At 51.2% G+C, this 137746-nt stretch overlaps 7 protein-coding genes, 1 long non-coding RNA gene and 1 other non-coding gene across 27 annotated transcripts; 4 read left to right on the top strand and 5 right to left on the bottom strand.

Moving 5' to 3' along the window:
• The first annotated feature begins 13993 nt into the window (after positions 1–13993).
• On the top strand, positions 13994–17119 carry LOC134174618 (uncharacterized). Of its 3 annotated transcripts, none has more exons than XR_009968721.1 (6): positions 13994–14035; positions 14666–14754; positions 15719–15801; positions 16459–16525; positions 16753–16878; positions 17037–17119. It is a non-coding gene; the product is annotated as an uncharacterized LOC134174618 (long non-coding RNA). The 3 variants fall into 3 exon arrangements; XR_009968720.1 differs by having other exon boundaries at positions 16980–17119; XR_009968722.1 differs by lacking the exon at positions 13994–14035 and adding an exon at positions 14118–14137 and having other exon boundaries at positions 16980–17119.
• LOC134174704 (small nucleolar RNA R38) lies at positions 14523–14598 on the top strand. The gene has a single exon (XR_009968751.1). It is a non-coding gene; the product is annotated as a small nucleolar RNA R38 (small nucleolar RNA).
• A 1576-nt stretch (positions 17120–18695) lies between the features above and the next one.
• On the bottom strand, positions 18696–29255 carry ST6GALNAC2 (ST6 N-acetylgalactosaminide alpha-2,6-sialyltransferase 2). The gene is made up of 9 exons (XM_062639737.1): positions 28852–29255; positions 23577–23703; positions 22732–22906; positions 21847–22012; positions 21626–21764; positions 21378–21481; positions 21138–21221; positions 20090–20189; positions 18696–19940 (listed from the first exon to the last, which is right to left on the bottom strand). Exons 1-9 carry the CDS (start codon positions 28974–28976, stop codon positions 19773–19775), a joined length of 1188 nt encoding a protein of 395 aa, XP_062495721.1. The 5' UTR covers positions 28977–29255; the 3' UTR covers positions 18696–19772.
• A 7889-nt stretch (positions 29256–37144) lies between these two features.
• Positions 37145–59909, bottom strand: ST6GALNAC1 (ST6 N-acetylgalactosaminide alpha-2,6-sialyltransferase 1). 2 transcript variants are annotated; one of them, XM_062639748.1, is made up of 13 exons: positions 59758–59909; positions 57130–57470; positions 55810–55919; positions 53546–53697; positions 51870–52012; positions 46161–46794; positions 41178–41346; positions 40814–40985; positions 40333–40471; positions 39833–39936; positions 39197–39286; positions 37927–38026; positions 37145–37561 (listed from the first exon to the last, which is right to left on the bottom strand). In XM_062639748.1, the coding sequence occupies exons 6-13, from the start codon at positions 46761–46763 to the stop codon at positions 37391–37393; spliced, it is 1548 nt and encodes a 515-aa protein (XP_062495732.1). In that variant the 5' UTR covers positions 46764–46794; positions 51870–52012; positions 53546–53697; positions 55810–55919; positions 57130–57470; positions 59758–59909; the 3' UTR covers positions 37145–37390. The 2 variants fall into 2 exon arrangements, with proteins under 2 accessions (XP_062495732.1, XP_062495733.1); XM_062639749.1 differs by lacking the exon at positions 53546–53697.
• Positions 59910–66007: 6098 nt separating this feature from the next.
• Positions 66008–93385, bottom strand: MXRA7 (matrix remodeling associated 7). Of its 4 annotated transcripts, XM_062639915.1 has the most exons (6): positions 92799–93372; positions 87164–87259; positions 85803–85863; positions 81478–81577; positions 79226–79306; positions 72318–72449 (listed from the first exon to the last, which is right to left on the bottom strand). In XM_062639915.1, exons 1-5 carry the CDS (start codon positions 93174–93176, stop codon positions 79273–79275), a joined length of 669 nt encoding a protein of 222 aa, XP_062495899.1. In that variant the 5' UTR covers positions 93177–93372; the 3' UTR covers positions 72318–72449; positions 79226–79272. The 4 variants fall into 4 exon arrangements, with proteins under 4 accessions (XP_062495897.1, XP_062495899.1, XP_062495898.1 ...); XM_062639913.1 differs by lacking the exons at positions 72318–72449; positions 79226–79306 and adding an exon at positions 66008–67686 and having other exon boundaries at positions 92799–93377; XM_062639914.1 differs by lacking the exon at positions 79226–79306 and having other exon boundaries at positions 92799–93345.
• Positions 93386–98818: 5433 nt separating this feature from the next.
• Positions 98819–111637, bottom strand: JMJD6 (jumonji domain containing 6, arginine demethylase and lysine hydroxylase). The gene is made up of 7 exons (XM_062639853.1): positions 111288–111637; positions 110089–110477; positions 106462–106748; positions 105289–105424; positions 105035–105173; positions 104248–104375; positions 98819–102509 (listed from the first exon to the last, which is right to left on the bottom strand). Exons 1-7 carry the CDS (start codon positions 111414–111416, stop codon positions 102473–102475), a joined length of 1245 nt encoding a protein of 414 aa, XP_062495837.1. The 5' UTR covers positions 111417–111637; the 3' UTR covers positions 98819–102472.
• Positions 111638–111967: 330 nt separating this feature from the next.
• METTL23 (methyltransferase 23, arginine) lies at positions 111968–113702 on the top strand. 2 transcript variants are annotated; one of them, XM_062639918.1, is made up of 5 exons: positions 111968–112114; positions 112190–112294; positions 112368–112605; positions 112940–113024; positions 113356–113702. In XM_062639918.1, exons 1-5 carry the CDS (start codon positions 112025–112027, stop codon positions 113522–113524), a joined length of 687 nt encoding a protein of 228 aa, XP_062495902.1. In that variant the 5' UTR covers positions 111968–112024; the 3' UTR covers positions 113525–113702. The 2 variants fall into 2 exon arrangements, with proteins under 2 accessions (XP_062495902.1, XP_062495903.1); XM_062639919.1 differs by lacking the exon at positions 112190–112294.
• Positions 113703–114498: 796 nt separating this feature from the next.
• Positions 114499–118033, bottom strand: SRSF2 (serine and arginine rich splicing factor 2). 8 transcript variants are annotated; one of them, XR_009968747.1, is made up of 4 exons: positions 117349–118033; positions 116224–116982; positions 115456–115565; positions 114499–114937 (listed from the first exon to the last, which is right to left on the bottom strand). XR_009968747.1 is itself a non-coding variant. In XM_062639922.1 (3 exons), the coding sequence occupies exons 1-2, from the start codon at positions 117708–117710 to the stop codon at positions 116679–116681; spliced, it is 666 nt and encodes a 221-aa protein (XP_062495906.1). In that variant the 5' UTR covers positions 117711–118033; the 3' UTR covers positions 114499–116327; positions 116672–116678. The 8 variants fall into 8 exon arrangements, 3 of the variants coding, with proteins under 3 accessions (XP_062495906.1, XP_062495905.1, XP_062495904.1); XR_009968746.1 differs by having other exon boundaries at positions 114499–115565; positions 116224–116327; positions 116672–116982; XR_009968748.1 differs by having other exon boundaries at positions 116672–116982; positions 117349–118032.
• A 165-nt stretch (positions 118034–118198) lies between these two features.
• MFSD11 (major facilitator superfamily domain containing 11) lies at positions 118199–137443 on the top strand. 5 transcript variants are annotated; one of them, XM_062639909.1, is made up of 15 exons: positions 118199–118333; positions 120272–120431; positions 120659–120798; positions 122292–122347; positions 123600–123707; positions 124073–124152; positions 124257–124353; positions 126477–126535; positions 129032–129173; positions 130017–130057; positions 131132–131197; positions 133454–133579; positions 134761–134935; positions 136061–136196; positions 136665–137443. In XM_062639909.1, the coding sequence occupies exons 2-15, from the start codon at positions 120422–120424 to the stop codon at positions 136830–136832; spliced, it is 1404 nt and encodes a 467-aa protein (XP_062495893.1). In that variant the 5' UTR covers positions 118199–118333; positions 120272–120421; the 3' UTR covers positions 136833–137443. The 5 variants fall into 5 exon arrangements, with proteins under 5 accessions (XP_062495893.1, XP_062495896.1, XP_062495892.1 ...); XM_062639912.1 differs by lacking the exon at positions 118199–118333 and having other exon boundaries at positions 120194–120431; positions 120670–120798; XM_062639908.1 differs by lacking the exon at positions 118199–118333 and having other exon boundaries at positions 120194–120431.
• The last annotated feature ends 303 nt before the right edge of the window (positions 137444–137746 follow it).

Raw genomic sequence — 137746 nt, 5'->3', positions numbered from 1 at the left:
AATAATAGAGTGTGAGGCTTATGCGGTTTCTCATTTACAAGGATGCTGGGGAGGCCAGATTGTCGTGGAAGATGCAGCAGAGACTCCCCAGATCTTTAACCATTTCCGTGGCCCTGTTGTCCTTCCACCCTCCCCATGCCCAGGCTGCTTTTCCATCTCCTGGAGATGGTGGGGGCTTCTAGCCCAGACCCAGTCAGGGGCAGAAGCAGGGGGAGATGTAAAGTGATCACAGAGTGGTTTGGGTTGGAAGGGACCTTAAAGCTCATGCAGTCCCAATCCCCTGCCACGGGCAAGGACACCTTCCACTAGAGCTGGTGAAGAAGGAATGGAAAGCACTGAGAGAGGCTTTTCAAGACTAAAGCCCCTATAAATCAGGGCTATTTCCCAACAACAGACTTGCCTCCCCAGTGATGCTGAAAGAGGGGATTTCCATTGATGAGAACTGGCTCCGTGGCCTTTCTCCAAGTCACCCCAGGGAAGCTCCTGCACACGGAGCAGGGTCAGTGCTGCAGGTAGCTCAGGAAGCTCACAGAGCACCACATCCCTGCTGCCAGCCAGACACCCCCCGTGGGCAGCGTTTCCAGCTGGGGTTATCCACTCCTCTCGGAGGATGACCCCAAACCCACTGTCCTTTGAGCTGCAGCCTCACAGTGAGCTTGTCTCCATTCTCCGCAGTGGGAGGCAGCAGGACGCTGTTACCCTCCACTGGGAACATGTCTCAGGTACCACAATCCACCCGCTCCCCTTCCCGCAGCGATGCCATGAGCCAGCACAAGCACGCATCCTGCTGCCTGGAAAAGCACAGCCCGTGGGTTACACTCCTCCTGCCCCAGCTGCCCTCTGGCTGGTGGAGCTGCCAGGGATGCAATGTGGCCCTGAACCTCTGCTGTGTGCCCTGCATCCCTCCGAGCCAGCCCTGGCAGGTACCGCTCACCGCAGGCTCTGCAGCGGCATTACCCGGCTTTTGGCGGCTTGTGATGATCTGCCATTAAATCACACTTCCACTCCCTAGGCTGTTTTTAAGACCGAGCCCTGGTCTTTCCCTCTGCTCTCTTGCCAGTGGAAACCGCAGGAAAGGCAGATCTGTTTGTTCCAAAGCAATTTGAAATGCCCTGTAGCTTAGTAGAGGCTCGAGCATTACAATTCATTCTGGCTCCTCTCTGTTCCTCAGAGGATATTAGATCCTTCTCTTGATATTTCCTCACTCTTTGTAGATGTTACCCTAGTTTTCATTTCTAGGGCTTCCAGACTGTTTTTAACAATGCTGAGCTTTCAAGTTGCTTCCTTCCAACTTTCTCCAGCCATGCTTTCCCAGAGCCTGAGCAGCTTTGATTATTCCCAGATGTTGTTAGGTTTTTAACCCCACACTAGTATTGTATAACAGCTCGGAAAGAAGACTGATCCTGGGTTCTCTTGTTCACCAAATGCCTTCCTGAGCAGAAAAAGGCAATGCCATTAGCACCAGGTTATCTTGCTGTGGTTGAAAGCCTCTTGCTGATAAAAACCCTCTGAAAGCAGGAGTCATTTTCTCCACCCAGCTCCTCCTTATCCTCTGCTGAGATCTCCAAGCAGGATGACACATTCCCAAGCCTGCAGAGAAGCCTTGAGCAGGTACCACCGAGGCTGCCAGGCAGCATCTAATCCAAAAGACCTTGTTCAGCTCCAGGCCAGGCTAGATTCAAACTGTGGCCTTCCCTACCCAGCCAACAGCAGCTCTGCTCAAGCCAGGTTTTCCTTGGCCTAGGAGGATGTGTGTGCATAGCCTGAAAGGCCAAAGTGTGGGGAGTAAGGAGTTGTACACAACTGGCTGAGCTCCTAACAAACCTCTGCGGCCCTCCTGACCCCAGGAATCCTGCTGCTCTCATGCTTAAGCCATTGCATTGCTAAACACACACAAAACACATCCCCATTCCCACTAGCAGAGAGCCAGGGTGTAGCCGAGCTGGCAGGAGATGCAATTCCTTTCAATCATCCATGAATGTTCCCAAGATCACCCCAAATTTCTTGGTGTCTCCACCCACCCTGCTGGACCCTTCCACTTGTGTTTCTCAGGCCAGTGCTCAGCTCCACAAAGCCCGAGGTTACTGGGAGGGGTGTGAACACATCACATAGCATCTTCCTCCCATACGAGGAGGACCACGCCTGGGCAGCACAAGGAACAACAATGAAGAAGGAAAACAAGAAGGAAAAGGGGAAAAAAGGCATCAAAAGATAATATATTTTTGCAGAGGGGTAAGCTAAAGGACAAGCCAACCTAACACAGCATGTCCCCATGACTGCACTGTGGTACCCAGCCTTGCCACCTTGTACAGCTACAGCAGGGGAAGCAGATGAGAGGCAATCATAGAATGGTTTGGGCTGGAAGTTCCAACCCCCTGCCACGGGCAGGGACACTTTCCACCAGACCAGCTTGCTCCAAGCCCCTGTGTCCAACCTGGCCTTGAACACTGCCAGGGATGGGGCAGCCACAGCTTCTCTGGGCACCCTGTGCCAGCGCCTCAGCACCCGCACAGGGAAGAGCTTCTGCCTTATCTCCAACCTGAACTTTCCCTGTTTCACTCTGAACCCATCACCCCTTGTTCTATCGCTCCAGTCACTGATGAAGAGTCCCTCCCCAGCATCTTTGTAGCCCCCTTCAGACACTGGAAGCTGCTCTGAGGTCTCCACGCAGCTTCTCTTCTCCAGGCTGAACAGCCCCAATGTTCCCAGCCTGTCTCCCTACAGAAGATGCTCCAGCGCCCTTATCAGGCAGCACTAAACCCAAACTGACCCTCCAGGAAGACCCTACCCCAAGAACAATGTCAATGCCTCTGCCCTGGACACACAACATCCCCAGCACCCAGCCTCACCCTAGCAAGGTGCAGCCAGATGTGCCTCAGGCCAGCCCTGTGTGAGCTGGTCAGACCAGAGCTGCACCCACAGGTGCTCAGGAGAGCAGGGAGGAGGTTGAGGGAGGAGGCCCACAAAGCCAAGCTGTGAGTGAAGAGTGTCAGTGCTTGGAAAGCGCAACCAATTTGCTTTTAGTACAGTTCATGCCTCTCCAGCAGTGCCCAGAATAACAAATCCCCTTCACCCTCCGAGCCTGAATGCTGGAGGAAGCTGCTGAGAAACTTAATTGATTAACTGGAGGCGTGCACAGGAAAAAACTGCCCAGCATCAAGGAAGTCACTGTCCTGACAGCTCACACACACACTGGTGGGAGATCAGAGAGCCCAGCTGCACTTCCTTACCACACAACCCCTTCTTTTAGCCTGGGAACAAGGCAAGCTCTGTTTTGATGGGGACACCCATTCTGCAGTGGCGTCAAGGGGCTGTGTCCACACTGCCCTCACCACCCATCCAGGCTGGGCAGGCACAGCCCCATCCTCAGTCCCAGCACCATCAGCTGGTGAAGGAGGCAGGTTCTGGGCTGCCTGCACCTCCCACTCTCTAGCCCCAGAGGTCCTGAGAGCCCTGGAAGTCCCTGAGCAGCAGGAAGAGGTGCCCTGAGAGCAACTTTAGCATCCAGGGTGCAGTGGAACGAGCTGAGCACATCAGAGGACCCAAGGTTCCCGATGCCTCACAGCATCCTCCCTGAAAAAGAGGTGCCCAGCTTCCCTAGCCCCGGCAGGCCATCTCCCCCCCTCCCAGCCCCTGCCTGGGCTCTCTGCTTTGCTCTCAGCATCTCTAGCTCTGCCCTGCCTGTCACAGGGTCACTCTGTCACTGCACAGGATTGCTTTCCCCATTTGGCTAAAGAAAACAAGAAGCCAAAGGCCTGCAGGGGCTGTGAACTTGCCTGTCGCGTTCCTGACAGTATCAAAACCTTTTGCTGCTTGTGTTTTTCCCAAACTGTCACTGCCCATCACGCCCCTTGCTTAAACCTCTGATCCCGAAAGCTTCCCTGAGGTCTCTCCAAAACAAATGGAGAGGGCGTGCTCTGCTCTCCAAGGGGATCAGACACCACCTCAGAAGCAATGAGGCTGACAAGGCCAGTGCTCCCCAGAGCAGGTCCAGGCAGAGCCAAGCACTGTGCAGCTGCCAAAGGTGGGAGGCAGGTGGGAGGCAGGCAGCCTGCAGACCCCCAGCTTCCCCCCGCCCCAGCTCCAACCGCTCAGCTCCTGCTTCTTGGCTCCAGGAAGGACGAAAGGAAAAAGAAAGGGCTCGTCCCTTCTGTTTGCTCTCTGCAGAGCAAAACTGCTCCCCTGTCCCCTGTTTTCCCTGTTCCTGCTCTTTGCTATTTGACCTGAGCAGCCCAAAGGAATTTGAGTCACGGTGCATTCTGAGCACAGCATCGGTTTTCTAGAGCAAAACGGAACCAGCTGCCAAGAAACAAATCCTGGCACTTCTCCTGAGTGGAACGAAACTGCTTGAAACCCCAGGGGAAAACTTACCAGAGCTCAGCTGCAGCAGAACCCAGCCCACCCCAGCCCCTCCAGGGATTCCTGCAGCACGAGGAGGCTCAGACAGAGACTAATGAACATCATGACAGCGTCCATACGGTACCTCTTTGAAAGCTAGGAGTGAAAGAGGAGCTAAACAGAGCTCTCTCCTTCAGCTGAAGGCAGTGCTGTGGGAAGGAGTGCACTCTGGCTGAACCAGCTCCAGCATCCAAGTCCAACCGTGCCCAGTGTCCTACCTGCCCAGGCCTGCTGTGCCTATTGTAAGCAGGCAGGATAGGGGCAGGTGGATGGTGCTGATATGGGACACGCATGACTAGCTGTGAATGGGCTTCTGAGGCTTGTCAGGGCTAAGTGAGGTTTGTCCCTCAGAGCTGTGAGAAAGCCTGGTGCTATCAGAGCCACGGGGAGGAGGGATGCCCACAGGGGTTGCATGGCCTGAGCTGGCTCTCAGGTTTGAGGTGGTGGTGTCCATGGGATCGCCGTGTACTTGAATAGCAGAGCAGATAGATGTGCATCACCCCTTTCCCAGGAGGGTTAATTTCTCCCCCAGGTATCAAGTTGAAGTGGGACAGAGCCTCCAATAGTCTCCCTGCCATACTCTTCAGGTTCTTCTCCGGTTGTTGGGCTCAAAAGGAGCTTTCAATGGAGGCTAAAGACTGATGTACAGGGTCTTTGCTTACCAGGAGCAAGGAGCAGAGCAGCTCAGGTAGCTGATGCAGGCTGCAGAGCTCCAGCAGTGATTTGGAAGCATCAGCATTACTTGGGAAGAGGGACGTGGTCAGAGACAGCCAGGAGAGAACTGAGGAAAGACTTTCTGGAGAGGCCTGGGATCAGCTGAGACACACAAGCAGCCTCAGAGCTCCTGGTTTCTTGGCCCTTCCAGCTGAGGGAACAACACTTACTCTGTGTTTGCTCACATTTTGCATGCAATAGAGCCAGGTCAGAAATACTGGTAACAGTTTCTTGGTTTATACCAGCTGAGACCTGGGTTTTGCTGGTAACAAGGTTCCCCCTCAGCCATGATGCAGGAGGCAATCTTCAGGCAATATCAAGGCAATACACTTTTTATTCTCCACTCTGGTTTATCTTGAAAGTACCTACTGCAGCTAGTGCTCAGCAGTCGCAGGCTGACAGCAATGGGCCTGATGGAGGTTCAGCTTCACCTTCTCAGTGCATCATTTCAGCAGGACATGTTTGAACAGGCTCACCCAGCAGCAGTACCAGTCAATAACTCAAACCATCTCCATGGCTCACTCAAGGAAGGGCACTGTTGTTCCAACCACAAGGATTTTCAGGCACGAAGCATATACAGTTCACAGCTAGGACAGATGGAGCATTGATCTGCTAAAGCCCAAGGCAGTGACACAAGGTTAACCCCAGGTAACATGCATTTAGGTTTTCTGTGAGGGTAACATGAAGTTCACATTGCAACACACATCGCTGACTGCAGGCAAGCCATGACAGCACTTCAGCTTCTGAGATGGCAGAAAAGCCTGATCCTTGAAGGAGCAGGAGCTCTGTGACTCAGGCTTTCAGGCCAGGTTTACATAGCAAACCAGTCTCAGCAAGACCACACTGCAGCTTTCTCCATTTCTTGCCTAGACCAGGCCGTTCTGTTACAACAACAAAAGCAAAGTCCACTGTCACAAACACCATCTGCTGAAGAGGAGGAAGGTTTCACACTGTGTCAGTCTCTTTCATCTCAGTGTAGGTTCTGCACAGGAGCTGGCTGAAGTTAGAAAACCAAAGGAGACCCCACCAAGAGCTTTTCCTGGTGCTGTCTGTGGGCAGTGACTGATCTGACTAGAACAGGACTTGAGAGAGGCAGGACTGCCACGAGCAGGGGAGTCCCTCACATCCCTCTTCAGGCTCTGGTGCAAAGCAGTACCAGAGCTTCCCCCAGCTCCAGGGAAAGCTGAGCCAGGATCAGACCAGCTCTATCCTGCCACTGCTCTCCCCAGTGCAGACCAGTGGTGCCCAGCACCAAAGCACAATCCCAGTTCCCCCCAGGCACTGGGACCCTCTGCCCTGTGTTCTGCAAACAAGGCAGAGGCATCCCTCCCCTGCCATTGCGATCCACTGCAGCACAGCTCACATTCCCTCCTACACCTCGCTGTGCCTTGCCTCCCATTTCATACAATCCCAGACTGGTTTGGGTTGGAAAGGACCTTAAAGCTCCTCCAGCCCCAACCCCTGCCACAGGCAGGGACACCTTCCACTAGAGCAGCTTGCTCCAAGCCCCTGTGTCCAACACTGCCAGGGATGGGGCAGCCACAGCTTCTCTGGGCACCCTGTGCCAGCGCCTCAGCACCCTCACAGGGAAGAGCTTCTGCCTAAGAGCTCAGCTCAGTCTCCCCTCTGGCAGGTTAAAGCCATTCCCCTTGGCCTGTCCCTACAGGCCCTTGTCCAAACCCTCTCTCCAGGTTTCCTGCAGCCCCTTTAGGCACTGGAGCTGGTCTAAGGTCCCCCCTTAAGGAGCCTTCTCTTTTCCAGCTGCACTGTTCACATGCAGGCACAGCACCCTCAGCATCAGCCAGCCCAGAGCACCTTCGTCTTGGAGCTCCCTGGCTCCCACTGAGATTTGACCACCATGAACCTTAGGTCTGGGAAAGAAAAACATTGCTGGGAGCACTCACAGCGGCTGATTCCTTGCATAGATGCCCTGGTCATGAACTGGTGTCCTATGGCATGAGGGGCTGATACCAGAGGTGGTGCCCATGCCAAGCTGCAGCCTCTTGGAGGAAGATGAGATGATGAATTTGGAGCCTCCCAAAGCATGTTAGCAGCTGGGTCCTCGGGATGAATAAAACCCTGCCAAAAATTAGGATCTGTTTCTGTGAAGCTGAAACAGCAAACTTCTTTCCTCCTTCCCCTCACAACCATGTTGTTGTTTTAAACATTTACAAAGACCTTCATACTGTTTAAATAATGATTAAGGGGATGGGGGGGGGTGTTTTCACTTCTTTGCCAGCTCCTCCGGGTCAGCAGCACTTCACATACAGCTTCTGGTAAATCAGGTGCTGTGGTTTGAGACTACCACCCATGCCGGCCCCGTTACCCCACCTCAGTTTGCCTGGCAAAAGGAAACCCCCCAAAACCCTTTGTAAGCCTTAGTAACGCCCCCCACATGCAGGGCAGCTGTGGTGGGGCTTTCTCCCCATGATGTGGTGAGGAGGAGGATGTGGCTGAGCCCTCCCATCCCTGAGCACAAGTGCTATGGGAGATTAACCATCTCCTCGGTGCGTGTTCTCCCACCCACCTCCTTCAGCTGTGATGCTGCTCGAGATGACAGCTGAGGGAAGGGAGGAGAGCACCGGCAATGTGCAGGGGGAGAGATGGCTGAAGACAGACCTTTATGCAACAGCAGAAGCATTAGGTCGACAGCAAAGCAGCAGGACATGTGTTGGTAGTTAAAGCAGAAAGAAAGGCACTTGAATCTCTCCCTTGTGGGCAGGTCTCCAAGAACCTGGGGTTGGGTTGGGTTCATTGAGCTTCATTTGCCACCTGGCAGAGGCTGGGGAGAAAGGGAGCGAGGAAGGCTGTCAAGGAGAGCTGGAGGCTTTCTGCAGGATGTTTGGACTGAGTGGAAGGATGGAGAAGTGAGTACAAGACATGCTGTGGAAGCAGGATGTGGGATAGGGAAAATGTTTATACAGTCAACTGTGGGCTAATCCATGGGAGGCTTTAGAGACCATAAAAGCCATCTGCAAGTGGATAGATCACATTCTGTAGGAAACCAGTGGTTTAAAACAATGCTACCCTCACTCTTTGATCTCCTCTGAAGGGATCAGACTCAGGAGCCTGAAGAGAGGGGAAGGATAAGTAGATCCATAAGTTCTGCCCACACAGGCAAAGTAGGAAAGACCATTCATGGTCTCTTCCTGTACAGGAACCTGGGGCCATCAAACGCAACAGAACAGACAAAAGGAAGCTGGACCCTCTCGCAGCACGGGCTGAGCTGTGCCAGTCCTCCCCGAGGAGGGAATGGCTGTTACAGGTTCACAGGGGCACTGAGTGAGGTCAGGGAAAAGAAAGTCACCGAAATCTCCATTCCAGAGAAAACCCATTAGTGAGGCACGGAACTGACACCTGGCTTTGACCTTCCCACCCCTCAATGGCTGGTGGCTGGGAAGCTACTGGAAGATGAACCACACGTAACCACGCTGCTCCTGCACTTCCCTAAGCACCCACTTTGGACCTCTCCTTGGGAAATGGATGACTAATGCCACTGAGGCCTCTGTTTACCCCTCTGAACTTGGGCTGCTCTTCCTGCAGAAGGGCAAGAGAAACAACCTAAGTGGTCCTGAAATAACGTGACCTTTCACCATTTCAACATGTTCTTTCCCCCTAAGCAATGAAAGGAGCAGAGATGCTATTCTCTAAAGCACCTCAAAACAATTATGTCCTTCCTCTGGTATAAATGAGGAGAAGCAAGAGGTGAGCCAGAGATTGGGCATTTGCAATTCTCCATCTTCAGGAGGAATAAATGCTGGGATTTAGATTGTGCTCTGTGACACAGCCTCTTGACCTCAGTGCAGCTTATGCTCATTACTTGCAAAAATATTGTTCGCTCCATGGGTGCCTCGCATATTTCTTGTGTCTAAGCTTGGTAAATGAAACACTGCTTCTATGACAGTGCAGGCTGGGTTGACTGAATCAACGGCTGGTTGGCCAAGTAATCCAAGCAAACAGAACTACTGTTTGTGATAGAAGAGGACCTGAGAAGTTCCTCATTAATATTGCCTAGATACTTTCATACCAACCCCTTCTGCTTTACCCTCTAATCTCTCAGGCTGACACAGAAAATAGAGAGGATCCATCTTACTACCCAGAGCAAGGTCAACTCTCCATTCCTGGTAACTGCTTATCTAGCTTTGGCCTTTCTGTGATGGAAATCTTCCTCGTTTCACTAGCTTTACAGCATTTTTTCCTACCAGCTTTGAGTGGATTTATGTAGCTGTACACATCTTCCAACTCTAGGTATGCTCTGAGGATATATACTTTAATTAAACATAGTCATCCATGAAGAAGCTGGATTCCTATTGCTATTACTCAACACATGCATACGTCTGGCCCCAGGATTTAGCGATGCGGGCACTGCAATGGGAACAGTTTGTTGTGTGCTCTGTTCTGATCAGCTCCTGCAAGGAATGAAGCTGTGAATGCAGTCTGGCTAGCTCTGACAGGATGTTCACTTTGACTAGCTGGGACATCTGACCTGAACTGATCTAGTCAGTCATCATAGAATGGGTTGGGAGGGACCTTAAAGCTCCTCCAGCTCCAACCCCTGCCACGGGCAGGGACACCTTCCACTAGAGCAGCTTGCTCCAAGCCCCTGTGTCCAACCTGCCCTTGAACACTGCCAGGGATGGGGCAGCCACAGCTTCTCTGGGCACCCTGTGCCAGTGCCTCACCAAATTCATAGTGAATCAGTCAATCAGCTTGTCTCCATTCCTGTGACATGATCTCCTCAAGCTCCATTCCCTGTTGCACTTGAAGACAGGACCTTAAGACTGGTTTTGTTGCACTGTGCCCAAATTTCATTTGAGGAAAAGGGGAAGTGAGAGGAACAGCTGAGTGGCTGCTCAGCACCATCAGGAGGAGAAAGAAGAACCTTTTATGTTCTGCACCTGCAGGAATCTACATCATAGCCCTGCCTGCAGATACCATCACCCTCCCAGAAAAGGCCACAGATCTTATGTAAAGATAAAGCTCTTGTTATTCAGTATACATGGTTCAGCCTTTAGATAGGCCCTACTTAGAGCAGAGCATTTCTGAGCCTGCTAAAGTTCCATGTAAGCACACAGGACAAGCTGAGGAGGAATGGGTTTAAGCATGTATTTAACGTTCAATGGAGTCTTAAGGGCTTTGCTGCTGGGAGACGACATTTTGTTTGCAGTATGTCTTGTCCTGTGTGCAAAGATGTTGCTTGTATGCTCCTGAGCTCCAAAGAGCCCTTCTGGTATTTCTTGGGCCTGCCTTGAGCAGCAGACACCAGGATCTGGGACCTCACAGCAGGTTTATTTGAAACCCTACACATTTTTCTCTTGGAAGTGTGGCACCTGAAATCCCAGCAATCCCCACCAAGGGACTGGTCTTTGTGCACTGCTGTGCACACAGCATGAGGCAAGCATCAATCTAGCTACCCCCTGCACCTCAGCATCTCCTTGTGCTTCATAGGATCAAGCCACACAGGGGGCTGATGCCAGCCAGACACAGCTAGCCGTGGGGGACTAGCTTCTTAATGTGTTCAGATACCCTGGTTGCCTCCGCCAGCCATATGTCGAAGATGAGAACCACAGCAGGGCATCTCTGAGTGAGCAGATGCTTTGTTTCCCCAGGCTTTGTGGAACCCTATCTGCAGTGGGACCAGGATAGGCAGAGGAGGAAAGCAAGAGGAAATCAACTTGCTGTCAGTAAGCATGGACAGCATCTCCCTGGAGAGACTTACAGGCAGCCAAGAGGGGAAATGGGTGGGAAACTGGGATGAGGCCTTGTCCTTTGATTTAAGCGTGGGATCAAAGCCCAGCTGATGCTGGAGACATTCTGCTGTTGATTTCTGTTTGCCTTTCTGCCTTCCCCTTCTCTGGCACATATTCTACCCATTCTCCTGTTACCTACTGCAAGGATAACCAGAGGGTAACTGTGGCTTTGCACAACAGATACTGAAGCACCCTGGGAAAGCAGAATATGGGGACTTAAGGTAGCATACGATTTGCTGGAGGACACAATCCCCTCCAGATCCTCTGCTGGGAAAATGAGCAGCCCCAAAACATCCACATGTAGAAGATCTCCCTGCCCTTTTAATAACTTTCCTTCTTGCTCAACCTTTCAGACTGGAGCAAGAAAATGCCGTAACTGATGGAGACTGGCCACAAGAAGTCTATCAGGATTGCCTTTGGGAGCAGCATTGCAACCGCCTGAGGAAGAACAGTATGTTCAACCACAAGTTCAGAGCAGACCACCACTTACTTCGCTCTCCTAGGAAGGCTCAGAGGCTCTTGAGAAGAGCCACCATGTTCTGCTGACCTCTGGGAGGCTTTGCCTTGTACTGCAGCTCCCGGGTGAAGGTTGCACGCCCAAGATGTGTGTGACATGGTCGCCCTCTAAAGGGAAGAGCTGAGAAAACTGAGTTAAGTCCCACACAGGCAAAGCTGCAGAGGTTTAGGAGAATGGGCATGGGCGAGGTGCTGACCATGGCTCTTCATCCAAAGCTTTTGCTCTGCCTCCGAAATAGTTTGGACATGTTATCTATGCACCAAAACCAGGCATAATGACTGGGCACTTGCTCATGCTGTTCTCCTGAGTATCTACCTGTTGAGCTTGGTACCTGGCATTGCTCATCCATTTGTAGGCACAAGCAGTTAGTCTGAGAGCTTCCACCCAAACCCCAAGATGGTGGCAAATCCCTCAGCACATCCAAGTCTCCATCTTCCCTCTTTCCAGGATCTGAACTCTGCACAAGTGTTGTATTAAAACCAAACCCAACCAAATAAACCTTCTATCCCTCAGGGAATTAAAGGACTAATTCTAGTTGTGGTGTCTGGTGTAGTTGCTTATTCAGAAAGCTAAAAGTAGTCAGGCAAATTGCCAGCCACATCTCCACAAAGCAAAGGCTGCTGCAATGAAGACTCTGTTAACTGCTGCCATTCTGTATCATCATCTGCTCTCCTACCAGGCCAAACACTTGTGCAACAGGCTCCTGCGGGACAGGGAGGTGCTGAAACTCTCATGTTCCCACCCCAGGGGATGGGACTCACTGCAGGCTGCTTCCTCCAGGTTCCTGCTAGGCTTTCTGCAGCTAGCAGAGGACACAGAGGGCTGGAGAAGGCCTCCTAGCAGCCACTTCTGTTGGAAGCAGCTTGTTTTTAACAGCACGTTGGCATCTCTTTATAGACTCCTTGCACCACTGCAAGAAAACAGAATTAAACAAAATGCCTTTTGCAGTCTGCTGACTTGAGACTTTAAGAGACAACATGGGGCATTCTGGAGGGCAAAGGACTCACGGGTCAGGTTAAATCTATGGTCTGGAAAGAAAACTCATGTTCTAAAACAGGAACAAGGCCAGGAGGATCCAGGCACTAAAAATACCCACGAAGTCATGCTGCCTGTCCCTGGGAACTTGACTGCCTTGCCTGGAAAAGGGCCTCCTGGAGCACAGGGCCAGCCGGGGTGGGCAGCACGGAGCCACCTCCCTGCCATCGGAGGGATCCAGGAGCAAAGACACGGAGCTCACGGGACTCGGATAACACAGGTGCTGTGTTCATAGACTTGGCAATCCCAGAGCCAGGTCAGACAACAGGAGGTGGCCATGCCATGCAACACCAATGAAGCTTACTCTTGCTGTCGCTGTGGGGAACAGGGCAGCTTTCCATGAGCATATCTTGGATTGACACCCAGGACAGGGAACCCCCCCTGTCTCAGACATTTCAGGGGTGACACCAGTTAGATATGGCGTTTTACCTGTACTCAGACTTGTCTGCTTTCCCTTTCCAGTCACTGCAGCCTTTCACCACAAGGACGGATAAAGCTTTGAAGCAAGAAAGTGCACATTAGTGATTCTTATTTTTCCTCCCTTTGGTTACACTTACACTTTGGCATAAGCTGAACAGGATCCTATAGATGTCATGGCAGGTTTTAACATCGAAACATAAGCGTTGCACAGACTGGAGGAGTCACAAAGTACACACACATATGTACTAACTAACCTCTGCCTAACCCCAGTCTCCTGCTAATTCACCTGTGTGTGCCCCTTCCTACACAAGCTAATGCTTGTTCAGCCTTTCAAAGCCAAGTGCAACCCTGGAGCACAGGGAACAGCTGAGGGACCTGGGGGGGCCTGGAAAAGAGAAGGCTCAGGGGGGACCTGATGGCTCCCTACAAGTGCCTGACAGGAGGATGGAGCCAGGAGGGGCTGGGCTCTGCTCCCAAGGAACAAGGGATGGGGCAAGAGGAAACGGCCTCAAGCTGCACCAGGGCAGGTTTGGATGGAGCTGAGGAACAATTCCTGCCCCAGAGGGTGCTCAGGCATTGGAACAGGGCAGGGCTGCAGTCACCGTCCCTGCAAGTGCTCACACAGCGTGGAGAAGAGGCCTCAGTGCCATGGGTTAGGGGTGGCCTTGGCAGGGCTGGGGTAAGGGTTGGACTGGATGAGCTTAAAGGGCTTTTCCAAGCTCACTGATCCTGTGATTCCGTGTGTGCCTCCCTACTGAACAAAGCACAAGAATGAACAAATACAAATGCCTGAGGGTGCAGGACCCCAGCCTGGTTCGGGCTGGAATGGGCCTTAAAGCTCCTCCAGTTCCAACACCTTCCACTAGAGCAGCTTGCTCCAAGCCCCTGTGTCCAACCTGGCCTTGAGCACTGCCAGGGATGGGGCAGCCACAGCTTCTCTGGGCACCCTGTGCCAGCGCCTCAGCACCCTCACACGGTTGAACCCCTCCCCAGTGCCTGCTCTAAACACATCCAACCACCCCGTACCGCAGCACCGCGCCGTGCCGTGCCTCCCCACCGCCCGCCATCACCGACCGCGCTGAGGCTCGGCACCGCCGTTCCCGTGAGCCCCCGCTCCTCTCGCGAGATCTGCTGCCCGCGCAGCCGGCCCCTTCCCTGCCGGCTCCCTCTTCCGGGCGGCATGGCGGCGGTGCGGCGGGCGGTGAGTACCGCGGGCCGCCATCGGCAGCCATCCGCGGGCACGGCGGCCCCGGGCGGCGCGGGGACAGCGGGGGGGCGAGCGGGGCGCTCCTGCGCGCTGCCGGTAATGGCGATTGCGGGGCGGCGGCGCCTTGAGAGCTGCCTGTGGGGACGGAATGGGGCGGCCTCCCCCCGCTGTGGTGGGTGAGGGCGGCAGGGCCTGGCTCCGGCCCGCTCCGTGCGGGGATGCTCCTGGCCCGGGCGCTGCCCCACCACGCTCATCCCGGTTCTGCCCCGTGGGAGGGTGTTTAATAGAGCACCGGTATAACTCTGCCCGCGCCTTGCCATCGGTACAGCGTCAGGGCTTGCCTTTAAGCACCCTGCAAGCGGCGAGCTTGAGCGAGCAGGGCCATCGTTCCCATTGCGCTTGGTCCGGAGGGAGGCAGACGCAGAGCCAAGAACAGGCTTGAGGTGGACCTGTGTGGGCCAGGTTTTAGCTGCCCTGGAAGCTGAGCTAGTGATGATACAAGTTATCCCTGTCTGAAATTGATCTTTCCTCTGTGGAAGGTTAGCTCTGAGGCTCAGCACTAAATACACAGAGGTAAAGGGATGGTGTGTTGTATGAGCTGACTCTGGCTCCTTCCTCTTTCAGCGTGTGGCAGGGTGCAAAGCCAGGGTGAAAACACTCACCTGCTTAGGAAGCTGATTCCTTCACTGGACCAGCACTAAACCTGCACCATGGTAAGAAACAGCAGTCTCATCTTGTAGTGTGGGTTTTGCCTCTCACTGGGCTGTGGAAACAACACTGTGCTGTGTCAGATGATAGCCCTTGTGTCCTTGGGGCTACTGGTAGGAGGGATAAAAGCCCGATGCTTGATTAATGTAATTAAGCCAATGAAGGCTGTAGCTTTGTTGCAGCTGGCACCTGACTGTGCAGCTCTCTGCTGCCATGGAGCACAACTTGACAGGCAGCCCCGAATGAATGGGAATTTGACTGGTGCTGGTGCCCAGTAGAGCAGCTGCTTGTCAGCGTGGTCAAAAGATGAGCAGGAGTAGAAAGGATTAGGAGGGATTGGATGACAGCCCATTATGGAGACACCTGACACAGCTCATCTCATAACTGTATTTGTGCAGCGGTAGACCCAGTGAAAGAATAATTGTTCTGTTTGCCTACCCGAAGGTGCACTGAGACAGTTTCAAACCCGTATCAGGTTGCTGGGCATGGGGACGTGCAGTTCTCATACACCAAAGGGTCGTCCTAGCAAGGGCACACCCTGAAGAATCCTTCCCCAGCAGGGTTGTGTCTGCTTGGATGTATTGATCAAGTAGACTCATAGACACTTTACATCCAAAAGGAGGGGATTATTCTTGTGTTTAAGGAGGGAATTGGATTAAGGTGTTTATGATGGTGAGGAGGATGTCTGCTTGAGGTGGCTAAAAAGGATCTAAACCATTGAAGTCACAGGCTTAGTGTGGGTTTTATTAATAAGAAGGATTTACATAGCATCCATGTCCCAGAGTTTCTTGTCTGAGTGACACAATGCACTGGCAAATGTGTTCCTTTGTCTCTGAGGGACAGGTTTCTGCTGTGCTGAGTTTGAGAGACAAAATTTGCCTCTGAATGGAAACCTTCCTGTCTTTAATTCTTGCTGTGACCCAGTGTGAAATGCTGTTGCTAACAGTGCTCAATACAACTTGTATTTAGGAGGAAAGCATCCTGCAGAGGCCTGGGGCTGTACTGCTGCCCAGAGACAGCTTTGGCAAGAGAGCAAGTTGGGCTTCAGACTGGTAAGAGAAAGCTTTGGTATTGCGTGCTGCTGGGTTTTGATGTGTGTGTGGGCAGCACGAGTCATTGCTGAGCAGACTGTCTTTGAATGCTTACCAGGAAAAGTACTAGTCATCAGGAAAAACACTGGGGCAGCATCTGGATGTCTTTGTATGGAATTGTATAGAACTTAAGGAGTTCATACAGCCAAGGGCAGGAGAGAAACCAAGCCTGTGATGTGTCGTTATCCCTGTCCGACGTCTCGGCTGTGAGGGAGAAAACTGTCCACTGAGGCTTATGTCCCCTCAACACGTCTAGCAAAGATTCCCAGCAGCAGGAGTGGTACCAGTAGAGCAGAAGCATCTCTCCCCTTCATGCCCTGGTGATGCACAAGTTCTGTCCCAGACTCACAGGCTCTCTAGTACAGCAAGGCTCAGGACAGGAAGTAACTGACTGCTGTTGCCACAGCACAGATTAGATCTGTGAAGAGCTTTTAAGCTGCTTCAACCAGGGAGGCACAGCAGCAGGTTGAAGGGCAGGTAAGAAATGTGGCTTTCTCTCACCTAATGTACAGTCATGGAACACCCAGGCTGTAGCAGCACTTTGTCTCCAGGTAGCTGACAGCTCCATTCTGCTAAATAATTTCATGCTTTATTTAACAAGTTTGTATTTGTTTGCAGAAGATCAGTAACACTTCCTGACAGGCTGAGCCAACAGACGTGACAGCGGACTTCCTTAACAACCAAGGTTGGTGTGCAGGACGTGAGGGAATGGTGCTACAAACCATCAGTCAGTGATTGCTCTGTCAGTACTGCTGTGTTCAGGTGGGACCAGTCACTGGGAAGAGCATGTGGGGCTTTTGGCTTCCGAGGAGGACGGGGGGAAAAAGTACTTTGAGAAAAAGAATGGTTTCAGAGCAAAGTATTTCTAGGAAAGCAGTTACAGCATTGCTTTGTGGTGTCTCCCAACTCTAGAAGCAGCAGAAGGAAGATGGTTCTGGAGCAGATTTCACAAATGGCCATTGATAGACCGTTGGAAACAGGGTGAAATGGCCACCAGTGTGTAACTGCAGGCTTCTCCTCACTGCAGCCCCATCGTGGGTAAGTTCCCAGTAAAGCCAAAGAGGATTTGGGTGCTAGTGCCATTGGCTATGGGGGGAGCAGTTTTTGTCTCCTGAATGCTGAACTGTTGATTACTGCAGGTGAGGAGCTCTTCAGCTGACAGTTGCTCTGCTCTGACACTGTCTTTTCTCACCTAGGACCCGATCTGCAGCTGGCAGGAGGAAGAAGTGCTTCCCTGCTGTTTGCTGTTCTGGAATAAAACAGGTTGTGGAAAATCAGAGTTGAAGTTTGGTTATTTTTGTCAAGGTTATCTACTTAAGCAGAAAGGGTTTGGAGCAGGGAGAAAGGATTTGGGGTTAAAACCCTTTCAGAAATGCAAGCAGTTGTGAGCTTACTCTTACAGCAAAACCTGCTCTTCCCCAATACCTCAAGACTTCAGTGCCAGCAGACGTTGGAAAAGCGCTTCATGATAGCAGGAACTGCTAGGAAACATAGGAAAAGCAGTGTGACAAAATGACTTGCAGCTAAGCCAGGTCTGATGACAGAAATGGCTCTTGTATTCTGCTTGGAAGCTTGAAGATGAGGAAGAAGAGGAGAGAGGCAGTAGCAGAATCATAGAACAGTTAGGGTTGGAAAGGACCTTAAGATCAACCAGTTCCAGCCCCCCTGCCATGGGCAGGGACACCTCACACTAAACCATGTCACCCAAGGCTCTGTCCAACCTGACCTTGAACACCACCAGGGATGGAGCATTCACAGCTTCCCTGGGCAACCCATTTCAGTGCCTCACCACCTTCACAGTAAAGAACTTCTTCCTTATGTCCAATCTAAACTTCCCCTGTTTTTGAACCCGTTACCCCTTGTCCTATCACTACAGTCCCTAATGATAGTCCATCCCCAGCATCCCTATCGGCCCTCTTCAGACACTGGAAGCTGCTCTGAGGTGTCTACGCAGCCTTCTCTTCTCCAGGCTGAACAGCCCCAGCTTTCTCAGCCTGTCTTCATAAATAGTAGAGCCATTGGGTTCCTTGTCTGGTCAAATGGAGTGTATTTAACTCTGGGGCAGGGTACACAGAGCTTGGAAACCCCTTTTGGAAAGGAAAGAGGAATTGCAGTTCCTGATGTGCACAAAGAGCTCTTCCCATGAGCTGGATGGGATTCCTGGCAGGAACCTGCACTGGGACTGCTCATTTGTAAGACCTCTTTTTGCCCTGTGTGTCAAGGCACTGCCATGGTCCAAGTCACCTCCCTGGGCTTTGCTGAGGTTTGCCAGAGCTGGTTTGAGGAGGCTTTGGTGCTGTCCTGGTCAGGTGATGTGAGGATCAGGTTTGTTCTTGTCATGCAAGAGGTTTTGCTGAGTGCTTGTGAATAAAAAACAGGCCTGACAGGCTGCCTTGGTGCTGTTGAGAGGTGGCTCCCATGCAAACAAAGGTTAATTTGAGATCTGGGAACACAAGATAGGTTCCAAGCTTGAGATTACATCTGAATTGGAAACCAACCTTCTGTACTGCTCCTTTGAACTGGCTGAAATCAGCCTGCTGTGAGCTCGAGGGGGTTTTGAGGTTCCCTGGCTCACAGCCTGCCTATCTCTTGCCATCTCTGCCGTGAATTGTTCTCTTCAGCTGATGCACAGCACGGAGCATCCCAAGTGGAAAAAGGCTGTGATCGGAAGCTGCTCCCATAGATCCAGCACAGCCATCCACGTAGGGCTCCAGGGATTAACCCTGGAGGGGGAGTGGCCCCATTGCTGTGACTGGGGCTATTCCCCAGCCAAAGGCTCACTGCTGCATGCTGCAGCCCTTCTGCTGTGGGAGGCAGAGGCCTCACCCCCTCGTAGAAACAACAGAAACAGGCATAAAAGAACAGTCAGCATTTATGTCATTACAGAGAGGGAAAATCTGGTCACACCACTCCCTCTGCAGTGCCCCATCAACACTGGCTGCAGCAGCCTCCCCAGAGGGTCTTCCTTAGCCCTGCCTTACATGGGATGGCAGATGGGTTCCAAACCATCATCCCTTGGGCTTTTGGGGAGGAGTAACCATCACTCAGGGTCCATCACCCAACTGGCTTGGGGCTGCCTCCTCCCTTGGAGGGCACCGCATGGTCCCCATGGAAGGAATCCCCACCAAACCCACTCCCCTGCACACGTGGGCTGCAGGCCCACTCTCAGTTCCAGGATGCTCAAAGTCCAGCTGTGTTTGTGATGTCCCAGCTGAGCTGCAGTAACCCTACTCACAGCTGATGGCTTTGAAGCCTTGCTTGAAAACACCACGAGCTGGAGAAGGGCAAAATGACAGGGCATGCTGTGTGTCTGTTGCAGGAGAGGGCAGCCAAGCCAAGTCTTTCCTGCTGGTCATGGAGGCAAACAGATCCTTCTGGACAGCAGCACCTCAATCCAGAGCTGGCTGGAGATGGGGCTTCCTGCAGCCTGGAGGGAGATGCTCTCCAAACACACCATGTTCAAGTTGCTGAGATGATCCAGTCACCACTCCAAGGATCCATTACGCCTGTTGTGGTCTCACTGTGGTGATGAGCATTTGAGCTGGAGCATGATGGTGAAGGGTGTTTTCCAGCCATAGGTACACATCTCCAGCATCTTCTTCCACCATCACCCTGAACCTCACAGGGGCCAGTGCTGCCCCACATCCTTGTTCATGGGGCTGGAAGGTCACAACCACGTGCCACGGTGTTTCTTGGTGCCCCAAAGGCCACATACAATCACACTGAGCCATGAAACGTTGTTGGAGATCCCGGAGGATCCTCTACCAGCTTCAGCTTGCTCCTCACCATCGTACCACTGCCGGCTGCGGTGCAGCGGGGCTGCTCCCTGGGCTGGCTGGGCAGAGCCCTCCGGAGGGAGAAGGTGGCCTTCAGGGAAGAGGAAAAGAGCCACAGGAGTCCTTGAACTTGCCCCTGTGGGCAGCTGCCCAGCCTCACCGCTGGTACAGCGTCATGATCCCTGCTCGGTGCAGGCTCCTCCAGAGAGCTGCCTCCAGCATCATGTCATGGTTGGCATAAAACACCAAGGGTTTCTTCTCCACCTCGTAGTAGTGGTCTGAGAACTGCTCGTAGTTGGTGGTGATGAACCCATAGGCACTGACCTGCGGGGAGGGAGGTGGGACAGAAAGAACAGCGTCAGGGCCCCCTTGGACACGGACGTGGGGTGGACAGGCCGGTCCCCACCATGAGCTTGCAGCAGCTCCTCAAAGCTCCCCCACAACTACAGGGGGGATCCCTGTGCCCCTTGTACCTGGTCGCAGGTGTGGAGCGCGGTGAGGAGCATGAGGGCACCGGTGCTGGGCATGTAGAGCGACCCATAGCGCGTGTCCAGCAGCTCCGACCGCAGGAACCTGCCGGAGCACACAGCACATCAGGGGGGTGCTGAAGCCACGAGAGCCAGCAGCCCCCTGCCAGCCTCCAGCATGTGCCCAGTGAGGCAGGAGCACTGAATGAGCTGCAAGGGCTCGTGTGGATTCACTGATGACTGCTACTAGGGTTCGGCTCATTTGCTGCAGGCACCTCTCTGCTGTTTGACATCGCCTCAACGCAGGTGCCTGATTTCATCCAAGGTAGGAAAGGACAATCCCTGTGGGCCCCACCTCTGCTCTTGTTAAAGTCAAAAATTAGTTCATTCTGGGAGCTGCTGCGAGGGCTGGAGCAGCTCTGCTCTGGAGCCAGGCTGAGAGAGCTGGGCTGGGGCAGCCTGGAGAAGAGAAGGCTCCTGAAGGGGAGACCTGAGAGCAGCTCCAGTGCCTGAAGGGGCTGCAGGAAACCTGGAGAGGGGCTTGGGACAAGGGATGTAGGGACAGGCCAAGGGGAATGGCTTTAACCTGCCAGAGGGGAGGCTGAGCTGAGCTCTTAGGCAGAAGCTCTTCCCTGAGAGGGCGCTGAGGCGCTGGCACAGGGTGCCCAGAGAAGCTGTGGCTGCCCCATCCCTGGCAGTGCTCAAGGCCAGGTTGGACACAGGGGCTTGGAGCAAGCTGCTCTAGTGGAAGGGGTCCCTGCCTGTGGCAGGGGTTGGGGCTGGAGGAGCTTTAAGGTCCCTTCAACCCAAACCAGTCTGGGATTGTATGAAATGGGGGGCAAGGCACAGCGAGGTGTAGGAGGGAATGTGAGCTGTGCTGCAGTGGATCGCAATGGCAGGGGAGGGATGCCTCTGCCTTGTTTGCAGAACACAGGGCAGAGGTGGTCCCAGTGCCTGGAGGGGGACTGGGATTGTGCTTTGATGCTGGGCACCACTGGTCTGCACTGGGGTGAGCAGTGGCAGGATAGAGCCGGTCTGAGCCCACCACCCTCACCTGGTTGTCAGGTACTGCAGGAAATCTGGATGCAGCAGCTTGAACTTCTCAGCAGATGCCTCCGGTCCAAAATACTTGCGTGGCCTGCGCAGGGCGAGGAGAGCGGCAGAGCTCGTGTCACGGGAGCCCTGCGGCTACTTGGGGTGTATCCCACCAGGGGCAGATGAGGTGAGGACAGGCAAGTCCTGCTCCCTCCACTGCATCACCTGAGGTGCTGGGGGGAACTTGGGGGCTACTCACTCGTCCCCTTTGTCCGAGCCCTCTGGGACCGGGCTGCCCTGGATGGCCGATTTCAGCATGATGTAGTCACGGGCATCCGAGGGGATGAAGATGTACTTCAGGTCCTGCAGCGGGGACACAGCTGTGGCACCTGGGGGGCCCTTGGGGCACTGCCCAACCAGCAGGACAAGGACTGAGGGCTCTGGAGATGGGGAGCCCTGAGGTACAATTAGGGGTCACCTCCTCCCCAGCAAGCCCTCTGGCCTCACCTTGCCCTGGGGTATCTGGGTGAAGCCGTACTCCTCGTAGGCGATGAGGGAGTTCTTCATGGTGTTCACCGTGAAGCCATAGAAGGAGATCTTGGTGCCAACATCCTCCTCGAAGCCTTTGATGACGGCCCCGTTGAGCCTGGGGGAAGAGCACAGGATGCATGCCCAGGGCTGGCCCTTCCCCAGCACCACGGCCCCATCCTGCCCGGCCCCATCCTCACCTGAAGACCAGGTCGTGCGCATCGATGGCCGTGCCCTGCCGCGAGCCATTGAGGATGCCGCCGTTGCCCACCACGGCGCAGCGCACGCAGCCCCCGGGGACGCCGTCCCTGTCGAAGAGGCGCCTGTTGGCCGAGGTGTTGAGGAGCCGGAGGGTGCTGCCCACCACTGGAACAGAGCAGGATGGGGCCGGTCAGGGGGAAAAGGTGCGGATCAGCCCCGTGAGCACCCGCACGCTTCGGTGTGAGACACAGGCAGGGGTGAGCTGGTGCAAGGGCACATCTGGGGGCAGCACAAAGTGAGGTCTGCAGGTGGGATGGGATGGGATGGGATGGGGGGACACCAGCCAGTCCCTCCTCTCCCAGGCTTTGTGCCCCAGCCCCACACTCAAAGCCTGCTCCAACCAGCAGCACAGGGATGCATCCGGACATCTCCAGCCCTGCGGACACTGCTGCCTGCCCCGGCCACGTCCCTTCCTGACAATGTCTCCTTGCAACTGCCCCCGGTTCCCTCCCTCCCGTTGTCCCCAGCACTTCCCAGCGCAGGGATTGAAGCCAGCGGCTGCCGGGGAGAGCAAGGAGTGGGTTTGGGGTGGGAAGGGAAACAATCTCCCTCCAGCACAATGGGCCGGGTTGTCCGAGCTCCCCCGGCCCCAGTTAATAACGGAGCACACACTGGAGCTTTTATTCCGGGAAATGTCACAAGATGCAGGCAGTGGCATTTGCAAACCCACGTCCTGCACCCGGGAGCAGGAGTGGGAACAGATCAGGGTCCCTGCAGGGCTCCTCTCCCTTCTGCTGGGCTCCCTGCCCCCCTTTAACCACCCCACACCCTCCCATCGCCCCCTAACCCCATCCTCTGCCCCCCCATCCCGCCTGGCTCCCTACCTGTGTGGGACAAGCCCTGCCAGCCGTAGGGGACGTGCCGTGCCTTCAGCCTGTCCCAGGTGTGCGGGGTGAAGTGCTGGTCCCACATCAGCACCGGGCTCTCGAAGCGGAAGATCTGCCCGAACTTGGGGTCTGCCTTTGCTCTGCTCATCACCGAGTGGAGGCACGCGCTCGGCTGGGGGGGAGCAGGACCCTGGGTCAGTCTCCAGCCTGGGTCTGCCATCCCTTGGACATCTCTGCCCCTCAGCAGACACCGAGGGGAGGGCAAACCCAGGGGCAGAAGTGCTCGTGGTCCATCAGATGTCCGGGGTCAGCCAGGCAGGGCACTGCCTCACACCTTGGCTTCCCGCTGTGAAACACCCCTTGGTACCCAGCTCACCGGGGCTGGGAGGACCAGGGCTTGCAGAGCCACCGGGGAGCATGAGCCTCACGACAGAGCAGTGTGGACACCCTGCTGAAGGCCTCTGCTGTATAAGATCAGCCCCCGTGCCCAAGACCAGAGCCTGGGTCCATCCATCCTCATGGCTTTCCAGCCTGGGCTGGTAGCAGCGAGTGATGCTGGCTCCGGCCTCCACACTGAGGAATTGCTCAGGGAGATGCTGCAGCCGCCATAGGGAGGCCTGGGGAGACCCATGTGCATGGATGGAGGTCACCACACACACACACACACACACACAAAACCCCTGCCGGACAGCGCTGCACATCCTCTGCTTCCCCACATGGATCTTCAACCCACAGCGCCCGGCAAGGGGGGGCACCGGGGTCACTGTACCCATGGCAGGGGTTGGAGCGGGATGACCGTGTGGTCCTTTCCAGCCCAGCCCGTGCCGTGACTCCGCGGTTACCTGCTTCCTGCTGGGCTTGGGCTCCTGCAGCGCTGCGGTGGGAGGCTTGAAGGGCTTTGAGCCCCTTCCAAGGGCCCGGCGCGATGCCCCCGGTGGAGCCAGGACCAGCGGCTCCGGCTGCAGGAGGCTGCGGGAAGGAGGTGGGGGGGGGATCAGCCGGGACCACCCCGAGACCCCTCCCAGGTGTGAGATCCATGGGGCAGGACCACGTCACCTCCCTGCTCCCCAGCCCATCCCCGTGTCCTCCTGCAGAGGACTTGCAAAGGACAGGGTCTGTGCAGGCAGCGGCTGCCTTCTGCTGGCTCCCACTGCCGGGACCCCTATGGACCAGAACCTGCATCCCCTGGGGGGGAACCCTGCTGAGACCCCCGCGGCTTTCCCCCCACCATCCCACCCTTCCCAAGCCCAAAGACAACAGGGCTGGGACAAGCTGGGAGGTGGGGGACTGGAGAAGCAATCGATAACTGGAGTCTGGAGGCTCTTGGGGTGTGTGGGACCCTTTGCCATGGGGCCAGCTGAGGAATGCTGAGGGACAGAGGCAGAGGGTTCCCTCCATAGGATATCGGGGTGCCCTGAGCCAGGCAGAGCAGCCCCAGCCCCAGCCCCAGGGGGATGTGGGGCTGAGGCCAGGCAGGGTCAGAGCCTGGCGGGCAGGAGGTGGGAGCCCACCGGAGGGGAACAGGCTCCCATTCATCCCCGCACACAAGAGCCCTTCAGAGCCCCCCGGTGCCGGCAGGGGCAGGTGCCCAGGCCAGAACGGGGGCATTGTGGTGGAGACAAGGGCCCCTTGTCCTGGGAGCTCCGCCTGCGGCACTGGGACAGGTAGGGGCAGGTGGGGAGCGGAGCGCAGCAGCGTTGGGTTTCCATGGCCAGCACAGCCCCTGTCAGCACCAGCGGCACCCACAGCCCTGCCCAGGAGGGCATCCAGGCTCGTTCGCCACCCAAACCCTGCTCCGTGCCACGGGCTATGGCAGGACACAGGGGACAGCCCAGAGCCTGGCTGGGGCTGGAGCATCTCCCCAGGCATGGACCTGGTGAACCCCCCCTGCAGCCCTGACCCGGCTCAGGAGCAGCAGCACAAGAGGGACGTGGAGCTGCTCGAGTGGGTCCAGAGGAGGCCACGGAGCTGCTGCGAGGGCTGGAGCAGCTCTGCTCTGGAGCCAGGCTGAGAGAGCTGGGCTGGGTCAGCCTGGAGGAGAAGGCTCCTGAAGGGGAGACCTGAGAGCAGCTCCAGTGCCTGAAGGGGCTGCAGGAAACCTGGAGAGGGGCTTGGGACAAGGGATGTAGGGACAGGCCAAGGGGAATGGCTTTAACCTGCCAGAGGGGAGACTGAGATGAGCTCTTAGGCAGAAGCTCTTCCCTGTGAGGGTGCTGAGGCGCTGGCACAGGGTGCCCAGAGAAGCTGTGGCTGCCCCATCCCTGGCAGTGTTCAAGGCCAGGTTGGACACAGGGGCTTGGAGCAAGCTGCTCCAGTGGGAGGGGTCCCTGCCCGTGGCAGGGGTTGGAGCCGGAGGAGCTTTAAGGTCCCTTCCCATACAAACCACCCCGAGATTGATTCTATGATTTAGTCCCAGCTCCCTCTTTGCACCATCCCAGAACACCCAGCTCTGGACAGGCGATGCAGAGGGTGCAGGAGTCCCTGCGCAGAGGCTGGGCACGGCCAGTGCAGCTCTTTCAATCAAACCATCTTGCCATGAAAAGGCATCTCCCCAGCAGGAACCGCTGCCCTGCAGAGCACACACATGCTCCAGCCCAGGGCCAGGGTCCCCAGCTTAGCCCTGCCCCATGGCCACATCCTGCCCTCTAAGCACAAGCAAGGAGCCCTCCTGCTGTGCGCAGTGTAGAGGTGCTGACACCGGAGCTGGCCCCAGCTCATCCCTGAGGCTCATCCAGGAGCACTGGAGCTGGCACAGAGGAGGGAGAGGATCCATCAATGTGGGGCTGAACCACCCAGGCTGATGCTGGAACCGCTGCCTCCTGGTGTTACCAAATCACTGTGAGCATCTCAACAAGCCCAGCCTGAGCAAACCTGCCTGTTCCCGGCAGGATGGTGCTCAGCAAGGCTGGGCAAGGCCACCCAAAGGCTGCAGGAGCCCTCGTGATAACACTGGAGGCTGCTCCTTCAGCCCAGCTCTGCCAGGTACAGCAGCACAGCCCAGCCAAGCAAAGCTCCCCCATGCAAGAGTCCTGCAGCAGCTACAGGGGCATGGAGCTGCATCTCTCTGTGTGCTGCAGGACCCCAGGGAGCCCCCAGCCCTGCTGCCCTCCTCCATCACACACAGCCAGGATCATCAGGGGTTGCAAGGGAGCTCTGGAGATTCCTATGGCACCGGAGCTCCCATGGGCCTTGCCAGCAGGAGCCTATTGATGCACCAGCACCCAAGCGACAGACCAGGGACTGAAGAAACCTCCTTGCACCAAACCCTTCTTTGCCCCCTCACCTTTTGCCTGGCCATGGGAACACAACCCATGGGAGCTGCTCCCCTCACTCTCCATGCCCAGGAGCTGACACAAACAGCCCCTCCCACCCCATCACCTCCCCACCCCGTCCCCATCAGGCTCATGAGCCCCAGGTGCGCATCACTGCCCATCCCTGTGTCTTGCTTCACACCATTCCCTTCTCCTTCCCAGGACAATGCAAGACCCCGGTGCTGCCAGTGGAGGGTCCTGCTCTGCTGCCTGGGATGCTGGAGGCCCCCATCCACTGGGATCGAGGAAGTTGGCTCCTGCTGATGTTTGATGGGTCCCACATCCAGCCATGGCCTCTCCCTCATTGCTCCGCGCGCTGCCCTGCGCCCGCATCCCAACCGTGGGTGCTGGAGCCAGCCCCCATCCTGGCCCTGCCAGGGCCCCCCTGTGCAGACGCAGCCGGTGAGCGGCTTTGACGTCAGGCGCCAGGATGTGGCCGAGCGCCTCGTGCCGCCGCGTTGACTCAGACGGTGACAACGCTCCCGATGCCGATGCACAATGGGGCTGCGGGGCAGGAGTGGCCGCGGCTGCCGGGTCAGCACCGGGTCCGGCCAAGCCTGGGTGTGCTCTGCACCGCCGCGGCTTTCCCAGCTGACGTTTGCGGTCCTTGGCCGCCCCGCAGGCCTGGCAGATAACAGAGCTGAGCGCCCTGAGCACACAGCCCTGCCTTATCTTCAGCAAACAGGCCCAGGGCCCCGCAGAGCTCTTTGAGGGAGCGGGAGCAGCGACGTGAACCGGCTCTCGGGAGGGGGTTTGCTCCATCCCACCGCAAAGGGCCGGACTCCAGAAAGCATCTTTCAGCAGCGCAGAGCCAGCGGCACCGGAGGCTGGGCAGAGCCCCGCAATCACCCGCAGGCGATGCCAGCAGCTCGCTGGTGCTGTTCCGGAGATGGTTGGGGATGGAGGGGACAGGGCTGTGCCCAGCCGAACCCCGGGGCTCCAGGGATTTGGCTGCACGCCGCAGGGGGGCTGGGTCCGCAGGGACAGGGGCACTTCACCCATCTCCATAGGGCCTCAGTGCTGCCACCAGCTTTGTGCTGAACCGGAGCACTGCCATGGGTGTCTGGCCATTGGGTGATTTGGTGCCAGCATCAGTGAGGGGTTCAGCTTCTTCCTGACCCCCTTCACTTCTCTGTGGCCCTGCATAGACACAGCCCACCCAAACCTCCTGGCCAGAACGTGACCTCCCCTGATGGTGTGAGGGTGGGAAGCATGTGCTCTGTGCACATCAGTGCGTGACACAGCGGCTGTCCCAGCATCACCTCCTGTTCAGCCCCGCATCCCTCAGCCAGGCTGCGCTGATTTCCTCTGGTCCTGGTCCAGAGTGATTGTGGGCAGCGTGTTTGTAACCACAAACAGGATTTGCTCTGGTTTGGGTCTTGCTTTAACAACTGAATTAAAGCCAAGAGTAAAAGCCCAGGAGAGCTTTGGAGGACAGCTCAGCTCCCCGTTACCTCACCCCGGGCTCCTCTCTGGGGCTGGAGGAGCCGACCCTCAAATCCCATCAGCTGTGGGGCAGGAGCTGGGCTGGCTCTGCAGTGGGGGACCCAGGGCTGGGGTAGGATCAGGCAGAGATAGGAACCTGCTCCCAGCACCCACCCCATGGGTCTCCTCCACACCCCGCTCCTGGGACGGACCACAGACCCTATGCCAGGGCACGGCTGGTTCCCATTCCCAGCTCCAGCATGGTCCTTGTGCACATCCTGCTGCCCCCATGGGCCTCAGGTTCCCCTCTCATGAGCTCTCATCAAGCTCTTCGCAGGGAGCTGCTCACATCCCAGCCCCAAGCACCAGCGCTGCTGCCACTGGCACCTCTGCTCAGCCAGCACAGCAAGGGGGGGAAACAGCAACCTCTGCCAGGGCTGCTGGGGTCCTGCTGCCGCGCAAGCCTGGTGGAGGGGGGATCCCTGCCCTGGGATGACAGGAAGGGGCAAGGAGAGCCCCAGCTCCCAGACAGGGAAGAGAGAGGAGCCTCTGGACCCTGTACAGGGCTGGCTCCGGTCCCCAAAGCATCCTCTGCTCCCGGGCAGCACCCAGGCGGCTGTGCTCTGCTGCACCCAGAGCACCCAGTGTGGAGGCGAGGGACACCCAAGGCACTCTCCTCGCACATCACCTGATGCTCGCAGGAGAGGAGGGCGGCCGAAGCTGCAGGGCAGGTGCTGTGCGGGCTCCCTCACCCCTGCTCAGCCACGCTCCCCAGGGCTCCCTGCGGGACCTCGGCACCGGGGAGACCCAAAAGGGTTGGGGGAGGCCGGGGATGCCCGGAGGCAGGGAGCACAAAGAGGGAGATGCACATCGCTGTGTTTGGGAGGTGCTGCAGCCCCTGGGAGTTTGCAAGGGGTTGGGTGAGCCCCAGGGATCGGTGCAGCTCCGTGGGGACCAAACCTGCCCCCGGATAACCGGCTCCGATCCTCACTCAGCCCAGTGGGGATGCAGAGGTTGCTGAAGGGGGTTCGATCCTGCTGGGGACTGAGCACCCGCAGCCACCCCTGGACCCAGCGGCGGTTCCTTTGCACTGCGATGAGATGAGCACACACGGGGACCCCCGCAGCCCCCCACGGCCCCGGGGTCCCGCTCTGGGCACCCCTGGGCTCGGAGATGCCCAGGACACCTTTGGGGAGGGGGGGGGGGACGGGACAGAACCTGCTGCGAGCACGTTTCCCACAGCAGCCATCAAGCGGGGGCACAGCGGGATAACCTGCACTAAAGGGCCCGCACCAGCACCCCAACAGCACCCCAATGCCCCCTCCCCGTCCCAGTGCACGACTCCTCATCCACACATCCCGCCTCCCCTTCCCCTCCTTGCCTGGCCAGGATCCTCTGGCTGCTGGGCGACTCCACCGTAGCGTAGTAGTGACCGTAGAGGAGCAGGGAGGACGTTAACCCCGCCAGGAGCAGGAGGCAGAGCCGCTTCCAGTGCGGAGACCCCATCCCAGGCACCTCAGCCGCGGGAGCAGCGCAGGATCCCTACAAACTTCCCGACCTCCTCCTCCTCCTCCTCCTCTCGCAGCCCGGCTCCGTCCCGCACCTTGGAGCGGGCTGGGATCCTCCTGCGGAGGGAGGGAGCGAGCCGGAGGGAGGAGGCGCCGGGCTGCCTGCTTCAGACTCGCGGCGAGAAAAAGCGCTTTTGAGCCGCTTTCTGTGCGCGCTAGGATTAAACATTTACTGACCCGGCAGCGAACCGGGCCCCTTTGTCTGCACCTCCCCACGCCGCCCCCGCCCGCTCCCCCAGCGCGCAGGGTTCCCCTTTCCATAACTTATTGTTGGGCTCCAGCACCGCTTCCACCCCGCGCAGCCACCGCCGGCTCCGGCTGGAGGCATCTGCTGCGGGTTAGCCCGGGGTAGAGGAGCTCCCGGGGGAAGCCGGGCTCCGGGGTGCAGGCAAAGGGGAGGAAAGAGGAGGGGGAACTGTTGTGGTGCTGCCGGATGGCTCCCTCCCGACGCGGTTTAGCAGCAAACAGAGCGGTTCAAGGCTTTGAGTTCAAGGGATGGGGAATGGGAACCCGCGTTTGGGGGATTTTGGGGAAATCCAAATGAAGCATTTTGGTGTTTTGGGGAAGGAAATGCTTCAGTTCCCTCTTGGTGAGAGAGGTTTCGACATGGCTTTACTTGAACTCACCTAAACAAAGAGAGCAGCGCTGGGAACTAAAGGAGATGCATACCAAAGGAGATGCACACCAGAAGCTGCTCCGGCGGGGGAAGGGGCTCAGCAAGGAGAACGGGAGCTCTCACGGGCTCTGCAGTGATTTCAGGGCAGTGTTGGATGCTCAGGAAGCACCAGCCCAGGGGAGCAGCAGCGTGGTGAGCCCTGCTCCGTGCAATCCCTCTGTCCTGCACCCGCGGCTCCCTGCGCGCCCACCGCACATCACCCCGGGTGTCACCCACCTCCAGCCCCATCCCAAATACCCGCTGTAGTTATCCTGATCCAAGAACCCTTGGCCAGACCCCATCCCTGCTCCCCTCGTGCACTCCCGGGCCAGCAGCGTTTTCCCAACCCTTCTCATCCCTTTGGATCCAGCAACACCCCGCTCCCATTCCTGCCTGCCCAGGCACGTTCCCGATGGTGCTGCTCCTTCCAAGGGAGGTAAAAGCAAGCAGCATTCCGCTCTGTGTCTGTTACTGCAGCTCCCACCATCGCCAGCCCGGGTCCTCTGGGAATTTTGGCTGTGCATGGATGGCACCCACCGGATGCCCTGGTTCCATTGATGGCCGTGCTGTGATGTGACCACAGGAGCAGGTCTGCACCCCGAGGCTGGCAGCGCTGGCCTTGTCCCACCGGGAGAGCGAACATGGGACCGGGAACACCACATGGGGCTGGTTTCAGAGCAGACGTGCAGGGATGAAGCTCTGCTGCTGCACAGGGAGCTGTGGGGAGCAGGCAAGGAGCAGGAGGGACAGGACAGACCAAACCAGCACCACTTGGGTGAAATCGGGTCTAAAGCTGAGCTGGAGCTACCCCTGCAGAAGGTCAGGCAGGGGAGGGAGTTAATGGGTAATCCAGAAGCAAAGGGCAGCTCTGGTGGGAGAGCTGGATGGGGTTTGCCTCCACCAGCCAAGCCTGATCCCAGCCCATGGGGGCATCACAAGGCTCAGGTCCAGCAGAGCAGGGACAAGAGCCTGGGGCTGGGCTCAAAGGTCCCGCAGCCTGGAGCCTGTTCCCACCAGCGTGACTTGGGGGTTGCCCTTGTTTGCTCTGAGCTGATGGATTCGCTCCTCATGTGCAATTGATTCTGGCCCTTCATTAATCACAGCTAATTATTACCAACTGCTCCGGCGAGCCACGGGGGGGACCCTGCAAGGGTTGGTGCTGGAGGTGGATGGTCAATGGTCCAGAGCAAGCCTGGGGAGAGTCAGGAATTTGCCTTTTGGAGCCATAGGCCAAGGGGAATGGCTTGAACCTGCCAGAGGGGAGATGGAGATGAGCTCTTAGGCAGAAGCTCTTCCCTGTGAGGGTGCTGAGGCGCTGGCACAGGGTGCCCAGAGAAGCTGTGGCTGCCCCATCCCTGGCAGTGTTCAAGGCCAGGTTGGACACAGGGGCTTGGAGCAAGCTGCTCTAGTGGAAGGTGTCCCTGCCCATGGCAGGGGTTGGAGCTGGAGGAGCTTTAAGGTCCCTTCCAACCCAAACCACTTGGGAATTCTGTGAAGATTTTATGATCTATGGTGGGGCAGCAGCTCTGTGCATTTGCCCTGCGGGCTGCAGGAGCTGGTTTCCTCACATCACTCCCATCTCAGTTCCCATGAGAGATGATTTTCTATTGTTGGGGTTTTTTTTCAACAGGGTGAAAATGAGATGCCTGGTTCCTCATCTGCTCCGCTTGTTTTGCGCTACAATGCAACTTGGTCCATGCCCCAGCATTAAGTGGTGCTTAATTTAGAAGTTAAGTGTGAAAACCCCTTTAGGATGAGAGTTGCCAAATAAAGATGAGGAAAAGAACACAAAAGAAATCACAATGAAAACCAGCAAGCGTCATTTTTAGCCTGGGCTTTGTGTTCCAGTGATTACAGCTTGGAAACAAACCCCAAGCCCTCCACATGGCCAGCAAGAGGAAAATCAGCACCGTTCACACCAGCTGCTGGTTGGCCACGGGTTGGTGGGGGGAACTCATGTGGTCTTTGGCATATGAACCGTCCAGCTGGGAGAAAGAGATCTCCTGCAGGGTTTCCATATCCCCGTTTGCTCAGCACAGGGCACGGGGGCATTAAGGACGTGACCAAGAGCTGCCTGTGGAGAACAGCCCCGAAATTCCAAGTCTGGGTGTAGGAATGTGTCGCTGTGTCAGCCCCTCTGGAGAACATGGTGCCATAGGGATGCCTTAAGGAAATCAAGGACAAACTGGGCAGCAGATGCCTCGGGAGGCTGATGCACAGCCCCTTCCTGGTGGAGCACAGAGAACAGAGGCCAAACCTCATCTCCCCAGGTTCCACACAGACACAGGGTCAGGTGAAGTGCCCGCAACACCGACGCTGCCTGCGGATGCTCCCCAATGGTCTGTGCTTGGAGTTTTAGGTGTTACTGCAGCCAGAGGCAGCAGGTGAAGTGGGGAAGTGACCGGATGGAGGACTGGGGACCCCGATGGGATGGCAGCACCCAGCTGCAGGACCAGAGATGCTCAGGGCTGTGCTCAGCATCACTCCACAGCAACTGCAGCCCTGAGCACTGGGCTCTGCTTCTTGGGCAGGTAAAGGGGTTCTGGGATGCAGCTGTGCAGGGAAATGGAGCTGATGTGCCCCAGCTTCTTCCCTGTGAGGGTGCTGAGGCGCTGGCACAGGGTGCCCAGAGAAGCTGTGGCTGCCCCATCCCTGGCAGTGTTCAAGGGCAGGTCGGACACAGGGGCTTGGAGCAAGCTGCTCTAGTGGAAGGTGTTGGAACTGGAGGAGCTTTAAGGTCCCTTCCAACAGAGACCCCTCCATGATCCAACCTGGCAGCATGCAGCCCCTGGGGCAAACTCACCCTTCAGTCCCCTCCTGCTCCCTCCCAAAGCAGGAGGGCTGTGGGGACAAGCCACGGGCTGAGGTAGCAGGTTGGGACCTCGTATGTGGTGACTCCTGTTGGCTCTGCTGGGGCCCAGCCTGGCTCTTACCACAGTGACGAGATGTGTGCGCATGGCAGAGCCGCTGGTCAGCCCTGGACCATGGACCAGGGCAAGATAAGCCCAACGCACAGCCAGGAGGCCATCCCATCTCCACCGGGCACAGGGCAAGCTGTGGGGCTTTGGGTTATGCCCTGGAGGGGTGCAGAGCTGGGAAACACCTTGGAGTAACCATGGTGCGGACCCAAACCGCTGCCTTCTCCTGTCTCGCTGGCTCAGCAGACAGGAGCTGATCCTGCCCTGCTCTGAGCGGGGTAAACAGTGCCTGAGGTGCGCTGAAACACAGGAGCCTCAAAAGCACATGGTCCAGGGGTCAGGGCAGGCTCTGTCCCCAAAGCACACAGCTGGGAGAGGGGACACTGAGCGAGCCCCTTGTCCACCCCTGCTGCAGGGAGGGAGGGATGGAGGGAGCCTTGGGATGCCCTCGGGACACAGCAAGGTCCTTTAGCAGCCCGAGGGCCAGGTCAGGCTGAGCTGAGAAAGCCCCACAGCCCCCAGGGTGCTGCTGCTCAGCCTGGCAGAGGAGCCCCGGTACCACAGCCCCTGAGCAGGGGCACAAGGGGAGGTGCCCTGAGGTCACCTGGGGCTTTTTGACAACAAGGCCATGGGCTGCTCCTTTATCTTGTCCTCACGCCCCTATCATCAATCGTTTTTCTGGTCTGACTGCATTTCCCTGCTGCCACATCCCCAGCAAAGGGAGAAGGTGGACAAGGGGAGTGAGGAGGGCGAATGAACCCCCCACCCTGCCCCAAACATCTCTGTAGCTGGGGAACATAAACGGCATCTGGGTTGTTTGTGACCTGGAGCAGGCACAGCCCCACAGCACCCAGTGAGGCAGGGCTGCTCCAGAGCGATTGCCTGGGAAGGAGCAAGGAGGGACAATCTGGATGTGCCACCACGGCACAAGGCTGCCTCGGAGCCCTGTGTGGCGCCAGGCAGGGTTTGGTGGTGCCTGCCAGCACTAGCAGACACCCCAAGCCCTAGCACATGGTGTCCCCAGGCCTGGTCAGCCCAACCCCGCTCCCACATGTCCTCAGGGTGCATCCCGGTCCCCCAGCCCAGCAAGTCCCCATCTGCTTCCTCCTGCTCAGGCCCCAGCCAAGCAGCTACGTGCCTGTGCCCATGAGCAGGACACGGTCCCTGCATCTGCCAGCAGTGAGCAGTCCCAGCACACAAAGGGAAGAGGTGGAAGCAAACACAAGGCCTGGCAGGAAGGTGACACGGTGAGAGCTCCCGGTGAGCAGAGGATCTGGTCCCCACAACAGGGGGTATTTAGAGGCTGTTACCTCCTGGGGAGCCCCAGGAGGAGGCGGGCACGGCTGTAACAGCCCTCAGTACTCACCAACAGCTTCCCAATAAGGCAGGGCTGATGCAACAGCAGATTCCAGGCACCAGGTATCGTGCCCACACATGAGCAGGAGCCGCTGTGTCCGAGGCATCTCTCATGATGTCAGATCCCACGGCTGCTCCCTCCACTTGTGCTGCCTTCAGCACCACATCACATTGCACAAGCCGAGGCTGCAGCTTTGCAGCTGCAAGAGAGTGACATCTGTGGGTACCGAACTCCCCCTGTGCATGTCCCTGCATGCCCCAAGGAGCTCCCGGGCCATAATGCTATGGGCAGGCAGGTGTTATAAAGTGAAGGACACTGGGGGACAAGGGCGTGATGCAGGATTGGGACAGCGCTGGGACACGGCCTGTGCCAAACCTGGACGTGCCAGATGCAGCAGGATGCTGACAGGTCCTGAACTGGAGCTGCCACCTGCTGGCACTGGGACAATGGTGCCTGCCAGCCACATGGACCTGCCTGGGCACATTTGGGGTGGCCCTGAACCATGGCACTGCCTCTGTTCAGCTGCTCAGAGGAGGCTGGGGCTGGTCTGGCATTGCAGCATTGCTGGGCCATTCCCCCAGTCCTGAGACCCTGCTCTGTCCAAGGCTGCTCCAGCTCTTGCTGCTCTCCATAGGTTCTGCTGCACTGGTTTGTGCCAGCTCAGAACCTGGCTGGGAAATGCCACCTCCAAAGCCCCTCAACTTCCAGTGGCTGCTTAGGACCTGGCTGCAAAGCGGGGTGGCTCTGGTGGACTTGTGCTCCATGGGATGGGTATCCATGTGTGCCCTGTCAGCCCACGGTGGGACAGGATGCCTCGGTGCACTGGGACAGGAATCAAGTGAGGATGGGCCAGGCAGGGCCAGGCCAGAGCTGCTTTTCTGGAGCCACAGAGGGTGTGGGTTTGAGCTTGCTGGGCAACCCCAGAGCACAGCAAAGGCCCTCCTCCAGCCAAGGTTATCCCTGGTACCATCTACCTGTGCCAGCTGCATGGGAGGAAAGCCTGGAGCAAACGGCCTCCTGGGAAAGCTTCCTTCCCTTGACTTTGGGAAGCCTCAGAGCTGGGCACTAGGGAAAAACCCAGGCTGGGGGCTGCCAGCCCCAGAGCCTCCTTGCCCACCATGATCCCTTTGCTCTGCAGGACTCAGCCCCATCCCGCTTTCCAGAGGAGCCAGAAACAAAAGAGAAGGAGGGGGAAGGGCCTAAGAGAAACTTCTTCCAACTTCTGGGGAAGAGAAAAGCCCCATTCAGGCAGGAAGAACAGTGTGGAGCTGGTCACTAAGCAACCCACAGCAATGTGGCTCAGCCCAGCCAAGGAGTGCTGGGCAGGGAGAGCCCGCAGGGCCTGGGGACAGGGGACACTGGTCACCACGAGGGGCTGAGACACCCCGAGCTCCTCGGTTGTCCTCAGTGGGCTCTGGGGGCTGCCCAGCCTCCATCAGGCTCCCCCTTCACAGGGAGGCTCTTTGCTCCCCAGATCTGCTCCAAAGCCTGTGGTTTCCCATGGATTTGGGGTTCACATGGGGCTAACATCCACCATTCCCAACAGAAGCACAGTGCATTCCAGATAACTCCCTGCTCCCACGGTCACCGCAGGGCTTGCACAGGCAGAGCAGCCAAACACAGGCTACACCCTCTCCCAGATAAACTCAATTCTTCACGTAGATTATCAATGGGGGAGGTTGTCCTTTGCAAACAAGCTTAGTGAGACATGAGAAACTGCCTGGCCTCTCTGCAGCACAGGGGATAAAGGGACAAAGGAAATGAGGCCTGACAAACCCTGCTGACAAACCGTGCCCAACTGCCTCTGGGAGCCCAGGGGTCCCTGGAGACACTGCTGCCCCTGGCAGGATGCTGCGGGAAAGGAAAACCACTCACAGCCAGGGCAGGTCCACTGGGACCAGTCAATGTGCAGCTGGGCCCAGTGCAGGGCCTGAGGAGCCCAAGGAGCTGCACTGGACCTGCCTGGACACTGGGAGGGGGTTTTGCCTACACGGTATCATAGGGGAAACACCAGAGAGTCACACAGAATCCCAGCATCAGCAGGGCTGGGGGGGACCTCTGGAGATCATCCAGTGCAACCCCCTGCCAGGGCAGTACCACCCAGAGCAGGTCACACAGGAACGGGTCCAGGCAGGTTTGGAATGCTTGCAGAGACTTCACCCCCCCGGGCAGCCTGTCCTTCGTGCGTTTGCCTCCAGCATCTGATGTACTCACAGAAGAGTTGCTGGGACAAGGACAAACTTGCCAGGTTTACCCACTTCCTCAGGAGGTGTTTGTCCTGGGATAGCAAGGGGAACAAGTTGGGGATGCTCAGGTATATCCACACAAGCTGCAGAGGCGTTATCATGAACAGTCCTGCCCTTTCCTGGCTTCACCCGCCATTCTCTCAGCCTTTAAGCATCAGCTCTGGACACACTAACACAAGCCACAGGGCTACAAGGGAAAATCAGTTTGGCCCAAGTAGTGCCATTTATTTTGTCTGCACAAGCCCTTTCAGAAGCCAACATGCTGCAGCTTTGCTGACTTTAACTGAGCTCCTCTCAGCATGATGGGGACAGGGTCTCCAGGCAGCAGCAAGGATGGACAGCATCCATGCCTGGACTTGGAGAGCTCCTACCTCTCCTGGCAAAAGGACAAACACAGGGCTCCCTGCACAGCTGGGAGCCAAGTGTGCCAAAGCCCAGCCAAGCAAGGACTTGGCACATCAGGACCCAAAATTCCCCTGTTCTGCAGTGAGGGGAGGCCCAGAGCAAGTGGCACCAGGTCTGGCACCCCTGCTGCACAATGGAGAGCATTTACCTGCTCTGGAGCTGATGGGAGTGCTCCTTTGGAGGTGTCATCATGAGACTACACTGGGAAGCAGAAGTGAAACGCATCCTCTCTCATATTAGTCACCGGGAAGGATCCATCCATCCTTTCTATCTGCATGGAGTGAGAGCAGCACTCCAGGAATTAAGTCAGCCTGAGACAGGATCTGTGCACCCACTGGCTGCTGAGGGAGCTTGCTCAGACAATACACCCAGCTCCAAGACAGGCACCACTCACAGAGATGATCACCAAGAACAGAAGTAGCCCCAGCCTGAGGAGCCTCTCCTTGCAAACAGAGAAAACCTGGATGAAGATGCATTCTGTGACTCTATGACACTGGACCATATGCTAGCAAGATCCAGCATCAGCAACAGTCCTGCAGCACATCCAGCTGGGATTTCTTTGGTGGTGTGCTGCATTTTCTTGCTGTTCTCCTGGTCTGCAGCATTTGCTCATTTGTAGCAGCACTGAGAGAACAGAGGTGCTGAAGGAGACAAGTACCTTTGTGGGCATGAAATGTGCCTGGAAGCCCAGACCTAACCTTGGCTCTGGTGGTCCTCTTCTATTCCCAGAGAGGTGGTAAGATTCCCCAGGCAATGGCCCTTACCACACAATCAGGATCTCTGGTAAAGCTTCATGATGTTCTCATCGTGAAGCTTTTCCCACACCTCCTTCTCCAGGTTGAAGTCATGGTTGGTGTAGAAAACCAGACGTTTCCAGTCCCTGTCATAGTAGTGATCCGAGTACTTCTCGTGCCCCTCCGTGATGTAGCCATAGGCACTCACCTGGGAAAGACAGGGCTCACTGAGGAGAGGCAGCCAGTGGAGTACAGCACACAGCTCCCAAATGGAGAGGGAGCACAGGACAGGTGTCTTTCGGGGCTCCTCTGGGTGATGCTGCATGGGGGGGTCTAGAAGGACCAGACTACAAACACTGGCTCCAGAGGATGCAGGGTAGCTCTCAGCAGGCTGCACGTCCCCTGTGTGAACTATCTGGGGGTGTTTCTCTTCAATCTGCTCCTCCACAGCTCACAAGAACCTATATACTCTCAAGGCACGTGGTAAGCAGGGTTGGAGCCACCCTTGCTCTACCCTGTTCTCCTGCCTCCTCTTCCAGACAGCACTGAGTGCAAGAACCATCATGCCCTTACCTGATCACAGAGGTGGAGGGCAGTCAGCAGCAGGAAGGCCCCTGTTGTGGGTCTGTAGAGCCTCCAGTAGGGCTTTTCCAGTGTTTTAGATTTCAGAAACCTGCAGCAGGAGAACAGAAAGCACAGAGCAGTTGCTGGGGGTGGTGGCTCATGCCAGGCACATCTCGTCCCCTTGTGTGGCTTCTTCCCTCCCTGCAGCACTGTGGGACCATACAAGGCATTTTAGACAAGCCCACATGTGTGGGTACTGCTGCATGGGCAGTAAAGCACAAGGCCAGCCTAGAATGCTCCATCACCTGCACTGCAACGTAAGCCCTGCTCTGCCCCAGCTTTATGGAAGTGGTAGGTCTTGGGGCAGTGGGGATAAAGAGGGGGATTAAAGGATGTCCAAGCCCATTCTTAAATCTGTCTTTTGCCTTGCAGTACAGAAGTGGCTTTGAAGCTCACTAATATACCCTGCTCCCCATCCACACTGAGGGGTGAAACAAGGCATAGGAAAAGTGCAGAGGCAGGTCACAAATCCCACTAGGAGCTGTGGTGGTTTACGCCAGCAGTTTAGGAAGGCAGGAGTCCACACCAAGGCAAAAATAGCATTAGAGTCCTCTTGGCCTTGGAAAGGAAAGCAGGGAGGTGCAAGCCATCTGGCACTGCATTTGTCTTCTCTCAGAGAAGGCATAGCAGCTCTCAAGGAGACTGAAGGGTAAACACAGCCAAAGCAGGGCACCACAGGAGCTCTTCCTGCATCTCTTGGTCACGTGTGGTCCACGATTGGCAGATCTTCCAGGAGGCTTGTGAAAAGGCTTAGAGATGCAAACAACAGCCAGGGCAGGCAAATGGGATACTGAGGAAGTGCCTGTTACGGTGTTTGAGGGCACAACCAACCTCCCAAGTCAAGAACAGATCTCAGAAGAGCTCTTACAGAGCCTTCCTCCAAGGTGCTTGAGCACTGGGGAACAGGAAAGGATGGTCCTAAATTCTGGCACTTTAGCAACGCTTTCCACACCTGAAGTTGCCATTTGCATCCATTTTGGGATGCAGAAAGCCAAACTATCCCATGGCTGTTGCTTTTCTAGATGCTGTATGTCTAGCCAGCACTAACACCCCGCTGCAGCACCACAGAACTCTACCTGACTGCACCCTGGTGAAGTTTACCCCCAGCCTGCTGGGGTGGCTAAGCTGCAGTTTCAAGGGAGTGAGCTGGCAGGAGAGAGCCCAGAGATGGTGCTGGCCAGAAACAAGGCAGTGACAGAGCACATAACCCTCAGCTCACCTGTTCTTCATGTATCTGAGGAAATCAGGGTGAACCACCAGGTATCTGTCCATCGTGAAACCTTCCTCAAATCTCTCCCGGGGCCTCTGCCTAAGGACAGGAATGGGAAGACTCAGGACAAGCTCCTGTATTTCATCACAGCTGGAAAGCACCAGCCCTGATACACTTGGTGATAACAGAACCACCACAAACACTTCAGTTAGTCTCTATCATTTCACAGATCATGACCAGGCCTCCACAACCTGTGTGCATTGCAGAGGAAGAGATCAGGGAGAAGAGGCAAGAACAGAAGACAGGAATATCAAATCCATGTGCACAGGCAAGAACTGGTGAAACCAGGCCTTCATCCACAAGTAGGCCACCATGTATGGACACCAGACCAGACAACAGCATGTGTTAATCCCAGAGGACCACAAAGCTTTCTCCAAGCTCTGGCCACACATCACTGCAATCAGGGAAGGAGGTGTATTGGTTACAGCAGTGCTCAGAGGTGTGGAGAAGGAAGATACTTCTCCAGACATTAACCTGGCTTTCTCCTGGCCTGCACCTCAGCAGGGCTAAGCACTGGGGAGAGGAGAAGGGCACAACAGAGAGCTCCACACTGAAGGGTGCAGAGGTGGGGTTAGCTTGTTTTACCCGTAGTGGTTCAAGAATCCTTTCCTGATGTTCTTCTTCAGCAGAAGAGCCTTCAGCCACTCGTAGTCTCTAGCTCCCTCCAGGAAGTGAATGTATCTGACATGCTAGGAAGCAAGTGAGCATCACAAATGAGCACAAAATGAGCAACACAAGAGATACAAGCAGCACAAGAGATGTTGTTAAAAACAACAAGCAAGCAGGCATCCAGGCTCTTTGCTTCTGAGACCCACATCTTCAGCCTGCAGCTTTTAACTACCCCACAGAAGCAGAATGGAGAAAACATCTAATGTGCAGCTACTTCCACAAGCCAAAAGGATGGGGCAGGACTGACGCAGGTTCTCACTGCCAACACTCAGAGCCACACCAGTGCAGGTTCCCACTGAGCTAAAGTGTTGGCTCAGCCACTTTGCTCCTCATGCACGGCAAGATCAGAACTGAAGGCCACAGACTAACAGCATCCCATCAAAGCTGTGCATGCAGATAGCATGGACCTGACTTACTTTTCCCTGTGGGATGTTGCTGAAGCCTCTGTGTCCCAAGATCTGGAGAGAGGACACCAGGAAGTAGGCTGTGAATCCAGAAAAGGAGGTTTTTGTTCCCACATCTTTTTCGTAACCTTTGATGACAGCCCCACTCACCCTAGCCAAGGGAATCAAACAGAGAGGCCGAGTTAGTGGGTGAGCAAACCCTTGCGTCCATGTTCCTAACAGGAAAAGACAACATCAGTCTGGAATAAGAGACTGTTAAGCCCATTTTGAACTACACATCTTGATCTGAAGGAGAGCCCCTGCTTTGGAGATGGCTCTTTATGGCCTATCTGTGAATCCCAGGCTCTTCCTGTGTGTTTAGGAACTTTCCAATTCCTTTTTGGTTTTTCATCAGTCATGCTGGCACCTGAGACTCAGTGAAGTTATCCAGCACAGTTATCTGCTAGCCACAATAAGCTGGCTGTGTATCTTCTAAGAAGGAAGCCTGCCTTACCGGAAGACACAGTGATGGGAGTCAATCTCCTGGCCCATCCCGGAGTTATTCAGTATTCCTCCGTTCCCCACGACAGCACAGCTGATGCATGTTGGCTTGCTGCTGGTGCTGTTGGCCAGGAGCAGCTGCTGGTGGGGATTTGGGGGCAGCAGGGACATCACCTCCTTCACCACTAGGAAGCAAACAGTGGAGAGTTAGCATTAAGAACCTTAGGGATGGACATAGTGAAACCATCAGTTTCCACCACAAGATCCACCTAGCCTGATGCCTCTGACAGGGAGATGCTGCAAACCTGCAGCTACTTGGCATAAGGTCCCTGTTGGGAGTTTGATGGTCCCATCCTGACACATCCTGAGGGACTCACATGAATAATTCAGCTCCATGAAGCCATAGGGAGGTGCAAAATGCTCCAGGCAGTCCCATTCACTGTCACTGAAGTATCTCTTGTCTGTGAAGAGCATGATGTTGGGCAGGAAGAGACCTCGCAGCCAGTCAGACTTGGCAGCTTTGGCCTTCACTGATTCAGAGCAGGTCTTGAACAAACCAAAAAGAAAACAATAAGGACTGATTAGCAGGGAGCTGATGAAGCTGAGTGAGGACCCGTGCTTGTGGCACTGGGGGTGAGGATGGGAAAGTAGAGAAACTCCAGTGGTACATCACCCATTCCCCTGTGTTCCCATCACTGGGAACATAAGGCAAAATTTCACCATTACATCAATATTTAGCTGGTGGAAAGTCACCTACAAGGAGCTAGAGTGACTCCAGCTCTCTGAGACTTCCCTCTTGAGAACAGCAGGCCTGTGATGCTCGTGTTTTACTGGCTCTGAGCCTAACTGATGCACATTAATATAACAGGTCTATCAATATAATAGGTCTAACCTCAATACACCAAATAAAGCTAGCAGTCCCTGCTGGCAACATACCTCTCAGGGCCCTGGCCTCAGAGCACACACAAGCAAACACAAGGAGGAACATGTGAGATCAAATCACCACTATCACTGCCCTTACAGATAAGAGAAAGCGTGCAAACATCTTGTTCAGTGTCATAAATGAATCACAGAGAAGCGTGTGGCTGAGAAGGGAATCCCAGCCAGCTTCTCCTCTCTAACAAAAGGGTCTCATTGTAGCTGGCAGGAGTTAGGCTGTGAGTACAGATGAAGAGCAATCAACTCCACTTTGTAGCCTTTCTTAGACATCTTTCCTTAAAAGCTACTGCAATAGCTATTGAAAGACAAAGCAGGAGACCAAGTGGCCTCCATGCCCAGCTCAAATCCCCACCAATGGCCACACTGCATTGCCAAAGCCTTGCTGTGTGCTCCACAGCTCACCTGGGTTCTCTGCTATGGGTGAGGATGACAATTTGGTGACAGCCTGAGGAGACAGCCCTCATTCTGCCTGTCACAACAGGAGTGCAATGAGAACATTGTGGAGGGTTTCATGTTCGCACCATTTCAATTGCAGCACATTTCACATCCAGACACAGGGACATTCCCTTCCTACTCAAGCTGTACTTTGTACTGTCCAAGGCTTTGTACTACTTCTGCCTCCACAGCTAGACTGGACCAACACCAGAGGAAGCAGGGAAAAGCCTGATCATGTAGGAAATGAAGGAGGTGGGGGTGCTCCTAGTCACTTCTCTCTGCAGAATTAGACATCAGGTTCAGGAGTGAGACCCAACACGTCTGGATCCACAGACTCACTAAAGACCCTTAGTGAAAGGTCCTAATCTTCTCTCTTCCATCCTGAGGAAGGGTTTACCCCGCTGCTCAGCTGTTCTGCACACCCAGATGCTGTGCGGCCTCAGTGCTGGATGTTCTCCGCTGCCTGCTGTGAACTGCTGCCTCTCATTTCTCTGCCAGCTCCTGCTCTGCACTTCTGAGGTGGTTGCACGTGCTCTGCAGCTCATCAGATGTGAAGATGGGAACATCTGGCAGTTGATGAGCAGGATCCTGGTGACCTAATCCCACTGTGTCTACAGGCATTAACACTGGGCAGGAGGGGTGAGGTACTGTCGCATGTGGCATACATACTCTTAGCCATGTAATTCACCCACTCCCATTTGTGGGTGTCTCAAGACCATGAGGAGCCCAGGAAGAAGGATGCACATCCTGCACCAAAGACAGGATCATCTGCCAGGGACTCAGTGAGGCTGAGCCAGGTCACAAGCTCAGGTCTTTAACAGCCAAGTTCTGCACGTAACAGCCACAGCTCTTTGGATAACAGAGGTGTCCCTGGAGAGCTGCTCCTCTCAAGAGGCTACACTGCAGCCATCAGCAGAGGAATGGCTTGCACTGCCAAAAGGGGCAATGGGGAACAACATGAAAGCACCACAAGGGAGAGAGAACTCAAAAATGAAACATCAAACCAATAAAGCTCATACAGAACAGCTGAGAGACCGGGGTGGGGGGGAGGTTTAGTCTGGAGAAGAGAAGGCTCAGAGGGGACCTGATGGCTCCCTACAAGTGCCTGACAGGAGGATGGAGCCAGGAGGGGCTGGGCTCTGCTCCCAAGGAACAAGGGATGGGACAAGAGGAAACGGCCTCAAGCTGCACCAGGGCAGGTTTGGATGGAGCTGAGGAACAATTCCTGCCCCAGAGGGTGCTCAGGCATTGGAACAGGGCAGGGCTGCAGTCACCGTCCCTGCAAGTGTTCACACACCGTGGGTTAGGGGTGGCCTTGGCAGGGCTGGGGTAAGGGTTGGACCTGATGAGCTTAAAGGGCTTTTCCAACCCCACTGATTCTGTGATTCTAGGATCCACATGTGTCCAGGGCATGCTGGGATTGGGGAATGGGATTAAACTTTTAAGAGTAGCCCTTGCTCCACCGTCAGAGGTCTGAGCAGAACGCCATGGTGCCTGCAGCCCTGACAGTCCCCTGGAGCAACATCTACATTGCCCCCAGTGCCACCACAATAACACATGGCAATGCTGGAAGATGGTGGCACTGAGACTTTAAAAAGGGAAATGACTCATCTAAAACCACTGAGCTAGAACAGGCGCTCCTGTCTTCTGCTCACCAGCCTACACCCTCCCTCCTCTCTGAGCACAAGCAGTGTGTAAAGGCCATTTACACCCATGTATAAAGACCCTCCTCACTCTAAAGAGGGCTACCTGTCTGTCCAAGCCTTCCAGAAACAGGATTGCCAGGGAAAACTGCTCTGGGTAAGCATTACAAAGAATTACCAGCATAAGATGGGGCACAGAGACAGTATTGTGTACCACAACCAGCCCCGTCTGCTTGCCGAGAGCTTTGCTAGAGTTTACAACTTCCCCAAAGGCCCCTGTTCCTGGGCCTGAGTAATTATGAGATGCTCAAATTTCATTTTAAATTAGTTGCAAACCCTCATAGCTGCAAAGGAAAGGTCAAAACTATGGTCAGAATAAGAGTTGTGCAAACCAGAGCAGAAAACAGGCTTTCAATTCCACGGCTGTTAGGACAACCTGATGGTGGGCACCACGCTTACTTCTGGAAGCTCACATCAGTAATACAACCTACACAGGCAGAGGTGATCCAAAGAACAGAACAGCACTCCCAACAAACAGGATCTGTAAAGAAACTTTATAAAGCTGTAGCTGTGCAAGTGCTACTTGACAGGTACAACTGTATCATTTGAGGTTCCGTTTTACCTCTGCTGTGCTGACCAGGCCTTCAGGAACATAGAGGAGCAAAGTGGCTGAACACCAGATCTGATCTGAATTACTTGCCCTGTGGTGATGAGGATTCAGTGCATAGCAAGAAAATCCCAGATAGGAACCCAACATGCTGGGACCATCTGAGTTGTGGAGCTCTGGATGGGGAAAGAATCTGCCGGCTCGCCATGGGTGCCCACATATGGGATGGAAAAGGTGAATTGCAACAGCTGAGAAAGACTCTCCTCTTGCTGATAGTAAACCACAAGAACAGTAAAAAAAGTTACTTTTTAACCATCACTTCTCCATGGGCACACCTACACATAGTTGAATTTTTGCCAATATTGACAGAAAACATTGAAAATGGGAACTTTCCCCACCCTACTGTCTTCAAAGCAGGTAGGTACATGCTTACCAAACCTCATCTCACCCTTTTTCTTTGACCTGACCTTAAGTTTGACTTTAATACAAGTGACTAACAAAGCCTCCTGTGTCCGGGCTCACCATCACTGCCAGCATCATTATTCACAGCCCAGCCTAGCACAAGCGTCACTGCTGCAACTCTGCTGCTAAAGCTTGTGACTTGCTTTGGTGTGTATGTGCTTGGGTGAACAGGCGCAGGGGGACATTCCTACTCCTGTTCCCTCACTGTGACCCTGCTTGTTTTCTTTAGCTGGGTGGCATACACCGAAGATCAAGGCACTAAAGAACTTCTTCCTGATACCTAACCTGCACTTCCCCTGTTTCAGTTTGAACCCATCACCCCTTGTTCTATCACTCCAGTCCCTGATGAAGAGTCCCTCTCCAGCACTCTTGTAGCTCCCTTCAGACACTGGAAGCTGCTCTAAGCTCTCCACACAGCTTCTCTTCTCCATGCTGAACAGCCCCAACTTTCTCACCCTGTCTCCATACAGGAGGTGCTCCAGCCCCTGATCATCCTCATGGCCTCAGGTCTTGCTCCAACAGCTCCATATAGTGCTCCAAGTGGGGTCTCCCAAGAGCAGAGTAGAGAGGCAGGATCACCTTCTTTGACCTGCTGCTCATGCTCCTTTTGGTCTAGTGTGAGGTCCCCCTGCCTGTGACAGGGGGTTGGAACTGGATGATGTTAAAGCCCTTTCCAACCCAAACCATTCTATGGTTCTGTGAAACCTGAGGACTGTAAACCTGAGTCTTCATAGGAATGCAGATGTTCAGTTTCTCAGGTGAGAAATGGGACACCTTTATGACCACTGCCATTTAGTGCCAGACACCTAACACCTACCCATAGGCATCACAAGACTGTGACACAACTCCTTAGGGTGCCACATCACAGGGAACATCTACTCTGCACTGTGTGCCTAAGCCCCCTATGCCCTTACCAAAGCATCTAAGAGTGAGATCACCTTGTAGAACCTCTAGAAGGACAGATGCACCTGATCCCCTGATGCACCTGAGCTCCAAACACGCCTGCTCAGGCTGACTTTCAAAGGAACCCCTGGAAATGTGGGCAACTGCACTAAGTTCCCATACTGCAGGATGGTGGAGGACTGCCCAGGCTGAGTCATACGTATAAAGTCTCCCCCTCTGGGTTCAAACAGCATCTACATACCAGTGAGCTGACCTACCAGCTCAGAGATCATCCTCAACTGCAATGGGCTCACATGCCCAGGGGACAAGCAGACAATGAGGTCAACGGGGAGGCACCATTCCTGATGAACACACATGGCCATCACACCTACCCATGGCAGAGATGAGTTGTCCAGCAGGTACTGGTCCTCAAAATCCCACCGTGGCTCTGACTTGAAGTCAGCAGCCCTCAGCTGCTTCTTCTCTTTCACTGCAGCAGCCTGAGGAACAGGTCTTACAGTTTCCACTGATGCAGGGGGCTCTTTTGGCATTGTTTGGTCATTGGATGTGTTTTGCTGAGCTCCCTTCACCCCAGAGGATAGTTTCACTGTTGCCTTCTCCTTGGCTCCCTCCATGCTGGGAAGTGGTTTCACCGTCATCTTTTCCTTGGCTTCTTCCATCCCTGGGGCTGGTCTCACTGTTCTTTTCTCATTGTTTTCCTGCATCCTCAGCACTATTTTCACTGTTGTCTTCTTGATTCCCTCCAACTCAGGGGCTGGTTTCACAGTCACATTCTCCCTGGCTTCTCCCACCCTGGCAACTGGTTCCATCATTTTCTTCTGCTCCTCCCTTCCTTCCCATCTTGGCATCTTCTCTAGCATGTCTTGTTTGAGCCTTGTGATGTCTCTCCCCAAAGGCACCTTTAAAAAGCTCCTGGAATTCCCATTGTCAGGATAGTTTAAATCCTGTTGCCCTTGGGTGTCCACCTGCAGCATATCTGGGGCACGCTGGAAAATGCTCAACTGCCTGAATGAAATCAAAGTAAAAGCAGACACATCACAAACAGAGCTTCCACTGACCACCAAACACCTTCCAGCCCTTTTCTGGCTCTTCACTCTGAACCCCTCTCTGTATAACCATTGCATATGACCACCCCACTTGGAGGACCTGCCCTGGCAGCTGTCATTTCTGCAGGATCCTGTATGAATTCAGTTTAATTTCCAACTTTGCCACTAAAATATTCTTCAACTTCCCACACCATCCTGGCCTGAATACCACCTATCTCCCCACTAAGCAAGTCATCAAGGCTACACACCCCTCTTCAGCACTTGGCTCATGAAGCATCCACACCGGCAGGAGCTGCAGAGCAGCACAGAAGAGCTTTGCCCTGCACTGGGCAATGTCCCCAGAGCACTGCAGGACTGTTTTGGAGCTCCCGAGTTGAGGACACGGCACACACACCATGAAGGCAGCCATCTGGCTCTCTCTGCCAGCAGAGCCAAGTGCTTCAGTGACAGAGCATGAAGATCTTCAGAATTCAGTAAAGGAAGTCTAACAAGAAGTGTTAAACTTGTTCCTTTCCCATACATCAACTTCTTGAGCATTTGGGGTTGCAAGGCACCTTTCCCTCTCCTCCTCCCCCTCAGCCAGCTAAGGCAATGGCATCACACAGCACTTGTCAGGTACGAGTCTTGAGACAGGCACTTTGAAGCTACTAAAATACACTCTGAAGCTTAAAACTGTAAAATAGCTGCATTTTCAGTGATTTCCTCTAATACCGCAGCTGCCCTGTTGCCTGATTCAGAGGCCCAGGCAGGTACAAGGATGCTATAGGAGTATAGAGCTGCCAACAGCATAAGAGCCACCTGCAACAAGCCTGGGCTGAAACCCAGGATAAAATATCAAGGCAGAAGTGATGGGGGTTTGTCCCAAACACTCATTTTTATCTGCACATGGCTGGAGGGTGGAACAGGAAAAAGGAAGGTGAACAATTGCTGCAGCTGAGCTTTTATGTACAGTAAAGCTTTTCAGGATAGATCAGCAGAGCTGTGGCAGGCTGATTTCACCCTTTGCATGATGCATTTGCTTCACAAAGCTGTGGATTGCTTCTGAGGTGATAAATGGTGGTGGGGGGAAGGCACCTCTGCAGACAGCAGGCTGCAGATAAGAGTTCAGAGTGGTACAGCATTCATTGAAGTCATTAGGAAATGATCAACTAAGAGGCTTTTAAAACTCATTTTGTATGAGATAAATACTTGAACCTTTCCAATGGGATTTCTGGAAAAAAGATGCTGTGTCAATGGCCTATCAGCTCTTCCTACATCTCCCCTATAATCATTAGCCACTTTCAAGCAAGTCTGCAGCAGTTGCTTTCTATCACAGTGCTTCATGTATAAACTTGTGTTGCTTTTTATAGTCTAAGAAGAGGAAAGATTTTATATACACAGTCTAAGGAAAAGAGACATTTGGGAAGGTAGCACAGGCAAAGCTTAAATCCCTGCATGATTTGCTGTTGTAGTTTTAAGATGATGTTTAAAATGATGGTGAAATGAAAAGGCAGAGAACCAATGAAGCAGGACAGCATGAGAAGCTACCCCCTATCCAGACTTTGTGCTGTCCCACAGGGCACTGGTTTCATCCCAGCTCTATTACACTTTAATTACAAACACTGTGCCAAACACAGAGACCAAAGTATAAAACCAAGGGGCCATCACATCCTGCAGGCAGACCCACATGGCTACACAGGACCCTGCTCTCCTGACCAGCATTTCCCTTTCAAATGGTCAAAGCAGCTCATCAAATTCCAGAGTCCAGCTGGCAAACAACTGCAGCAGCAAAATGACATTTACTGTCATTTCCCTCTCCATTTACAAAGCCTGAGGACAAATAGAGGATAAAACCGTAAAAATGCTGCTTTGTGTTTTCTACCTTACATACAAAGGCATGGAAACAGAACTGACCCACAGACAACCACATACAGCTCAATACTTAGTTGAGTTTGATATAACCTGCAAAAATAGGGACATTTCCTCTCTCTGAAACGATGGCAAAACGAAAGGGCTTCATGAACAGGCATGGTGTGCCGGCTCTTGTCCCAGCTCTGCCACTGATGGACTTTGTAACAACTCACTTCACTTCCTTACATCTCCTTCTCTCCTTCCCCCCCATCTCCCTTGTGCAGATTCTGACCTCTCCAAATCACAGAATCATAGAATGGTTAAGGTTAGAAAGGACCTTAAGATCATCCAGCCGTCCTCAACATGTAGTCTCAAGCTGCTGGGCTAAACTCATACCACCTCCAGAACAGATGCAGGTGTTCCCAGCCTCCCTCCTCAGCACCAGCCCTGAGCTCCAGCTGAAAACTAACCCTACTAAGACAAGCCAGAGGAGCTCACAGGGAGAGCTGGGACCACATGAGGGCTGGTGGGGAGGCTGGGGCTTCCAATACACAGTTCAGAGCACCAACACATGAGCCATGCCTGTGTAGGAAAAGCTCACGTATCTGCTGTGATCATGAAAGGAACATTGCTCCCTGCCAATGATGCTGGAGATGTTCTACTGCAGTCTACACTGCAATTCAATCCACATCCAGTCTTGTAGGATTTACTTGACCACTTATATAAAGAATACTATAGACACTGCTCATTTCTGCATGACATTGGTCTCCCAGTATGCAGCATGTCTGTATTTGGATAGTATAGCCGAATATATTAGTATATAGCTAAATTCGCTAAAAACCTGAAGGTATCCCACCAAATTCAATGTCCAGCAATGCAATCTGGACTAGGGCTGGATGAGGTTCTCTAGGAGTCACCAGGAAAAGCAAACACTGTGTAATGCCACAGTATGGAATCAAATCACATTAGTAAAGCAAAAGCTGCTTTCTTCAACAGCTACAACAAGAAAACACTAGAACTAGTGGTCCAGCAGAAGCAAGGTTCTGACTGTAGATCTCGCAGCACTGTGCTCTGATTGCACGCAATGATGTGGTCTGCTAAAGCAAAGTGGTCCTCTAATTCTGACCAGAAGCACAAGTTTCAGGGTAAGAAGACACAGAGACAAAGCAAGTGAGCACAGTGCTCTCTCCAGAGAGCACATATCACAAGGAAGCTGGACTCTTACCTGAAAATCCTTGTCTTTGACAAGCCAAACAAGGAACTGAAATTAGCAACGAAGATGCCAAGGTGCATTAGAACAATGAGCCAAATGAGGGCTCTGGGACCTCTAGGAAGCCTTCTCCTGAAAAACCTCATGCTGAGATGCCACAGAGCACCAGAGGCTCTGCTGCTGCCCAGAGGAGCTGCCTGGGCAGTGCTCTCCAAAGGTGTGTTGAATGATGAGGCTGGTCTTCTCCCTGGATTTCCCTCCAACAACGTGCACACCCTCTCTCTCAACATCCCCAGACACTGCACACAGATGCAACTCCTCAGATAGGACAGCAGCCTTGCACTGTTCCTGTCTATAACCCCAAGCTTATTGCAACACAGAGTGGGGAAAGAAACACTTTTCACTGCAAACAGTGGAATTCCCTATATTTTCCTCAGTGAGGTTGGTCCGGTGTAAGAAGGAAAACCTTTAGCTTTAATCTGGTGGAAGCATCACTGAGAACATTTGTGTGAATTATGGAAGTAGCCACAGTTACAGTCCAAGAAACCACCTTTCCTACCAAAAAAAAGCCCGAGGGCTCAGGAAAGATTCTAGGTATAACCACAGAGAGATGGTAATTTTCTTCTTCATGCAGTAGCTACTTGTAGCTTCAACCCAGAAGCAATCCCTGCCCCCAGGCTGATAGCTAGATGCACATCGATTTTAGCTTGTGATTGCTTTGAAGTAAATTGAAACCCTTGAAAATCCACCATAGAACAGAAGAGTTTGTGTTTAACAATGCTTGGGTAAAGCATTAGAGGACAGGGCTCAGAGTCAAGCAGTCTCCCCTCTCTAATAAAGCTGACCTGCCTTTAGGGCAACTGGATAAGATTCAATCCAGTATTTCACTTGTCTGAAAAGTGCCAACTCCATCACAATCAAAGCGTGCTATTGCTGACAAACTTGTTACACAGGCCTGCCTGCAGCTCAGGTTCCCAAGCGGAATCTGCTCTGAGCTGTGTGTACCCACAGCAGCAACACACCCTCTTCAGCAGCTCTTCTGTTTCAGCTCCTGGTCAAGCAGCCTCCAATACCAACACTAGGGATGATCATTTACTTTTGGCTTTGAACCATCCCATCATTTCACAGGGACCACTGAGTGGGCAGGAAATGACAGTTATGTCAGTTCACTGCTCAAACAGGACCTGCGTGGATTTGAGTGTGGCTAAGAACTACATCACCCTGGAGGCTCCCACAGAACAGCCCCTTGGAATTCAACTGGTTTCAAAGGAGCATGTAACAGACCTGAAGTTTTATTGCACATAAGATCAAAATACAGTTTGTGTCTTGTATCTGTGACTCATGCCATCATGGACAGACAGACAACTGCCTTCTACACTGCTGCCTTAGTGGGACCCTCAGCATTTGGCCTTTGTACAGTACAGCCAGGTTTTGCTCATCAGCTGTGTCAGTTAAACAAAGCCTCACTAATTCCACATGCACATGAAATGCTCCAAGGGCTTTGCATTACGCCTTACTTGAGCCATGAGCATATTCCAACCTGGGACATGTTGCTTCCCATTGACGTACCCCTGACAATCTCTCTTCCCATCCCAAGTTCCACAAGATGTATTTTCTCCTCTCCATGAAAACCAGTGACCTGCCTAGAGATGGATCTGTGACCGTACAGAATGCATCTCCCCAGCAGCAGAGGGAAAGAAGAGCAGAAACAAACATCACAGCCAGAGAAACACTTAGCTGTACCAGAGATGTAGTTTCACATGCTACAGCAAAGGGCTATTCTAACTCATGTGGAGCTGTGACATATTAACCCTGACATTTCAAGGGGAGATGCCCATATTGCTTCTTATATTATTGCACAGCTCTTATAAAAAATTAAACCCAGATGGTTAAGTGGGTTTAATTTTTTATACTGCTACTGAATACACAGGGAACTGAATGGAAGATGTTTGCTTTAAGTCACAGGCAAGACAGTAAATAAATTTCACACTTACCTTATACCCTTCCATGCATCACAGCAAGAGCTGCAAGGATTTCCTGTGCAAGGCTCAGCAGTAGCTGCATTTCTTTACCATCCACATTTCCTGAGAAGTTACCCTCTCTGGATTTAAGTGCAAGACATTGGTTATCAGAGAACCTTGGAGAGAAAAAGGAAAGAATAAGACAAGTTTGAAAAGCCCTTGAAGAAACACAAGGGAGGTTGCTAGTCCAGGGTACAACCCTGCCTCCATCTACAGCAAAACCTTTGACTAGTGCTCAAACTGAACCCAGCATCAAAGGAGATCTGGTGAACAACCACAGGCACTGAGATAGGGATCAGCCAAGGGACTGCCATACTCCTGGGCAGCCCCTATTAGCTCCATGCAGCTCTAGAGGTGGGATGTAGGTCTGGGTGTGCAGCACGCAAGTAGCAACTCTCTGGCCACAAGAGGCAAGGGGACAGTCTTACAGGAACAAGCATCAGTTTGAACCACTGATACACCAATGTACAGAGCAACAGCTTCAGTTTAGCCTTTCTCTTGCCAGCCCTATACACCTTCAGGCTCTCTGCTTGGAAGAAGCTGTTTGTACACAACTACAAGGTTTATTTTGTTAATTGGATCCCAAAGGGAAATTCTGGAAGCAGAAAACATTTTCCTTCAACCTCCTCCATATAACATTACTGTGAAAGCAAGACCCACAAGGGATAGCAAGATTCCTACAGCCAGGAAAAGACAGCTTGCTTTGCTTTTAAGGAACTGGGCTGGCAACTGGGGAGAACATGTCTGTAGTACTCTGTGTTCAGGAAAGCAGGAATACCCAAATCCCTGACAAGAACAGTAGCCAGAAGCAGGCTTGCTATTCAAAACACACAGCTTTGCACCCTGGTGTAAGAAAAGGAAACCTAAAATAACTCCCAAAACCAAAGCTGTCAGGTACTGGCTTTCAGTTTGTTGGAGTATTATTTCACCATCCTCCTTCCCCACTGCTGAAATCAGTCTGCGGGAGCTGAGGCAGCCAGGCCTGAGGTCAGACTGGGAAATGGGGATGCACGGTAACTCCTCAGGGGTGACCTGGTGAAAACTGAGGCCAAGAGCAGAGCTGCTCCCTTATAAAGCTCTCTAAGGAGTACGATTCCTGAGACACACAGGGCTCCGAGGCCACAGACAGGAAGATAAGCCAGGACTGCACCTCACACAGGGGTTGGCAGCCTCTCAGGGCCACAGGCCAGATGCCACCTCCTTTTCCAAAGTGAGGTTTTGTATGTTTCATTGGCAATCCTACCAGAAATCCCAGGAGATGCTGCTTCTCTCCTGGCGGAGAAACTGTGCGTTCACTGCTTCCATCACCAGTGCCCACACCAGAAGCGCTTCTATTTGTCAGTGCTGTGAAAGCCAGACCTTTGGGGTGTTTTTCTTTATGCAAACTGCACCAGGGACCATCAAGTTATCTGTTAGCTCTTTTCCATCTCCAACAATCCATTTAATTCCACGTCCACTTAACTACACCCTGGAGAGGTAAAAGGGAGATTTGCCTTTCTGTTTGTTTTGGGGTTTTTATTCATAAACAGACTTCATCTCCATGAGATTTTACACTGTGTGTGTTGTGGGTGTTGGCTGGAGCCCGGACTACGCCAGCAGTTTATCTGTGTGCAGGTTTTCCAGAGGGCTGTGGATCCAATCTTGTTTACCTGCCTGTTTCCTGTGTGCTTTCCACCTTCCCATAGCTCTGGGATCTGGAATAGGGCATCACAAGATGTTCTTAAAGTACAAATCAATCAAGCTTCACTGTAGTTCAAACTTGTCTTTCAGTGATGCCCACAACCAGTACTTGACTGGTAGCCTATGGAATAAAGAGCTGCTAAAGAAGCTGAAGGTGTTTAGACCTGCTCATGGTATTTACTTGATGATATAAGAACTGAGTTAGTTATAACTGGGAGAGAAAACGAATGACATTGCCTGCAGCACGCAACTGCTCACTGGTCATATCTGTGGCTTAGCAAAGACTTGGAAACATCAGGTTCTTGTTTTCCCCGCCCAGTTTCCAGTAGTCAGTTTCAGAAGCACATGATTTCAGGCTGGCAATCCAGGGGGAAGGAAATGACAAGAGCAACCTCAGCAACTTGTCTTGCTTTCACCAAACCTGACGGCCCAAAACCTCCTAAGCGTGCCTTAATTCCACATTTACTTGCCATTGTGCAGCAAGCCCCTTCCCTTCTGCACCAAACCCTCTTTCAAAATCACTGCACACAGTGACAGAGCATTGATGGAGTCAAAGCTCCATCACTTCTGCTGTGCTTGTAAGAATACTCAGAGTTTTGGCACAGAGAACTTTGCCAGGGGGTAGGGAGCAGCTTATTGAGCCAGCTGGTCTGTGTTCTGCCATGTCCCAGGAGAGAAAGAGACAGTGGCTTTCACAGTATCACAGTATGCTAGAGATTGGAAGGGACCTCAAGAGATCATCTAGTCCAATCCCCCTGCCGGAGCAGGAACACCTAGATAATGTTACACAGGAATGTGTCCAGGCGAGTTTTGAATGTCTCCAGGGAAGGAGACTCCACAGCCTCCCTGGGCAGCCTGTTCCAGTGTTCTGTCACCCTCTGTCACCCACCACCTTTCACGGTGGAACAGTAGCAAGCCCCTCCTGTGTCCACAAAGCAGAGCTGCAGAGAATGCAGAACTTGGGGGTTTTATCAGTGCTGGCTTGTCTGCTTTGCCACCAACCCCACCCCAGCTATTGCCTCACTAAAGAACTGCCTTGAATTTATGCTGCAGCAGCAGATAGCATGTGCCCAACCTGGAGTATTTCCCCCTGTTCCCCATGGCAACGGGACCATAGGCAGGTCCTCCAGTCAGCTCCCAGGAGCCAAGGAAGGTCCTTACCTGGAGCAATCACTAGAGGATGGGGTGGAAATGCTCTGAATTTGGCCATGTGACATCTCTGGTGACTGGAACTCGCTTTAGGCCTTCAGTCAGCACGTTCCCTACAGCTACAGGTGTTAACTCTGCAGAGTGAAGCAGAGCAAGTCTTCCATCACACTGCTTTTCTGCTTCTGGAGCTCCTCACCATTCATCCCATCCCAGTTAAGCTGCAACACTGAAGTGGCTCTGCTCCCAGCATCCCTTTCTCAGATACACAAAGCTCCCAAGACTGATGAGCCACTTCATGTAAGAGAATTAACAAAACCCCACAAAAATACACCCCCAGCAACAGTGGCTGGAAACTCATCTGGAGTTACAGAGGCTGGAAAGAACCAGGGCTCCTTTATCCTGCGTGCCTCAACAGCCTTTTGTCTCTGCATCCCAGCAGGAAGCCTAACACATCACCTGGAGCTGACAGATCGAGAGACAAGCTGACACCCCTTCAGGGCTGATATGGGTTGTGGTTTTTTTTTTTCCTCTCCTTTAAAATCTGTTTGATAGAAAGGAAGAAAATATTCTGTGCCTTGACTAGGAATCTCTCAGAGAGCTGTTCTGCCAAGAAGCAGGGCAGTGGCTGCAGACAGGGAAGGAGGCATCTCATTCAACTCATGGCTAGCTGGCCTCCCATCACAAAAGCAGCCTCTCCAGCTCCTGTCCCTGACAGCTGCCAAGGAGTAGGAGCATTCCAGGACTCTTCACTGCTCCAGAAACATAAAAATCACAAAACCCAAATCCCTCTCCATTCCACTGGCAAAAAAAAATGCAAACAGATTATCCCAGCACTTCACATCTGGCTGGAAAAATCAAGCTCTGCACATATATAAATTAGACTCACATCTGTGCAGGGGGCTACTGATTTTAGAACCAAGAGCGAAATATTTATTGCTAAAGGTCCTTCTCATACTCTTCCCATCCCTCTTGACAGCTGGCAGACAAATGTGCTGTTTGGCATCTTTGGGGTGAAAAGTGCTACAGGAATGCAAGATTTACATCTGCTTCTTGAGTGGTATAAATCATCATGTCCCCGACTTACACGTGGAAAAATGTGGCCTCACAGTGCCGTCCTCTCTGCTCCTGACTGACAGATGTGTCAGAGAAGTGCAGGCACACTTTTAGCTGCAAGAGTAACAAGGTCACAGGGTCCTGTGAGAGAAAAGATGGATTTACTGCTGAAAATCACATGCTTCTCTTCTTCTATTGCCTCCTATTTAACAGTTCTTTTCCTACTTTAGAGTCCTGTGCTCCCCCCCCCTCCTCCTCAACTACCTGAGGGAGGCTTTTGCCTTCCATGGAAAGAAGGCAAATCCTTGCCACCCCAGTTGCACAACACTTATCAACCTCATGCTGGGAAAACACCAGGGAAAGTAATTGGTGGGCAGGAGAGCAGCACACTGTACTACTGTAGTGGAAATGAGAAGTGCTTGTGCTCAGGAAGGGGCTGCCGTTCTCTCCTGGTTCCCTGGGAGCTGCTTAGCATCTGATCTAAGGCAAAGCCTTAGATCTTCAGGAGGGACACTCCTGTTGCACAGTCTCAGCTGGGGGGCCAAGAGGATCAGCCAGTTTGTGTGTAATAATGCTGTGCAATGCCATTATCCATCTCCTTCTGAGAGCTGCACTTCCTAAGGGTGGTGTCAGTCTGGCACAAAGCAGTCAAACAGGACATATGCTGTGTTTGTTCCTAGCTCTGTAGCCTGCACTTCGAGCCTTGTGTCCCTATTTTTAGTTATCAAATTAGAAGGGTCAGGCCTACAATAGGCACAGTCTAAGCTGTGCTGTTACAGGATGATATCAAATTCAGGTGGTGTTCAGCCCTTACAGATCCTTCCTCTGTAGGGGGCATTTTGCACTCACTAAGACACTACTTACTCATCTAGAATGAGATGCATTGCAGAGCCACAGCCACAAAGGCTGGAAGAGACATGTTAAAAGGCCATGTCCGGCAGCTCCAAACTTCAGTTATATCTAACCCAACCCTCTCACTCCAAACAGATGTCAGCTGAGGCTCCTCTATCTTCCAGCACTTGAGGTTTCACTCCCTTTACTCCACCCCACCTTCCAGCCTGGTCAATGTTTGAGTTCATATTTACCCCTTGATATTGTAACTGCAAAGTAAACAGAAGCCCAGTTAACTAAAATCACTAATATCTTAAGAGTAAATGCACAAAACAATCAAGAGCAAGAGGACACCAACTGCTCCATAGAAAAAGAAGGATTATGGAAAAGGACTCTTGTTTAATTGTGGGTGCTATTGTGTGAAACCATATGGTAAAGCACACTGAGAATCTAAGAGCAAACAACAAGCCCTTGGGTTTATAAACTTTATGTAATTTACCCTAAAGCACTTGCAAATCACCTGTGTTTTCTTGTTGATACCGAGAGGCAGTCACTGATGAGCGGGATGTGAGGAGCCATGCTCCAGCACCACACACTGCAGCAGACAGAAGGTCTGGGAAGAAACAGAAAGGAGACAGAGCAGTAAAAGGCAGTTAATCACATGAGAATTTAGCCAGGATGGCGCCAAGAATCCTGCTTTTGCTACACGGGTATCTTTCTGATTTCAGTTTCATCCAGACACTGGTGGCTCCACCACCACATCCTCTGAACCGGGATGGCTGAAGCCACAATGCTGCAGCAGCTCACAAGCTACTTGTCTTGCCACTGCCAAAGGGTTTCACTGTTGTTCAGGAGGTCCATCTATTAAAAACATTTGGATACATCAACTGCCCCGCCAAAACCACATTAAAATACCTACAGTTTCATGGATGGAGGTTCAGGTCTTTCCTAAAATACAGTTTCATTTGAGAATGAGCTTTACCTCACTAGTAACTCACATCTACAAAACACGCATTGATCTTGAAAGGGAAAAATACAATCGGTGGCATTTTCCTCGTGGAATTTCACATGGTTTGCTATCTAATCTAGCCTGGGAAAAAGAAAAGTCCCATCTTGTCATGTGGTTAGTCTTTGGGTTCTCTGTTATTCCGTAAAACACTTCATTGCCTGGGGACTGCAGCTCACTTGCAAGATAGCTCTTCTGGAAGGCCAGCGCCTTCAGCTGTTTACTGCTCCCTGCAGAACACTGTATTCAGCCAGCCTCTCACTTCTCTTCCTGTCAGCATTTGACAAGGTCTGGCCTTACAACTTCAAGTAAACCAGAAGACTGTAGCTCCATTTCTGCAGAAATAAACAGTGCATGCTTCATGAAAAGGCCATTCACTGCACACACCCCAGACACGAGTTTGTCTGCTATGAACTTTGAAGTGCACCAAAACAAAACTGGTATCTTGAGGCTGCCTGATCTTATGCTGTGGACTCTGCACTAGGTCTGCTCAGTCACAGATACCTGGTTTACCTGCCTGCTCCGCTGACTGCACCCAACGTGCCAAAATCAAGTCAGGTTTGAAGGTTATCAGCATTACCAGGGTTTTCTGCAGGCCAAATCGAGTCACACTCCTGCCTGCAAACCCTTGCTCACCAGTTTCATTAACTTTGTTTGGCTCACAGCAGAGTCAAGGTGATCAAATTTGGCTTCAACACTGCAAGTGGACTTGCATGAAGAGATGAGTGGAGCTGGCAAACAACAGATCATCCTTACACCATTCCTTCCTATGTCAAACATGACTTTAAATAACATAACTGGCAATACCATCAGCTAAGTGCCCCAAGGAGCACGCAGCACTCCAGCCACCTCTGTCTCCAAACCTACCTGCACACATGGCTCTCTTGTCTTAAACAGCCAAACAGAAAGTTTCCCACTGCTGACAGCAGGTTTTAAGAACAGTGGTGTGTGGGACAGTGTGTAATTCCCTTGGGATATTTTAGGGAACCATCTCATCAACCCCCTTCCCAGCACTGCCCATCTAACAGTGCAGCTGTAGGGCTGTTGAAACTGTCATGGTTTACACATAAAACAAGAGCAAAGAACTGAGGCCAAACACTCCTGGATGTTCATGGGCAGCTTGAAAGTAGCTGGGAGATTAAATTCCCCCTAAAAATTCCTCACTGTTCCTACCTCAGGGTCTCTGGGTTCATACACAGTGGTACTGCCCTTCTCCACCAAGGTCAGACAGCTCTATCCTGCCACAAGGACAGTGGATGAGACACAGGAATTCTTTATTGCAGGACAAAGAAACCAGACAACAAAGGAGAAAGAATCAGCAATACCCAACCTCCAACCTTCCTGCAGCTCTGCCTGAAACAGAAGCCTCTTTGCCCATGCCAAAAGCCAAACTTCACCACTCCAAAGTTGATTTAAGTGTGTGGGTGTGATAATTTCAGCACAGACTGCACAGAGCAAAGCTGGGCTTCTATTTTCTCCAGCCAGTTTCCACTGGTCTTTCTATTGCTAATGCCCAGGTAACACCCTGTGTAACTCATCCAATAGCTAGCTTCACAACCCAGGGGAAAAACAAACAAAACAAAGCCCATGGAAGAGGAACAGACAATATCTACCCATGCAGATCAAACCTGAAGTACGTAAACACACACGGGGGAGAACCTTTAACAAAAAGCCAAAACAAACAGAAAGTTCAGAGATCAAGGGGTGAGTACCACACACAGACCGCATCTTGGGAGGCTTTAGAAACTAGAACACCTCCAGTTTGCAGCACAGGTCTAACTTTCAGTACGAACATGAGATGCTTGGACAAGCCTAAGCAGCAATTCCAGCTCCTTGCAGATGTGTTTGCCCAGGCAGTGCTGCTTAATCACCCAGTCACATTTCCAGGAAGGCCCCCTTTAAAGGTCACAGTCATCTCCAATAGCAGCTGGCCTAGAATGCTTCTCCTCCAAAACAGCTGGGTTTTTAAATGGTCCTTGCTGACATGAAAGGATACACTCCTTATAAAGGGAGTAGCAGCTCAAGGAATTCAGGGTGACAAGAGGGGTTAGAAAGATCCTTCAACAGGGAACCACTACCTTGAGTACAAACAGTTTACAATATGAGGAGGAACTGAGGCATGAACCTGATGCTGTAACTCACCTGAAGACAGAAGTTACATGGCGGGTTTGCACCTGCACGCAACAGGCTCGCAATGGTTGTCAGCAGCATCTGCTGCAGCTGACTGGGGCTTTCTCTGCACAGCTCTCCTCTGCTACCAGAATTTGGGGTATGTAGGAGCTGGAAGGAGCTGCCAGTCAGTGCTCTGATGCTGAAAGGCACTAAAACCATCGAAGTATCACTCTCAGAAGTGACTGAACCAGTGGTGCCATCTTCACTCACCACAAACTCCCAGCTTTCCATTTCCTTAAAAAACAGCATCTCAAGTTCATTTCTACTTCCATCAATTATCAGGAGCAGAATTCCAATGACTACGTCATAGGCAGAGCTTGCAAAACAGTTTCTCACAGCGCACGAGCTATTCTTGTTTCCAATAAAAGGCTGCAACAGTGTTGACAAGGAAGACAAATGACAGAGGCAGTGATCCACAAAGTCCTCTCCTTTCTAAGGATCGATTAGATCTTTAAGACAGAGTCACAGAACAACACAATTAAAAGCTACAAGGACATTAGAACAATGTCCCATTAGTCACAAACCCTTATTTCTGATGTTATCTGATGCTATGGGAAAGCAAACCAAATTCAAACCCAAGTCCCTGCCTCTAGAAAAGTGGCTTCATCAGAGGAATGTGTCTTCTCTTCCCTCGCAATGAAGTACAACCACAGAGAGAAAACAAGGTTTTCCTCCAGTGACCCCTAGCGAGCTGACTGCACTTAACGGAGCAACCAAGATCCATCCTGCCGGTGAAATAAAGGTTAAATTGTGAGGTTGAGGGATTGAGGGAGCTTTTAAACGGATTACTTTAGAAAAACCCTGGTCCTGATCAGAAGGAATTGCTCAGGAGTTTTCCTATCTGTAGTCGGTCTTGGGAATGCTGGATAACAGGTGGATCACATCAAATCCCAGACTGGTTTGGGTTGGAAAGGACCTCAAGATCATCCAGTCCCAGTCCTGCCACGGGCAGGGACACCTCACATTAGAGCAGCTTGCTCCAAGCCCCTGTGTCCAACCTGGTCTTGAACACTGCAGGGATGGGGCAGTCACAGCTTCTCAGGGCACCCTGTGCCTGCGCCTCAGCACTCTCACAGGGAAGAGCTTCTGCCTAAGAGCTCACCTCAATCTCCCCTTTTCTGTTTAAACGTGCAGGATTCGTGCGAGATTTGCTACAGAGAAAAGGGCTGTGGGTATCCTTGATCCTCTATGAAGCAGAACTACTTGAAGCCTTCAGTCGGAGCTGCAGGACCCCTCTGCGGTTTGCACAGAGCAGCAGCACCATCCAGCGGATAAACAGGACTGGCCTTTCCTCGCCCCCCCCATCTCAGAACATGCCCTTTATAAACTTCCTTCCAATCGTGAGCACTTTGGGGCTGCATTTACATGAGCTTTGGGTAAAAAAATGTGAGCTGTGGTCAAACAGTGATAAAAAATAGCTCCAAAAAGAACCACGCTTTCTACTGTCAGCAGCAAGTAACACAGCACTGGCTCTTTCCAAGTGTTACCTCTCCTTGCACTGCAGCTGCCATCTCTTCATCACTGTAGGGGAGTTAAAACTGAGCCCAGTGGACTCATCACACCTCACCCTTGGTTTTTACCACTGGGAACAGCCTCACAGCCAGCGTGAGCACATGTGGAAGGCACACACCCCCCCTGCCACACTGCTCCCAGGTCACACAGCCAGTTTTGGACATGTGGAGGCTGTTTATGAAGCCCCTGGACGATGTTAGAGGCTGTTTTACCTCTTCCTCCAGCAGCATCCCCAATAATTTGCCTTAAAACCCAACACAATTCCCAGAGCAGATGTGACACCAGCCTCCCACAGAAAATAAACCAAATCATCCCATTTCTTTGAGGCAAACAAAGATGAACCAAACCATGTAATACCTCCTCTTTGTTGGTTTATTGTTCCCAGTGCCATGGAGCAGTTAACAAATGCCAGTGGTACACAGCATTCCCAAGAGCTGACCACACCGTGACTCACTCACTCACTACACATACGCATCCCAATGACTGCATTCCTGACCTACTTTGGGAATTAAGAAAGCATTTCAGACACATTTCCCCCCTTTCCAAAAGGGAGTGTCCCACAGCTATTCCAGAGCTGTTGGCTGGGCTCCAGTGATCACATATGGTTGATGCACAATAGATCTATTCAAAGCTTAAAGGAAAAATAATCACAAGGAATTCCATGTTTTGCTCTGTTCCCATCTTACCAAAAAGCCACACTCAAATCCACAGGACCAGCACTCCATCCCACTGCCTGAGCTTATCTTCAGGAATTCTTACCATCTAGTGCTGCTTTCATGGCAGGGGGTTGGAACTGGATGATCTTAAGGCCCTTTCCAACCCAAACTATTCTGTGATTCTATCAGTTTGAAACTCAGTCTGAACACAGGGATCAGAATCTCTCCTGCTTCCCTTGACATTTAGAGAGGACTCACAAGATCACATTCCTGGAACATGTCAAAATCAATGTAAAACCTCACCTTTGTGAAAGACGCTTCAGTCATCTTATTATGGTGAAGGAATAAACCAAACTACCACTAACTTGCCACAAACAGAAGGTGACAGACACCACTGCCCAGCTTCCTCCAGCACTGAGGTTATAGAATCATAGAATAGTTAGGGTTGGAAAAGACCTTAAAATCATCAAGTTCCAACCCCCCTGCCATGAGCAGGGACACCTCACACTAAACCATGTCACCCAAGGCTCTGTGCAACCTGGACTTGAACATCGCCAGGGATGGAGCATTCACAGCTTCCCTGGGCAACCCATTCCAGTGCCTCACCACCCTCACAGGAAAGAACTTCTTCCTTATGTCCAATCTAAACTTCCCCTGTTTAAGTTTTAACCCGTTACCCTTGTCCTATCACTACAGTCCCTAATGAAGAGTCCCTCCCCAGCATCCCTATAGGCCCCCTTCAGATACTGGAAGGCTGCTATGAGGTCTCCACGCAGCCTTCTCTTCTCCACGCTGAACAGCCCCAACTTCCTCAGCCTCCCTTCATACGGGAGGAGCTCCAGTCCCCTGATCATCCTCATGGCCCTTCTCTGAACTTGTTCCAACAGTTCCATGTCCTTTTTATGTTGAGTACATTGGAACTGCACACAATGCTCCAGGTGAGGTCTCACAAGAGCAAAGAGGCAGGATCACCTCCTTCGACCTGCTGGTCACACTCCTTTTGATCCAGCCCAGCATATGGTTGGTTTCTGGCCTGCAAGCACACACTGAAGCTGGCTCATGTTCATTTTCTCATCAACCAACACCTCCAAGTCCTTCTCTGCAGGGCTGCTCTGAATCTCTTATGTTGGTCAGACAACTGCCAGAGAAGCGCAGGTTAGAAAAGGGCTTTAGGAAGATTTCTCTCTGTGGCCTTTATACAGTGCTTATGTGTATCAAAAGGTGACTGACCACCAGGAGTGTGCGTGGTAACCAAGGTGATGCCTTCTTAAACCAGGAGATGCTTTTGCTACACATTCACTACATAAATTCCCTACAGCATCCACCCACCGCTACTTTCAGAACCAGTTATTGCATTCCCCACAGGAAGCTATCATCTAAACCAGACTGCTATCTACAACAGGGGTTTTGAACTTGGCTTGCACCACTCTCATGGGAGTAAACCAAATCTATTATAAACTCAAAGACTGGGGATTTAATTCCCTGTCAAATGCATCTAGCCTGGATACAGTGATTTAAAGATATGAGGGAGGGACAGGAAGGAGCAGGGGGTTTAGTGTTGTAGCTCCATAGAAACTCCTATGTGTTCTCTTCCGGTGGGTATTATTGAGGAGTTTTGCCTTTGATTCATTCTCAGAAATGTCCCTGAGGAATTTATCCAAAATATTTGACACAGTTTGGAAAAAAACCCAAACAACCAACCCCGTAACTCCCCTGAGCAGCACAGAAGGCAACACGAGATGGAAAATAACCTTGTAAATGCAAAAACCAGAGAGGTTTGCGGCAGGTATGGGGCCATGCTCTTTCCCATTTCCACCTATTCCCGTTTCCTTCAAGGGGCAGTGGACATTTTCCTTCCCCAGCCACCACCTCCTCCACTACTAAAGCTCCCTAAGTAAATTATTCTGGTTTTCCTTAGACCTGGATCTCTGGTGCTCAAATGAGAAACACATCCAGGAACACAAGAGGATGCAGAACAAAATGCTCTTATTCTCAGAGCTGCTCACGATCAGATGCAGACAAAACCATCTGTTGCTCACCTGCAGGTTTAAGAGCGATTGTGTGACTGCAGTCACACTGAAGCACGCTTCATGGGCTGTCAGAACACACATAAATAAGAGCACCAGAGATAACGCGACTGCAAAGTACCTTGACAAAGACGGAGGGTGACCCGTTCCTGCCGGGCACGGCAGTGAGGGCAGCAGCACACACTCCATGGGCCTTTGGGCACTCCTGGAGGGACGTTTTAAGACTCATCACCCGGGGTGCCAGCACAGGCGCATCCCAAACCCACCCCCGAACCCAGGGTCACCTCATCTCACTGCACCCACTCCGAGCCCACTGAACCCAACACCCCGACTTCAGTGCCTGTGAGGGAAGCTAAAAACTACCCCAGCTCACGGCGCCCAACCCGCGCCCGCCGCCATCTTAGGTGAGGCGAAGCGAGACCCCCTCCTCACGCAGCTGAGGCCGCACACAGTGCGCATGCGCACGGCGCGCACCCGCGCTCGCCCCACCTACCCACCCCAGCCTCAGCGGGCTACGGCGGCCGAATGGGAGCAAACCACCGTGTTCCGCGTTCTTTACGGGTGCCTAGCGTGGACACGAGTGTCCGATCGCGGCCAGCGCGGGTTGCCATGGCAGCGGCTCCATCGCAGGGCCTCGCAGCCGCAGGGCCCCGCAGCGCCCGCGGCCGCTCACAGGAGGTGCGAATCGCTGTGGGAGGCCATGGGGGGATGATTGGGGATCCTCCCGCCCCTGTTTGTGGCCCCAGGTGTTGTCCAGGGAGGGAAAGGTCTCGCCCAGTGTGTGTCCCCCCCCCCGTCCCGCTCTGGGGCTGTGTTCGTGCAACCGCTTCTGCACCCCGCGGGAGGCCAGCGTTAAGTGAACCACAACACCCGGAGGGGGGATCCTGCTGGAGCAAGGGGTGGAATTTCCTGTGTAAATATTTAAGAGCCCAGAGGGAAAAGGAAACTGGAACTGATGTATTCCAGCCCCGCTGGAGCTCCCCGCGGGCTCCTCTTCAGCACCGCCCTGCGGCTGCACGCAGAGGACACGCACCTTAAACCCCCAGGGCTTACATCCAGACATCCCTTTGTCCCGTGCCTTGGGAAGGGGTGTTCCTGCTGAGCTTCATTGCTTTGACTGGACCTAGTGATGTAAGGAAAGCAAGTGCCTGGAAAACATAGGGTTAAGGTACTTTTAACTTAGGGCTAAGAGAGAGAACAATGTTTGTGCTGTAAGTCTGTGCTGGGATAACAGAATTTAGTAGTCTTACTAACAAGAGTGAATTATTTCTTTCCATCCTTCTAATGAGTGACCATCGTAATGATCAGCTAGTTTGGAGACGGTGCTTCCCGAACGTCGGCTAGCTTTGGATACTCCTTGTCTGCCCGTCCTGTTCTGCTTGCAATACATTTTGCACGAAGGTCCCACTGTTCTAAATCTTTGCCAGCTATCAGAAACTTGCAGGTACGGTTGGTTTCATCGAGTTTCGTGATTACTGGGGCAGCCAACTGTGCCAAACGTGCAAAGTGCAGCCGGAGGAAGACTGCTTGCTTCCTCTTGCAGACCCCTGCCCACGACCACCGGAGGGCAGTGCGCAAGTGCCAAAAGGGAGGAGATTGATGATAATGAGTACCTAAACTAATTGTAATATCCCCTTCGCTCCCTCGGGAACCTAATGAATATGCATGTTTGTGTGTGTGCAAGTTAGGAGGAGAGATCCCCCTTGCACCCGGCACCGTAATAAACATCCCTGCTTTATCACTCTGAGTTGTATTGTAGAGTCTGGTTCCATGCTTCACTAGTAAACGACAGATCTTTTACCTTTGTCCCGTCATCGACAGCATCTTATTTTGGTGGCACTGCTCGGTGTCGGACAGGTTTAATGCCAACCGCTCTGCTTTATACAGTGTTATATAATGTGAGGCTGAGGAGTTTGAGGGGTCTTTTTATTTTCCAGAGATGTTCCTGTTCAGAGAAGGCCCAGATGTAAAGGAAGAACTCTAAAATGCTTGCAATAAACTATAAAGGCTACAAGACAAAGACTGAAAATCAACTCAACCTTAATGCTCCTTTGCTTGCTTTCACAAGCAGCTTTGCGAAAGATCCGCTTTCAGTTTTGAACTAGGAAGAGGTCCCATATGCAAATTCTCCACATTCCTCCCTTTGCACAGCTTGACAAAGGAGGTTATGTCCCAGGGACACCGCACGCCAGCGTGGTGTTTCACATCGTGAGACTCCTTTCCCTCTTAATTCCTTCATGCTGAACAAGAAGAGGTAATTCTCTGACATTATGTTTAGATTTAAGTCAGAACTGGTAGCAAAACCAGGTTGATCTTGTAATAAATGTGCCTTCACCTAAGCGACAGCAATTGGAAGGTAAAGTGATTCTTAGAAGTCAAATACTATGGTATTATAGAATATACTGTGGTGGGAAACAGAGACCAGATAATGAGCTAACAGGTTTCCCAGACTCTAAAGGATTACAGAAAACAAAGCAAAACTAATCTTGAAAGAGATCATTCCCTAAAACTGGCTCAGAAACCGTTGCCTCCCTTTGTCAGCAGTTATTAAAACTGAGGAGATCCTTCCTGATAATGCAGTGTTTAACAGGATTTCGTAGGAGAGCCAAGTCCACCAGAAGACACTCAGTTAAAATTCAGAATGCTCATTGATTTACTGTACCCAAACCACCAGTGGCTGCTTCAAAATACTTCCTCAGTTCACAGATTCCCTAAGGAGGTGGCTTCCCACATCATTTTTCTGCTGGGAGAACAGGATCAGAGTTGGACACAATCATCCTTGTAAAGAAGCCACCTTTCCGTACTACTCTTACCAGTGTTGAGAGGCAAAGAGATGTTTGTGTTTCCAGGTTTAAGTTAGCTGCTGCTTTCCCAGGCGTGAAGATGAGCTCAACGAGGTCAGCTGGAACCAACATGGGCTTGTTTCCAAAAGGCAGGGTGAAGGAGGATGAAGTGTTCCCTCCAAGGAGACGAGAACAGCAACTCGCCTCTAACACAGGCAGGATTGCCATGCCTTTGGCTATTTGCTTTCTAACTGTAGGACTGGAAGACTCTGCCAAGAGGCTGTGCAGTCTCCATCTTTGGAGGTTTTCAAGATGCAACAGGATAAAGCCCTGAGTAACCTGGCTTGGTCTCATAGCAGATGTTGCTTTGAGGTTAGACTACAGACCTCCTCAGGTCCCTTCCAGCCTGAGTTATGCTATGATTCTATTATATTATATTCATCCATTTTATGTCTATCATCTTTGGCTTTCTTTAGGTATCAAACTGATAAAGACTAGGTTGGAAAGGTCATGTTTAGACAGCATGGCCAGAAAATGTTGTGGGTTTAACTGCTATGTGTGAGCGAGACGTATGACACAGCTAGAAGGAGGTACCAACCTCTGTACGAGATGAAAATATGATAGCTCTTCAAGGAGAAACAATATAAAGGGTGAGAAATAACAAGTCTTTTGTAATACGTATCACAGGCCTATATGGGTTTGCAAAACAAACTGGAACTGCAAAATAACTACTGAAACATATTTCTAGAACTACAGCCTCCAGTGTCTTGCATAATAAGGGACATGATGACTTTCTGCCTGCAAGGTTATATATCATAGAGTCTAAGCTGTTCCTTCATGTCTCCTTCAGACATCTCTCCAAACGTGTCACTTTTTTCCTTCATGAGCCTGAAGATGGCAGCCAGCTGCTCTCTCTGCACCCTGTCAAGAAGAAAAGGAGAAGTAGGAATAGCCAGGCCCCAGAAGAAGGCACTTTGAGCAAGAACACCCTGGTCAAATGAAACACGAAGCCAAACACAGGTCATTTTACAAGCCTTAGTGGCTGCAGGAAATCTGCCCATGTGAGATAAGAAAGAGACAGCCTCTGGTTCTCCTTCCTCCCCCTTCCCGTTTATCTAATCATCCTGCATGTCTCTCTGTAGTTCTCTAAATACAGATAAACCAGTGTGCTTTAACACTAGCTTTGGAGTTCCTTAGGGTTTATCTGTGCTCAAGAGTTTTAAGATAACTTGACACATGGAATTTCCTAAGACCAACACGTCTCAATTTAGCAGACTCCATATTGAAACTGGATGGAGCTTCACCAGCACAGTGCTCTCTCATGACAGTACATAGACACAAGAGTAATTCAGGAACAGCTATTACATTTAAAACACATACCCTGCCTTAAAACTAAAGACCAAATTACTCCCAGTGTGTCCATGGCTTTAATCAGCCACTGGAGGATATGATCACAGAGAGAAACTGGCTTTGATTGGCTTCATTTGCCAATGTCAGATGGTGAGAGGGACTCGCAGCCATACCAACAATGAGGACATCCCTGCATGAGCAGAGGCTGGGCAGTGGAGCACCCAGCTCAGATTTCCATCCCTAGCAAGTCCCACAGGAGATGACCAACACCCTTGTCCCCATAATAGAGGATATGGGATATAGGATATAACTTCCCTAACCTGAAGCAGTTAACCATTGTTGCGCATGCTGCAGCATGAAGATTGGTGTCTGCCACAGGGCTTTATTAGAGGAAGCTTTATAGATGTATTGGTCCCACATCTGCTGACCATGAGTCAGGGGTACAGAAGGGTGGGCAGCACAGGAGTGTCATTTGCTTGCAAGTGGCTCATGAACTGATGTAATGAGCTACAAAAGCCTTTTTTAGGGCAAAATGAATGTGCATCCTGGCTCCAGTCCGGGCTGGCTGTGGGCTGGTACGTTCTTACTGCCAGGGAGGAGACTGCAGTATCACTTAGCACATCTCCTATCTGACTCTCCTGTGTGAGATTAAAAGAGCTAGTGAGGCTGTGGTGCTTTATGGCTTTAACAAGGGGAAAACAGTTTCTGTTACTTCAAGGCTCATTTTGCCTCTACGTGACTGTGGGGCCAGAATTCAGTGATAGCTCAGCAGCTCAGAGCGCAGATCTGCTGCAATCCCAGCTCCTCCTGCTTGTTTAACACGTTTACACGTCCCATGGGCTAGAAAAAGAGACTCTGGCTTTCACTTCCCCATGGTCACCCTTTCAAGAGTCCTCATTCCCCGTCACAGCCAGCTTTTGGCATAGGATTTTAGTACACTGTAATTAATCCATTTAAATGCACACCATTAGTTAACCCGAGGGAGTCTTCCTGCAATTCCCATATGGAGAAGCAGTTCTAGTACCAGGAGGGGTAGAAATACCCATTGGCAGGCAAACCCAGGATGCAATCTTTGCTCAGAAGAAGACAGAACAGTGTCAACGCATCAGAAGCAACCACACCACGAACAAGATCAATGGAGGGAGACGGTCGGGAGCAGAGGTGCCTTTGGGTGCTGAGCTCCTGCTGAGGGGGGCTCCGGATTTTGCCCTCTCCTGGGCTAAGCCCCAGCAGCAGCAGGAACAGCAGGCTGTCCCCTAGCACCATCACAGCAGGGAAAGAGCAGATTCTGGCAAAAGCAAGCTCTTTTGCCAGTTCTTTTCTATTGCAATTAAAATGCAGTTGTCCTAAGGCCAGCCATACCCTGCTAATGCTGTGGGAGCCTCTGGTTATGAAAGCTCTGGTCACAGGCTGGCAAGAGCCTGGATTTGTCTGTCTCTTCTGTAATGTTTTGTGCTGGCATGGATAGCGTCCAACTGCCCTTTCCAGACGAGAGGGAGGGAGGGAAGCAGAGTTGTTAGCGATCAATATTTTATTGTAGAGGCACCAGAGGGCACGTTTCCAGTCTGGGGTGGAGAAATCCAATACACAGTTTGCCTCCTGTGGCTGAAATGCATTGCCAGCTGGGAGTGCTCCACGCAGGTCTGCATCCCTTGCTTGTTGCATCACAGACATTACAACCTTCCCAAGGGCCTGTTTCCTCACCTCCAAACCTCCAGAATCAAGATGAGGGTCAATATTTACTCTGTTTATTCAATGCGTTTTGGCTCTCCCCATAACTTTAAATAAGCCTGTGCATTTGAAAAACAAACAAAGAAGAGCTGTTACTTCTTTGTGCTACATAACGTACAACAAAGGGAGAGCAAAACAAAGATAAAGAGAGAAACAAGCCTGGGAAGGAAGATCAAGGCATCAAAACCATAAAACTGATTGCAAGAAGGAGCTTCTCCTCTCAAAGGCAACTTTGAAAACAAGCAGTGCTCCAGGCTGGGGGCTTGTTTGATGATGTGAGATCAAACCTACCCCATTCACAAGTGAAATCATTCTCTCTTCCTGTAAGCTCTGTCCTCAAAACTATTTGGTCAAACAGGATTTCACTTATTGCTGATAAAAGAGACTAGTTAAGGCTTTCAAAGCAGCCTGATTCTCCTTGCTAGGCAGTTGAATTTGCACACTGAGCTGCCTTAGGCTCTTCTTTGGCATCTCAGTCCAAGACTTTCACCATTAGCTGGAGGTTTGGGGCAGGGATCCATAGGTATGTGAAAGGAGATCTCTGTTTCAGGCACTCGTGATGATGGCAGCTGAAACCCCGAGCAGAGCTCTGCATTGGGAATGTTGCTCATTCCTCTGCGGCCAAACAAGACCAGGAACGCAGCAGAAATAAGGGAAAATCCCTGACTTTTGCCACTGGGCTGAGTCTACTGTCGAGGAAGCCAATGGAATCATTTATGGGGTAAAAGGCACAGGAGGGCAGAATGTACCTCTGCCCTAAAAGTCACAGTTTGAATACAGCTCTCTCTCGAAAGATGTTATAAGCTGCTGGAGGCAGGGAGAACAAGCACAGAGCAAAGAAACTATTCAAAGGTTTATTGGACCAAACAAAGGCAATTTTTACAGATTCAAGCCACTAGAATGACAGTCCTTTGTGTAAGAGCCACCATCAGATACGGAACAAACAAAATGAACACAAGTAAAAAACACCCAGACGGCCTTTGGAGTTGAGGAAACAGTCTGGCTCGCTGCCACTAGCAAAACTCTGGACTCAACTATAGACTTTGCTCGATGTACATATTGCCACGTAACTTCAACACAACGTATATAAGGCATTCTTTGCATAGTTGGGTGCTCAGGACACAGAGTCAGCCAGCACCAAGGGGAGACAGCGGCTGGACCAGCAGGGTGGTGAAGCAGAGGGTCCAGATGTGCCTAAATTCATATGCAAAGCCCTGGACACGCTTGCAGTTGTCGGCTGGGAAGGAGCAGCCTCTTCTAAAGCTGAAGCCTCCTGCTGTTCTTTAAATGAGCCCTTTTAGGAAGAGTGTGCCAACCCCAGGTGCTGGAAAGGACAACCGTGTACAAGGTTTCAAGTATTGTCTGCATAGGAATTGAAAAGGAAAACACAAAAGCAGCTTCTTGGGTCTGTGATATGTTTGCAGCGTTAGCCAAGAGGCAGGTGTCCGGCAGTGAAAGACAAACGTCAAAGGACACATGCCCCCCCCCCCAGCCTGGTGTTTTACAGAGGACTTTAGGTGTTTTAGAGAGGACTTTAGGTGTTTTAGAGAGGACTCAGACCCTCGTCTCACCCTCACAAACCAGCTGGGTTTGATTTGGAACCTGCAATGCCTGAAGGTGTTACACGCGCCCGGCCAAATTCATCTTCTACATGTGGCAGAGCAGAGGAGCGATGCTGAGCTCTGGCTCCAGTGGGCAAGCCACAAAGCTAGCAAGAGAAGAGGGCACTGGAGCAGCAAGCAGGCAAGGGAATGGGGAAGGTGTCTCTTCCAGGACCCCCACTATCTCATCTGGAGCCAAAGGGAGCCTGTGATTCTGTAGCTACCCCCTCAGGTCTCTCCTCTTGGGAAATGAAGTAAGGAAAAGTGTGAATCCAGATGTTAGCAGCAGCCAAAGTGTGGTCTCCTAAACCTGCACCACAAGCAGAACAGCTAAACTATCAATCTTTGTCACTTCTCGAGTCTTCTGCCTACAGAATCAGCTCTCAGCTAAAATAACTCCGGAAGCAAGATTTGAGTCAGTCCAGCTACCATCTGCCATCCCTTGCTTGGACCCCACTTGTTCCTTCACCCCTTGGAATAAAGCAGCTCTGTACAACAAATCACAGGCAGTTCCCACCCCCCCAGCAAGAAAGAGGAGTTTGGCCCCAGGAAGAAACAACTTCATCATCTGAAATAAGGTCCAGGCTGGTCTGGGAGAAGAGCTATGGTTCACCCCCCTAAGAAAGGAACAGCAGAGGTTTCATAGCAGGCCTAATAAGTAGTAATGAACACAACTAATAGACTTGCTGCATATTTAGTGTCCAATACGGGTTCTGTTTTGGGCACAGGGAAGAAGGTTCATCCCTGTCCCCTAAACACAACTCAAGCCACTGCTTGGGCCCAGCCCCAGTCCCTGGAGCCACACAACAGGATCTCCTCAAGCTTGACAGCACAGAAGTTTTTGAAGAACTCAACTTCGGACCAAGAGGGGATCCCAAGTTTTGAGGGTTTATGGATTTCTCTTATGGGTGTGTTTGGTTGGTTTTGGTATTTCAAGCCTTTAAAGATGCCAAGGGATGCCTTTAGGAGGAGGCTAGGGACAACTTCATATAGTCTTCAGTTCTGCAAAGAGAAAGGGAGAGAAATCATTTCAGTCATTTCACCCCTCAGGTTGGGTCATTATTATTCACACAAACAAGCAGGGGGAAAACCTCAGTGTGTGTGTTGGGAAGAAGACAAAGCAGCTTCCCACCTCAGGGCCGAACAAAGCACTGGTCGCAAACCTCACACCTCTAAGAAGGAGGCACTTTGCTTGATCAACTGCAGCAGGATAGTCACAACCCATTCAGCGGGGTAAATCCTCTCCTCTGGCACCGACAGAAGTTACAGCCCTTCTGACCTACTCATGAGAGCTGGAGAAGCCCAACTAATGGGAAGTCATCATTAACTCCTCACTGGCCTGTGCAGAAGCTCGCTGGGCTGCCAGCACCCGTGTCCAGCCCAGATTCCTCTTCCCACCTGCAGCCAGATGAGCTGGGAATGAGTCCCAGTTTCACAGGGCAGTGTACCTGAGCAGGCTGACCCTTCTCAACCTTCCTACAGCTGTGCCTCTTCAAGGGAAGCAGGCAAAAACCCTAGACCTTCTGCAGGTCACAAGGCTTCCTGTTGATGGGAAGCTCCCCAGTGTCCAAAGGAAGGATGCTGAGATGATCAGATGCGTTTCGTGCATGAGGACACCCCAGGCACTCCCCGAGGTCTTGCAGCGTGTTGTTAGTAGAGCCAGGGCTACAAAACGGGGTCCATCATTCTCAGCTTGAAGCTTTCAGACACTCTGCCCTTACCAGCATCTCCCATGGCCCCGTCATCCACCATGACACACTGTGGACACAGAGACCTGCGCTGAGACAGACAGAAGCTACAACACACATTACCTGGGCACTTACAAATACACCCAGATGCACCCCAGCCTAATTCCTCCTGAATTCAATAGGGTTCACTGTCCATAACACCTGAACTCCGTGTGAAAGCCCCTACTCCTGCCAGCCGCAGCATGAAGGCAAGTTCCAGCCTCATTCCTTCCTCTTCTGCAACAGGTTGCCTTCTCCAGCAGCATCCAAGTGCAGGACCCTGGCTGGGAGATGCAGGGTGAAGCATCACATGGGAGCGGGGTTACTCAAGGCATGCTGCAGAGACTCAGTGCCTGGCACATGAGGACAAAGAAAGGAAGTTCTCCAGAGTGGATAATCGCTCTGTGGGATTCACAGGGCTGAGGATCAGCTCATCCCGCTCAAGGCAAGCAAGTGTAATCAGATTTCATGCATGAAGGCATAAGCTCGTTGCCACAGGGCCCAGAAGGAGGGATCCCATCCAGCATGCTGCAGTTGGAGAGGGATGCAGGATGTCAGAATAGCCTCTCACAGGGATACTCACCTCCAGGACAGGGCCAGGCTCACAGCTGGGGTGAGAGGATTGAAAACCAAGCAGGGACTTAATGGAGTATGTCTGTCAGAGCCATCAACTTCCCACCTGCACAACAGGGATACCCCTTTCTGCTCCTGGAGCAAGCTGGGAGCAGATTAGACTCAAGAGCATGATGCAGTCCATCACTGGGGACATCAGAGGGATATAACCCCCAGACTGAGGAGCTCTGGCACTGCTGCCAGAGAGCATCAAAGACTTCATTAGCTTTGGGATGGAGGCTGAGAGCTTTGAGCCCTCCCTCCTTTCCATTTGCCTTCTGCAATGGAATCAGCCTGATCTTCCCCAGCAGCACAGCAATCAAAGCAGGGCAGGGGCTTCTTTTGCTGGAAGCCCATATCCTTCCTTCAGATACAGATATCCAAATATCTCTTTTTCTGGCCCAAACTGAGGACCAGGTCAGTGAATTGTATGATTTGTCTGGACATGGCTCAGAGCAAGGAAGAGCTGGAGAACAAGGAGCTCAGACAAGAGCAGGTCCTGGATTATGAGGGAGGCTCAGTACTGATGGTCTATGCTTCTCCTGAAGATGGGAACTGAGTGTCCTTCTTGCTCCCCTTACTTCAACTCAGCCGTGGCATTGGCACAAGACTTCTTGCCTTTGAGAGCATCCCAGCAATGACAAATGGGGTGGGCTGCTGGCATTCCCGTGTGTGTTTATCCCTCATGTGTGCAAACTCCACAGCAGGTCAGGAAATTCCGTAGCCCATCCATAGCCCATAGCTTTCCAAAGAAGTCCTGACCCACCCCAAGGAGATCCCAGAGCATCCTGCTGTGAGATTACCACCTCTGGTAACCGCTGCTGCCCTTCTCAGGAATAGTTTCACTCTGAAAGCTGATGCTCAGAAGTGTGGAGCGTTCCCAGCTCCTTCCCCTGGCAGAGGAAGAAGGTGCTCAGCTTGTGGGGCCCATCAGTCCTCTGGTTTGAACCTGGCAAGAAGGGCAGCTACAAACCTGGCTCCAGACTCTTCTCACTCCAAGCAGGTTAGGATCAACCCCTGATGATCAAGAGCAGTGAAGAAAGGCCCTGGGCAGACCTGGCAATGGGTGGCCAAGCTCTCCTCGGGCAGGTCCCTCCCATCTCACTGCTGGGGATGGTCCCATCAATCACCACTGCTTCCCATTTCTTTATCAGGGGGACAGCTACCATCCCATTTCTGGTAGTGACCATACCCTAGTCTTGTATAGGACAGGGGTATTGCAGGAGCAGTATGAGGAATGACGTACTAAATCTAAGCTTTCCTAGCCCCTAAAGTGTGGTGCTACTTGCTTCAGCCAACAGGTGAAACACCGAGGGAGAGCACTGAAATGCAGAACAGGGAGAGACAGTGCTTAGGAAAGAGCAGGAGAGTGAGAAGCACCAATGGGAGCTTCTGTCATCACAACTGTGAGATTCCTGCAGATACAGGGAAGCTGGAAGGAGCACTGGACCTCAGGAGATACCTCCTGCTCCTCGGGAACACCAGGAAAGCAGTTGAAGCTGCTGGAGCACAACTCCCATTGCCTTTGGGATAGGGGCTGGTGAGGATTCAGTGGGGTCAGGGGCTGCAGGGGCTTCTGCCTGGGAACCACCATTGCTTCAGAGTAGAAGCTTCCCACCTTTCCCAGCCACAGCAGCGTCAGCCACACAGGTCAGAGCACAGCCAGGAGGGTGGCTCAAGCTCCTTGCCCAGCTCAGCCAAGAAGCCACGATCACCTCCTGCAGCTGTGTGCCCATCCCCTTGTAACACTCCTGACCTGCCCAGCCAACACCACAGCACTGGGGAAAGCCATGGATGGGGCAGCCTGAGCTCTCCTCCAGCTCTCAGTGCCGGTGCTCCAGGTTGCTGTCTACCACTCTGCCCCAAGCCTGCTGGGATGCTCCAATTCCCCACATCCCTCGGTGTCCCCCGGGCCGCAGGGCGGGCAGAGCCAGGCTCCCAGCCAGCCCAGCAGATAGAGCACAAGCTGCCCACGTGCACAGGAGCAAGCAGAAGCAGATGAAGACAAGTTGTGAGCGCTGGGTGAGGGACACGTGGAGAAGCAGCCACAAGTGAGGACAATTTAGGACCTGAGCCAAAGGAAACCACCAAAGAGCTCAAGCAGAGTTGCTGTGTGTGGTCTGAAATGTCACAGCAGGGCAGGGGCAGAGACGCAACCCCCCACAAAGGCTATGGGGGAGCTTGCAGAAGTTCCCTCTCTGGGACAGGAGAGGAGGAGATGGGGAAGGGGCTTCCAGGCCTCCCCTTCCTAGGTTTCCGATGGAGGCATCCTGAGTTGCTCAGCCGGGCACTCATGACTCAATGAGATGCTCTATCAATAGGGCCAGAGCTCAAGTTCTTGTAGGTCAGAGCACGTTTTCCCTGGGGATATGGAGGCAGGGAACAGCCCCGGCCCACCAGGAGACTCCCTCCTCATACAAGCAGCGCCTGGCACGTACGGAGGAAGCATCGGAGCAAGGCGAGCTCAGCAGGGACCCCCAAGCACACAGCGCCCCTTTCCCACAAGAGGCAGGGGGGAAGGTGCTGCTGCTCCCTCAGCCCAGGGCGACTATCGTGCTGCAGGAGATGAAAAGCAAATGAATAACAAAACCCCAAAGAAGGCCCGAACTTACCAGCTTCCCTCATCCAAAAGAAGCACCATGCTGGGCAGGACAGGAGAGGACAGCAAAGCTGCTGGGCTGGGGCTGAAGGTTAGCACAAGAGAAGGGAGGAGAAAGGGGCCCACAACCCATGCTATACAGAGGAGGGAGCAAGCAAGCAAGCAAGGGCTATGATGGCAATGGAGGGGGTGGACAGGGACAGATGCCAATGGAGAGCTCTCTTGAATTGCAACCTCCCCCAGCCCACTCCATGCACTTAGTACTGGAGGGCCAGTAGTGATGTTTGGAACAGGTCAAGGTCTGTCACCACGGTCACTAAAGCCCTGCAGGTGCTTCCTGCCCTTGTGTGCTCCAAAGCTGTCACCACAAGCATTGTCTCATTCAAAAGCAAACTGCAGCTTGAGGCTGTCCCTCAAGCCACAGCTGCATCCCCACGTGGATCTTTCCTCTCTGCCATTCCCTAGAGCCAGGGTCCATCCAGGGCACCCCTGCTTGCTGAAACTCCAGGGTCCAAACCCATTTTCATTCAGTGCCTTGTAACCAAGAGGTACTTTGAGCCCAGCTGGGGAGGAGACAGGTTTCTATTGTTAAATTACCACCAAAAAAAGGACTGAGCGTGAGATTTACAGACATCCAACACCCTCTGCATAATTCCAGCTTACAGTTGGGCCCTGGGCTTAAATTTAGTCTGGATTCAAGCACTGTCTCCTCAATCCATGTATGGTCAGGAGATGAGAGGAGAGGACTGAGAGCCAGGAGGAGAATTTGCCCCTAGAATGGCTCAGCTGAGAGCCCATTAGCTAGGGAAACTGGGCAGACATCCATCCATCTATCCATCCATTCATCCAGCCACCCATCCATCCATCCATCCATCCATCCATCCATCCATCCATCCATCCATCCATCCATCCATCCATCCATCCATCTAATCATGCATCTAATCTTCCATCTAATCATGCATCCAATCCATCTATCCATCCATCCCTACCTTCTCCTCATTCCAACAGGGCTGGGCTGTGGTCTGGGGGATGATCACCTCCTCCATTCATGAGCAGTTTGGTGCCATTCACTCAGACCCACAGGCCCCAGGGGCAGGTTCTGCCTCTCCACCCTTAACCTCTTCCTAAATCCCAGAAACAAGAGAGAGGACAGAGAGGAGAGACCTTTCCACAGAGCATCACGTGGGATCTGCTCTCCCTTCTCCAGCCAACACACCTAGTGAAGAGCAGCAGGGCCAGAGCACAGGCAGCCCAAGCTCTCAGCATCACTGGCACCAAGCAAGACTTGGCTGAAACCTGCTCTGCCTCATGGGAAGAAGGAACTGGGAGCAGAGACCCAAGGGCATCGCTTCTCCCGGTTGTTTTCCCTTTCCCTATGAGCGGAGCCTTGCTGCAGCTGCCCGTGCTCGACACCCACCTGATCACACTCCTTTTTAACTGCACAAACCCCACCGAGCTCTTTCATCCTCAAGGGCGGTTTGAAGAGCAGCTGCCAGAGATCACTTCCATACATCCATGTAAGCCAGGCCCTGAGGGCACCCTGGAGAGCCCTTCCTCTTCCTCACCTGAAAGAGGTGCCCAGCCAGGACAGCAGCACCTCACAGGCTCATGCCTACACAACCCAGCCCTGTCCGAGTGGGGAGAAGCTGCACATTGCAGCTACGGTTGGCAATAGGTGGCCAAAAGCCTCAGGTGCAGAAGGGAAGGGTTTGGGAAATGTGCTGTGCCTGACTAAGCGCTGCCTCCTTCCCCTGCACTCTTCCCCTTCCTGCCCCAGGGGAGCAAATCTGTGCTTCTGATCTAGGAGTCCTGGTGACCCACGTCAAGCAGAGCCACCACCTGAGCAGATGTATTTGCCAACCAGATTTACTGTCCTCCTCCCTCACTGAGCACTCCTGGGTTTCCAGACTGGAGCAACCAGAAGCAGGAAGTTGTATCACTCGCTAAAGGTCACATTCCTTCCCCTTTTAGTCCAGATTTAGCACCACTTGGAAGCCACAAGACTCAAGTGAATGCTAGGCAGGACAACCACAGCTTCTGGAGTGATGTGTGTTAGAGCAGAAGTGGATTTTTGGCTAAATAACCCAACCTGCTTCATGCCTGTCCTCTCCTGTCTGAAGTCTTAGAGAAGTCTTATTGATCTTCCTGCAACAGGCAAGGAATTCTGTCAGTGGCAGCTCCAAAATTAGGGGTCCCTAAGTTAAGACTTGTTAACTACTGACCATAGAATCCCAGACTGGGTTGGGGTGGAAGGGACCCTAAAGCTCCTCCAGCTCCAACCCCTGCCACGGGCAGGGACACCTTCCACTAGAGCAGCTCCAAGCCCCTGTGTCCAACCTGATCAACACCACAGGTAGCTTCAAGGAGCTCGGGGGGACCCACTTGTGTTTCTGGGGTGCTCCTTACAAGCTGCTTCACATGGGAACCTGTTGGTCCATAGGAAGACTGTGACAAGGCTAAAAGCAAAGTCTAAGCCTGTCTCATCATTGGCAATTCACTTTAGGAATAGATCCCCACTCCCTCAGCAGCCCTGATTTTCCAAACCAGTAAACAGAAGTGGTCGTGGGATGTCCAGCTTCAGGCATCCAACTTGGAAGAGGTGAGCGTTGGAACGTGAGAACACCCAATTCCCCCATGGAAAGCAAGATGGAGGCAGAGGGGAGAGGACTCATTCACATGAGGGAAGGAGGAGGAGGATGGAAGGGAGGTGGGACAAGCAGTCAACTGCAGCTCACAAACAAACCCTCCCCAGAAAGTGAGACCCAAAGGCAACCCCCTCCCCAGACATGAGCACATGTTACCAGTGGTACCACTACTTCTAAGCAGCAGCATGTCCTTACCAAAAAGATTTGCAAGAATGTTTGTGGCCGAGGACCTAAGGTACTTGCTACAGAGATGTGAGATCAGAGGTCAGCTCAATCCTGCAACATAAAGGTGGCAAACCTGGGTCACAGCACAGCAGCAGCATGGTCGGGGTACATGAAGAGGGATGGCACTGCTGAAGGGGAAGGATGCAGGACTGGAGCTTACCTGGCAGCAGCCCTGCCCCTTACACCACCTGCCAGGCCTGAAATGAAAAGCTGCTGATGCTGCAGTGAAGAGGTAAGGGGGGAAATAAGCCAGCAACAGAGCAAGACAAATAAAATCACAAAGCTGCCTTGAAGAAATGAACAACACAAATATGCAAGAGGAGAAAAGGAGCAGTAGAAAAACCTCATCTGCCAGTGGTCCTCTGTGTGGAAGGCTGCTGAGAGCCTCCGAAGGACACGACACTGTCCATCAGTTCTAGGTGCACTGTCCTGCCCTGGGACCACTCCACGCAGACATGAGCAGCAATGCCTGCGAGGTCCCACATGCCCAGGAAGAGCCTGTTCTATGGTCCCGAATACAAACCCCACTGCTGTCTGCAGGCAAATGTCCCCTCAGTGTCCCCAGGTGACTGCAGGAGCATTTGCTGCCACAGAGCAGCCAGCCCAAGGCCCTGCAGCCCTGAAAACCCAAGTAGTGGTTGCTGAGGTGGTTGGCACGGAGCTGCTGGTGCAAAGGGTTTGAATTTGCCTGCTGCTGCAGGTCCATCTTTGTATTGGTGCTTAGAAGGATCCTGAAAAGCAATTCCGAGTGGGCTGCATGTGCTCCTCTCACATTCACTCAGTTCATTCCACCATCACCCTCCCCCAGTGAAAAATACAGCAACACCAACAGACCTGCTTAGAGTTTTACAGGTTCGGGGCTTCAGACATGATGTAGATAGACCAAAAGGAAGAAAGCAAACCCCAGTCTTCCTGACGGCACCAATGCAGAATCGACCCCACGCCGGAGGAAACTGGAGCTCCTTTCTGTGGCTGTCCCCAGAGCACAGAGTCCTTGCACATCTTTGCTCCTGGCAGTGCTATAGGGCAGGTGAAGCCCAAGATTTAAGGACAGCTGGGAGCCCAGAAGCCAGGGCAGAAAGGGAAGACACCTCAAACCTGACCTAGGGGAGACGTGCCCTCCATCCTTGCCTTCCCTGCTTCGGTTTTCCACTTGGTCCATGTCAGGCTGTCGTGTTTAACCCACCACACCAGCTGCAGTGGTACTGAGACCACAGCATCACAGGCAAGGGGTGACAAATTCCCCCAGGTCATTCTAGGAGGTGCACAACACGGGGGGGGGGGAGAATTGGGTCCTACACACCTTGAGACAGCAACAGAGAGAACATCATCTCCCAGGCTTGTTGAGCACCACTGCAGATGAAGGGGTATGGGGTATGGGCTGCACACATCTGCTAGGGAGCAGCCTGCCATGGAGCCTACTTGTAGGGCAAAGCCCTTGGCTGTGGGGTTTGACAGCTCTGGTTTAGTGTGGGCTCTGCATGCCTGTGGGCTGAAGGATTCCCTCTGAACATGGGCAGGCTTCACACTGGCAGCACTGAATGGCTTCAGGTAGGGGTTTACAGCTTGAGATGCAAGATTGGTGTTGATTTCCCTTGAATAGGCTGGGAAATCTTGAGCTAGAAAGCTTGGTTTTGGTAAGAGGACAGGCTCTTGCTTTCTTCATGCAGGGCTCAGCAGGAAACCTTAGCAAAAAGTAGGAGATGGGCAAGTGTCCATCTCTACCAGGCCCAGTACTTGGCAAATCCCCACCACTTCCAGCTAAGGAGCCAGCCCTGGGTGCAGACATTTCCAGTGTCAGCCCCATCGCAGTGAGCTCTAAAGCTCCACACTCTCTGCTCCAGTATTTCTGAGCTATGCCCATGTCCTCGCTCTGGAGGGCATCCACAGGGTGAAGGGAGGGACGTAGTTAGAGATCAGGTCAACAGATGTAAACCAACCCAGTGCTGGGATCAGGGGAACGACACCCTCTTGCATCAGCTGGAACACTGGGACTAAGCTTGCAGAGAGGGAGCTTGTGCAGCTCCAAAGGGGTATAGGGCCACAGTGCCTCCATCTCCTCAATCAGCGTGACTTTATTTGTTCTCACATCTTCCTGGGTGGCAGAGGTCTGGACCATTGAGGCCTTGAGCCCAAGGCAGCCAAGGGAAGAGAGGTCTGAGCAGACCCAGCCTGCTTCAAGGGGGTGCCTTGGGTAAGAAGAAACAGGAAACTCAACGTACCTTTGTTCTTCCTCGAGCTCTTCTTTGGTCATCATTGACTTGTACTGGTTTCCCCTCAGCTTGCCAGGACTGTATTTAAAAGAGAATGTCCCATCTGCAGCTGGGGAGGGGGGAAGACAAAGAAGAGCAAGAGATCCCGTGAGCCAGAGACCTCCAGGCACAGCCACCTCCAGCCTTGGGCTTGTTCCCTCGGAATGCTCCCTGCTCCTGCACACGCATCCCAGACACCACGGACGGCCAAACCCACTTCCTCAGTGGGCTCCAGGCTGAGAAAGCCTGGGCAGTGTCAGGGAAGCTGTGAGGGTTGCAGTGCAGAACCAAGGTGATGATGGCCAGAGGTCAGCAGGAGTCCAGGCTGCAACTCCACTGGAAGGAACAGGGGCTGTGAGTGAGCAGCCCTGCTTGGAAGCAGATACAAGCAAATCCTGCAGCACAGAGCCATATGCCATGGCTCTCCCTGGATTCAGAGCCTTGCAGACCCAGTCTGGCTTATCAAGACGTGCTAATCCTGCCCCGATTAGCTCGCAGCATTTTCCACTCCTCCTCTCCAGACTTGCATCCCTCCTCCTGCCCTCTCCTCACCCACGGGCCCCTTCCCATGCTTGTGGCTCATGGATGGTGCCATGAGTGGAGCTGTCCTGGGCCACGGAGCTCTCCTGCGGCCCTTGACAAAGCTGGTGAGGAAAGGAGGTGCCACACTGCAAAATATGGGGCTGCAGAGCTGAGCCAAGGCAGCCCCAGGAGCATCACCACAGCTGCGTCCAAGTCATGGAATCAACCAGGTTGGAAAAGCCCTTTAAGCTCATCCTGTCCACCCATTCCCCAGCCCTGCCAAGGCCACCCCTAACCCATGGCACTGAGGCCTCGTCTCCACGCTGTGTGAACGCTTGCAGGGACGGTGACTGCAGCCCTGCCCTGTTCCAATGCCTGAGCACCCTCTGGGGCAGGAATTGTTCCTCAGCTCCATCTAAACCTGCCCTGGTGCAGCTTGAGGCCGTTTCCTCTTGTCCCGTCCCTTGTTCCTTGGGAGCAGAGCCCAGCCCCTCCTGGCTCCATCCTCCTGTCAGGCACTTGTAGGGAGCCATCAGGTCCCCCCTGAGCCTTCTCTTCTCCATCTGACCCCCCCAGGTCCCTCAGCCCTTCCCCATCACCCCTGTGCTCCAGGCCCTGCTCCAGCTCCATTCCCTTCTCTGACCTCAAGGTCTTGGAGTGAGGGGCCCAGAGCTGAACACAGGATTCGAGTCCCTCCATCACCAGCCAACAGACCTGGAGAGGAAACCGAGGTCTCCTTCTCCAGGCTGGGTGCTCTCCTGCCCTGCTCACCAGCCTCAACCCTGTGCTAATTACAGCACCAAAGCTCACGGACCCTGAGCCAAAGCCGATCCTTTTCCAATCGGATTTTGGAGCACTGTTTGCTTTTAAATACCTCTCCCCTGCTTTATCTTCCTGCAGATGGGAGAAAACAAGAGGAGTGGAGGTCAATCCAAAGGGCAGCCCAGGAAGAGTGGCTGCTTCGGGTAGCTGCCTTTACTGGTTATCTGAGAGCTGGTTATCCGTGAGCCTCCCAAGGACTGCAGGGCTCACGTGAAGCCATCCAGCACTGCTGCTCCCACATGCCCCCAGAAACATCAGCTGCTTCCACCGACCCTCAGAGCCCTGGGGGTACTTCTAAGGGCTCCGCGAAAGGAAGATGCTGTTGTATTGTCTGCGTGGCCCTGAAGGGCTGCGTGTTATCCACAACCCAGCTAGCCAGGATGACCCCACACAGCACCAACAGGACCCCAACAGAGGGGAAACTCCTGAGAAAGGAGTGTGATCGGGTGGGTGTCGAGCACGGGCAGCTGCAGCGAGGCTCCACTCGTAGGGAAAGGGAAATCAATGGGGAGAAAGGACTGCTCCCGCTGCTGTTGTGGGACCACATTGATGAAAGCCTCTCCTCTTCCTCCTGCCCAAGGGAAAACCACCCCACAGCCCCTCTCCTCCCTTCCTCACACTCACAAGTGTTGAGCACCAGCAGCTTCCCTCTAGTTTCATAGAATCATATAAACCCCAGACTGGTCTGGGTCTGAAGGGACCTTAGGGCTCATCCAGTTCCAGCCCTTTAAGGATTCTCTCCCTGTATCCGAGGTCAGGCGCTTCATTTAGCCCCAGGCTCGTGCCAGGGCTCCCGCAGACCTTGGGGACCCCCACGCAAGAGCCTCATTTCCCAGCTGGGGAAGGCTGAGATCTCAAGCACAAGCTGTGCAAGGCCACAGGCTCGGGACGGCGGGGCAAGGTCAGGGCTGCTGCTGCATGGAGTGTGCCTGGGGAGCGAACAGAGCCTGCTCCCTGCAGACAGCCCCATTCCCTCCCTTCTCCTCTACATCTCCATGTCCCTGATGTTCAGGAGCTTCCCTGCGAATCCCGGCTGCATTCCTGCTCATTGATCCAGGGTGTTTCACTGCTCCCCAGATCCCATCCCTGGGGAACAAAGACAAACCCTTTCCCTAGCATCTTCCCAACACAAGCACACAAATGCTCTGCTCCTGCAGCCCCAAACACTCAGCTCGGCCATATCCCACTTCCCTTGGTGGGAAAACACTCCCAGCAAGCAGACAAACAAGTCTGGCTGGCTGGAAACAAGGAGGAATGCTGCAGCTTATCAGCCCTTCAGGTGGCCAGGAAAGTGCATGGAAAGAAAATTCCAGCTGGCTGCTGCTTTGGAGGCATGAAGAGGAAGAAAAGGCGGCGAGGGTGGAACATCCTGTTTCTTACCCTGATGCGGGGCAGGAGCCGTTCCGTTACCTTTGCATAGCTCATAGCTCGCCTGATTTCAAGGACAATTCGCATCATTTCCCTCCCATGCTTTCCTGCCAAGTGCATTGAGATTTGAGCCTTTGCCTGTCCCCAGAAGGGCACTTTCACTGCCACCCCACCAGGAGGGAGCAAGGGAAGAGGGAGGTGAGGAAGCCGCCCACCTCCCTGCCCACGCGTTGTGGTTAAAGGAGCCCGTGTGTGGCTTTGGAAAGCCCTGGTTGTTTTCTGAGCTCAGGAACTTTCTCTGCAGACCAAAATCCAGCTTCAGGAAACACACGGGAAAGGGGAGGCTGGGTCTTTGCGTCAAGTGCAAAACCACTGCAGAAAGAAGTGACCTGCTCCGAGCCTCTGTGAGCTCACACTACCACCACTTTTGTGTTTCATCCCTCTGCCTCAGCTGGTGGAAGCAGCCCCTTTCCTCTCATCCTGCTCCCAGCCAGCCTTGGTACCCACAGTGGGGACACGAGGCCACCACAGCAGCATCCTGGCCTGGTGGTCCCCATGAGCCCAAGGGGAATCTCGACTGTGCAGCAGCTTGAGTTGGGCCGGGACCATGAGGCACAGGAGAGGCAGAAGGAAGGAGTGAGGTTGCTCCCTACCAAAGCCAGGGCACTGTTATTACCCCACCTGTCTCCTCCTCAGGCTGAGCCATCTCTCTAACCAGTGCCGCTATGAAACCCTTCAGAAATGATGTAAATAAGTCAGGAGAGGAGCCCATGGCCGTCTGCAGGAGATGCTGGGGGAGGATGCTGGACTTAGCCACCACTCATGGATGGGGACTGTCACCAATCCCAAGCCACAGCCACTTTGGGATGATGCACAGCAGTGCTGGGGCAGCCCTGAAACAGCTGAACTGAAGGAGGCAGAGCAGTGCTACTGAGCGTCCCTTTGGCAGGATATGTCCATCGCTCCTCAAACCAAGTCCTGCATGGGAACAGGCCTGATTACCAGTGCCTAAGGGGGCAGAATAAGAGTCTTTTGGGAACCTCATCTCCAAAGGTGCTTCCCCACCTTGTGGACACAGCCCCAGGATTCAGATTTGGGATAATCCTCCCGAGCCAGGGGATTGGCCACAAATGGGAAGTGGGGCAGGGAAGGGGGAGCACCCCAAGCTCCACGGCTGCCACAGCCACCCCAAAGGGGGTTCCTGGGCACATCCCTGCATCTCCGCTCAGGAGAGCGACGTCCCCTCGTGCTGCCTGGCACCATCTGCTGCATCCTCTCCCAGCACAGCAGTTGTCACTACAATTACTCAATCATTTTCCAATCAACTAATTGGCTCATCAGTTAAACAGGGCTCTGGCTAAAGCCCCTGGAGAGCCTCCTGGATGTGAGCAAAGAGCTTCTGGGGCAGCTTCATCTCAAAGCTCCCCCCATGGCAAACAGCCCAAGGGCACGTGGAGAAGCAAAGGGGAGGAATTTCCTCTCTGTTTCCTGGAGGAAGGAGACCATCCCCAAGCACGTGGGGCTGCAGCCCCTCAGCCCCATCTGTAGCCTCCCTGCACGGTGCTGGCTTGCTTGGCACTCACCATCCTCATCCTCCGGCTCCCTCACCACCAGCTTCTCTTTTTCCAGGTCCAGATCTTCCCCCTGGAGGAGTTAAAACCAGAGCAGGTGATGAGGAGAAGGTGCACTGCTAAATACCCCCTGCTTGGTCAGGGCAGGGCGGCAGAGCCTGTGCTGAGGGCTGGGTATCCCCTCCCTGCCTCCTCCATGGAGCAGGCCAAGAGGATGCTTGCTAACGAGAGAGGTTCATTGGGCTGCTTTCCTCCCACCAGAACCTGCTCTCCTGGTGGCCCCAGGCACAGCCTCCTGCCCCAGCACCCTCGTGGGCTGCCCCACGACCAGCACAAAGTCATGCAAGCTGCAAGCAGGGAGGGAAAGGAGTGCTCCAGCTCTGGAGATAAGACAAGGATACATGGCAATGCCCCCGTGTATGTGCTTTCCTCCTGCAAAGCCCCCTGTGCGCCAAGCCTGGAGGCAAACAGCACCCGGGAGGATCCATCCTGCATCCACTCTTGCTCTGGGCATCCCATTCAAAGTAATGGGGCTGGTGGGCAAAGGGCAAAGCACGTGGGAGAGAAGGGAAGGAGCAGGGAGCCACCACACTGCCAAGGGGGAAAGGAAGATGATCGCTGAGGGAAAGGAAGATGCTCCAAGCAGGACCCTGCAGGGAGCTGAGCTTTAGATGCACCGCTGGAGCCTGACCCTGCTCTGGGTGCGTTTGTCATCAGTGAGGAATGCGCGTTATTCACAGGCATTTGGCTGCTCCTCACCAGCCTCCTGTGGGGCTCCCCAGAAGGACCCCCACCTCCTGCAGCCACGCTTCCAAACATGGGCACTTCCCACCGGACACCCAGGCTCTCCCCTGCGAGGGCTGGGAGCTGGGAAGCACCCAAAGGAGAGGCCTCAGGGAGGGAGCAGGAGAGGATGCTCAGCCCTGGCCCTGGGGACGTGGCCAAGAGCCCAGGGCAGTGGCTCCCCATTGGATCTGTCTCTCCCTGTGAGGCAGGAAGTCCCCTGGGAGACCCGGCCCTCCAGGAGCTGGCACAATCAGGGATATTTTAGGCTGTTTCCTGCCTGGGCATTAGGAACCGAGCATTTCTGAGCGTTCAACAGTGGAAGCAAGTGGGAAATGTGGGTTCCAAAGCTCCAAGGAAGGAAAATCCTTCCCCCAGGATCCACGCGCCGCTCCCTGCACATCCCCATTTTCACCTGGGGCTCTGTTTCTCTCTGTTCAAAATGGACTGAGCCATTAAAAACTACCCTCGGGGCAGCAGAACAGGCAACTTTTGCAACCCCATCCCTGCCATGGCCACTGCTACCCTGGGACAACGTCCACCCCCATGCAGCTTGTGCCACCCTCCCCGGGCCACCCCGTCCCACACACCTCTGCCTTGCTGGGAAGCGCTGTGTGGTCTCCTGCACCCTCCACTTGTCCCGGCTGCCCGGGGCTGGACCCAGCTGAGGCTCCCAAAGGTGGTGTCTGGAAAGAGAGAGAAGCTTTGAGCACAAACAGCCCAGGCTCAGCCCCGGCAGCATCAGCACACAGGAAGAAACCCCTGGCTGTGGCCCTGCCGCGGCACCTGAGCCCATCCTGCCTCCGGTCCGTGGGCCAAGCCATGGTGCTGCATGGAGTGAGGGACACCAGAGCCCTCCCCTGCCCAGCCCTGGAGCCAGGGTTTGGAGCTCCTGAGCTGCCCATTGCCTGCGGGACCAGGAGCCACTGGTGATGGGAGCAGCTCAGGGCTACAGGAGGGGAGAGCAGAGGAACAGCGCAGTGTGTGCTCTGTTAATGCCTGCAGCTGCAGGGCAATAACCCCCCAAAACCCCCTGGTACCCCACTGCAATCCCACAGCTGCCCTCAGCCCCACATCAGCTCAAATCCTTCCTCCCCCTGCCTTCTCCCAGCACTTCCCAGCTGAGCCTTTCCCTGCTGTCTGAAGGGGGACAGGTATGGGCAGGGAGCAGGGATGTGGTTGCCCCTGCACTGCGAGCAGCCTCTGGGCTGGCTTGGAAAACCGGCATCCCAACAGCATCAGGAGCCTGCCCCAGAGGTCAGGGCTCCTGAGCCCTCCTATGGCTGGTGGGTGCTGCTGCACTGTCTCCATCAGCCGTGGGGCAGGAGCAGCTGAGCTGGGGGCTGCTGTGCGCCGTGGGATGCTCTGTGAGAGGAGGGCAGGCACAACATGAGAGGGAGGGCGTTCTGCAGCGCTGGGAGGTGTGAGCTCAAGAGCCCATCCCAGCACCCCAGACACTGCTCCTCTGCAAGGAACACAGCCCAGGGCAGTGCAGGGAGGAATGAGTGGTGGGGAGTGAGGGGAGCGAGGACCAGAGCCAGGTGAGCTGCTGGAGGCTCATGGAACCATGAGCCCTTCAAGCTCATCAGGTCCAACCCTTACCCCAGCCCTGCCAAGGCCACCCCTAACCCATGGCACTGAGGCCTCGTCTCCATGGGGTGTGAGCACTCGCAGGGACGGTGACTGCAGCCCTGCCCTGCGCAGCCTGTTCCCAAACGCATGTGAATCACAGACAGAGCCTGAGCGGGGTTTGGGAAAGGGCAGTGCCCACCTCCGCAGGGCTCCCATTGAGCAAGCGTTCACCTTTAACACCAACGCAGCAAGTGAGCTGGGCTGTGCTCCCGGCCCCGGCGCTGAGGCACTTGTGGGATCATCAGGAACGGGCTCTTGCCCTTTAGCTCCCACGGCCAACGAGCGAGACGAAGCCAACTGCAACAGGGATAGCGTTGGAGCAAAGCAAAGGGCAACACCTCCGGGGACATTCTGGGCACAGGCAGCCCCGAGTCTCCCAGGGGAATCAGCCTTGGCATTGCATGCCCAGCATCCCCCTCGCGGTCACCTCGCCAGCCCGCTCCCAGCCCCACACATCACAGCAGCAGCTGGGTTTTAGCTCATTTCTGGCTGCTTCCTCCCCACTTCCTCCCCCCCTCCCATCATGAACCCCTCTGGGCAATGGGTTTCCCTCCTGAGAAAGGGCACGAGGAGGCCATGGGGCAGACGTGTCCCTCTCCCCTTCCTTAGTCGCAGGGACAGCCCTGGCACTTATGGCCAGGATGGAGACAAAGCAGTGTCCTGCTTGAGCTCCAGGAAAAGGGAATATCCCAGGCTGCAAAAGCAGGGGGAGAAAATTATCTTGGATTAAACTCCTGGGCCCCATGTGTTGCCATTTATGGCTGCACTTTCTGCTCCAAGCCTGATGCAAGACGTTGCAAGAGGGAAAGCAAGCAGCCAGGAGCAGGGCAGCCAGCAAGGGAAATGCCAGGAGGAGAAAGGGAAGGAAGAAGCCTTTAAAAGAATACATACTAATGCTGGGCAGCTGAGAAAAGCATCTCATGGGCAGCCTGTTCCAATGCCTGAGCACCCTTTGAGAAAGGAATTGATCCTTATCTCCATCTAAACCTCCCCTGGCACAGGTTGAGGCTGAAGAGAGTGAGGAGGCAGAGTCCTCATGGGCTCTGCTCCAGCAGCACATCGCAGGCTCCCGAGGCTGTACCCAGCCCAGAAGGGACTGGGTAGGAGCAGGACCTCCTGGACCCACTGTATGGACACAACATAAAGCCCCATTGCAACCATCCCAGCCCCAGCCCCATGCCTGGCCTGCAGGGGAGGACACATGCTGCAGCTGCTGTGAGAGACAATGCTTTCATTATCAGCACAGACCGCTCTGGGCGAGAGCTGGGGAGCATCTGAGCACTTACGGGTCCTGTGGAGAGCCCCACATCCCGCTGGCAGGGGTCTGTGGTGCTGCCAAGGCTGTGGCGGAGGGGGCACATCACTGCATCCCTCCCCACCACTGCAGAGCGGCTGCCCCAGCCCTGTGGCGCGGCAGAGGCAGAGGCAGAGCTGCCAGTTGAAGCCAGACTGATCAGACACCCTCTCCCCGCGGGCACTGGGAAGGCAGGCGGGAGGGGAGATGCTGACTTCTTCAATGTAGAGGGTCCCTGCTGGGTGCTTCTGCTGCCTGGGGTGTCCAGGGGCACCAGGAGCCCCCAGGAAGGGCCAGATGGGGTGGGGGACACAGGCAGCAGGAGCTCTGTGGAAGATGCAAGGACATCCCCTTGGTGCCTTTGCTGTCCAGCCCCACTGTCACCCCCTGGACCTGTCTCTGTTTGAAGCCACCGTCGGCAGTTAACCCTTGGCAAAGCAGCCAGGCTGCCCGCTCGCCCTCCCTGTGGCATCCCAGGGGAGGCGATGCAGGATGGCACCATGGCAAACCCTGTCCCTGCCATCTGCCATTCCCAGCCCAGAGCTCCTCGTTCCAGCACTGAGGCTTTCTGACCGTTTCCCAGCAGAACCAGCCTGAGCAGCTCCAGCAACACTGCAGTTCCCACCCAACAACTCATTAGGGATCGCTTCGACAGCGCTGCCTCCACCATTCCCAAGCCGGGAATGGGGATGCGAACAGACAGTGACATGTTAACTACTCAGTGATGGAAGCCAGCAGAGACAAGGGGAACCGCTACCAGCAGCTCATGGGAACAAGGACCCCTGGGCTTCTTTCCCTGCTCTGCCAGTGCTTCATTGGCTAGCCATGGGCACGATGATGCGGAGGGGCTGGGAAGGCCTGCCCCACACACTTTACCTGCTGGCTTCACATCTCAGGCTGCCCTTGAAGGAGGTGGGAGCAGGAGGGAGGCTGAAACAGCCCCAGCAGATGCTGATTTGCACAGGCAGGGAGAAGGGAAGGGAGGAGGCCGTGGGGTGGGCAGCTCCAGCCATTAAACACAGCCAGACTGCTCTCCCTGAGCGGGTTCATCCATCAGCGTTTGGCTGAGTGGTGACTGGCTGCAGTGACTCCAGACCAGGCTGGTGCAGTCTGTGCTGAGCAAACAGGAGGCGATGAAAAGGGCAGAAAGCTCTCTGGGTGCCCAGCACAGCTTGCGAATGTGCTGATGTCCCCAGCCCGGAGCCTGCAGGAGCCTCTCTGCTGAGTCACAGCAGGGACTGCAGCCTGCAGCCGAGCCAAGGCAGGGTCCACAGGACACGTTTCCATGTCAGCTGCCTGCACGGCTCTGCCCAAGGCCGGTCCCATCCCTGCCTGCCACATCTGCCAGGAGCAGGAGGAAGCACCTTGGAGGATGTCTGCAGGGAGCAAACCCTGGGGAGACAACACAGAGCTGTGCATGGGCTCCCCTGCTCTGCCCATGGGATCTGCCCTGGCTCAGCACTGGGAGCGCTGCTCACAGGAGCGGTGCCTGCTGGACACCACGTACACCCTGCACCAGCAGCTCCTGCCCGTGCCAAGCGTCCTGGCAGCTGCTGCATCACGAGGGACCAGCGCTCCCAAACACTTACTCAGCAGCAGGAAGCATCCCTCCGCCTTCTCGCCCTCTCCATCACCCCCCAGGTCCCAGCCGCTGCCTGGCCTCTGCCCAAATTGATGCTGCTCAGGTCCAGGGTGACATCCTGCTACAGTGAGGTCACAGATCCCAGGCCAGGACCCTCCTCGGCTCCGGTGTCCCCTTTGCTCTGCTGTAAGAGGGGCTGAGGGGAGTGCAGCAGAGACCCTCCCCATCCCACGGAGCCCAGGCAGGCTCCTGGAGGACACACAATTCCCTGTGCCTTGGGTAAGGGCTCACCCCTGGGTGGGCAAAGCCCTGTTACCACACGTGTTCCTGAGAGGGGAGAGGTAAAGGAGCTGAGCCCATCTCTGGAGGCAGCAAGTGCCTGTTCAAAGCAGGGCTGAAGAGTAGACAGAAGGGAGAAAAACATTCCCAAGACTCACACTGCAAGAAAGCAGAGGAACCGGTGAGCTCTGGCAGCGCTGGATTGGGCCATCTGCCCCAGTGTGGTGCTGTGCTCCATCAGAGAACACCGGCTGCACGCCAGGCCCTGCAGCAGCTCCAGTGGGGTGGCCAGATTTGGTGCTCAGCTGGCTGAGGGTAGCCCGGAGGCTCGCCAGCTTGCCAGAGACCATGGCACTCATAGGCACCAATAAATCACCAGGCAGAGGGGCGGATGGCTGCCAGGCCACTGGGACAGGGAAGGGGCCTGAATCCATGGCCAAGGGGTGCCAGGAAGGGGAGACTGGGAGCCCGGAGGCTCAGAAATGACAAGGGGAGGTGATGGGGAGCACAGGGTGCCACGTCTCAGCCCTGAGGCTGGGCTCTGCGGTGCAGAGCAGGGTGCGGAGCCCCTGGGACCTGCCCAAGGCTGTCCGGTGAGTCAGTGGTGATGCTGCTCGAGGCGAGGGCTGCTGCAGGCAGCTGCTGAGGATTACAAGTGCTGCTAAGAATAGCCAGCAGGGCCCCAGCACACGGCCAGGCCACGCATCCACCGCTCCCGCATTCCTGAGCCGCTTCCTCCCATCGGGGCATCGGTGCCGGGAGAAGGGCACCAACGCGGGGAGCTGGGGCTCCTCGGGCTGCCCCCGAGTCCCGCGGAGCAGGGCAAGGGCAGAGCAGGCTCTTCCCAGGGTCGCCCTTTGATTCGTAAAGAGGATCCGGCGCGGGAGGAGGATTTACCGGTGTTTATGGGCACCGCTGCTCCTCCGGCCCCCCCCAGCCCAGCGGGGGTCAGACCTCGGGGTCAGTGTCCCGCTGGGGCTGGGAGGGGAGGGGGAAGGCGGGGACCAGGCAGGCAGGGACCGGGTTCAGGCACCGGTGCTGGCAAGGGGACAGTTTGCTGCGAGCCCCTGAACGGGGCTGCGGACGGGGAGAGCAAACACACACACACACCCCAGCGCCTGGGTTAGCTCCTGGGAGAAGGGAAAGGCTCCCAAGGGCTGGATGCGCAGCCGGGAGAGGCGCCCCCCCCCCCCGAAACCCTCGCTATCTCGACCGGTTTCAAGAGCATTCCTTGGGAGGCGGCGGTGGAAACGAGCCCGAAACACCCCCCCCCCCCCCCCCCCGCTGCCGCCCTCGGGACAACGGGCTTGTTCCACCGGGGGCGAAACCCGGCTCTGCGCTCCCCCCCGGCCCCCGGGAACGGGCACTGCTGCGGCCGGGGGGGGGGGACCCGGCCTCTGCACGGGCTGCGGGCGGCTCCGCAGGGACCCGGCCTTACCTTGCTCTGAGCATCCTGGCGGGGCTCGGGCTCCCGGGGCTCGGTGAGCGGCTCCCGGGGGATGCTCTCGGCCGCCGCGGGGCTGGGCTCGGCCGCGGGGCTCGGCTCGGCCGCGGGGCTCGGCTCCTCCGCCGCCTCCTTCCGCTCCTCGGCCGCCCCGACCTCCTCCACCGGCAGCCGCTCCCCGCCGGCCTCCGGCCCCGCTCCCTCCGCCGCTTGGTCCCCGGGGCCGCTCTCCCGGGCCGGTTCGGCTGCCGCCGGCTCCCGGGGCCGCTCCCCCTCGGCTCCCCGCAGCCTCACGAAGACGGAGGCGAGGACGAGGGCCAGGACGGTGAAGAGCAGCGGGACGGCCAGGTACAAGTCCACGGCCACGTCCATCCCGCTCTGCTGCCGGAGCCCGTCCGACCCGACTGCGCGGCCACCGCGCTGGGGCTGCGGCGGGGCTGGGCAGGCTCCGAGACGGCTTTATCCGGCGTCATCTGCCCGGGCCCTGCCCACAGCCCGGCCCCCCCCGCACCGAGCCGGCAGCCAGAGCGATGCCCCCGCTCCAGAGGCTGTGCTGCGGGCAGCCCGGCTCTGCTATGTGCAAGTGTCGGGCTTGGCGCAGGAGGCTCCTCCGTTGACATTGTCCTCTCCCCAACACGGCACCTCCAGACGGTTCTGCACACTCATGGGGTCATCGCAGGGTCCCAGACTGGGAGGGACCTGAAGGGTAACGGGGTCCAACCTTTCCCGGTGAAGCACGGAATCATCACAAAATGGACTGGGTTGGAAGGGACCTTAAAGCTCCTCCAGCTCCAACCCCTGCCACGGGCAGGGACACCTTCCATAGAGCACCTTGCTCCAAGCCCCTGTGTCCAATCTGCCCTTGAACACTGCCAGGGATGCGGCAACCACAGCTTCTCTGGGCACCCTGTGCCAGCACCTCAGTGCCCTCACAGGGAAGAGCTTCTGCCTAAGAGCTCATCCCAATCTCCCCTCTGACAGCATGACCCAGACTCGATGGCCCAGCACCCTGCCCAGTCGAATCTTAAGTGTGTCCAGTGCTGGGGAGTCCACCACTTCCTTGGGGAGATTATTCCAGTGACTGCTTGTTCTCAGTGTGAAAAACTTCCCCGTTGCATTCAGCAAAATCTCCCCAGGAGTAACTTGTCTCCATCACCCCTCCACTTCTCCATGGGGCTCCTTGCAAAAAGGGAGTCTCCATCTTTTGTAGCCATCCTTTAAACACTTGGGAACTCTCTACCTTAGAATTGTCTCTTGTCTCCTCAGCTCTGCATCCTGGGATGCACCCACAGCCTGGCAAGCTCAGCACGACTGCAGGGAGTCCTACGCACGTTGGGTTGTCCACTGCCCCCCCTTGCAGCACTTCGAGAGCATTTACATCCACCCCACGCTTCATCACATCCTTCCTCCATCCCCAGGAGCTGCAGGTGATATTTATTGGTGGTACCCACCACAAAAGTGGGTGCTGAGAGCAGCTGGGCTGCAAGAGCCTCCCCCAAGCACCTCACTGCCAGGGTGTCCCCAAAGCCAGGCTGTACCCCAGAGCCTTCCCCAGGAGCCTGGCCAAGGGGTTTCAGGTCCTTCCAGACCCTGTCACTGAGGATTTCCTGCCCCTTGAGACCGCTGCAGGATTAGCCAGCCTTGGACAAAGCAGGCTGGAATTAGGCAGCCTAAGCTATTCCTGCCAGGGTAAAACCAGCACGGAGCAATCCCCCAGATACCCTCAATGGGAGCAGACGTGGGAAACTGCCCCTGGAGTTTCCTCCAGGGAAAAAGCTTTGGAGTTACCTCCTGGAGCAGAGTTTTTTATTGAGTGGCTAAAACCAAAGCAGGAACAAAGATGGGATTAAACCCCTGGGGCAGGAGGAAGGAAGTGGAGCCATGATCCTCACTGTGCTTTGTCTTTATTGGTAATCCCATCAGGCAGGCTATGGACAGTTGTATTCTTAGTAACAACCAACCATGGCACTTCCCATCCCTGCTCCTCAGAGCTGCTCCAGAGCTCAGCCACAGCATCCAGATGTTGGTAGCACCACAGCATCCGGATGTTGGTAGCACCACAGCATCCAGATGTTGGTAGCACCACAGCACCCTCTGCTTCAGCTTCTTGATGTGTGTTTGATCCCTTTCTCTTCCCTTCCTGCCCAAATCCACTCCTTTGCTTGATGAAGCTGCCAGCTTCCAAAGGTTTGAGTCACCACACGGATGGAGAGGAAAAGCCAGAGGGATGTGACAGCCAGGACTGCACCAGTAGGCTGATAGCAAGGGTTATGAACAGCTCTTGAGCGCAGTGGAGGCAGAACCAGGGTGGGGAAACTCATGGGGCTGGGTCTTTGTTGCTGTGCCCACATGGGCTGCCTGCTTTAGGGACAAAGAAGGATTCTGGGCCACTGTGTCCTGCTGCGAGGCTGCTTTGGCCTCACACACGATGCACACGCTTGCAGCTGTCACAGCGCCCACATCCCAAAGTCTTTCTCCCTGGCACTGCCCACTTTCCATGGGCCTTGGTTGGAAGCTGTGAGAGGGTGTTTGCCTCCGCGGGAATGCGGTGGCATTGACCCAGCACAGAGACGGAGCGCTTCCCAAGCAGGGTTTATCACCTCCCGAGAATGAGAGGCTCTGGGCCTCACGGCTTCTTCTGAGGTCAGGATCACTGGTGGGGAGCCCGAGCTCCATGCAGAGGCGCCCATCAGCAGCCTGGCTCTGGGCCTGCAGGGATTCACGGGCAGGCTGCTGGAATTCGTAGGAGTGATGAGAACGGCAGGGCCCAGACACCTCCGGGAAGGAGCACTCCTGCTCCTGGGAGCAGCACCGGGAGCACCAAGGCCACCGCTGGGGGAGCAGCAGCTTGGTGCAGCAAGGAGGTGGTGGGAACAGCAGCACAGCACAGCGCCCACAGCCACACCGGCTGAGAGCAAGGCTCCCTGTATGGGATGGGGCCCCCAGGGAGAAGCCAAGCCCCGCTGGTCCCATGGGATAACGACTTGTCCCTGCCGTGGCTCCTCAGAGCCAACTGGGGGGAGTGAACTTGCCCTGACACTGCAAGGGTCCGGCTGGGAGGGAGGGCATCCCTAGGGCTCCTCCGAGATTGATGCCTCCAGCTCCTGCCATGCACCCACATGCTCCAGGACAGGATGGATTCACACGCTGTGCAGGATGCATTCACACACCGGGTCACTGTGCAGGATGCATTCACACACGGGTCACTGTGCAGGATGCATTCACACACGGGTCACTGTGCAGGATGCATTCACACACCGGTCACTGTGCAGGATGCATTCACACACCGGTCACTGTGCAGGATGCATTCACACACCGGTCACTGTGCAGGATGCATTCACACACCGGTCACTGTGCAGGATGCATTCACACACAACAATCACTGTGCAGGATGCATTCACACACACGGGTCACTGTGCAGGATGCATTCACACACACGGGTCACTGTGCAGGATGCATTCACACACATGGTCACTGTGCAGGATGCATTCACACACCGGTCACTGTGCAGGATGCATTCACACACAGCAGGTCACTGTGCAGGATGCATTCACACACCGGTCACTGTGCAGGATGCATTCACACACGGGTCACTGTGCAGGATGCATTCACACACGGGTCACTGTGCAGGATGCATTCACACACATGGTCACTGTGCAGGATGCATTCACACACGGGTCACTGTGCAGGATGCATTCACACACGGGTCACTGTGCAGGATGCATTCACACACCGGGTCACTGTGCAGGATGCATTCACACACCGGTCACTGTGCAGGATGCATTCACACACCGGTCACTGTGCAGGATGCATTCACACACCGATCACTGTGCAGGATGCATTCACACACCGGGTCACTGTGCAGGATGCATTCACACACCGGTCACTGTGCAGGATGCATTCACACACCGGGTCACTGTGCAGGATGCATTCACACACCGGGTCACTGTGCAGGATGCATTCACACACCGGTCACTGTGCAGGATGCATTCACACACAGCAGGTCACTGTGCAGGATGCATTCACACACACATGGTCACTGTGCAGGATGCATTCACAGCAAAGGGGCTCAGGAGCCGCGGTGACAGCGGCCGGGGCTGTGCGGGAGGGACGGGGCCGCGCTGCTCCCGGTTACGGCGCGGAGCAGCCGGGAGAGCACAACAGGACCGGATTTACCGCCTGTTCCCAGGGGCTCTGCTCACACCCGGCCTCCCTCCCACCCCTGAAGCGGGGGGGTGTCGGTATCTCCCCTCCAGCACTGCTGGAAGCCACACACGGGCCTGCAGGATGCCGTGAGGAGAGCAGGGATGTGCTGCTTTGGAGCAGGACAAGCAGCAGCGCTGGTGTGCGCAGACCTCACCAGCTCCAGGCAGATGATTCTGGGTACCCCAGGGCCTCTCCCCCCCACATCAAGCCCGGGCGCAGACACGCATTACAACTGATCCCAACTCAGGTTACGTCTGTGAGCACCAGCCCTGCTCCCCAACACCAGCACTACATTTTCTTGCCAAGGACACCATCCTCTCTGGGCTGATGCCACCCCAGGCAGTGTACTTGGCCTGTTCTCCCCCTGACACAGGCTTGGAGGTCACTGTCCCCTCTGGCTGTCCATTGTTTTTTCACACCCAGCCTTTTGCTAGCACTGATGCTGCTGTGATGCTCAGGGAGCTGGTTCGGCTCACAAGGGGCAGAAAATAGACAATTTCAGTTGTTGTAGATGGTTTCCCAAGTTTCAGAGTCCCAGACTGGTTTGTATTGGAAGGGACCTTAAAGCTCCTCCAGTCCCAACCCCTGCCACGGGCAGGGACACCTCCCACTAGAGCAGCTTGCTCCAAGCCCCTGTGTCCAACCTGGCCTTGAACACTGCCAGGGATGGGGCAGCCACAGCTTCTCTGGGCACCCTGTGCCAGCGCCTCAGCACCCTCACAGTGAAGAGCTGCTGCCTAAGAGCTCATCTCAGTCTCCCCTCTGGCAGGTTCAAGCCATTCCCCTTGGCCTGTCCCTACATCCCTTGTCCCAAGCCCCTCTCCAGGTTTCCTGCAGCCCCTTCAGGCACTGGAGCTGCTCTCAGGTCTCCCCTTCAGGAGCCTTCTCTTCTCCAGGCTGAACAACCTGAGCTTCAGAGGATTTGAACATCAGCACTGGTGCAGCACAGACAATAATCCTCTGCATTCCCACTTGGGTAACCTCATCCTGTCAGCTCCGCAGCAGCAATTAAACAGCAGTAAGCTGTTCTCCTCATTGACACGAGGTACTGGGTTGCAACTGTCCCACAAAAAGGAAGATGAGATAAATCAGAAGGATAAAAGAAAATCATAGGATCACAGAATTGTTTAGGTTAGAAAAGACCTTTAGGCTCATCCAGTCCAGCCATCACCCAGCACTGCCAAGGCCACCACTAACCCATGTCCCAGTGCAAGGCCACAGTGGCACTGAAGGAGGTAAAAGCAGTACCTGGAAATGAAGAACAACGGGATTATCTTGAGGCTGGGAGAGCACAAAACCACCTCTCTTGGAATGAAAAAAATCAGAGATGGGTTAGAAACGCATTTCTACAATGGCTTTACCTAGCTCTAGGTCATGCAGTGTTCTGGAATCGGGTGCTGCTGAATGCTACAACCTAGTGATGTAGTTCAGAAGTCTCCAGGCTGCTGTCCCACACCCAGCTTTTTTCCCTGCGGTTACTGGTTTCAACAAGCTCACCAAAATACATCACTAACCAAATACATGAGGTTTCTTCCACTTTCCCAATCCAGGACAGGGAAGGGTCAAAAGCACTCATTATGGTCTGGTAACAAAGCTACAGACACAAACCTCCCACTGGCCCCAGCAGCTTCCAAACCACTCCTCATCACACAGACACACTAATGACACATGAGAAAGAGCTGAAAAAGTCCCCAAACCACCCCTGTGGCTATCACTGACCACCACTGAGCACACTGCGGTGCTTTGGGAAGCAGAGGTGCTTTGGGGCTATGCCAGCTCACAGGAACAAAGGGGACCAGCCAACGGGATAATGCAAAATAATCGATTTTATTTCAAATAAAAAGCAAACCCACAATCATCCAAACAAGACAATTAAGAGTATTCCCAGCTCTGCTGGATGGGTGATAAAAGCAGCTAAGGGCAGTAGCAGGGCTTGGAGCTGACAGTGTGACTGTCAAATGAATCCCTAAGCTCTTTCCTTCCCCCCTTCACAAGGGGGATGCCAGAAATCTCTGGGTACAATTAGCTAACACAGGCATTTCAGATTGGATTGAGAGTCATGCTTCCTGCCCCACGATGGCTGGGGATTGAGGGAGGAAAAGGGTCTGGGTTAATCATGAAAGAGGTTGCTGTCTGTCTTTTAGCATTTGGAGATGCTTAATGTAACTGAGAAGACAAAGTGGAGCCAACACAGCCCAGCTGGGAAGGGACGAAGCTGTGCTTGTGCTCCCACTGCACTTGTGCAGAGAGCAGGTGCCAAGATCCTGCTCCTGTTGTCCACAGGGACAGTTCTAAGGGGGTATTTACTCCTCTACTCCTGAACTGTCACAGCAGACAAGCCTGTACTGGGTATCAGAGGGCCAGAGCTCACAAACGCCTTCAGCTTCCACCAGAGCAGGCAGGACAGTGACACCCCCCCCCACAGGACATCAGGAAGCACTCAGTGCAAACCCACTGGGACACTCAGCCTATCCCTGGGGAGCAAGTGGGAGCAAGTGCCACCAGGGCCTGAGGGAGAGTGGCTGCTGCCTTGGGCTTAAAGAAGTGAGGGCACTGGACCATATCCAGGGGTCACAAAAGCAGTGGGGTAGGATCAAGAGACACAGATGCCCTAAGAAGCACAAACCTGGAAAGGCAAGAGCACAAAACCCCTCTCCCCAGTCAGCCTCTCACAAGCACACAGCTGGGCACAAGGGAGCACAGTTAACTTCATTCCTCATTCACCCAGCCTGGAAGGAGGGCTTGGAAGGCACCAGCTTCCTCCTTCCTCTAAGGCCAGTGAAACTGCCTCCCTGCTGAGAGAGGATTTAACTTAGACTTATTTTCAAAAGCTCCTGATCTAGCAGGACCTCCTGTTTGGAGCAGGCCATGAAATGCCAACAGTTAAACTGGTGAAAACAAAACCCCTTGTTCTGCTACAATTTCTGTACCACACAGCAATTCTGGAAGGGCCAGCACAGAACCCCACGTGGCCAAGAGTGCTGAACAACAACATCCCCAATGTTTTCTGCTACAGAAAGGTAACACCAGGTTAGGAAGTCTTGGGTTGCTTCAGATGCCTGAAACAGTTTTTTGTGGGAGGAGGACTTCAAAGCATCTTACACAGTAATTACATTTCAGCCTCACAACACCCCTGTGAGGTAGGTATTTTCCTCATCTACTAAAACAAAGACAGAAGCTCACCCATTCAGCTGAGGCAAGAACTTGTAAGTGGAAGAACCAGAGATCCCAGGAGTCTCAATTCCCAGGTAGCCTGAACAGATACACCTTTGTTTTGTATTGGGAAGTGCCTTGTGGAGCAGTCAGTAGAGCGTTGCTGGCATTGCAATGCCTGCAGTCCATTTCAAACACACTGCTTCCTGTGAGGGATGGCAAACACAGGCTTCAATCTGGAATTGCTGGATTTCACACCATGGAAGAGTTCATAGGCATGGAAGAATCCTTTGCACTCTGGATCTTCTCACTGTGCTTCTGGGGGTAGGGGTGTGGAAGGTTTGAAGAGTGTAAAACTGAACCCTGAACACTAAAGGCAACTGCAAGCTACAGCGTGAGCCCCCTCACTGAGGTACTACCCTCCAAGCCATGAAGAGGGCAGTGGGAAGCTCTCCAAGGGCTCCCTCACCCTGACAGAGCTGAGACTTCTGATCCCTCGCCCCTCCAGGCTCCCACCTTGCAGAAGGCAGCAGCCTCAGCCTGCTCTGTCTGAGAAGACACATGCTGTGCATGTTCATCCAGGCAGGGAAAAAGGCAACCTTGGCCAGAAACGTCAGGAGATTGGGAAGTTTTCTGTTTTAAAATGAAGTAATCTTGGGGAAGAACCTGCAGCAGTCTACAGAGTAAGTGTGCTCATTTATGCCTGGCTATCACAAGAAATCCAGCTAAGGAGTGTACCAAAACCCTTCCCTCTCTCCATTTTCCCACCACCTCATTTTTCCTATGCAAAATGACTGGCACAGAAGATTCAGAAACAGATCCTGACAAACTCTCCAAGAAGGGGGAGAACAAGAGAACAAAGAAGAGACAAGGTTAAAAAACAGAGAAGGAAAACCAGACAAGCAATGTCCTGGGCTCCATCAGCCCCAACATGTGTAAGCAAGTCACAGTTAAGGCTGCCACTCTGCTCCCAGTGCCAGGGCACCACTGCAGGTTTACAACACACACTACTTCTGCTTTCAAGTTTCCTCTCCCAAAGAGCAGCTGAAGAGATCTAATACACACCTCCTGGGTCTCAGAACAACATCCAAGGAAGGCCCCCAGCCCAGCCACCTTCTGGCTGTGCTGCTCAGATGGAGGAGGAGGATTTCCTTGCAGCTCACCTTCAGGCAGACAGACCTCTTCACTGACACTACCAGCACAAGCCCCTGCTAAAAACACCCAGCAGCTCCCAACAGATCCCTTGGGGATGAGAGCTGTACCTGGAATAATACAAATGCACCTACACAGACTTAAGCAACACACTGCATTTTTAAAAAGCATAAAACAACAATATGTCCCCCTCCCAGTCCTTTCAAATTGGCACCACACGTTCTGGAAATGTCTGAAGCCATAATGTCAAAAAAAAGCCATTTAGGCATGTGAACTGCACAGGCCTGGGTGAGCCCACGGCCCTGTCACGGCTTTGTATTTAAAGTCCAGCAACTGTTATCATACAGTCAGACTTTGTCAGTTGTTGCCTGGTGCTAAACATCACACCTGCACCTAAAGGATTGTGATTACTGGCAAATGCTGACTTTTTTCCCCCCAGTTTTTGCTGCGCAAGAAACTCGAGGATTCTCCTGCTCCATTGAGCTTCCTGCCACAAGGTGCTAGTGCATCTTCGTCACCAGTCATCAGAACAGACACAGAGCAAAACTAAATGGACCGTTGCTGGTTAAGGTGTTGCACCTTAGATGTAGGTTAAGACCATGAAAGATGCTTCAGGTTGGTGGTCACCTCCACTGAAGTCCCTTCAGGGTTTGGAGCATTCATCCCACCTCCCTTTCCTGACATTGTGGTGTGAGATCCGCCGGACGTTCAGGTAGGCCAAAAGGGCTGGCGTTCCTTTCCTCAAGTGTCCAGGACAACATGTAAACATATGACAGTGTCAAAACAAGGCAGGTTTTTCCACTTACCCGCTGGTTTTAAAAAGAGTTCTTTAAAAACTGACCGTTGTCTTCCTTGCCAGTTACGTGAACCATTAAATACTTGGCATGTCCTTACCCAAAGGTGGGTTTTTAGTGCACTCACTTGGGGCGCAGAGGGGACAAAGCATTGCACAAGAACATAGAGTCAGGGCATTCCCTGCAGAAGTTATTAAGGAGCCAACCTTTGACAGCATGAAATGAAGACGACGTCTGGATCGAGGAAGAGTGACAAGAACTTAAGGACTGTGAGAAACAGGAGCAGAAGGGGGTAGAACAGAGCTGGCTGGCTGCTAACGGAGCATCGATGGGCAGCTGCCTCTAGGTGGGTGGTGGCATCTCTCAGGGGTAGCTGCGGCCTCCACAAGATTCCCTAATCCTGTTAAAAGAAGTAGACCTGTCTGTCAACAACTGTAGCATTCCTTTCCTAGCAAGACACACAGGATTGCAGCATGCAGGTTAATTGTATGCTTATTTTCCCTACAAGGATGCACAAGCAAGGTAAGATGTTTGGAACCGTTTCTGTCAGCGCACCCATCACACAGGAGGAACAGAAAGGCCACCGATCCCCACAGAGTGAAACAACCAACATGCAGGAGGAAAAGCAGTGAAACCTGGGAAGCAAATGCTCTAGGGAGTGTGCTAATCTTTCACATTTTAGGTATTAATTTCAAGATTTGAAGTGCAAATGACTTAAAATTGCACATGATTTTCAAAGGAACAGATCTGCACGTAGGCTCTGCATTTTACAGCTTTGTTCTCCTCTAAAAGAACAGGCTCCACATTAAGGTTTGTTATCTGCTGTTCGTGCCCTGCCTGAAGTCACACTGGCTGCTGAAATGGGATTTGACAACATTATAACAAACAGATTGCTAAAACCTCCAGGGCAAAGCAGTCAGTACAGTTCTCTGACTGTTTAATGATGCTCTGTACTTGTAATGCAGCTGTATTCAGTTATGAGCAACTCCTGGAAAAAAGAGAGCACTATATCACAGCAAGACACATGACAGCATATACAGGAGTAAGCAGGTCTTTGTGCAGTACCCTACACTGGGAAGTCAGGCAGGATACAGGGAACCTGGACCTCCTCAGGTAAATTACTGCTGCACACACTGTTATCAGTTAAGTCAGACTCATAGAATGGTTTGGGTTGGAAGGGACCTTGAAGCTCATCCAGTTCCAACCCCTGCCACGGGCAGGGACACCTTGCTCCAAGCCCGTGTCCAACCTGCCCTTGCACACTGCCAGGGATAGATGGGGCATCATCCACCTGGCACCTGGAGCATCCAGCAGCTTGTAACTGGACAGCACCCTAATGCAGGTGGTCGGCTCATCCAGCAGCATCAGTTAACCAAGCTGCGAGAGGCTGCTTAAGAATTTTGGCAAGCCTTTAGCTATGTAAGAAAAAGGCTTCATTTAGTAAAAAATTTCTGAGCTCCTCCTTGCAGTGTACTCCCAGATTCCCACCGTTTCACTGGTTTTGACCTGCGAGGTTCAGAAAGCTTCCTTAGCAACTTTTCCCTGAGCAATGTCTAATTCTTGGTTCTGCAATATTAACTTTCCCCCCTTCAGACTAACTAGGAACTTGCATTTTTTTTAAAGATAAGCACAGACATTTTGGATGAATTTTGCCTTTAACAGATAAAGCAGTGAGCCAAACTGAAGTAACCAGGCAACAGTAAGAGAAATCACACAACTACTTGAAGGTTTTCCATCTGAACAGCAAGGAATCAAAACCAAAGTCTTGCTTGATGTGATTCCTCGTCTTTAACTGTTCACTATTCATTTGTGCCCTCTGAAGAGGACAGTTAAAATATCCCACCTCTCCCACTAAACAAAAATAAACCACTTTATTAAAAGAGACAACTAGGAAAAGTAATAAAACCATTTATTAAATAAATAGCCTCATTTTTAAAAAGCTGTCAAGAATCTTAGCTTTGAGCAGTTAAAATAACTCGTGGAGGGAAGATACCACCACCAGCCAACTGCTTTATGCTCTGTAAGGAATCCCTTCCTCTCCATCCCTCTGTCCTGATGAAACACCCTGCCTGAGGTCTGCCAGCTCTGCCTTGCATTGTCTTTTGCTTGTTTAAAGCAAACAGCTGCCATGGGGTCACCTGGAGGAGCTGCGCTCTTTGCTCACGCAGTCGTCCTGGGAAGTTGTGTCACCATTCCCCATCATGCTGCAGGTTCTCCTCTTTTTCCGCCTGTGCATCATCCCCTCTGTCTCGGAGCCAGAGTCACACTGAAGGATGAAGAGATGGAACCAGAATTCAGAGAAACCTAGAACACTGTTTGTGCTGTGGAATTTACTGTAAGAGCTATCCCAGCAACCCTGAATGACCAGTATCCAAAGAATGTTTTGTTTTAGATTAGGCACATAAAATAAGTCTTAAATTAAGCATTTAAAGATCAGGAACAGGTATGTTCTTAGATTTCATCACTGACTGGTGTGGGGTAAGACAATGGATGCATTCCTTTTGACTCCTAGAAGGCCATACTCTTCCAAATAAGAGTAGACTTAGTGCCTTCTGAAGGACTCAAATGCATAGAAATGTCCCCTGTCATAAGTCACAGCCTCTGTCTTGGAACTTGTGCCCCCACCCCAGTTTTAAAACACTCATTTTGCAGCCATTTCACACAGTATGGCTCAGCTAGATGAGTGACAGATTTATATAGAATATAAATATAGACCAAACAAACCAAGTCCATTTAGCAATACAAAAAGAGGCTTCGGCAAATGGAACCTGCAAAGACCACAGGCTCCTCCACCATGTAGTTTTGTTTAGTTGCTATTAATTTTTTTCATAAGACATGAATGTAAGGATAGGACATTGAATCAGGTATGGAAAAAAACAATATAACTGCAGGCTATGGATAACTTTCTGGAGTAAAAAGCATTACCTCTGAATCAGAGTCTGAGGAGCTGGAGCTTGAGGAACTGGAAGAATCACTAGAACTATCAGAAGCAATGCCAGTAGATTCCTGCAGGTCAACTGAATCAGCCAAGGCTGCCAAGTCAGGATGCTCCTGTTTTAGGATCCTAAATGCAGTTAAAACGTCACAGTTAGCTTTGAGCAGTAACACTGCATGTAAATGAACAGGGTATTTGGGGTTTTAAGTAGAGAATATGAAAAGAAAGCTACTGAATCTCTTACCTATACCATTTCCGTGACAGTTTGGGTCTCCCTCTCACCGTCTTGTGCCAAACCACAGGGAAGTTGGTACAGCTGGCAAAGTTTTGTGTGATGGCAATGGTTGTGTCAAGATTGAGAACGACATGCCACCAGCCACCTAGAAATACACCACAGAAGGCAGCTCAAAGGTCTGCTCAAATTCTCTAGCTCACAAACAACACTGAAGATCTGACCGGACAGGACCACACTGACTGCTGACGGCTAGTAGCAAGAACTATTGTAACCCAGACTGCACAGAGCCCGGTTCTGTTAAGCTGGAGAGCACTTTCCATGCTGATTTAGTAGGGTTCTTATGACTACAGACTAACCTTTCATTTAAAAATAGATGCAAAAACTGCTTCTCCACACGGATAAAAATAGGCAGTGGTGTTCTTACAACCCACTTAGACCTCAAAGAAAGACTAAGGAACCAGTTTAATAGAACCTGACAGCTACAAAATCTTAACAGAAGGTACACTGAGGAGTCACCAAGAAGTGCCAAGACAATCACAAGGCACTCTTCAAACATGAAGTCAGCTGGATGTGAGAGATGAGCAATGCAGACAGAAGCTGAATAAGACAATGCAAGATGCAGAGTTTAGAATTGGGCACTGAGAACTCACCCTCTGCATCCATAAGCCACCTTCACCTCCCAGTTACAATGGGCACACAGAGTGCAGCCGCTCAGAGAGAATGGTATCTCTACTGGCTCTTGCTTTAGCTTTTGATTTCAAATGCAGGATGAAACATAACCACAGGGAGGTGGGTGGAAGTGCCTTGAAGTAGCTCTTTCCTCACAGCTAAGAAAAATTCCTCTGCAGTCCCACTACCCAGGCTACAAAATTCAGTCATGGATTTGTGATAGTACATTATATATATATATATATATATATTCAAACATTTTTGTCTGAGAGTTGCTTCTACTCAAACACCCCTATTATTTTATACCTTGATGGTTTCCTACTACTGCAATTTAGTTGAGGATCACAGTCCTGCAATGCAAAATAGTTTTGTTTTTTTGTAAGAGATGGGCCATATAAGAAAGCCGAAATATTCTCTTCATGTCTACCACACACAGAAGTTACATATATGCTTTTCTCTCCCAGATTTCTTCCATAATTCTATGATTTCCTTACTGGAGAGAGTTGTCCATACCTGGCACAAACACTGTCTCTCCTGGCTTCTGCAGGATCTCCAGAGGTTTGAATTCAGGGGGCCAGGTGGGGAGCTGTGTCCTGGGGTAGATGACATTGAACCAAGTGATAGCCTCGTCCTGTTGGTTCCCCCCCTCTTCTCGTGTCACTTTGATCAGCTCTCTGGGGGTGCTGGTAGGGAACAGGCACCAACGTTTGTGTCCCTGGACTAAGGCATTCCATGCACTAGTTCCCAAGGGATCGATGTGAATTCCTGTTCCAGAACGAGGTGGGCCCATCACAAACCATCTGCAGGAAGGGAAAACAAAATTCTTTAGTCACAGAGCAAGCAAGTAGCTACCTTCTCTTCAGGTTAGACAGAAAATTCCAGCTGTTCATTTCACATCTAGCTGGAAATAGGGGTAGTTATAGCTCCTTCATTTACCTACTTGAGATTGTTAGGCCCATGCTACAGCATAAAGATCGGTTTAACCTAGAAACCCACACAAACTGGGACAGGAATGACTCTGGGACAAGAAAGTGAAGCTAGCTTTTCATACTTCATAGCTGTACTTTGTTTTAAGCAGTTCTGCAATGAAATATATAGTAATTTCAAGGTTTATGAATGTGGTTAAGGCACAACAGACTGCTAGATTTCTTTCTGTGCAGAGGGAGTCTCCTAAGCCTGGGTTTTCCTAAATTCTCTGCTCAAACAGATCCAGAGCTGCAGAACAATGAGGAGCAAACAAAAGGCACTGCAAGTAAGGAACAGAGCAAAGTTATGCAACCCTGACCTCCCTCTATGCCTTCTGTTCATTTACAAAAGGCTTTTCATTCCAGCATTTAACTAGATGGAGCTTATTCTCCAGTGAACGTTCAGGATTTGGTGTGTATATTCTCATTCCTGATTTACAAGGTTTATTTCTCCCAGTGGAAAGCTTAATCTATGCTATATGTTTAACAACAGCAGCGCTCATTTCCGCTGGAACAGATCTGGCATACCAGGTTATGCGGGAGGTGATAGTATCAGATAGCAAAAGGGGAAAAAAAAGGGCAAGAATTGTTTAATGGGCAGCAGCCAACTGTATACTGGGCTTCATCAAAAGGAGAGCGACCAGCAGGTCAAAGGAGGTGACCCTGACCCTTTAATCTGCTCTCGTGAGACCCTGCTTGCAGTACTGTGTGCAGTTCTGGCGTCCTTGACATACGAATGACATGGAGAGAGAGACCTCAGAGCAGCTTCCAGTATCTGTAAGGGCTTACAAGGATGCTGAAGAGGGACTCTTCATCAGGGACTGCAGTGGTAGGACAAGGGGTGATGGGTTCAAACTTCAATAGGGGAAGTTCAGCTTAGATATAAGGAAGAAGTTCTTTACTGTGAGGGTGGCAAGGTGCTTGCACAGGCTGCCCAGAGAAGCTGTGGCTGCCCCATCCCTTGACAGTGTTCAAGGCCAGGTTGGACAGAGCCCTGGGTGACATGGTCTACTGGAAGGTGTCCCTGCTTGTGGCAGGGGGTTGGTACTGGTTGATCTTAAGGTCTTTTCCAACCCAAACTATTCTATGATCTCTCCGTTGTGTGGTTGACAGGCAGGTGATACCCAGCAAGGAGTTCACAGGTTCAGAAAATCTCCATCTCCCCTTTCCAATGCAGGTGTGCATGCAGCTGTTTTTCAAGTGTAATTTTCTAGCATTAATTGTAGGACTAAGTCTGGTTATCAAGCTGCACCCTGCCTTCTTCACAAATGAGCCAAAAAGGGTATAAAGCAGCTGTTTGTCACTTCTATTATCAATTCACTCTTTAGATTCACATTACCCTTGGAAAGCTGATCAAACTGCAAGCAGAAAAGTTAAAGCTTTTACTAAGAACCAGAAGAAATTAAACACAAAGATGTGTCCAGTACAGAGACATGGATTGTTCAGGACCATTTTTCTGACTATAACCTGGAACTACACACTTAGAAGTTTTAAAACCCTTTATTTAGCAACACTATCATTTACCAGCAACTTCCTCCAGGCATTTAATTCACAATGAACATTTTCCTGCTTGCCTCAAGACATCACATCTGCCATTAAAAGCTTTACAACCTATAACTTCAATCTAGAAAGCAAACCCAACAAACCCCATCAACCCCCCAAACTAAAATAGCTGCTGCACTAAATGGCTTCCCAAAAATACTGCCTTCATTTTGAAGAGGAAAAATTCCAATAAAGGTACTCTAAACAGCCTAAATTCTTCTGTTACGATCCATACACTGTCCCTCACCTCTCAATCCAGAGGTCAATCTGTGCAGTTTATCTCCTGCTCATATGATTAGGAAGCACCACCCTCTGTTGGATTTCCAATTATGCTCTTAACTACTGGATGCTCTTCATCCATTTCTGTACCTAAAGGAAACCCCAAACTCTAGGAGGCACCCGTGTGCTCTCTTGCATCACTCATCTCCCAGAAGAGGTAACAACCTCAAAGAAACCCACATTTTACAGAACGAAGTATAAGAATTGTGAATACCAAGCTCACAAGGAGCTCAGCATGTGCCTGTAGGTGGGGAGGGCTTGGGGGGAAAGAAGAGAGCAATCCAAGTGAGTCACATCCAGATTATCTGGTCCACCTATATCCTGGAGAAATGATTCCCAGTCCTGTAAGTGTCCGCAGCTTCTACTAGTGACTATTCCTGGTGTGCTTTTGCATTTGCTCACAGCACTGTGTGTTCTTAGAAGTGAATTATAAAAAAGGGTCTATTACAACATTGTAAAAACACCTGCTTCAGTGATCTTAAACAGCACCAGCTTCATGCTTCTGTCCTGCAAAAGCACAGCTGGGCTACAGACACGAGAGACGGCAGAGAAGAGCACCGTTGTTACTACCTGTTCTATTTTAAACACCTTAAACAAATAAAACCCCACATCACAGCCTCATGTCACCCAAAGGACAAGGATTTCTTGGATTATAATGTCACTGAAGTCTTTAATTACTTCATCTTATGCTCACAGTGCTGTGTTATATTAACACACAAATCACTTTTGTATGTAACAGCCCAAATACAAGGTTGTTGCATTTGAATTCAGGAATTCAGTGTCATTTCAACCCTTTTCCAATCAGCCACAAAAAAAAAAAATAAGTAGTTGCAGAGACAACACAGATATGAACTACTGTTCTCTCAAAATCATCTGAAGTGGAGCTAAGTACTAGTCTCTACATTTCATACTAATCAGCTTAAGATCTTTACCTTAAAAGGACAGACTCATAATTAAACACAATTACACACTGCACATAAGCCACTGGTGCAAAACCCTGGAGCAAATCCAGAGGTACTTCAAATTTGAAAGCCTGAAGGCACACACAGGAAGAAAATAATCTTCAGTACTTCCAGGAACTATGTAATCTTTGAAAAATGCAAGAAGTGATGGAAAACGTTTAACAAAAAGAAAAATAAACCCAAAGACATAAACTAGTAGTGACACTGCTGGCAGAACCAGAAACTGATGAGCAAATCTGCTCTTCCGTACCTCTGGGTTACAGGTGTATGCTCATGTCAAAGGACGGGACGTAAATCTACCTCTTTGTTTTATGCAAGACAATCATACCTATTCAGGAAGAGCTGATGAGATGGAAAAGACCCAATTCTATGTTGCTGTCACTGTACTGTACCTGTAAGGCGGCCTCCGTTTCTCCCCTGCGTACTGAAAGAGATCATCAGTGAAGAATTTGGGTACTTTGTAGTCCTCCAAGAGTTTCCTGCGCTTGGGATGCTCTCCATAACTGCTGTCAAAGATGTAGAGTGGGCTGTCATCACGCGTGGTTTCCATATACTCAATGTAGTATTTCATCTTCATCTTCACAGAATAACCGTCATTGTCCTCCCCACACTTGAACTTCTGGTTCCTGTATTTGCGTTTCAGCCGCTCCAGAGTCCACTTCTCCTGGGCAGACCAGCCCACCTGAGCATTCAGCAGGACTACAGGCTTGTAAGGCTTCTCATACCGCTCCACAAACTCCTCCACTGTCAGCTGGAGTGCATCTGCCCTCTCCACATTATCCTGCGAAGCCACGAGAGGAATACAAAGCAGGTATTAGGCTAGACTGATGCCCTAGAACCATGCTAAGTCAGCGTGGAGGAGCTTCACGCTCACACTCTGCTCCATACACCACGAGGGTAGCAAGCTGTTTGTGTGCTATTTTAAGCTCCCTGAGGCTGCAGCCCTATTTCTCATGCACCCGTCCTTGCACATACCACTAACACCAGCAGCCCGGAGCCGTTCAGCACTCCTCCAACAGAGGTAACCCCCAGGTGGAGAGACCACTTCTGCCCCTTGGGCTGACGCAGCCCCTGTTGCATTCACCCCTTCACTGGCCCTGAGGCTCCTGGGAGTTATGTGGGTGCCCCAGCACTGGGAGCGCCCATCCCACCCTGACAGGGCCTGGTCCTTCCCACACCCCCCGCCACGTGGAGCGATGAAAAGCCACGGGTGGTGCTTAACCTCCCACTGCCCATGCCAACCCTCTTCCCCAGGGTCCCAACACCCACAGCCTCAAGAAACGGCCGTTTTCCCTTGTGGTTCCCATGACAATTCCCTTAGCCACTCTTTCCCCCCAGACCTCCCCAACCGCCCCAGGACTACCTCAGTCATACCACCCCCCCCCCCAGGCCTCCTTAAGCACCTCAGGGCTCCCCTTAACCACCTTCTCCCATTCCCCTCAGGACCCCCTCAATCATTCCCCCCCCGATTCTCCTCAGGGCCTCCCTAACCCCATCAGGTCCCCATTCTCTCTCCCCCGCTTTCATCTCAGCCTCTCCCGTTACCCTCAGACCCCCTCTCTCCCCTCAGGCGAGGCGGGCCGGGGATCACCTTGCAGGCTGCAGGGCTGAGGGGGAAGGTCTCGCAGTAATTGTGGCGGGTCCAGTCCAGCGAGTCCTTCAGCTCGGGCCGGGCGCTGCGCTTCGCCTCACGGATCCGTTTCTTACTCTTATGATTCATGTTGGCGGCGCTAGGGGCCGCCTCCCGCCGCCGCCGTACCGCGGGCTCGGCCCCGCTCCCGACCCCGCTCGCCCCGGCGCAACCGCCGCACCTTCGAGAAATTTCACCCGCTTGCCGCCGCTGTCGCCGCGGCTCCGCCCACGCCGCCCTCCCATTGGCTCCCTGCCCCTCCGACTTCCGCTACGCCTGGCCCGCCCGCTGACGCTGATTGGCTGAGGCGGGGAAGCGGCGCTAAGCCGCCATGTTGGTGTTGCGGAAGGCATGAACGGAGCGTGGGCCCCCGGCGCCCTTGGCCTCGCTGCCGGTGGGATCGCCCCAGGACCCCACCCTTCCCCCGGGCCGCTTCTTCCCCGCGCTCAGCGCCCGCTGCTTCCCTGATAGCTGCGAGCCGGCCGCGTGTCCGCAGCTCATGCGGGACTCGCGGTTCCCCTCGCGGCACCGGCCCGCGGGCCCAGCGGCGCGGGTTTAACCGCGACCCGCGGGGGGGGGGGGGGGGGGGGGGGGGGGGGCGGAAGCTGCGCGCTGAGGGACCCGCCCGCCGCCATCCTGTGACGCTGCCGATTGGTCCGCGCCGCCTGTCGCTACGACGTGTCCGCCCCTGATTGGACATGGAGGAGCCGGATCAGCAGCAGCGGGCCCGCGTGCGGCGGTACCGCTTCACGGCGGGGCGGGAGGCGCTGGTGCTGCGCGTGCCTGAGGTAGCGCGCGGCCCGGGGTAACGCGGGGCGGCGGGGCCCGGCCCGGCCCTCAGCGCCGCGCACGGTGTGTTTCAGGTGCCGGACTCGCAATACGGCACGTACGTGTGGCCCTGCGCCGTGGTGCTGGCCCAGTACCTGTGGGCCCGCAGGGGAAGCCTTCCCGGGAAGCGGGTGCTGGAGGTACGCGCCCCTCATCCCTCGCGGTCCCTCTTGTTCCCCCCATTCCCGCTCCATGCCCCCGCTTTGGTTGCAGGTGGGAGCGGGTGTGAGCCTGCCTGGTGTCCTGGCTGCCAAGTGCGGGGCTGAGGTGACGCTGTCGGACAGCGAGGAGCTGCCGCGGTGCCTGCAGAGCTGCCGGAGGAGCTGCCTACTGAATGGGCTGGCCCAGGTCCCTGTCCTGGGGCTCACCTGGGGGCGCATATCCCCGGAGCTGCTCTCTCTTCCGCCTGTAGACATCATTTTAGGATCGGATATCTTTTTTGACCCCAAAGGTATGTTAATCCTCTCGGGCATCTTTGATTTGTGACAGACTGCAAGGACTTTGCATCCACGTGGTAGTGGGAACACTGTCAAGAGAGCAGGTGTCAGCCTTGATGGTGACACTTGTGCTATTAGCTTGTTATTCTTGAGGTAATTGAGTATTAAGCTGTTATAAATACCACCAAAGGGTGGGGTGTGGAAAAAGGAGTTATAGACTCACCGCTCAAGGCCATCTTCTAAGGTCCCTATCAACTTCCAATTGCCATTTCATATAGCCAGGCATATTTAACCATACCTAGAACCCAGAGACTAACCAAGACTGCTTCATCTTCCCAAACTACACAGACTTTGAAGATATTTTAACTACAGTTTACTTCTTGCTGGAAAAGAACCCACATGCTCAATTCTGGACTACTTACCAAGTCCGAAGGTAAATACTTTTGTGCATTTAAGATTCAAATCTCAATTCCTGGGCCCCATCTCAGCTCTTAAGGAGTGTTAACTTCCCTGAGGCACCACTGCACCCATTCCAGAGCTTCTCAAGACTGTCCATCAGGCTGCTATTAGCCAAATCATAGGGCGACTAGCCAAAACCAGCCCAAGATCATGATCATCCAAGAACCACCAATTTGCTGTTGACTAGAAAGTTGTTACCACCTTTGTTTTGTGAAGTGCTGTAATTAAGTTTGGTGACACTGCTGTAATTACCCAGCAGTTACAAACTGGGATTGTTTTCACACACTGGTATTTCCTCCCCTCAGTGCTGACTGGTCTATCGAAGCTTTGCTCTACAAATGGAAACTGAGGAGCAGTCCCATTCCCTTGCACTCCTTTGGAGCAGACAAAGAGCACTTGGCCAGCTCTTCCCTACCAGGAAGACATACCATTGAAATGATGATCATCTCACTAGCACAAGCAGATAGTACTTAAGTTTATTCCACTTGTTTCCAATACAAAATGATACTGAACTGGGAACTGTGTGTTGTAGCACAGACCAGCAGAAAAGAGTCCTGTTTATAGCAAACCTCATGCATATTTGGTGGGAAGCAGATCCCTTTAAGTAATCCTTAAAACATGCAATGTAAAAATAAAGCTGTTTGATTGTTCAGCTATGGCTTGAGATTTGTGCTCCTCCCCAAAGACCGTTGCATAGTTCAAAGACTCAATGTCATTTTGTGCGCCACAGTACAACAGAGCAGAACCACCTGACAAGCCAGAAGAGCCAACCTGAACTCACAACTTCAGCTATGAGGAAGAGTTAGCCATACTCTTTCAGTATTAGAGTCAGATCTGTTTCCCAAGATGGAGGCTTCTCCCAGGAGATCCACATACAAAACCCAGCCCCTTTGTTTTTAAATGACTCAGTCTGGTCATGCAGCCCTGGAACATACAAACTCCTCCGTTTGTAGAAAAGTACTTTTAATCCTCAATCAAGCCAGATTGCAAGTATTCAGATGTTTCCATTCCCATTTAACATACATGCATAGAAGTTAACAAAGCATTACAGTAACCCTTGACACACGATGGTTTAAGTTACAATTCATTTGGTATCCAAATCAAGAAACAGAAATCATCATTGTAAGATTAGCTACCGCCAAGCAGCAGCCTGTGGCATCAGGGCAAGTACACAGCAAATGTAGTTAGTACTGCTCAGTGTCTACCTTCATAACATCCAACAGACCTGTCTGGTTTGGGGTTTGGACTCTGGTATGCACCACTTGCCATACAATGTCTGGGTTAGTCACAATACTGGTTAAAGTTTGCCCTTAGTAATTTAAAAGCCACCCCAGTAGATAAAGTTTGTAGCGGTAGGACGCATTCAGTTACTACAGAGAAGTTAAAACATTGTCAGTGGAATTGGAGAAATCTTTCAAAGCTAAAAATAAGCTGACTCAGACATTAAGTTGAGAAAAGTTAACACAGAAAAAATGTTTAATATTAACTACAGAGACAGTGGGTATAGTACAGAATGTCTTAAGCAAAAGATACACCAATCAGTACTTACAAAGGAATGAACCATTTTTTGTCTTAACATTACATTTCTCGTATATATAAGTTCATATATGTAGGTTGGTAAAGTTTTACCATTCTGGAAAAAATAAGGTGTGTATATCATCAGCTAGATGTGCTCACTGTATGCTCCATTATTTATACGCAAGGCCCGGGTGACTGGAAGTGCAGTTGTCAGGCATTTTAATTAACTGGACAGCCATTTGTTTCTGCACGACAAGGCATCGTTACACAGGAGCAATCAGGAGAAAACAGGAAACAGCCAAGCACTCTGCACTGCAACACGCCACCTTAACAGCTAACCAGCATTACTCAACTGCTACACAACTGCGCCTAGTGCACAAAAATACATAAGAGAAGAGATTAGAATTGAGGCTGATAAAACAATCCTTTTCAAATATTAACTGTCACCTGAAAAGATTTCTATCAATTTGAATTTAAAGATACTATTTAAAGTCAAAGTAATAATAATTAAAAAAAAAAAAAGCATTTACAGTTAAGTTTCAAATTGAAGTCTGGCAGGGTTTTATTTAAGGAATGAAGACAAAATTGAAAGTAGTTTTTGACAAGAGTTAGCTACTCAGCATGTAATGGCTGCCCGTTTCCTCAGTATGAAACTGGAGGCAGCAAGTTACCATCAGTTTTAATTTGAAATAGAAGTCAGCACTATATAAACAAAAATGAAGTTTTACCTCAAATATCCAAGCCAATAATGAAATCGGTAGTCGTTCACTTCACTAAATTACAAGAAATTTGAATAACAGCAACAAAATGGCACATAAAATGTAAAATCTGCCACTTGAGGCGCAACTTAAACAAGTAAAAAGTTAGACAAAATGTTACAAAATAACCTTTTCATCAGCTGGTTGCTCGGGCCAGGGCTCTCCAAGGGACTGAAGACTCAAGCGATCCTTTCCCCCCAAAGGCGTCCTTTATGGAAGCTCTCATTTATGTGATGCATCTAGGTTTGAAGAAAGAAAAGTTCAGCCAGGTTTCTACCTTGTCTCTCTTGATTGTGGGGATGACTTCAGGTATACTCCTAGTTGTGTTTCAACTGGCTTTGCCTAATTTAATTAAGCTTTAGGAATTTCCATAGTGCTCCACCTCCCCCCCCAAATGTGTTGCTTTACTTCAGAGGCCAAATGCAAGGTTCTGTATCAGAATATGTAGTTACAAAGAAGAGTAAGCATCAGGCTGGAGATCAAGCCACCATTAACTTCAATTCAGCCTGTTCAACAATAGATTATGAAAAGTTATATAAAAGTTATAAAACTAGTATTTCTTAAAGACTTAACTAAACTCTAAGTAGCATTCAAAACACAAAAGGTGACTAATTTTGCTACAGTTATCTAACTTCAATTCTAGCTTAGGCCCTTTCCTTTCAAAAACAGGACCAAACAGTTTGAAGGGTTAAAGACACACTATCCTTTCCCCACCCGGTGTGTATCCTTAGATGCCTCTTCAAGATGTCAACTTGAGGAAAAAACCTAGTTTCCGTGGTTTTCTCGTTGCAATTTGCCACTTTTCTAGAACAGTTATTACCTCCAGTCAGTTTAACGGCCACTGAACCGATCTTCCGTTATAAAAGGATAGTGTATCTTTAACAGTTAAAGACAAACCTGCTCCAATACACGCCCACAGAAACTGGTCCCTGGAGGATCAGCCAAATCAGTTAAAATCTGCAATACTGGCCAATATTCTTTTAGCAAACAGGAGACCGCAGCTTTAAAGGGGAAAATGCAGATGTTGGATAAATACAGTAAGAAATAGTCATTTTTCATCATAGGTTGCGTCTCATACAATATTTTATTAAAACCAAGCCATTAATCTCTCAATAAAACATTTTCTCTGTTTAAAAAGAAAATCCATGTAGAAAGCCCTTTGGTATTAATTTCCCTAAACCAATAACCAAAAAAGCACTGCTCAAGAAAATAAAAACCAACTAACAATGTGCCCCGTTAGGATCCACTTGCTTCAGGCTATTAATACTCTACAAACTACCCAACACCCCACCTAAGTACTATAATAAAGTAACATGCAACATATGCTGACCCTGAGATACATTACCATGTTCCTAGGAGGATACAGCTCCTTCTTCTTCCGGAGACTTAGGAGGGCTCTTAGATCTGGATCTAGAATTGGATTCCCTCTTTGAGGCTGGGGGAGGGCTTCTAGATCTGGACCGGGATCTAGACCTGGACCGGGATCTGGAGACAGATGAGGACTTTGATTTGGATCTCCTGGCAGACCTGGACTTGGAGGTGGAGCGAGACCGAGAGCGTGTGCGAGACCGGGATTTGGATCGACTGTAACGGGACCGACTGCGGGATCTAGAGCGGCTCCTGCTTCTAGATCGGCTGCGACGGCGTCTTCTAGGGCTGAAACACACCAGGAGGGGGAGGAAAGAAAGGCACGTTAGAAGTTGAACAGGGGCGGCGCAACAGACTCCAACGACTACTTCAGGACAGGGAGGGCGGAACGGGACCCACGTGGGCAAGAAAATGAGTGTTCCGAGGGCGCCATTGTTCGGAGTGAGTGGCCGGGGGCTAAATCTACTACAGCGCAAACCCCTTCCGCTCCGAGGAAACTCCATGTGCCTTCCCTACTAAACCCCAACTCCCCGCTCCAAACCCCGCCCCGAAAGTCACTCGGAAAAGGACACAGACCCAAGGGCCCGCACCACACAGCCACACGCCCGAGGCCCGTCTAAACTGCTGAAACTCCGCACCCCTCCCGGCGCTCACCTGCGGCTGCGGCGGCCGTAGCCGCTGCTCCCGTAGCGGCGCGGCGGCGGGCCCCGCCGGCTATGGTGCGAGTCAGGGGGACGGCCGTAACGGGCCATCTGCACTCGGAGCTCGCGGCCGTCCAGCACGGCCCCGTCCATGGCATCCATGGCATCTTCGGCATCGCGTTTGTCGTGGAAACGAACGAAGGCGAAGCCGCGGCTCTCCTTGGTGTAGCGGTCCCGCGGGATGTAGACGTCGCCCACACGGCCGTACTTCTCGAAGACCCTCCGGAGCGTGTCCGGGGAAGTACGGTAGGTCAGGTTGTCCACCTTGAGGGACGTCATGCCCTCCACGTCCGGCGGCGGACGCCCGTAACTCATGGCGGGCAACAGCCCCCGGGGGGCGGCGGCGGCTGAGGAGAAGAAACCCGAGGAAAGGGAAGAGGGAGCGCCTTACGAGACGGCGCGGCCCTCAGAGGGAAGCGCCTCACACCGGAGGGGGGGCGCCGGAGCGGCGGCCTAGAAGAGTCCAGAAAGGAGAAGAGGTGCAGGGCATAGGGCAACGCCGCAAGGTCCTCAGCGAAGAGGGAGGCGCAGGCACCCACCTCGTTGCTCGGGGCGGGGGCAGAGCAGGCGGCCTAAGGCCGGAGCGGAGGCGCGGCGCCAACAGCGGCCGCCCCTACCCGCCGCTGGGAGGAAATGAGCGGGCGCCGCCCGCGCGCGAGTACTTAGCGCCACAAAATGGCCGCCGGCGACCCGGAAGTGAAAGCGCCCGCCCCGTGGCCGCCTCCCTCCCCGAGCCCCGTTTTCGTTTTCCTTATTATTATTATTGTTCGTTTCTTTTTTCACTGCCGGCCGCGGATCCCGGAGGAGCGCAAGCGGGAAAGCGGCTGCTAAATTAATAACTCTCCCGTTGTTCAAAGTGATCGTTGAGGCGGCTCCGCCGTTGACCCGGAAGGGCTCGGCGGAGGCGGGGAAATTTTGAACAATGTGCTCTGAAAACGGTAAAAAATAAATAAATAAATAAAAAATTAATCTAAAATCCTAACGGAAACAGGGCGGGGGCTGGGGGAGGGGAGGGGCGGGGAACGCCGCCGGGCGGAAAGGGAAAGTAGCGATCCCGAAGGGGATGGGCCCTCGCGCGGGTGGGCGGGGAGGCGGCTCAAAATGGCGGAGCGCTGTGAGGGGAGGCAGGCTGGAGCGGTGGGGCGGGTGCTGTGAGGGCAGGCGGGCTGTGGTCTTGAGGGGCAGGCAGTGCGCCTCGTGGGGTGTTCTTCACCTCCTGCCCACAGCGGTGCCTGGGGAGGCCGCCTCGGTCCGTGCGGCGCTGGATGTGGGCTGTGGTGCGGTGGTAGAGCCCTCCTTGCGAGGCGATCTCCCGCGGCTGCACCCGTCTGTGTCCGGGAGCTGCGAGTCGAGCTGGGAAACGTCAGCTACCCTCATGTACACACCGTGTGCTCTGCGGGGCTGTGCTTTGTTGAAGTGGGAACAAGGGAGATTAGCACAGCCCTTGTGTAAAAGTGACAGATTCAGAGTTTTGTAGGGAATAACGTGAGAGCTTCCCCCTCCCAAAAAGGTGTTGCTGAGTGACTACAGACACTGAATCAAATTTCCAGGCTCCAAATGTAAATTCTAATACCTGGTTCTTCTCTTAAAACAGTAAGTGTGTCTATCCATCTGTTCCGTAGTACTGTGTTAAGAATAGAGAGAGACAATAGTGATTGTCTCTGTGACAGTGAAACAGTGAAAACAGTGAAAACAGTGAAATGATAGCATTAACAATGAGAAAACAAACTCAGAATTTAAATCCTCCTCCTTGCTGCAATCGCGTTTAATATTTTTTGCACTGAAGTATAAAAATAAGCAGTGACATCGACAGAAACCCGGAAGCAACAGGAAGTCAAATAAACTGGTACTGATTTTCACACTCTGCATTGCTTTGTGCTGTATTTGTTCTGGTTTTTCCCAGATAATTTTGCTTTAAAATTGTAATTCGTCTGCTCAAATGTGAAGTTTCTCTTTACAATGATTTCCCTAAAGTGACGGAGAGGGTTTCCTGTGTCCCTTCTTCCCCAGGTTCAGTCACTTCAATACAAGCTGTTACCAAAAGGATTGCTCCAGCGCACCAGCCCAGTTTGCTGTGCAGGCAGATGAATCCTTATGGTGGCACAAGGGGAAGAGGCATGAGTGGGACACAGAGCCCAGAGGATGTTAAAAGGCTGGTACTATAAATTCATAGTGTAAAAAAGGAAGAAGAGAGCTTTGCTTGTGTTAAACACCTCCCCACACACACCTTGATAGTCTAATAGGAGGCCCAACAGGGCAGACAGAAGACAGTGACAGTGAAAAGCAGCCATTCCATGTGATCGAGCCTCTGTTGGCTTTTAACAGAGATGTTCACAAGTTAAAGTTCAATTGCTCTGAAGTTTATTATTTAGAAACAATGTGAAGTGTAATAGTAAGGGCATGTAATTGATAATTATAATGCTGTTCCTTGAGATAAGGCAGTGAAAGATTATGAAGACTCTCTTCTATCCTGAGTCACTGGGAGGATGACAGAAGCACCATGGAGAGCTTGTGTGCTGGTGGCACTGAGATACGTGGTTTTTCCAAGGTGGGATCATTTCCCCTTTGGAATAACTCTGTGTGGATTCAGTGGATTAAACCGTTGTCTTAGATGATTTCCTGAGGCTTTTCTTGCATTGCCAGGTGTTATTTAGTGGATAGAGATTACAAGTCTGAGACAAGTACAAATCATTTTATGTTAAGGATTAGCAGATTACCACCCCTTTAAGTAGCAAAAGTATACTTCATAAAACTGCATTTCCCAGAGTGCACACAGGCTGGGTCAGCTGATGTAGATTGGGAAATGTTCCTTATTTCCTGTCCAACATGCATGGAAATGACTCCCGTGGACGAATGTCTCATCTTTTCTTTGTCAGGTGATTTAGAGGCTGTGTTCTGGAATTCGGATTTCAAGCAATGGCAAGCAACTGAGCTGATGAACTAGCTTGATACCTTGGAAACTTCTTCATCTGGGGGAAGGTGATGTCATGAAGGAGTGACACCCTGCAGTCTGCTCTGTTAACTCCATGGGAAAAGGTAGAGAATGTGGGTCTTTACCCTTTGTGCCAGACTTTTCTTTGGTGTTTGCTTTTCAAGTTACTGATTTTACTGTACAATATTGAAGAGCTGGTTGATGGTTATGTCCTAACAGCTGATAAGTAGCCCGCAGTAATCATCATTTTTTAAGCTTTCTTGTTTTTTCTTTTATTCCTTTTGCTTGTTTGTTTTTAACAGCAGTTAAGAGGAAACTTTTAAAGGAAAAGAGACTTTCCAGACTGAAGCTGAGGCCTTGGCAAGAAAACACAAGATGTCTCCTGAATCCAAAAAGCTTTCCAACATCATTATCTTGGGAGTCTCATTTATGCTTATATTCACTGCTTTCCAAACCTGTGGAAATATTGCGGTAGGTGTGGATTTCAAAACATGGCAAGTTTTCTATCACAGTTATTCATCCTTCATTGCCTTTTGTGTACTCTAAGAGGTACTTTACGTGGCATTTCTTAGTGTGGAAGACACCTTGACGTTTTATCTCTATTGGTTCTGTGTTAACTAGATGAAGTTGGTGAACTGGATAATTAAGCAGTTTAAGATAGCAGAGCTACACATGGTACTGTGCCTGATTGCTTAGAAAGGAGAAAATTAATCTTACCAAATGTTTGCTGTTTAAAATAGTGTCTGTTTTGACACTTGAACAATTGAATTGCATGAGACTTGTCATATTTCTGATTATTCCATATAGTCTCTTTCAAAATATTTGCCGAAGTTGTTATTATTAACTATGCCCTTGAGTGTTTTTCCTAATCTAAATGTATTTTTCTGTTCTAACAAACTAGATATTGAGGGGGAGTATGAGGATAACATTTGACAAGGAGTCAGACTTCCATAATTGCTACAACTGCCAAGTCACCATCTGAAAAAGTAATTTACTGCTTTAGTAGTGTGTATCTCTTTGTGTGCTGAAGCAAAATTGAGCATAACAATCCAAATTTACCATTAAAAGCAGATTGCACTCTAACTGCTTGCAGTTTTAGAATCCTGCTACTGATATACTCAGTCCAGATCCTCTAACTTACGGAGCTGTCAACGTTGCTTTCAGTATTAGTAATGTGCCTGAAGGACAGTTAGATTTCAACATATCTCTTGAGCCTACTGGTCTTGCAGCTTCTCTTTTCTTGTGTGCAAGAAGAATCCTTCCTGGGTTCAGACGTATAAATGTCCTTCACTGCTTTATAGGAGTAACTACTTTAGAATGGTTTTTGTAAGTGTCATTTTCAGCATGACACTGGATGTCAGTACAGCCCAGGAATCTGAGAAGTTCTGCAGTGAATTGAGAGCACCTCACTAAATTACACCCAGTGATCATGCAATCATGTAATTTATAGTCATTAAAGTCATTCCAGGTGACTTTCAATCAGATCTGCCCACCAAGCCAACTGATTCTGTGGTCTCATGATCATTAAATGCTGATTCAAGGGAAAAAAATAGGAACAGGGAAATAACAGGAAACCAGAAAGAACGGAAACTCTAATCAGAAGCTCAGAGTTAGGCCAAATGGAGAGTATTTTGAAACTTCTCCTTTTTTCCCACTTTTTAAATTAAGATAGTCATACAAATCTACCTTAGAGAGGCGTTCGGTGAAACAAAACTTCTGTGAAATATTTTAAGGTCTCTGATGAAATCATGATATACTGGTTACTACTACAAACGTTTTCCTGCCAAGTATCTCCTTCACCTTCATTGTGGAGGTGGTGTGAGTTGTAATTAACACTTTAAGTACTTTGTAGAGTCTATTAATGATCAATTCTAATGTTTGATACTGACTTCAAACTGATGCAAGTGTTCTCAGACTACAAGATATATTCTAGCATATGACAATGTATGATTTTCTCCTCACAGCAAACTGTTATCACAAATTTAAACAGCACGGACTTCCATGGCAGTGGCTACACAAGGTAATTTACACAGATCTTACTTTGCTCCTTGCAGGGTGAAGGCAGTTATAATGCCATCTGGTAGAGATATATTCTCAAGAGATTGTAGCATTCTGCTGACTTTGAAATTTAGTGACATACTCAAAGGAGTTTTAAACAGGCTTCTCACATTCACGCCAGCTCTACTTTGAATTACTTCTAGTTGAACTACAGATCTGTTTTGCATGTTCTCTTTCTAGGGAGAAAACCCACCATATGGTCATCACATTGTCAGCATTTTGTCTTAGGAGAGGAAGAATGTGGAAGTTTTAAAATAAATAAAACTGCTCACTAAGCCCTGCTTGTTTGCCTTTAGAATCATAGAATCAGAAACAACCAGGTTGGAAATAATCTTTAAGATCATCAAGTCCAGCCGTTCCCCAGCACTGCCAAGGCCACCACTAACCCGTGGCACTGGGGCCTTGTCTACACAGTGTATGAACACTTGCAGGGAGGGTGACTCGAGCCCTGCCCTGGGCAGCCTGTTCCAATGCCTGAGCACCCTTTGGGGAAAGAATTGTTCCTCAGCTCCATCTAAACCTCCCATGGTGGAGGTCAAGGCCATTTCCTCTTGTCTGATCACTTGTTACTTGGGAGAAGAGACCTTTGTGTAGGATAGGTGGCATGGATAAGCTTCCAGGAGATACGGGAACATAAACATTAAAGATGCAGTCAGAAATGAGAAGCAAAGCCACGAGAAGCTGTTCTGTGTTATTGCACTGGCACATTCAAACTTGTCAAGCGTGAGCAGGGACCTTTTGTATCCCAGATTAACTGGTCATGTAGGAGAACCTGGTTGCTGCTTTGAGGGTTATTATCTTCTTTTAAACTAAAAATATAGTTGGCAGAAAATATATAAATTTTCTGTGGTGTATTTGGCAGAGCATAAAAACCTCACTGAGAGACAAGTGAGGCTCTGAAACATTCTCCTCTAGAAGTCCTAGGCACAAAGTACAGTAACTATTGTTGAAGCACAGTGTGACAAATGCATATTGTAAATTATTATGCTTGCATGCAATAGTCTATTCAGCAATCCAAGAAACACTCCCATACAGAGTGCAGTGGATGAAAGTAACAAAAGAAAGGAAGGAAAAGTTTGACCATGAAGGTTATGCAGTTACGTAAGTTGCGTATGTACTTAACTTGATGTTTTGGAATCAAGTGAACATTCCTAAATCAGTTGCACTTATATCCTATGTTTTAAGTACTTACTCATCTTTGTTTATTTTTGTAGCATGTCCATCATTTATGGAGTATTCTCTGCATCAAATCTTATCTCACCCTCAGTGGTTGCAATAGTAGAACCTCAGCTCTCCATGGTTGTTAGTGGTGTATTTTATAGGTAAGTATTACTTTTGAATTTTTATCTGCTTCCTCTTAAATGATTCTTTGTCTTTTTGACATCTAAGGCTACCATGCCATACATGACATTGTCCTGGCTAAGCAAAGCACCTGGGAGAGATACTGTTTCTATCAGTAGATGTGTAATTGCCCAGTTACTGGAAACAGTGTATTTTTCCTCCAGCATTTCCAGACTTTGGAGTTCAGGTGTGGTCTCAAGGTAGTGACTAGAAAATAAAATTCTACATGCCTAGTGGAGTAAAGATTCCCTTTTTTCACATACAACCTAAGCTAAGTGAGCTATCTGATTGTTCAAAAGCAGTGTTCACTTGTCTGTATGCAATAAACTGATCTGTTCTATTCTAGCCTATACATTGCAGTTTTTATCCAACCTACAACATGGGCTTTCTACACTGCTTCTGTTTTTATTGGGATTGCAGCTGCTGGTAAGTGTTGTTCTTACCCTGCTTACTGTAAGCTATATTTGCTATATTTGAATATACCTGTAAAACATTTTTATTACTTGAGCAATATATTCCATCTCTTCCAGTCCTGTGGACAGCACAGGGAAATTGCTTGACTGTAAATTCAGATGAAAACACCATTGGAAGGAACAGTGGAGTATTTTGGGCTCTCTTACAGTCCAGGTAAGCTTTATTTGTGACTCTTTATTTGGTTGTGTACACATTCTGCTTTTTACATTTTTTTGGTAAGTGGAGACTGCATTAAAAAACACTCTGCTGGTACCTTATAGTCAGTGAATCACAGAATGGTTTGGGTTGGAAAGGACCGTAACATCACCTACTTCCAGCCCCAAGCTGGAGGGAGAGGTGAAAGGAACATTTCTATTGCTATTGTGCATTATAGAACAGTGAATGAAAGTTACATAGTGCAAACTTCTGCTCTCAATGTGCTATTTCTGTTAGGGGAACATTGACAAATGTGACACAAATCTTGTTGATTGTGAGGGCTGTGCTAATTAGTGTTAGTACCCTGATTGCTCTAATTAGCCCTGAACCATCTCACCTGGCACGTCCACCACACCCTTCCCATCTGCCCATGGGCCAGGGACCCCATTTAAACTCAGTTCTGGGCACCCAGTTCTTCTGGAGCTGTGTTGCAGGGGACTGGGTTTCCAGCTCACCTGTAGCCTTATATGTGCCTGGCAGTGGGTCTTGCTGTTCTGGTCTATAGGCTGTTTTCTTATTTTGGGTTTGCTCTGTCTTCTCACTGTGAAACTATGTGTGAATTGCTGGACCTGACTCTGGTCTGTGGGCTGACTTCCTAGCTTGACCCTCAGACCTGCCTTAGTAGCATGAGCTTCTATGGTGGTCAAGGCTTTAATTGACCCTGCTTACAGTCTTTGGGTCTGCCCTGCTTGCCTTGCTTGAGAACTGTGGGGCTGGGCTCTAGCTGCTGAGGTGCTTTCTTTGCTGGATGTTTTATCCCTTTGACTTTTACCCTCCTTTTCCCTGAGGCAGCAGCCAGACCTTGCTGCTTACTGACAAGGTGAAGATAGTGAAGTTGGACCTGTCAGTCAGAAAAGAGATCTTGTTGTTGATAGTACTCTGATAAGCTTGAGTGCTGTTGCAACAAAAAAAGTCTTGGCATCAAGAAAGGTAGTGGGTGCTGTATTGCTGCCATTGAATATTTTGTGTGGATATAGTTTATGGTTCTTGTGTAATGCATTTAGGGTATGGGGGAAATAAAAACATGCAAGAAGGTAGAGTTGCTGACTTGAGAGGCTAAGAAGTTTGGGACTCAGCTGAGGAGGATTATGCCATGTCATCAGAACATGGAGGTTTTCAGCAAGTGAGCTGAAAGTAGAACTGTTGCTCACTAAATGCTGCTGCACTAGAACTCAGGTGGCTTGGTGAAACCAGAAGAGGACAGGCTTGAAACAGGTAAGATGCTACTTTATACAGTGGGTGATTAAACTCTTACAGCTTGTTGTCACAGGAAAGTGTAGAGTTGGATGGTGTCAGCAAGATCAAAAAGGGATCAAACAAATTTACTGGCAATAGGTCCAAAAATGGTTCCTGAAGAGAGAGACCTTCTACCACCTCTAATACAGCAGTTCTGGATAGTGGGAGATGAGGAGAGGAATGAATTGCTGAAGGTGCTGAGGCTTTTGAGTCTGTACTAGAGGTCATTGATAGTGTCTCGACCCGTGGCATGCTACTTCTGTTCCCCGAGTTTCAGGTTCCATAATTAACCTATCAGTCTGTTATCAGGGTAGCAATTTCCACAAACCCAAGTAGTTGTGTGTTTTACAGTGAGTAAAATGCCTGGCTTTATATGAGGAAACTTGACTCTGGGGCTGTTTTGAATCGCTGTTTATTCAGAGTTATTAGATTTTAGGAAACACTAGGTAGGAACACAGAATTTCCTTTGAGCTGTTAACACCAGTGTTGGAGCAATTCTTCAGTACTCTTCCAAGGAAGTGTTACATTGCCTCCAGAAACATGTCCACTTTCTAACCTATACCCTTCAAAAATGAGACACAGGCAACATAGATGCAGATTGCCTAACTTATGCTACCACTTGGGTCTTGATGGCTAGAAATGAAGAGCCAACGTTACAGGGAAGAATCCTCTGCTGCGTTTGAAGTTTTGTATAGAGTAAGTAGTTTGCATGGAGAGGGATTAGTGTCTTTATTTCTTTCACAGTGGCACAGTACCTTTTTTTCATAGTATTAGTATTATTGTGATGCTACACCCTTAATCTTACCACAGAAAGTCCTGTTCACCTTTGTCCTTTTTGTTTACAGCTTGTTTTTTGGAAACATGTATATATACTTTGCTTGGCAAGGAAAAACTCACATATCAGGTGGGTACTGCTTGCTTATATGGGAGGCCATCCTTTAAAACATGGTAGCATGTTTAAGTAAGGAACTGGAAAGTGGCAAGAAACTTACTCAATAGCAGACTTTTCCCCCCCCTAATTTATTGTAAAGCTCTTTTTGGAGTATGCTTTTCATTTAGTGTTCCATGGTACTCCCAGCCCTTGTATTATGTATGTTATTTTTCTACATGCAGTACACTTTGAGTACCTTCCTTTAGGGTACTGTCTGTGAAAGTCTTCACAATGCTAATTTAGAATAAGGTTTTCCACAATAGCTATTCTGGGATTTTCCTTGCACAGACATGCTCATGCCAAATTACACATTTTGTAGAATCATAGGATGGTTGGGGTTGAGAGGGACCATAAGGTCACCTAGTTCCAACCCCCTGCTGCGGGCAGGGACACCTCACACTAGACTCTGTTTGCCCAAGGCTCCGTCCAACCTGGCCTTGAATGCTTCCAAGGATGGAGCACTTAACACTTCTCTGGGCACCCACCATCCTCACAGGAAAGAACTTCCTTATATCCAGCCTGAACTTCCCCTGTTTAAGGCCATTAACCCTTGTCCTGTCGTTACATTTCCTGATGAAAAGTCCCTCTCTGGCATCCAAAATAGAAATAAAAAGAAGGAAACATTCATGATGAAAGATAGCTAAGTTAGGCAGAAAATATTTTGGGGGAAAGGTATTCTGGAATGGCTGTTTTTTTAATATGTATATGATCCTATTACAAAGGAGATTCCTAGTATAGACTGAAATTGATTAGACTGTAACATAAAGGAAAAGAAAGGAAAGCTATCCCAGTTCACAGTTGCACTAACCACTGTGGTGGTGCAAAGTAGTGTAGGAAGACAGAGGTTGAGATATGCAGCTGCACTGAGAGTGGGCTGCTGCTGCTTAAACTGGCAGTGTTGCTGGTGGAGTGTTTAAGAACTTGGTCTTCCTTTCTTGGCATAATCTGTGAAGACTAATTCCTGATGGAATTGTAAAGAGCAGGACTTTATATGCTTAAGAAGCTGGATAGCTGTTTGGACTCAGTGGTTTTAAAGCAGAGATCTATGGCAACTGTTTAAGTAAGCAAGGCAAGTAGGTGGGGGTATCCACTAAGAAAACAGAGCAAAATCTAAGATTGTAATTATAAAAACTGAACACTGATGGAAAAAACCAAACATTTTGTAAACAAATAGGGTTGATTCCTGTGCTGTAATAACTGTGAGAGTTTTCCTTATTGTAGTCTTGAAGTCAAATGTCTACTGGAGGTGTCAATTCCTTTTAACATCTAAAAGATCAGGATACTTCTGCTCTAGTCAATCAGGAATAACATGTTGCCTTTTAAATGATGATTATTAGCCTTCAGAAGTACTGCCCTGTTGAGATGAATAATCTGCTCCATGCTGCTGTTAGATCTGACTTCAGGCTCTCCACAGGCACAGGCTTGGTAGCACAGCACAGGTTGATTTTTGAAGATAATGTTCCATGTTCCTTCATCTCTAACAAAAAGGTTTAAGTGTTATTGAAAGTACTGGAAACACTTTGAACCTGGTGGGCCTGAAATTCCCTGTGTTCCAAATTTCATTGCTCTTGCTAACCACAGAATAGAGCAGTTAACTATGAGGGAGTTCTGCTCTTACATTTTCCTCTACCTTTAAATGTCTTGAGACTCCTCTTTATTACAAAATGTTGATACTGGAAGGTTTGATGGTGTTTAAAATCAATCCCTCCTTCCTTTTACAACCTGTAGAAAATATTACAGGCATTTCAAGGTGAAGCCCATATTCACATTTTGTCCTGTAATCGTACACAGGTTATATTTGTAGCAATTTTACCTTTACCTTTAAGCTAAAGGGGAATTAAATAGAAGTGTAGACAATATCTTCAGAACCATACACTAGTTCAGTCACTATTAGCTGTTTCTTGGTTTTTTTTTTATTTCCTCTGCTTAAAATTTGTAAATGGGAGTGACTTCTGCATTGTGCTAAACAAGTGGCGAGTGCAGCAGTTACCTTCCTCTAGATGCACATCACATGCTGTATTAGTTACTGAGGTTTTGGTGGGTTTAAGGCCTTTGTAATTTACAAGCCTTAGCAGTTCCTGATGTTATGGCACTAATATTTCTGGTGCTGCTAAAGAGCTTTTCTAGAAACCTGAAGGGGTTTGGAGTAGTTTGCTATGTCCACTCTGAATTATGTAAGTCTTGAAAGATGTACTTCCTTCTGCTAATAATTTATGCATTCCTCCTTAGTCATACTCTTTGCATGGCAGAAAATGCCAGTGACACTCTTTAGTATGCTGATATTTTATTAGCATCATAAAACTGAGACAAATTTTCCAGCAGCTGGGTACCTTGTGCTCCTACCTTGTGGAAGGTAGGTTAGAAAATGAGTATGCATTTTAAACAGCTCTGGAGTATGTCTGTATTAGTTCTTTAAGGTATTTGAATTGCTTTTGCACATCTAGTTATGTCTTGTTTGTTTTTCCACAGAGAGTGATCGCAGAACTGTCTTCATTGCTCTGACTGTTATCAGTCTTGTGGGCACAGTTCTGTTCTTTCTGATTAGGAAACAAGAGGACACAAAAGCTCCAGGGGAGGAAAATTCTACTAATGAAATCCCAGGGGACAGCTCGTAAGTACTTGTGGCAAGAACATGTTGTTACTTTTGTGCTCCTAGTCCTCACTGGAGCATCATGCATTTAGTTTCCCCTGTACACTGGAAACATGAATGTTGTGAACAACCTGAACTTTTTAGATTTGATAGAATAGTGTCTGTACTTCAATAAGTGAGAATGAGTGTTCTTTATATGATGTATTGTCAAGGGTGGAGTGCAGTACTGCACATTGCTTTTCCAGTAAGTGCATGCCTTTGGAAAGCTACCTTTTACCTCTAATTATTATTGAACATGTATCTGCCTTTTTTATTGAACATGTATCTGCCTTTCATAGTCTGTCTTCTACTCGTTAACCCAGTTTAAAGACTGGAATCATCAGAAAACCCTTTTTATGGGTTATCCTTAACATATTGAAATATGCTTTTCATATGTTCTCTAAATATATATATGTCACCCTAAGCATAATAAATACACTAGAAACACACAGGTACACAGGTAGCTTCAGTACAGCTTTGCCCAAAGCATCAGTTTAAGTTTTTTTGATTTATTTAAAGAACAATGAAAATGTTAGAAAAAGATTAGTAAATATGCCTGTGAAAAAATGGTTAAAGCTGTAAAAAGCTCAGAAGAAAGGTGCTGTTAAGCAGGTTAATTTTGGAATGGCATTCACTAGCACAGAAATAGTTGGTTTTTGTTAATAGTTTAGATTCTCAGAAATATTTAATAATATAATAGCATATTCCAGTATATAGTGCTGGGCTAGAAAGTATACAGGAAATTGGAACAATTGATCTGCCTTCCAGCATAGCAAGACTGTGGTTATTCTTTTTCCATTTTGACCAAGTCATTTATTTGCCCAGGTCTGCACAAAACAAAATGACAAGAGCACTGGCTGCCTTCAGTAAGTACTGTTCCGCATAAGAGTTGCTTTGAAACACACTGACATGTCCTTTCCAGCTCTCCATCATTCTGCTGATAATGTGATCATGTACTAATCACTTAGAGGACAAAATTGTAAACAAATAAGGTGTCAAGAATGCATTTCAGTTATTCCCTTTGAATATAGACCTTCAGGGATGGAAGAATGACTGCCAGATAATAATATCTTTCAGACTGGAGATGACAGTTCCCATAGGTACACAGGGCTGATGAGCTTTAAGCCTCAGAGGAATTGAGTTGTCTACGTGATCATTTGGGATTTTGAGCCTAGACGAAATGGGCCTTGCAACTGGAAAAGCCTGGGAACCACCAAACTCCTTTCAGGTCACAGTATCATACGAACAGATGACTGAAAGAGAGGAAGTGAAGTAGGCTTCACTTCAGTTACGTACTAGTATAGTCTTGGAGAAATTTGGAGGGGTACTTCTTTGTAAAGTAGCTTGGATCTGAAACTAAATCAACGGCTTCCTTATATATGAGCTTCTTTATAACAACTGCTTTATATTTGTGCTCATATAGATGAGCACAAAAAGAACTTGAAACCTTAAAAAGAAAGAAGAACTTTACTACCAAGATAAAGAAGTGGTTACATACTGTTTTATTTAGTCACCAAATGAACTCTAACAAGAATTTGAACTGGAGCACCTGCAGTTTCCACTGGAGCTTGATGTGCTCTGCATGTGACTGTTAAGCTTGTTTTGAGAACACAGGATCATCACTGAGAATTTATGTATCATTTTAGGAGACAATTGCCATGGACTGAGTACAAATACACAATGAACAGAAAATTGTATGCTCATTGAAAGCTGTGTATCCTGTGTTCAGCATTTCCCTCCTTGATTTCCTTACAAAACAAAGATTTCAGATCACAGCGTATCTTTTAGAAGGCAGATCAGGGTCAGTTTTAGCTCTCTGTTCAATGAAGTCATAGTTTGCAGAATTTTAACCTGATTTTGCTTTAAGCAAAGCACAGAAGAAAGTGTAATATTCTCAGTGCTATCAGAAGTTATTAATTTCCATTATTATGTCTTTACAGAGAAATCTATAAAGCTGAGCTTCACCAAAGAAATTATGCTGCTCAGTGTTACAACAGCATACACAGGTATGGAGCAAACAGAGTGTGTAATGTAGTAATGTCAGGGCATTGTTCGGAATGTTAACCCCAGGGCAGGTTTGCAGTTCCATATCTCTGCAAACATTACTTGAATATTTCAGTTAACTTTGAATAAGTTACAACATTCCTGTGTTCTGAAAAACATTTCTGTACAGGAGGAGGGGTGCACAAAGACTGCAAGTACTGACAGATGTTGTAACTCTTGGCTCAGTACAGCTCTGGGTCCCAAATTGAGGGTTAGGCAAAATGGCTATCAATATCAATAGGCTGTAGATTGTTCAATGCAGTTGCATTGGAATTAAAGTAATGCTTGTATGTTTTAATTTTTGTCACCTTCATTAAGGCATGGGAGATTTCTAACAGCTTTTGGTTTAGTCTTGGTTCTGTTGGGGAAAATTTAGCCATTTTCAACTCTTTTTGTCATTAATATTTGCTGTGGCCAAGGCTCTCCTTAGTAACTTCTAGTTAATCCTGGTCTGCCATTGTTAGACCAAGATATGAATTGTAAACCAAATAACATTATTTTTGCTGTATAGAAGTGGTTCTTCCACAGAAATACTCTTAAAATATTCAAAATGTAACTGAGATCTTTTAATGATTTTTTTTTGGGGGGGCTTCTTGCTACTTATTTGGCTTCAGAAATAGTTTTGTTCATGACCAAATTAAGTTTTAGGGAGAATAGATACACTCAGAACCTCAGTTCTGAGTCACTGTTATGGAAAATTGTTGTTAGCTCTTGTAGGTGAAAAGAAAAACTTAGATGTGAACAGACTCTAAACAGTGCCACAACATCTGCTGAAGTTTGCAGTCAGCTTCTGGTAGAGAAATAGTGGTGGGAGCTATGAAGTCAGTTCGTACTAGCCACTTTACTGAGTTACATGTTGCTTCACGGCATCTCCAGTGTTGTGTTAACCCAGTTTAACTAACTTGAATTCCTCTTGTAGCACAGTGGGGATGTGAGCCAAGTAACAAGGGGAGGCGTTCAGGCAGGTTTGGCCTGATTAATCCTAAATTTGAGTTTACAGGTAGCAGGAAAAAAGCAATCCAGCTGCTGCCACCTGGTGGCTCCTGGTCAGTATTGCCACTTTAGTAGGAAAATACAAAATCCTATCAATCGTAGAATCAGGTTGGAAAAGACCTTTAAGATCATAAAGTCCAACCGCTCCCCAGCACTGCCAAGGCTACCGCTAAACCATGTTCCTGAGGGTATCTACATGGATTTTGAGCACGTTATCACTTACTCCTTGGGAGCAGAGATCAGGCCCCTGCTGGCTCCATCCTCCTTTCAGGTAGCTGTAGAGGGTGATAAGGTGCCCCCTGAACGTTCTCTTCTCGAGACTAAACCCCCCAAGGTTCCTCATTCATTCGTCATCACACTTCTGCTCTGAATCACAAAAGCTTTTATTAACAAAAGTTGATGGTTATATTATTAAGACTGCTCAAAGTTTACCCTTTTTGAAGCTCTTAAGTTCCTGTGCCATACAGGTAGCCTGGACTATATATATATGTGTAAATGGTGTACTATATATTTGCAGTAGCAAAAGGCAAAGGAGGTAAATCATAAACAGTTTTATTTTGAGCTATTTTTCTTTGTTTAGGCATAAGTTTGCATTGTTTTAAATACACTTTTTATTAAAGAAACAGGTATTTTTATACTGATGGTTGCTTATAGTCATGCAAGTTGGACTCAGCTTTGTCACCTTTCCTCACAGTAATGGCAATAAAACCGAGTATTTTAAGCAGCAGTTCTTTCTCAGATTTTATTCATTATGTATGTATAGAAAAGCAGCACAGTCCATTTTAGGAAACTTAGCTCCTAATTAGTATTTGGGATGTGGGGACTTTCGTAGGACTGCTGTAACCTGGGGGGGGAATTCTTACACTGAAATTGTTTTCTTTCTTCCATTACTTTAAGTGTTACTTTACATGGCACTTGGATGAAATTCCAAAGTTCTTGAAATGCAGAAGTACAAACTAGCTAGAGGGTTGTGCCACAGCAACAGCACTGACCCAAAGTGCCTGTGACATTAGTTAGTGATGTTGTTCTTTCTGCTATGGTTTTTCTAAGCTCATAGGAGAATATCATATTACATAGTTTAAAATTCCCTGTTGAATTCTCTTTCACATACCTCTTTTAAATATATTTACATGAAAGACACTGTAGAGAAAACCAGACTTTAGACATAAAGATTTGTCATTACTTTGGTAATGGTTCATTTATTATTTGCTTGGTTTCCTTCAAAGGTGTGGAATTAACCTTCTTTTCTGGAGTATATGGGACGTGCATTGGTGCTGTGAATAGGTTTGGCAATGAAGCAAAAAGCCTTATTGGGCTCTCTGGTATTTTTATTGGTGTTGGAGAAATTTTGGGTGAGTCTATATTTATTGCCTTGTACACAAAAAAGGATTAAGATGATATAGTTATTCAAAGTGTGGGGGGTTATATTTAAACAGTGTCTTTCAAGCTTCCAGCAATGTGTATGTGAACAAAACCTGAAATAATAGGAGCAAAATGGGCAATGTGGCTCCTTATTGCACTGTGAATTACACGTCACGCTTTGTAAAGTGGTTCTGGTGTAGGAGGTGACATATTGAATCCTAAGAGTCTGCATTTTTTGGATTAGCACAAATCATAGAGTCCCAGACTGGTTTGGGCTGGAAAGGACCTTAAGATTATCCAGTTCCAATCCCTGCCATGGGCAGGGACACCTTCCACTAGAGCAGCTTGCTCCAAGCCCCTGTGTCCAGCCTGGCCTTGAACACTGCCAGGGATGGGGCAGCCACAGCTTCTCTGGGCACCCTGTGCCAGTGTCTCAGCACCCTCACAGGGAAGAGCTTCTGCCTTACATCTAACCTGAACTTCCCCTGTTTCAGTTTGAGCCCATCACCCCTTGTCCTCATGCTACAGTCCCTGATGTAGAGTACCCCAGCATCCTTGTAGCTCCCTTCAGACACTGGAAGCTGCTCTGAGGTCTCCATGCAGCTTCTCTCCAGGCTGAACAGCCCCAGTGTTCTCAGCCTGTCTTCATATGGGAGGTGCTCCAGCCCCTGATCTTCCTCGTGGCCCTAAAAGAAGAACAGAAATACCTAAATCTTGGCATGAGAGAAACATTGGGCTACAATGTCATTGAGGAGTTGTCAACCTTTTGATATTCTGTTTTTAAACATTATTATGTTTACTTTTTTATTAAAGTCATATTGTAACTTAATAAATTGTTGCACTAAAGATGTCTTTCTTTTAAAGAGGTTCGCTTGTGTTAAATGAGATGTAATATTTGAATAAAATTGCATTAAGTAATTGTTTTTTGCTTAAACTTAAGTACTACAATGTTTAACCAGAAACCACTGTTCACTAACAATGTGCATGCAGAGAGAGAGGTGCATGCTCTTTCAGTTAAGAGCTAAGCACTTGTCCATTGATCTTTCAGTTATCCAACATGGAGGAATTTATACTCTTAAGTTGTCAGCACTTTTTTTGCAGTATTCTAAGTTTGGTTCTATGTTTATATCTTCAGTTTTGGTTTAATTATTCAGCTTTTTCACTGCTACAGGTGGAGGAATCTTTGGTTTGCTGAGCAAGAAGAACCGCTTTGGCCGGAACCCTGTGGTGATGCTTGGCATCATTGTCCACTTCTTAGCCTTTTACTTAATTTTTTTCAACATACCAAATGATGCCCCTATTGCTCCTATGGAAGGAACAGATGATATTGCGTACATGATTCCAAGGTATGTGAACTTTTCCCTTTGGCTGCTATAACTCAATGTATATAAACAGCTTGTTCCTGTAACAAAATTCCTTGAAGCTGCTTTTCTGTGTAGTGACTAACTCCATAGAAAAAGCTTTTAGGAATTCTGTTTTTATGCAAGGTATATATTCTACCAGTGTGCATCCAATTTAGGCACTTGAATGGCATAAGAATTAAAAGCATTAGGATGTTTGATAGCAAATATATTGCTTTTGAACTGCCATTCCTGACATCTAGTCAGGACAGCCTGACTAGCGAGACCAGCAACTGTTGTATTAGATGTCAGGAATTCAGTTTATTTTAAAACAGTGTTGGGTTCAGTTGTACTACAGCAGGAGCACTGAGAAGATGTTTTTAGACACTCCATGTGGCAGCCTTGTGCTGTTGCACTGGTTTCCAAGTCTTTCAGTGCTTGTTGTCAAATCCACTTGGTCTAACTGGTGCTGTCCTATGCCTGTCTTACAGCGCTAAGTGTTAGGGGAAGGATGTAGGGAGCTTTCTTATCATTGCAACTTCCTTTTGAAGTGTTTTTTGTCAGTTTGGGTGAAAACAGTGTTGTCAGTTTGTGCAGGCACAGCTGCTAACTTGCAACTAAGCATTTAGCATCATAGAATCAATAAGGTTGGAAAAGACCTTTAAGATCATCAAGTCCAACATTTACCTCTGGACTGCTAAAGCTACCCCTAAACCATGTCAGTGTGTGGCAGTGTGGGTGACTTTTCTTTAACTGGAGTGTTTTGCTGCAGAATGAACTGGTATTTTTCTAGTATTCCTGCAGATTTTATCAACTTGCCATGTGTATATCAGCTTCTAGTCTCTGCCTTGTGGGTTTTGTGGCTCCAAGTACCAATCCGAGTTCTTTTAGTGGTTCTAATTCAGACTAAAATTGACTGCAGGTAACAGTACCAGTAGTCTTGGCATTCAAGAAACTAAAATCTGATGAAACTGTTCTTTTCTTGCCAAGCCAGGCAGTCCTAGTTCTCTTTCAGTGAGTTTTAGGTTGATAACTTCCATTCTCAGTTTCCAATTAGTCTGCCAATTAGTTTATAGATGTGTAAGCTGTTTGAATGAATGGCTTTTAAATCTGATTCACTCTCTCCTTCAGCAAAAACGTGGCCATATTCTGCAGCTTCCTGTTGGGCCTGGGAGACAGCTGCTTTAACACCCAGCTCCTCAGTATTTTAGGCTTCCTGTATTCGGAAGACAGTGCTCCTGCCTTTGCCATCTTTAAGTTTGTTCAGGTACTACTTAACAAAGCCTTTTGACAGTATGATTGTGGAATGTTATCAAAATGTTGGGTTGAGTTTTTAATGAGCTGAGAAAGAGAATGTTTCTGAACAGATTTCATCCTGAATTTTGGTATAGAATAGTTTGTAATGCTGTAAAACTGGAAGTAACTGACTGACTTCAAAGCCTTGGCTGTGTTGTTTGTAGACAAACTTTTAAAATAGCAGAGAAGTGCATTTGAGATGCTACAAGCACTTTTGAGTTTTCTGCAGTGAACACTGTTTAAATACAAGTAAAAACTAAATCTGTTGTATATCATACCAAGCCATATGTTGAGCTGTAATGAAGTTTTATGATTGCATGTCTTCCACAGAAGCATGCTACTGAGAGTTGAACATTAAACTGTATGTATCAATTTGATTCTTGTGCAGTAATACTGGATATCTCCACTGATAATCTCTTTACACTGTTTTTCCTCTCAGTCCATCTGTGCAGCAGTTGCCTATTTCTACAGCAACTACTTCCTTCTGCAGTGGCAGCTCCTCATCATGGTGGTTGTGGGCTTCTTTGGAACAATTACCTTCTTTCTGGTGGAGCGGAAAGCAGCAGCAACTCTTGCTGCCCGTGGCTCGGACTACAGCAGCATTTGATCCATATACTGTGCCTAGTCCAACGTAAGGAACAGCATGGGCACCTTTATTGTGAAGTAATGTGAGAAGGTGAAAAGATCAAGTTGCTGCAGAGTTTGGGATGAAGGAAGCTACGACTAAATCACCATCACTTTAACTGAATGGGGAACGTGAGAGAAAATGCCACATTTGAAAGGCTTTTCTTGCTTTAATCAGCTGGGTTTGGTATTTATGGTCTTAAAAAACCCAGTGTTAGAAATGGAAGGGAATGCAGCGATCTCTGGATTGAACAACTCTGGTCTGAGATGTACCTTTCAGGGTGTAATTGCCTCGTTTCATTCTGCCATGCACTACAGAATTAGTGGTTTTTTTTTCCTCCCTAAACTATTTTTCCTATATCCTGGTTCTGCAGACACTTGAATTCTTGTATTGAACAGTGATATTTTTATAGGGTACATGGTATACAGAATGTCTGTGCAGCTGAGAAATCAATTTGTCATTGACTTTGCCAACAATTAGACATGCAGAAGTATTTCTGTGGGAAATGTTGCCTTCTTATTCTGTATCATCCAGTTCCTTGTTCCCCATTTGTTTATTAATGTATTTCATGTGCTTAAATTTTATCACATCCATGTTTTGGAGGGTTTTTTGTGTGTGTTTTTGTTTTGTTTTTTTGTTTTTAAAGAAAATAGACGAGGCTGTAGTGTGATGCAAAAGATCTGAGAAGAATTTGAAGTAGTTGCCCTTAGCCACCTTAAGGATGTGTTCCTGAGAGCTGTGAAGTGTTGATAGTTGAAATGAGCCTCTTGGTTCAGCATCTCAGAATTGAACTGTGTTACTGTGTTGGGATTGCTGCTGAACCTTTCTCAGGGCAATGCTACGTGAAGGACCACAAGGCACAGCTTCGCTCCCAGACTCCCAAATCGTGCTTTTGA

The sequence above is a fragment of the Pezoporus occidentalis genome, unplaced genomic scaffold (genome assembly GCF_034315485.1).
Source record: "Pezoporus occidentalis ecotype Australia unplaced genomic scaffold, CSIRO_AGI_Poc_V1 ctg62, whole genome shotgun sequence".
Lineage (NCBI taxonomy): Eukaryota > Metazoa > Chordata > Aves > Psittaciformes > Psittacidae > Pezoporus > Pezoporus occidentalis.
Note: the sequence above shows the minus strand (reverse complement) of the source record. Positions and strands in the feature narration are given on the sequence as shown.

Excerpts from the sequence above, each read along its gene's own strand:
- ST6GALNAC2 (XM_062639737.1), bottom strand. The coding sequence starts at position 28,976 with ATGGGGTCTCCGCACTGGAAGCGGCTCTGCCTCCTGCTCCTGGCGGGG. Across the intron at positions 21,482-21,625 it reads CCCAGATACCCCAGGGCAAG|GACCTGAAGTACATCTTCAT; the intron begins GTGAGGCCAGAG and ends TCCCCGCTGCAG. Across the intron at positions 20,190-21,137 it reads CTGCAGTACCTGACAACCAG|GTTCCTGCGGTCGGAGCTGC; the intron begins GTGAGGGTGGTG and ends GTGCTCCGGCAG.
- ST6GALNAC1 (XM_062639748.1), bottom strand. The coding sequence starts at position 46,763 with ATGCTGCAGGTGGACACCCAAGGGCAACAGGATTTAAACTATCCTGAC. Across the intron at positions 40,986-41,177 it reads CATGGAGCTGAATTATTCAT|TGGTGAAGGAGGTGATGTCC; the intron begins GTGAGTCCCTCA and ends TTTGCTTCCTAG. Across the intron at positions 39,937-40,332 it reads GCAACATCCCACAGGGAAAA|CATGTCAGATACATTCACTT; the intron begins GTAAGTCAGGTC and ends CTTGCTTCCTAG.
- SRSF2 (XM_062639920.1), bottom strand. The coding sequence starts at position 117,710 with ATGAGTTACGGGCGTCCGCCGCCGGACGTGGAGGGCATGACGTCCCTC. Across the intron at positions 116,983-117,348 it reads TACGGCCGCCGCAGCCGCAG|CCCTAGAAGACGCCGTCGCA; the intron begins GTGAGCGCCGGG and ends GGTGTGTTTCAG.
- METTL23 (XM_062639918.1), top strand. The coding sequence starts at position 112,025 with ATGGAGGAGCCGGATCAGCAGCAGCGGGCCCGCGTGCGGCGGTACCGC. Across the intron at positions 112,115-112,189 it reads TGGTGCTGCGCGTGCCTGAG|GTGCCGGACTCGCAATACGG; the intron begins GTAGCGCGCGGC and ends GGTGTGTTTCAG. Across the intron at positions 113,025-113,355 it reads ACTACTTACCAAGTCCGAAG|TGCTGACTGGTCTATCGAAG; the intron begins GTAAATACTTTT and ends TCCTCCCCTCAG.
- MFSD11 (XM_062639909.1), top strand. Across the intron at positions 120,799-122,291 it reads AAACCTGTGGAAATATTGCG|CAAACTGTTATCACAAATTT; the intron begins GTAGGTGTGGAT and ends TTCTCCTCACAG. Across the intron at positions 133,580-134,760 it reads TGGTGTTGGAGAAATTTTGG|GTGGAGGAATCTTTGGTTTG; the intron begins GTGAGTCTATAT and ends TCACTGCTACAG.
- MXRA7 (XM_062639913.1), bottom strand. The coding sequence starts at position 93,176 with ATGGACGTGGCCGTGGACTTGTACCTGGCCGTCCCGCTGCTCTTCACC. Across the intron at positions 87,260-92,798 it reads GCCAGGATGCTCAGAGCAAG|ACACCACCTTTGGGAGCCTC; the intron begins GTAAGGCCGGGT and ends CTCTCTTTCCAG. Across the intron at positions 85,864-87,163 it reads CGCTTCCCAGCAAGGCAGAG|GGGGAAGATCTGGACCTGGA; the intron begins GTGTGTGGGACG and ends TAACTCCTCCAG.
- JMJD6 (XM_062639853.1), bottom strand. The coding sequence starts at position 111,416 with ATGAATCATAAGAGTAAGAAACGGATCCGTGAGGCGAAGCGCAGCGCC. Across the intron at positions 110,478-111,287 it reads TCAGCCCTGCAGCCTGCAAG|GATAATGTGGAGAGGGCAGA; the intron begins GTGATCCCCGGC and ends GTGGCTTCGCAG. Across the intron at positions 104,376-105,034 it reads CCTCAGACTCTGATTCAGAG|TGTGACTCTGGCTCCGAGAC; the intron begins GTAATGCTTTTT and ends TTCATCCTTCAG.